General features: G+C 40.7%; 2 protein-coding genes across 6 annotated transcripts; both read right to left on the reverse strand.

The window, feature by feature from the left end:
- Window positions 1–49257: 49257 nt before the first annotated feature.
- Window positions 49258–51234, reverse strand: wfikkn2b (WAP, follistatin/kazal, immunoglobulin, kunitz and netrin domain containing 2b). The gene is made up of 2 exons (XM_040135652.1): window positions 51049–51234; window positions 49258–50799 (listed from the first exon to the last, which is right to left on the reverse strand). The coding sequence occupies exons 1-2, from the start codon at window positions 51232–51234 to the stop codon at window positions 49258–49260; spliced, it is 1728 nt and encodes a 575-aa protein (XP_039991586.1).
- A 7860-nt stretch (window positions 51235–59094) lies between these two features.
- abcc3 (ATP-binding cassette, sub-family C (CFTR/MRP), member 3) lies at window positions 59095–121596 on the reverse strand. Of its 5 annotated transcripts, none has more exons than XM_040135401.1 (32): window positions 121565–121596; window positions 120891–120945; window positions 100776–100952; window positions 98852–98977; window positions 93062–93199; window positions 89153–89278; window positions 88771–88832; window positions 86927–87058; window positions 83393–83647; window positions 80472–80649; window positions 80101–80262; window positions 79043–79135; window positions 78277–78480; window positions 76245–76391; window positions 76047–76134; window positions 75679–75745; window positions 75440–75566; window positions 73715–73891; window positions 73274–73441; window positions 72723–72906; window positions 72501–72609; window positions 71853–72009; window positions 71466–71673; window positions 68403–68716; window positions 65554–65753; window positions 64455–64581; window positions 63152–63253; window positions 62442–62588; window positions 62193–62351; window positions 60817–60983; window positions 60490–60684; window positions 59095–59979 (listed from the first exon to the last, which is right to left on the reverse strand). In XM_040135401.1, exons 1-32 carry the CDS (start codon window positions 121594–121596, stop codon window positions 59868–59870), a joined length of 4695 nt encoding a protein of 1564 aa, XP_039991335.1. In that variant the 3' UTR covers window positions 59095–59867. The 5 variants fall into 5 exon arrangements, with proteins under 5 accessions (XP_039991335.1, XP_039991336.1, XP_039991337.1 ...); XM_040135402.1 differs by lacking the exon at window positions 68403–68716 and adding an exon at window positions 70577–70887; XM_040135403.1 differs by lacking the exons at window positions 120891–120945; window positions 121565–121596 and adding an exon at window positions 117575–117909.
- Between the last annotated feature and the right edge of the window lie 300 nt (window positions 121597–121896).

A 121896-nucleotide genomic window follows, 5' to 3' on the forward strand; every position in this document is an offset into this window, starting at 1 on the left:
CCATCCTTTTTTATATCTCTGCTGATAAATAAATCACACTCATGATGAGCCTTAGGCCAGAAAGTATCATCACGATTGAATTATGGAAGGTTTTCTCCCAATTGACCATTCAATAAATCCTTACCCTGAACAGCCATTGTCTGCTTGTCAAGGTTTGGATTAAACCACATGCCAAAGTCGCCTTTCTAAAGTACAAAAAACACAAGCAAAATTCTAAGGAATGGATTAAACAGTGTGTTTTTCTGCTGTAACATAAGCTGCAAATGGTAGCTTACTGACTACATAACCAGCTTAGTCCCTACAGTAAGTGTTACTTCCAAAGCCTAAACAGCATCTCAGTAGCTACTTATACTATTTTGTTGGATTATAGGTTACTTTAGGAGAAGACCCATTCAGAATAGGCTCATTCACTGTGTGAGAGCCAAGATGTTGTCATATTAGAGTTTTAACTAATGTTAATGGCATGTTCTGCTCCCTACAGGATCTGGGGGCGTCTACACTACAGCAACCCCAGCCAATGTTCCCAGAGATACTGTTACATTTGCACTTGCACTTATCAGTTAGTCCTCATCCTCAAAGCTTTTCCTCTTACACAACTGAAACATTGCTTGAAAGTACAAACAATAAATCAACAAGACCAGGTCACAACCTAGTATATGGCTGGACTGCCCTTTATCTGTTTGCTTCTCTCCTGCTGTCTGTGCTGACATATACAGTAATTTAATGCAGCCAAATTCCAAATAAAGCTGTTGTCTTTTTCATGTTTTTCTGTTTCTTTTGTCAGATAACTGAACAAGTATGAAATAGTGACTGATGTTAACCAACAGTCACTTCCAAGCCATTTCCAAGCTGCTGCTCTGCACTATTAAAATCCGGATTTTATAACCGAGACGTCGTCTGACAAAATCCCCATACATATAAGGTAAAGACAACAGCTGTGCTGTGATTTCAGCTTTATTTACTTGTAAAATGATGAATCCAAGAGAAAGTTAGAAGCTCATTCACATCTGTGTCAGCTGCTGTGCGGTCATTTGAATGAGATGCATAAAGAAATGTGCCTTGTGCTTGCGGGCCAAAACTGGCAACTCTCTTCTTTGGATAGTAGCCAAGGCTTGTCAAAAAAGTCTCTGGATTTGTCGCTAGGTGCTTTTGTGAAGAAAACTCGCTAAAGGGTTGGGAAGATTCAGTAAATCTAGCGACAAAGGCGCTAAGTTGGCAACACTGCCTGTAAATGGCCCCCTGATGATGCCATAGAAACTGTGCCAATTCGTTTTGAAAGAGTAACGGCCAATGGGCAAACTCCAACAGTCGGCCGACCAACCAATGGTGTAAAGTCGGCGCTGAGTCACGCATAATTCCAATTGGGTAACTTTATCACGCAGTCACTCAGTCAGTCAGTCAGTCAGTCAGTCAATCACATATATTCGCATTTATAGGGCTGGCCCCGCTGTTGCGGTCCAGCCAAAAATGTTGCCTCCGTGTTGCTTGTTCAAGTATGATTTTCTAGAGTTAGCATCCAACCATTTTTCAACCATTTTTATTTCTAATAATGGATTGGAATACTAAGGCTAACTACTGTAGCTCTACACTGCAATACACAACAATGTTGTTCATTTGTCATTTGTCATCATTTGTTGTTCATTATGTCTTCTACACCTAGATGGATCATTAACTGGTGACTATGCTGATTTTTTAAGGACATGAAGCCTCAGTCTTTTAGCATTATATCATGTAAGTAGCCATCAATTTAAGACTCTTTTACAAGGTTCTCATTTTAAAATGAGTCAGCTGGAAAAATTTAAATGTCAGCTGGAGACTTTTTTTCAGCCAACTCATGGAGTTAGCATAAAATCACTCACTACCTACAGTTGATAAAATCTGCTAGCTACACTCATTGTTTTAGAAGACAAAGCAAGAGTGACTAAGGGGAGCAGGGATTAGCTAATGGTCAGGCTTTCAGAACACCTCTTGTATGTGTCAAATGAAATGGGTAGGTGAGCTTCTGTATTGTTTGCTAGTTGCAATTTGCTTTTTTATGTGACATGAGTATATACATACAGAGAGGAAACCAACCCAAGATGACTCATAGCTGGAAAAGATAGCGGCCAGTTAAAGTATGGTCACTTGCTCTGGGGAGTGTTATGAAAAGCATCCATCACCATTCGTCTGACTTTGCTTATCCTGTTCCTCCTTATTATTTAAAAGAGTGATGGAATGAGAACTGATTAAGAGGAGAGATGTACTGAGAACTGATGTGAAAGCTGCTTCCTTCTGGACATAATCAGTGTTTGCTCTTAAGAAAGAGCAGTTGAGAGGCAGTAAATCATAAATGCGAAGACTTTTCCAAAATACTCTTTGTTTGTCCATGTTGTGGCTCCACCACCTCACTGCCATGTTTCATTCATGGCCCACATCAAAATAGATGTGGCGCAGTCTGCTCCTGCCTCTGTCATATTTCTCTCGGAGAGGGGCAAGGAATCCGCGCTGCACTTTAAGCAGCCTTCTCCCACGGTTTAAATATTTCACTAGCTGAGAGAGTAAATGGCATTCTGATGAGCTTCACGATATTCAGCGAAAGGTCAAGGTGGAATGGAAAGATTCACATCTGTGCTGTTTTTAGGGCACCTCAAGAGCAAGTGCTCCTGGGAAATCTGTCGGCTGGAGTAAAATCAGCCTCAGATCATTGCTCTGCGGGTCGATACGGCTTTCATTCCCCTACTCCAACTCCAAGCCTTTCTGCAATATTGACCCATCTGATGTCTTCTTAGACTTGTAGCCCGGAGAATGTACAAAACAATCTGGCTATTTAGCTTTTAATCTTGTAATTTGATTCCACATATTTAACATTGTTGTCACATTCAATTTCTTCATCGCTAATGCTGGCAGTTGACTGTGCATGAGCTTTTAAAGCCCTGCAAAGGAGATTCATTGTATCATACTTAAGTATCTATCTTATTTGAGAAGCAGAGCCATACAGAAACTGAGATTGAAAGAACCACCTTTTCCTTTGTTGGCTTGACAATGGCCTGACCTCCTTGACTCTAAGTGCATGGGTTACAGATACTGACTTCCTATTTTGTCCTGCATTCCTCTGACTCCCGAAAGGTGATTGTTTGACATACACTTAAAGGATGACACACACATTCAAGGCCAACACTCACTTCTCCTACTAGGTGGATCGGATCAGAACCATTCAGCAACAACATAATGTTTAACTGCAGCTGGAAACCCCAAGGGACATTATTATACAGGTGTAAGATAGGATGACAAAAGTGCTACTCTGTAGAAATGCTTACGTGAAGTGCAACAAGTGTATTTGCGTGCTAATTTGATTCAGCTTAATTCATAATAACGCAAAGTGACATTGCCATAGGTGCAGAGGTGCTGTCCGACACATCTGAAACTCTGAAATAGCCGTCACATAAGCATAGAGTGTATTTAGAACAAAAAAGATTGAGAGCTTTTTCACTGAAAAAGCAGTGAAGATGGCTTACTAGATGTCTGCTACTGAAAAGGAAAAGATAACTGTGACTTTTTTTTCAACTTGCTTCATGCTCTCTTCACAATCAGCAATCTCCACTGCTACTAGAAACTTGTAGAAGAAACCACAAGCAGCCCAAACTGACCAGTCACAGTTCCTGTGATCCCCAGATGGTATCTCTATAGCCCCAAGTTTTTAGGTTTTTAGGAGGTTGTCCGATTGTCCGATTATCCGACTGTCCCCAGTGTCTGACTGTGTTGGATTTCTCTTTAGTCATGTCACCGCATTTATATCATGACCTAGAAAAGATGGAGTCCTTCTTCTTGGAAATGTACACTCAGAAAACAGATACCAAAACCACAGTCCCCTGTTCATCGTTCACCCTCTGCCTCTATATGTGCAGATGTGCTTGAGGCAAAATTAATAGAATCTGTGATGCGAGTGGACTTCGTCATGCCTAATGAGTGTGGAGTCACTGTTTACGAGTTTACAAGGCCTGCTAACACCCATGTCAGTTGTTTACCTCTGTAAAAAGGCTAGTTCTGTGCTATGAACATATGCATGCAATCCATCCGCAAAAAGCGAGAGTGATACTTTGAAATTGCATAACCACTTTAACTCAACTTTCATGCGGCAACAGAATTTCAAAATAGCTCGCATTAGACATGCAGCCGAGTTGTGAGCAGACTAGCTCCGTAAAATTCACTTTTTCAAAGACTGTGAGTGTGTGCTTGTGTGTGTGTGCATGTATGTGTGTTAGAGCCGAATAGTTTCTCAGCATTAAGATTCTCATTACAGGATCAGCTCTTTCATCCTTGGGTTCAAAGCGCCGCCCTAGCCGACGGCAGTGGGTGAGCAGATACATACTACCATTTGATGAAGGAAGAGGAGAGGGGAGGAGAGCAGGAGATCAGAGGGGAATGGAGGGACATGGCAGAGCGGAAGGGGAGATGAGGGAGGAATAAGAGGTGAGGAGAGAGAGGGAAACCCTGTGGAGGGTACAGAGAAAGGTGGAACATTGGGTGAGGACTAGTTTTTGCATTATGTAACCACCGTGGCAAGGATGAGCACCTGAGTCTGCATCATGCATATGCTCCCTTGCAAATTACTGTCATCGGCCAGTGAAGAACAGAGCCATGTACCAGACACCAACTGAGAGGCATGGAAATACAACACAGTATGACTCTATTATTCACTCAGTGGTGGAAGAGTGTGTGCGCCTGCTCTGTGCACTCAGGCAGCCCTCCCTCTCCCTCACTAGTGGGCTTTTCATCAGCAGCTTGGTGAGATCACGTTGCATATCAAGTGTTTACATCAAATTGGTGTTATTTCCTCTCCTCCCATGTGCTGGCCTTTTCACAGGGCCAGAGATATTTTCTCTTTTTAATAGCCTACAGTTCCAGCTACAGCAAATCAATAGAGTTACATTCTGCTGGCGTGGCTATCAGTGGGAAAATGAGCAGCTCTGCGCACAGCTGCTGACATCTGCCCTGACGATGTAATGCAGTGGATGGGATTTCAGCTCCACATCAATCTGAGACATGAGAGCATGAAATAAGACATGGGTACTGATTGGGACTCCTGCTGGGATATGTGTGTGTGTGTGTGTTTGTGTGTATGTGAACCTCACCCTCATCATCCTCCTCAATGTCCGCCTCCTTTATGAACAGGGGACACAGAGTGGTGACCAGACGGAGGGGTCTATGTCAGCAGGTGTCACCTTCCATCTTTCCATACACTGACCTTCTGAGCTGAGTCGCTCAGCTTGGCTTCGCCCTGCGTGTGTGTATTTGTGTGTGTGTGTGTGTGTGTGTTGTTCTCACAAAGTGAGAACAATAAATCATTTGCAGTTACGGCTGCTTAGATGCCTTTGAGGTACAGAGATCAGCGAGAGAAGGTCAATTCTCTCACGATTCTGTCAGCTGTAGGTTTTCAATCAAGACCCAAGGCCCATGTACAGTATGTAGCAGCTCCTACAGAAAATTTTAAAACCAAAGGTGTGGATGACATAAGTAAGATTTTCCTCAGTCAATATTCAAAGTCAGCTTTGTATAATGGTACTGCCAAGGTGTTTCTTTTTCTATTTTTGTAATAGGGGTTTCTCAACTATACTAGAGCTCACTTGTTAGCTAAAAACTATGTCCATATTCATTTTCCTTCAAATTTTTTGTTACAGAATATTATAGGAACAGTTCCACACATTAAGTCTGCTTGTTTGCTTTTCTTCCAAGAATTAGAATAGAACATTGATATCAATCTCATGTCCGTGTGTTTAATGCAGCGCTGGACGTGGTCAGCTTAGCCTAGCAAAAACACAGGGGGAAACAGCTAGCCTCCCTCTGACAACAGTCAAAATGTTATAGCTAGTGTCTATTTTATCAAGAGACAGCTAAAACCACAAATTGTTTTTTTGTTTTTTTTACATTTTGTCTCCTTTCTATCCAAGAGTGAGATGAGAACATTATACCAAGATATCAAGCTCATATCTGTACTTCTACTACAAATGTGGAGCCAGGATATACAGGATATTAGCATAGATTAGCATAAAGACTGGAGGCAGGGGGAAACAGCTAGCCTGTGTCTGACAACAGTAAAACGCTGTAGTTAATGTGCATTTTGTTGAGAGCTAGCTCAAACACGTAACTCCTTTTCAAAACGCAAATTGTTCTTTTTACATTTCTGTTAATGAACAAGATGTGTTGTGTAAATCCGTGAGCTTTAGTGGTATTGGTAGGCGTGTTAGCTCAATTTGAACTAATACACTGAATGATTTGACGAGTACGGAAGTACATGATCACATGTTATGGCCTTTTCTAGTCACCCGATCTCAGCCCAGCTGAACACCTATGGGAGACTTTGGAACAACATGATACACAGCGCTCTCCACTACCATCATCAAACCAGCAAATTGGGGAATATCTTGAAATATTTTGAAATTATGGTGTTCAGTCCTCCAGTAGAGTTCAGAGACTTGGAGAATATATGACAAGCCGTTATGGAGGCTCGATACTTAATGTTGGCTTTTCCTTTAATTTGTCACCCATATGCATTTTTGAATAACGAAAAAGTGATTAAAAATAGGCCAATATACAGTACGCCACATAATTTTCTGTTTGCCAGAAGACAGTCAAGTGTCCGAGAACTTTCATTAACTAGATGCAGATAAACACTACTGTGTTATATAATTTTGTGATACAGTGTTGATTTTTTGTGTGTGACAGAGTCAGAGATTGAAAATTCCATGATAACTGCAAGAAAAGAAGCATCTTCACTACAGTGACAATGACTTTTGATTGTTTTTTGAAAACTGTCTTTTCATTTCCTCATAGCAGATGCATTTTTCTTTTTCTTTGACAGGTTGTCCCTGTCAGGACCTGATCAACCTGCTGAGTTTCTAAACAGGGAGTGTTTGAATATTACTGTAGGTTTGCTGCACTTGTTCTGAGTCACCTCAGCTGCATCACTGCAAAGAGGAAAGGGTTCAAAGCTTGCCCCATTTACTTCCTTTTTTGTCATTAAGGTTCAACTCTAACCATACTGCAGGCGTAACTACTGTGTGTACTTACAAATGTGAGAATTTATAACGCACAGCACACACCATTTATGATGATTAACTATTGTATTTGCCTCAGTGTGTGTGTGTGTGTGTGTGTGTGTGTTTTTATCTGCTGGTCTCAGCAAAGTGATTGTGTTAGATATTGATGCAATGCTCTTCACGCCTTTATGGAGTGTAAAATTAATGAGCTGTCGGCCATGCGGATGAGATTAAATGTTGTGTGTGCGCGCGTGTGTATGTGTAAGAGTGTGCATGGTTCATTGGTAGAGCGGCTGCTCTGCATGCTAAACTTACGCCACAGGCCATGAGGGTCAGCATGCACCGAGCTCAGGAAAAGGAAACCACCGTTGGGAGGAGAAGCTGGATTACCGTCCCCCTGGCCGACAGTAAAACCCCAAGCCAGGCACTTATCTCCAAATCGGTAACACTTTAACACCCCAGCCCCAACCCCTAGCATTTATAAACAGTGTCTAAACACTAAATAAATAGCTTATAACACAATGTTATGCAGTTGTACACAGATATAAGGACATTTTTAAGTGTTTTATTATTATTTTATAATTAAGAAAAAATACACACATTATTGAAAGTGATAAATATGTCATACTTTGTATTTATATAACATATGCCATTTTATATGGTGACAGCTGTGTTTTATTATATTGTCAATCATTCATTATCTGTTTAAATACACCAGTTACAGGTGGTTCACACAATTGCCTTTGGTGACGATTACATTAAAATCAAACCCCATTTTTTTGACTCTGTTTATCGTCAGAGGTATTTCAGCAATAGTCATTCAAATGTATTTACATTCTGTCGTTACCCCTCTATATAATAGTTTTCATTGTTAGTGACGGAGCCTGCCATTCCCGCCCTGGATTGAAATTACCTTAACAAGCATAAGGGATTCACAGGAAGCAGGGCAGCAAATAATCCAGCATTACTGTGTATGGTTTTATCTCATTGATATTAGCCTGACTTCCCTACTGCTACATTAAAAGTGATAAGCTGGCGAAACACAGAGTGGCTTTTTTTGTAAAGCAGTCCCAAGAAACCAGACAGAAATCTTAAGGATTATAACTTTATTACACACTTAAAATACTCCTATATCTGCTTACAACCACATTACAGTGTGATATAGGGTGTTATAAACCTTTTATTGTTCCTCTTACTGTTTATGAATGCTAAACAGGTGGGGTGGAAATAAAGTATATTAATCTCTTTACTCAAAGCTGTCACTGCACTGAATTATAGTCTATATAAAAGTAATATTTCTGAGGAGCATAAACACTTATCAGAATGTTGCAGTCACTGTGTAGCTCTATTTGCTACTTGCACTAAAATTATTAAAATCACACCAATGGTAGCAAATATGAAAATTGCTACCCCTCTAATTTGATGACTTAAAGGAAAACAGCTTTGGAAAAAAAAAGGTTCCAGGCTCTGAAGCCAAAGCTGGCTGCTGCTGTTGTTTAATGCAGGAGGTATTTTGGGGTGTGGGATGAATAAAACATCAGAGCACCTTGTTTATTTCCATCCTTCAACCGTAACTCGTTCTTTACATAATTGAATTCTAGTCCGTTCGAGGCAGTGCATCTAATTGAACCGCTACCCGTTAGCCAGGGAATGATTTGTTTCCACGCTGACTCCGAACTCTGATCCTCAGAGGGCTTCTTCACACCAAAGAATGCTCCTCTGGATCACATACAGAGTTGGGGTCAGTGTTTCAGTCCCGTTTGTGGTAAGAAAGCTGACTGTTTGCATCCGCCTCCCTTCATGCTTAAGGATTTTTAACTATTCTGCTTATGTCTGTCTCTGTCCTCGTGGCTTTCAGTGTGTGAGAAGCTCCCTCCCTACCTGGCAGCCATTCAACCTGGATGATTTACACACCCAACTGCACCCCCCCCCCAACCCCTCCTTCCTGTTCCACACAATGTGATTTTGTTGATGTGTGATTTGTTGCCAAATCTGTCATCTTGCACATTACAGTGGAGACTGCCCCCCCCCCCCCCAACAGGCTTTGATTGTGAGAATTGTTTGGCCCATTGTGCACTGACGTTCTTTATGCACAGCCATGCCCTCTCCATATGAACGCCATAGTGGCTCGCAATTAATTATCACATTCAACTCCAACTTCCCCTTTCTCACACTGAACAGCAGCACATTAGCATTCTGCCCTAACATGTAGCCAGCCAGTGGAGCAAAGGGTTTACAGGTGGTGAACAAGGTGGAAATCAAGGGGAAGGAATTAATCCTAAATACAAGAGATGCGAACTAACCATTATTGTGTTAGGGTGTATGTGTAAATAGGTGCAGTTATATAGCTCTTTGTTTGTGTGGTTATTCTTTGCTCCATTAACAGATGTGGTATTTTAGAGGGAGCTAACAAGGTCTTCTAAGGTCCTTTTAAGCCAGTTAGACAGCCTGACCTTGAATGGATATATGACTCACTTAATTGACAAAATGCCCCTGGTAAAAACACAGAATGGTTTTATTTTATCTCAATGCCATGCTGATAATCCTCTCTACTCTACATATGGATATATTATTTTGTCGTGCGTTTAATGATTGGTTGCGGAAAGCTATGCAATACAGACAAATCTCATAAACAACTAGAAAAGGCTGTATTTTCAGAGTGGAAATTTACCGGTGCTCGCTGCGGAAATGTATCCATTAAAACCTCCAAAATAGTTGAAATGCAGCTGAAGGTGTAGTTGGAGTGGCAGTCGTAATACAAATAATGAAATAACCTGAAAGAGCAGCTAAAAAACAAGTGCTGATCTATTTTAAAGTAAACTAAAATAATTTGGTGTAAATTGTGTATAGCAGTGGAAGTTGTGGGAGTTAGAGGAACTAAAGATTTTTTTTGTTGTTAACCTGAGACCTGATAGGGTTTAAATAGTCAAAGTGCAGGCATTTAAAGAAGAAATATTATTTCAAGTGAACTTTAGTGAGACAGATAAATCCCCTGTAAATCTGGCGAGCTGACGCTGGAAACTTGAACTGCGATTACAGAAAAACAATGAAAGGTATGAAAAAGCAGAACTAATATGATGAAGTACAAAGAGTGGTGACTGGTTTAAAGTTGGAATGAAGTTTTGAAGTGAAAGTATGAATAGCTTATGAAGAGGTTGAAGAGCAGGTGAAAATGTTCAAAGATGGGTGGAATGTTACAAGTCTAAAAATAAAAAATAAATAAAAAAGATAAAATGCTGAATATTTTAAAAAGTATGAAAGATATCCAAAATATGAATGTGTGCTTAGAAATCTGAAGTGAGCTGGACATTTTAAGGTTTGATTGGTGCGTCTGTGTGAAAGCATGCAGAAGTAGCTGAAGGACCAAAAAGCAAAGGTGAGCACATTGCCCAGAACATCAGTAAGCCCTGCTGCCGTGAGTGTGAGATGTCGGGTCTGGTTGTGTTGCGGACCTGTGCCGCTCTGGTCAGCTGTCTGCTGGGCCCTCAGACACTGACCAGGCCCTGTCGCTCCCAATTAGCCCCACTCAGGCTCTCACTGCTCCGAGTTCAATCCCTCTGCTGAGCTCAGCCTGGGGTTAACTCGTCACTCACCTCCCTAATCACTGCCAGCCCACTATCACGGGGTGTGTACAAACTGCAAACGTTTCATCGTTGCTTATCAAAGATGCTGCATACAGCCACCGTAATATAGGCTACCACTGTCAAATGAAAAGCGATACATCTTTGTGCTCATAAACAATAAATAAGCTTGCAGCTAATTGTTATCATATCATTTCTTGAAATGCCAAAAACAATTCTCATAAACCCCTTTGTTTTCTTGCTCCTCTTCCAGGTGGGGTTGTTTCTCTTTCCCTTTGAGGAGCATTGTGTAAGACTGGAATGTGGATGACACTAAGCGAACCACAAAGTTAAAAACTATATATATTTTTAAAAAATTGATGGTGGAAGTTTGAAATTTGATTCAGCATCATTCAAACTTTCAAGCATATTTGACCGTATCGTATTGGATTCTCACCATCCATATTCCAGTCTTATATAAGGCATCTTATGTAATGTAGAAATCAGTGAACAGGGTTGTTTTCCTTTTTTTTGCACTAAAGCAATCTCTTTTGTGTTTTCTGTGTTTTTTATGGCTACACCAAACCATGACATGGAAATATTCTAAATCTCTTGTGTGTCATTTTATACAATTTTCCATATTCAGCCTGCTCCATTAGGATTCAAAATAAAGTTCCGTGGATTCGAACAACGCTTGGCTCGCACACTAGAACCCTGCCTTCACTCAAGCGCTGCATCTTGTCAGACTGTCACGCCGAACCTCTTTCTGCTCGCTCGTTCCAAGTCGTTCGGGATAAGAAGATCCATTCACAACAGTGAGAGAAATGGATTGCGTGCTGTGCTTGTTGTCAGGGTGAATACCCTGTGGCGAAAGGTCAGAGGTCCAGCACTTGCAGTAATAGCCAGTGTGTCCATCAACAGGAATGTATCCTGTAAGAGAAAAGTATTGGCTCATTATCTGCTCACTCATTATAAGCTGCTCTCAGGAAAATTGCCAGCTTAACGCCGGGGATGTAAATGTTGTAGAGTTTATTTATTTTTACCTCTTCCAAGAGCTCATATTGCGGGTACTACTCACACTGCTTTATCCAGCCCACGGTGGTGGACCAAAGCTGCGATGAGGAATAACAGGGGCCAGAAAAACAAAAAGTAAGCTGATCTCTTGTTTTGGAGGAAGGAGGATGTGATGGAGATAGAGGTTACAGCCAGAGCGGAATGAATGAGAGCAGCCTCCTCACCAGCGGCACATATGGGGATCGTGCATGTGTGTGTTCTCGTTGTGCGGTGACTGACAGCTGGTTTCAGGTGAACAGGAGGGAAACCAGAGACGAGGAGGTCAACAGACACTGGGATCACTGGCTCAGGTTGACTGGGTCAGTATTTCCACTCACATCTCACCATCCTGCGACAGACTGTGCTGCATCTGAACAAGTAATTTAATCTACAGGGTGGTAGAGTTTTCCTTCCAAGAAATGAACAAATGTGCTACTCAGCTTGTTCCACCAATTTTTTCAGCTTACCTCTTCATTTTATGTCAGTATTATAGTATCATAGAGGGAATGTGCACCTAAATAACAGAATAGAGACATTTTGTTCAGTGCAGGGACAGTCTATAGGCTTCATAGAGGGTTTGTTTACCTCTTTGTGCCCTTATCCCATGATGCCCGGCTTATTGAAAGAATTTGTATAGAAACCGATCCTACATGGCTGCGATGATTACCAGGGATCTTTCCATGCTTTCACAAGGATTATGCAAATGTGTGCTCACTCAGCAGCTGAGGATGAGGACACAGGATCCTTAGGAGGAAGTTACTTTAGCTGGGACAAAAAGCCCAGGGCAGCAACAGTAAACAAACTGAGACGTGACAGTTAGACACCCTGAGAGACACCCACAGGTCATATCTGTCACTGCCTACTGCTCGGTTTTTCACTCGTCTCTTCTCTTCCCTTCTCTTTACGTTTTACCCTTACCTTTTCTCACGCCTGACCTTGATACCTCATGACTTACACAAATCTGAGGAGAAACACTTATCAACATAATTTTGAATTGGTGACACGTTACAGAAGTCAGTTTCTGAAAAGGATACATTAGTTTTGTCGTCTTGTAAAATGTGGTTAATTGCAATGTATTCTCTCGTCACTGTCCAAAGAAAACTCTCCAAATTTTGCCAGAGAGATGTAGTGTTACTGTGGGGTCGGGAAAATTCTCCTACTTCTCAAGCTAAATAAACTATTTAAAACCCCATAGGAAATGGCTTAAAATTGCTTTGTCACAAAGCTGAAAACAAGGCTTTCTTAGCTATTTTACGTTTTGGAGATGCATGGTTTTCTCAGGACAGTCATACACCGATCACAACATTAAAACCATTTACCAGTTTTAATGTTGTATGTGTGTGTGTGTATATATATACACACACATACATACATATATATATATATATATACATATATATATATATATATATATATATATATATATATATACACACACACACACACACACACACACACACACACACACACACACACACACACTCGTGATGCCAACATTTCACACTGTGGGAAATGCATGAGAGAGTGTTAAGACCTCATTTAAACTCAGTGATTCTGAAAGTTCAGAGCCACAGGCAAACAGGCAGATTGCAACCAAGGGCATAAGCACGACATGCATGCCTTTATGTGAGTGTGGTTTAAGGTGCACACACTCATCCATAGAAACAAATTATCTCATTATATCTCAGCTGTGCCCTGCAGCAGGGTGAGTATTTAGACAGTTGTCCTGAGGAGTTTGCAGGGAGTTACTGTGTTAGATTGTGAGCAAATTAGTTTGGACCCTGAGGGCTAAGTCGATACCAGCCTCAGGGGCTCTGCGAGTGTGTTATTTTGTGTGTGTGTGTGTGTGTGCGTGTGTCATTTAGTGCAGAGCATGTCTGAGATTACTGGAGGTGGAGGACATCACACGTCCCTCTGCGTCTCTGCCAGTGTCCAAAAATAAATGGGCACTTGTGTTGACCCCTTGTTGATGAATACATCTTTGGGTAAAGGTCACCACTGTGTCAGCAGTCTGTATCACGTTTGTCTGCTTGTGTTTCTCCTCCTCTGCTCTGCCTCTTCAGTCTTACATTAACTTTAACACACTTGCGTCCCTCTTCACATTTGCTCTCTCATTTTCCCTCTCTACCTCTCGCTCTGTATTTGCTGCGGCAGCTGTGGTTGCTCTTTTTAATTTTAGTAGGCCTGTTGGCTGCCCGGTGATTAATTGGACAGTGGGGCTCAGGTTGTAAATAGATGTTCTATTCTCATGGTTGTTTTCCCCGGCTAGGAGACCACGCAGCTGATTAGAATACTCACTGAAAAGGAAACAAAGCAGGTGCTAGAAAGCCCAGGGTTAACACGAATAACAAACAAATATAGCTGTCTGTGTTTCCTCTTGTGTGTGTTTGTCTCTGACAGCTGAGAGGCATGTGACTATAAGCTGCATAAAGAGATGGGAGCAATGCACATGAATGTATTATTGTCTGTGCATTACTGTTACCACATATGTAGTAACCAGAAGGCCCAAGATGTTGCTCCTGAGTCCCAGCGCTAAATTGTGAAATGTAGTGTCATCACAACCAACCCCACAGCAGATGCAGTCCTGCTGGTCATCCCCGGGCAGCCATGTGTCCCCAGAAAAACATGCCTTATGAGGAACCATTACAACCACCACCGTGAGAGTCATGTGACTGACAGTAGCGACCCAATGCATCAGTTGCCTATTATGGGGTAGAACCGCTAGCAAAGCAACTTATATTTGTAATCAGTGGAAAACACAACTGCCTTTCAAATAAAACAACATTCAAGAGCAAAGGATTATGAACCTGAGTTTATTTAAGCTGCTGAAGGTATTATCAAGTTTCCACAAAACATAATATTTAGCTTCAACTAACTGTTAGTGCCATAAGCAGCAGAATTTTAAGCTAAGTAATTAGATGTTTCTAACCAAAATGCACCTCGGGAAACAAACATACAAAACAATACAAATGTGATTCAAATCCTCAATGATTAAAATTTTCACATGTGAAAAAAATGAATATAAAAGAGGCAAACTGGGGCTTTCTCCCTCTAATCATGCCAGCGTAACATTCATGTATTTTTCAAGGCCACATCTATCTTCAGTACATCATGTTCTTCACCAGCTACTGTCCCTAGCCTGATTCTGTAGCCACTATAGGGGAAAAAGGAGCAATTGAATATCAATTTGCAGGGGATAACTTGAAACATTAAAAATGGCTACCTCAACTGCAGTGTACTGAGTTAAAAGGTCACTTTTTTTTTTTTTTTTTTACTAATTTCCCTCTACAGATAATTTTGGTTTTATTTGTCCAGACTTTAGAAACACTGAGCTCTGAGATTTCTGCCCCTAGCTTAATAAAATAGTAATGGATGGAATTTGGCTTGTTATGTTCACAGTTTTCATTTTTCCCTGAATCTGTGTTCCTTTTACTCTTAATTATCCACAGAACATGCTGTGAATTATTCCTGAACACAGACTTAGAAATACAATGTTTTTAAAAAAAATGTTAGTATTTATAAGGTCATGTACTATCAGCTATGTCAACTGCTATGGCTTTGTATATGGGGTATTTTATGTGTTAGCATAAACAGTATTCAGGGCCTTTATATAAAAGTTGTAAACAATATGCTTCCCAGAATATTGGTTTTGACCTTGCTTCTTTGGCTAAACTGTGGTCTGGTGGTGTCATTTGATTGGTATAACCCAAAAATACTGTTTTTTTATGACTTTCTTTTGACAATCTACAATATATTTCTTAGTAGAATGGTCTGGTGCGTCAGATGCATCTCGTGGACAGGTGGCCACTCTCTGGGTTACTTGGTGGGTATTTAAAGTCCTGCTTTCGCAGACACAACACACATTGGCTTCCCTCTGGAGGACTCTCACATTGGAGTCCATGTGAACCCTGAATAGAGTCTGGATTGGGGAAGTGGTGAGTGTCTGCTCTGTCCAGTGTGTGCAAGAACACAAGCGGGAAGGAAGACAGAAGAGCGCATCCTGGTTACTAATGGAATTTACATGAAATTATCTTTCTGAGTGGACTGGAAATGTGTGAGTGCCACATCACACATGAACGGGCCATTTAAGAGAAAGGTACCAGATTAGACTCTGCTGTTTACTGGATCTTCTGATGAAAATTACCTCTTTGTTTGTTAAAGGTTTCCTGCAACTCCTCTTTCTCCTCTGAGGCAGTGAAAAACTGGCACTGGCATGAATCTAATTATGATTATGATCATTTCCAATTCATCCCCTCACCTTATGTTTTAGCATTTATGAAATTTCCCACATGTAAAAAGACATTTCCATCCTCTCTTTCAGCTGTTCTCCGTCCTTGCTTACCTCTGCTTAGCTTTTAAAAGACCAGTGTTCTCACTGTGGGTGCACTCACAAATGGGCAAACTCTTTCCTACACACACACGCAGCCACACATACATTCAGTTTTACCTCTCACCTATTAATAGATCCGGCAGGTCTGATGCCTGGCTAACGTCACTCCACTTGTCAGTAACTCTGCGCCTTGGAAACAGTACCCATGACACCAACAACCTATCACATGATGAAGGGAAACAGCCAGGGAATTCAGATGCCCCTATCACCTGACTCACTGGAAAATATAACCAGGACTCACGTAAGCCAAAGACGCCACCAGCCTGAGACGGAGAAGTGTTAGCAAAGGCTGGGGTTAAAACTAGGGAGGCAATGGCTGGAGATCAGGGGCTGAAGGTACAAAGAAATATAAATTAGAGAAATGGATAAAAATTTCCTGATGATGTTCAGTGATTTGAGGTAATTACTGACATCATCTGAGAGGCTGCTAAATTTACATTATAGAATTTTTGAGAAGGCGGGTCTACTGATAAAATTAGTTCAATTAGAATGACAGTCTGGAAAATGTATGCTGACAATTGCAGTTTGCAGTTCCTCTCCTCTTTCCTGGATTTTTATTTTCAGCCTGTCAGAAAACCAATCAAAACCGTCAGTTTTGGTTATTGCTGATCGTGAAGTTCCAAACTGTAAAATTTTAAACGTTACTTTTTTTTTTCTGGGGAGGCAATACATATCCTTATCCTTTGCAAATGTATTTCATAAAACATATATGCTGTGAAGATGACCGGCCATTAAGCTGTGAGGCATCTGTGCAACGAGGGGTTTAGAAACACAAGCAGTTACTTTTAAATGCTTTTTTCACAGCAGACATTTTGACCTGAAAAATTACTAAGGATGGCTCTGTTCTATTCGGGCGTCCCAGTAGTGTGACAATGAGCCAGCCTGAACAACATTAGGACCCGAGAACCTGAAACAGCTAAATTGAATTCAGCCATCATTCATTTTATAATTTCCACGTGTACTTTTCCTAGTGGGACATATCTTTGTGGAAGAAAACCTATAATCAATATTTAATTGTCAAACTGAAGTGCCAGTCCACCCTGAACCTACAATCCGAGGCAAACACAACAGAGCATACACTGAGACAATGAAAACATTACAAAGACAGACAATGGTCCTAAGACAAAACAACAGCAAAATGTAGGCTGATAGGTTAATGAGTTATGATGTGGTGAATGTTTTGGTATGAGGGTGTGGCATGAAAGTTGATGGGGACTACAGATAAACTTTATATATATGTGTGTGTGTGTGTGCGTGTGCATGTGTGTGTGTGTGTGTGTGGTTGTGTGTGTGTGTGTGTGCTTGTGTGTGCGAGTGTGTGCGCGTGCTTGATTGCAGAGATTTATTGACTGCTTTTGGGATGGATTTGGAAGAGGTGGCAACCAGATCCCCAGTCTAGCCCCTAGGCCTGTTAACACCAGAAAAGTGGCACAGCACAATTCATCGGCGCGCCTGACCGAAATATTTGGCTCTAGAAGCTTGGTGACGTAGTGAGAGGTAGTTGGTCAGCCAGGCTAGTGCTAGTCAGTCACACAAGCTCCCGGAAAAAGAAGAATGGAGGAAACTCCAGTCTTTCTCTACTATTTACTTTCCCTTGGCATTTTGTTCATCATTGTACACCATTTTTTAAATAAGAATACGTTATTGAAGAGATCAAATAAAACTCCCTGAGCTGACAAGTTTGCTAATGGTAAGTTTGCAAACTCATCAGCATACTAGCTTAGTCGGGTCGCTAATGGGACAATAGGATCAAACAGTGTATTCAAAAGATGTATTTGAGTAAACTGTGTTACAATTACAATTGACTAATAGGGACACGTTTTCATGATTGAAAAAAAAGGTCCAAATCATCCAAATAAACATCTATACAGACTTCTTAAACTACTCCTGTCACTTATTGGCTGTCCATCTGTATGGCCAAAACACTAATTTTCCCACCAAAATATGGTTATTTGACAATATGGCTCTCTGTCAGTCCTCACACATGACCTTGTTGATTAGAAAGCAGCTGTCCATTGGTTTGACACACAAACGAGTTCCACATCCAGGAAGTTAACCTAACCTAATCTCCTGGCTGTGACTTCATATTTAACAGACAGATGTGACGGTGGTATCGATCTTCTCATCTAACCAAGAAAACAAACAAGTGTGTTTCCCAAAATGTTGAACTATTTCTTTAAAGCAGAGAAAACACCCTAGTGAGCTGTCTATGCTCTAAATGTATGCAGCTACAAGATGTCAGTCAAAGCGGTAACAACTTTATTTGTTTGAAAAAATTAAATTAATATCTCAAAATATATGCTGTAAGATTTTTAAACGTGCATGTAAAGAAGCTCACCCGCTGAGCTACAGGCCACGTATCCATGCCCACGCTGCATGTGTGTGGCATGCAGAAGTATGACGCTACTGATGCATGTCAGAGGGTCAAAGCTAATTTTGTCTTCCTCAAGTGGGTGTTGATTACCCCGGTCACTATGGACATCAACAGGACACAGACATGTGAAAACTTATCTAAATGTATGTGTCCTCTCAACTCTTTTTTAACCATATACAGTACAGCACTCATACTCTGGCACCTACGCCCAGAGAGTCTTTCTGCAGGTGTTGTATGAGCAAATTTATGACTCTTCAGCAGTTGTGCAGAGAGGTTCCTAATGCTCAAATGTCCCATAAAAACACAAATTCAGTCCCATTTTAATTAAATTTTGTTTTTATGGAAAATATTTTACACTCAATATACTGTAATGAAAAATTGAAAACAGAATTTTAGAATTTTTTGCAAAGGTAAAACTAAAAAATCGCATTGACATAAGTATTCAGACTCTTTACTATGACACTTGAAATTTAGCTGAGGTTCCTCCCATTTCTCTTGCTCTTCTTTGAGATGTTTCTAAACCTTGATTGGATACCACGTGTTTTTAATTCAATTGATTGGACAATATTTGGAAGGGCACACACCCGTCTATATAAGATCTCACAGCAGACAATGTATATCAGGGCAAAAATCAGGCCATGAGGTCTAAGAAACTGCCTGCGGAGCTCAGAGACAGGATTGTATTGAGGCACAGATCTGGGGAAGGCTACGTTAAAAATTTCACTGAAGGTTCCCAAGATCACAGTGGCCTCCATAATTCTTCAATGGAAGAAGTGTGGAACAACCAGGATTCTTGCTAAAGCCAAGCTGAGCAATCGGGGGAGAAAAACCTTGTTAAGAGAGGGGACCAAGAACCTGATGGTCACTCTGGCTGAGCTCCAGTGATCCTGTGTGGAGATGGAGAAACTTCCAGCAGGACAACCATCCCTGCAACACTCCACCGTTCTGGGCTCTATGGCAGAGTGGCCAGACGGAATTCTTTCCTCAGTGAAAGACAAATGAAAGCTGCTTAGAGTTTGCAAAAAAAAGCATCTAAAAGACTCTCAAGACTGTCAGAAACAAGATTCTCTGGTCTGATGAAACCAAGATTGAACTGATTGGCCTCAATTCTAAGTGTCATGTCAGCAGGAAACCAGGCACCGCTCGTCACCTGCCCAATACCATCCCAAAGGTGAAACATGGTGTTGGCAGAATCAAGCTGTGGGTTTTTTTTTCAGCAGCAGGGACAAGGACACTGATCAAGGTTGAGAGAAAGCTGAATAGAGTAAAGTACAGAGATATCCTGAATGAAAACCTTGTCCAGAGTGCTCAGGATGTCAGACTGGGCTGAAAGTTCACCTCCCACCAGGACTATGACTCTAAGCAAACAGCCAAGACAATGCAAGGGTCCTCACGACAACTCTGTGAGTGTCTTTGAGTAGTCCTGTCAGAGCCCTGAGTTGAACCCAATCAAACATCTCTGGAGAACCTGTAAATGGCTGTCCACTGACAGTCCCCATCCAACCTGACAGAGCTTGAGAGGATCTGCAGAGAAGAATGGCAGAAAATCCCCAAATCCAGGTGTGCGATGCTGGTTGTGTCATACCCAAGAAATCTCGAGGCTATAATCGTCAAAACCAAAGGTGATTCAACAAAGTGCTGAGTAAAGGGTCTGAATACTTATGTCAATGTGATATTTTAATTCTGTTTTCACTTCATCATTATGGGGTATTGAGTGTAGATTGATGAGGGAAAATGAATTTTAAATGATTTTAGCATAAGTCTATAACATAACAAAATGTGAAAACAGTGAAGGGGTCTGAATACCTTCTGAATGCGCTTTATGTGACACAAAGCCTCATAAATAAACACGCACATGCCTGAGACTGTGACGTAATTGGGATTCAAATCTACCACTGTGCCTGAGAAATAATTATTCTCAAAGGTTTGCGCTACACATGAACAAATATCAGCAGGACTTTGTGTTTTAATTTCCACTTAATTTTAATTTTTGAGCCCCGTGTGGTGGTTAAACCCTCATGAGTCCAAGAGACACGAAGTAGAAGTCACCAGGAAAGGGGAAGAAAATGGAGAAAAGTATCTTATGCGTTGTGGTTTAATAAAAAAGACTGTGAGCTAACACGATTCCAAGCACAGACTAGATAAGGCCACAATGAGCCTCGAGCAAAATGAAAACAGTGACATCTGTAAAATACCCTTAAACCTGTACTTACCATCACCCCCTATTAATCTCCAATAATGTTGTACACCATTCTGTCACTTGTGCGCATGTACGTCAGCACACAAGTGACATATTTGTTGTGTTTTCTCTCTTAATTCGCATTGAGACAGACAATAAAGCATGGAACTGGGGGTCAACTTAAAGGTTAATTTCCATTAATTGGTTTGTGGAGTGGATTGACACCAACCTTTCTCTGGGCAGAAAAGGCTGTGGGTTTAGCTTGTGGGGCTTAGTTTACGGGCAATTCAGTCTGAGTATCAGGCTAGGCAGGTAGTTCTTTTTAGTATGCTGATATAAATATGGCATTATTCACCTGACACTTTAAAATTGGCCCATTTACTATATTTAGTTTTTTAGTGTGTTATTCAACTAATTCAATTTCCACCTGCATAAGACATAATAATAAAGCGAAATTTGTATTATTTAGTACTGCACTGAGTACAGGATTGCATGAAAAATGTAATTTACTCACCATAAGTGACCTGAAGCCTTAACAGCCGACTCCTCATTGTTTGCTCAGAATCCATCCAGGATTAAGGTCTTAGTGTCTTTACAGGGACCTTAACAAATAGTATTTTTTAAAATTATGTTATTGAATTTCAAACACCAGTTTACAAAAGCATCCCTTCTTTTCTCTTTATCATATGATACAGTGACATACTTTCTGTTGTATTTGCTTAACATTGCATTTATGTTCATTTTCTCATATGTTATCAGTATCATTTTACAAGGACTGTTAAGCTGCGTTGCATACCGTATCTTGCTGGTTTTAATTGCAGTTTGTTTTGTCAACTCAGTATTTGTATCTTGTACAGAGTTTCACCAAATAATGGAGAAGAGTTTTGTTTGCCATTGGGGTGTCACTGGTGGGGAAGCATGACTCAAAGCTCAACAGCGTAATGTTCATAACATAACATAATATCAAGAACACCAGACCTAATATGGCATATGGTGCTAATGGGTATTCACTGCTTGAATAAAAACATTATGCTGGGGCATTATTGTCTTATTATTCCAGGCGAGTTTTGTGAGTGATTACTTGTAAGTGATTGCTAATATGCAATTGTAGCTATGTAGCTTTATCCTAAAAGTAAGACAAGGGAAACTTCAAAGGATAGGCTCACTATTTTTCTAGGTCTGTCTTAAAACAAAAGTCAGGTGCCGATATGAACACTGAAACAGTTTTTGCTTGCTGTAATCATTCTTCCTGTTTATACCGGGCATTAAGAGATTCCTTCCTTAATGTGCTTCCAATGTTGGGGGGAAAAGTCCGCAGTCCTCATTCTATGTAAAAATGCACTCCAAAGTTTATCTGGGGTCATATGAGGCTTTAGCCATCCAAATTAGTCAAATCAATTGGCTATTTTGAAAAGTAACAGTATTTTATTATTTTTAGTCCCGATCAGTGTTTACATATTGAGCTGCAGTGGAAGGATAGTAACAAAAAGAGGGAATTTTAACCTAAAAAGACTGTAACTTTGGAAGATATCCAAAGATATCCAAAGTTACAGTCTAATTTGAATGGCTGAAGTCTCATACTAGCTTCAGACAAACTTAGTTGTTAATAAGTCATTTACTATTGCTTTATAGTTAAGTTGTAAGCCATTAAATAAGAACAACTTTTGTGCTACCAGCTTGTGAAAAATCTCTTTGACTGGTTTTTATCCTTTCTGTTTAGTAATAATGCAGTTCTAAATGTTAGTATTCCATAGATGCTAAGGAGTTTCTCACTTTCTAATCAAATTTTGTTGATGTTGGTACTGTTAATAATAGTGAGGTATTAATGGATTTTGATCCAGTGGTCCAACCTTTCAAACAACTTTTCACATCCCAAAAGTTGTTCTTGTTAATGGCTTTTAACGGATTTGTAAAGGCTTATTAAATTATTACTAAATTACTAAATGACTATTACAAAACTGTTAATAAAGCCATTAGTTACAATTTATAAACCCTTTATAATGGTATTATTTGAAAGAGGTACCGAAATTATCTTCGTCTGGAGACACGTGGATGTCTATGGCAGCAATCCCCTTGTCACTTATTTTAAGATGAGCAACAGGCCAAATTCCACATAAGCTGGTGTAGTCCTTCAACAAGTCCCCAGTATATGTTAGAAGCCCTGACCAGGCACTTGTTAATTGCTTTCCTCTAATCTTCAGCCACACAGCTCTTATAATGACTACTTTATTTATCCCCTAAAAACACAGAAAATGCTTGAAACTATCTCTGCCAAACAGTGAGGAGATTCTGTGTGCTTGCCAACCAATAAATGAATTTTAATTTGATCGCTGGCTCATTAAGCGGAATGGGATTCTTGCTTAGCTGGGAGACAATTAGAGCCAATCAGCTATGAACACAGCCTTTCCATGAATCTTATTTTCAGGCTGTGCTCTGCAGAGTCCTACAGCTCATTCCAGTCTTACCTCAAACAACAGGATCCCCAATCCCTTTCCCTAAAAGGAATTGAGAGTATTGATTTTGCTGTGTGATAATTATAGCTTTCATTAACAGAGGCTGCAAAACAGAGCAATCTTCTCCAGTCATTTCATCCCAAGGACGTGTGTATATGTTGTCTCCCCTACATATGAGAAAGTGAATCTATTTGATGTCCGTTGAATTGATTTTGAGCAGCTGAGCAGAAGTTATCAATAACAAGGTCAACTTTTGCTGAATCGACGTGGTGTATCCGTCGTATCTGTTTTCCAAGGTGTGGAAAAACCAACAATCCCTGATCCGAAGACCTCAGAGACCTACTGTTGATGTCATGCTGCAGTAGCTCTCCAATAGCGTATAGCGTACAATGCAGTGCTTCAAAAGTGATCACAAGAATTTTGATTGGGAATTCATGTGTAAAGACATCAAGATCAGTGTCAAATGAAATCTTTTACAGGACCCAGTCAAAAGATTTGCAGCAGCATTCTGGACTGCTTGTAAGATTTTGTTGTGGAGGGAGGCACATCCGGTCTAGACCAGGGGCTTCCGATATGGAAGTCAGGATCCCAAAAGGGTTTCAGTGGAGGAATCTGAGGGGCTCATATGACGTCACAAGACAATTAACCGCTTAACAACATTCTTATATTGTATTCCATAGGGTAACCATATACAGCACAAGGCACATCACAAGACAGAGTTTCAGCAACTGAAAATTTAGGATACACAATATAAGGGAAGAGACTGAGAGTCTATGGCCTTTCTAGCAGCTCTGTGAGGACGTACGTAAGTGCAGCAGTGCTTTGAGCTAAATGTCAGCCTGCTGACATGTAGTGACAATGCTAACATGTTTATGTTTAACATGTTTAATAATTACCACGTTCACCATCTTAGTTTAGCCAGTTAGCGTGGTGACATTTGCTAATTAGACATTCCCAACAGCTGAGGCTGTTTCGTAAACTTCTGACCCGATGATGGCGCTAGAAGAAAGGTCATTGAGTCACCTAAGTTACTACCATTCAACCTCAGGGAGACATGAAAGTCTGTTCCTTATGTCATAACAGTCCACCTTATAATTTCACTCAAAACCATAAATGTCAGCTTCATGGCAGTAGAGTCAGAGGATCCACAAAGTCATTAGGATTCATCATGTGGGAGCCATAAATATTATCCAATACTAGTTGAGATGTTTAGTTTGGACCAAAGTGGTGGACCAACCAATTGACCAACTGGCCAACATTGTTAATGCTAGAGGCAAGTAGCTAAAATGTAAAAAGAAAATGTATATGTTGGAGGGAAAACCTTGAAAGAGTAACTGGGCAAACAGACCAAATGAGAGATAAATAGAAAGAAAAAAGAAGCTGGCTCGGGAGGGATATTGGGATTCAGCTATAGTCCTCTTCCTCTGTTTTCTATTCTGTCTGTGTGAAGCAGTGAGAGCAGGAGAGATAGACTGTTCTCTGTATCAGCACTCCAGGGGCTGCATGGCGGGCAGACCCGAGTTTCAAACAGTTCCCCAGCGCAGAAAAAGCTTCTCCTCTGTATATGCACAGTCAAAGCAGCCCGATATTTGAGAATTTATATTAGCTTTGCTATGCTTTAAGTGTATGAGCCTGCTGGTGCAATAATGCAAAGTGTGACAGCATCTGAGAGCCTGTAGCAGTATAGCAGAGGGAGAGGAGAACCCCTTTATGAGAAACATATGTTCCAATGCGCCACAGCTAACCTTGGCTAGTCAGAGGAGCTGTTTGTTTTGGGTTATCTTCCCGCCGCGTGTGTGTGTGTCGTAGGAGGATGTACATCATCTCTTCACTTGAGCAGCAAGCTGCCCTTGGGTTACTGCAGTATCTCTCTCTCACTCTCTGTAGCCCTTTATTACCCTCTCTTTCTCACGATCCTCTGAGTAAAAGTATCAGACATTAACATGTAGACGTGCTTACTTGCATATGCAAGCGCCACTGCAGTCACACACACACACACACACACACACACACACACACACACACACACACACACACACACACACACACGCACACATATCGTCCCAGGGCAGATGTAGGCTTGAATGACCTGTTGTTTCTGAGTGGTTGCTAAAAAAAGAGGCTCTCCCTGCTCTGAGTTGATGGAATTGCATAATGAGTGTGATGTCAGCATTGTTCTTCCCACGGTAACAAGTGACGCTGACGGGCAACAGAGGCGAGGAGCGGGTGGTGACTGAGGCAGAGGAGAGAAAAAGCCGAGAGTGGCAAGAACATGAAGGAGAGAAAGTCAAAGCTGCAGTGAGAGAGATTTTTCTGTGACAACACGCTCATCAGTTTAAATCACAAAGTGACACTGCGACAGAGAGGAGCATTCAATTAACAGTAGCTGGAATGCTGTACATTCAGTTTACCCAAATTACACCCTGCTGTTGGGTACGGACACTTCTGCCTCAACATGAAAGGATGACTCACAATTAAGAACAAAGTATATCTTATCAGGGCAGTGACTTTGTGAGAGCGGAACTCATCACGAAATTATCTGGTATACAGTGTCACCGGCCAACACGTAAACATGAGCATTCTGTGTGCGCCTCACTGCAGTGGTGGAAGAAGTATTCAGATCCTGTACCTAAGTAGAAATAGAAATACTACAATGAGGAAATACTCAGCAACAATTAAAAGTCCTGCAATCAAAATGTTATAATCATATATGTTATATGTCTGAATTATGTTACTGATGCATTACTGTGCAACAAGCATTTTAATGTGATTTGGTCAAGGTCAAACCGATTTTAACTACTTTAAATACTATAGGACAGGATTACCACCCAGGCAACGTGGGCAACTGCACCCAAACCCTGAGGGGCAATTACTTTTTGGTAGTTTTATGAATTGCATATTTGTTTGGTAATATGCACCACTAATGCACAATCTAAACTAAGATGATAAGGGTAAAGGGTCCTTCAGCAAAGTAGTATTGCACGTCCATAAAGTTGGTGGACTCACAAGAAACGGACTACAAAAGGAATGGTGAAAAGTGAAGCAGCAGAGGCCAAGATATCCCAACTTTTAGTCCCTTTGTGTGGGTCAAGCTCCTAAAGCACATAATCCTACATTTCCCATAATGCAAACAACAGCATAATTTAGTTTGACCCTCCTTGCCTTGCAGGCTCATTGGTCTATAAATCCAAGTCTCAATGTTATGCTCACAGTGTGCATATTCTTAAATAATTTTTCTTTTGATCAAACTATAACCAAACTAAAAAGGGAGAAAAGGGAGGGTTGGGGGTCTCATTAGGGGCCCACAGCTCAATTTTGTCCCGGGGTGCCCTGTCAGGTTAATCTGGCCATGGCTGCTGGGTAGTTTGATCTAAAACGGTGCATCCTATTTTATAAACTCATCAGATGTTTTTATGTAAAATCTGAATCAGCAAAGTTGATAGGGATTTTGGCCGCCAGATAAATGTGGAGAAGAAAGGGACAGTATTTCCCCTTTAAATGCAGTGGTGTACAAGTACTAAGCAGCATACAGAAAAATTACTCGGGCACTGAAGTAAAGTGCTGATGTCACCTTGCAGAGTTTCTGGATTTTGAAGCTGCCTACACAGGAAGTCATCCGGTGCAGCTTCAAATGGGGACCAGCGTGAAAAGGTGGAGATGGTTATAATAGCAGCGGTTGTGGCTTCTGTGTTTGTGAACATGGCAGGCTGTGTCACTTTCACAGCTGAATGATAGTGTTGATTTTCTGCTTTGCTGGATTCATTTGTGCTTATGGTGCTTTAGTATCCGCTGTTAGCTGAGCTCATCTTCACTCATTAATCTCAAATGGTTGCTCACTTGCTTGGCTCTTCGCCATCGCAGCACAGTTGTTCAGAAAAACCCCTGGTCTGTTTCTCATCCCCCCACCCCTGCGGTTACCAGGGAACACTAGTCAGTGTCTGCATACTTGTGCATGTGAGCAAATGTCCTAAAAATAAACAAAGTGTGCTTGTCTGATGGTGACCTTTGGGGTTGCTTTCTTGTGTTTCAACTTAAATTCCAGTCTTCCTCTCCTCTACTTCCTACGTATATGAATATACAGTATAGTGCGGTGTCACGCATGCACTCCGGATCCTCCTGAGGATCTGCCCCACTCGACGAGGTCATGAATAAGAGTCTTGTGCCTTTGATGAAGGTCAAAAGACACGTATGGATTTCTTGGCCAAAGGGACCTTATTATTAGGATAGTATTTCTTTCCACTAACCAAATTATGTGGACATGCCTGAATCTACATCCATCTTTTTTAACCTATGCTCTTTCATGCTTGGGGCAATTGAACAAGGTGAAAACACAACATCTGTTTTGGCTACCGCGTTAGCAAACAGTTTCCTATTTTACGGACACCAAGCAGTGTCTTTCCAAGTCTTGTTCCACCTGACAAATGTCCAATATTCAGTCTCCTTTTGGCTTGGTTTTTGTCACCAATAACAGTACAAATACAAATACATAGCTTTGATCCATTTTTCATGCAAAAATATTGATTAATGTTGCTCCAAATCCAAGCTAAATTCAAACTTAAACAAGGAAATTGTAGTTAAACTAATTTCCTCTCTGGCTTCAGTTGACAGCTTGTCATCAGCCAAGACGTTCCACAGTTATTTGATCCTAGGTTGAAATAAAACATATTGATTGGTGCAGCTTTAATTACAATATTTCAATTTCAGAAAACATCAACAGAATACTCTCAAAAACCCTTTGATAATCATTGGATGCAGATGATGTTTGTGCAGACAAATGTGCAATGAACAGAATAATAATAGAATCTGGATTGTCATTGTGTTTTAATGAACAAATAATGACATTTGCGTGATCAGTTTAACAAAAAGGTTCTCAGGCAGTTGCATACAAAACAGAGGAATGACAGACCAGTTTACATAAGAGAAAAACATTTACAGTGAAAATAGACAAAATGTATATTTAAAGCACATAGAGTACATAGTATACAGTATACATACAGATGAAAAACGACACTTGGGTTTTTTGGCAGTGTTTGTACAATGAGTCCAACTTTCACTAATGTCATACCTGCTGTTTAAACCATACTGTATATAAAATGCCTATCATGACTGCACAGTCCATAGTTGCGGCTTGAAAACATTACTGTGTTCCCCTGACGCACACTATGAAATACTGTATGGCCAACATTATCTTCACAGAGAACAACAATAACATCTGGTCTGTTGCTATTCAATTCCTAAAGGATTCTTTCCATTTTTCTAATGGCTGCGCCTTCAGGAAGCCTGTTGTTTCCTTTAATGTTGCTTTTTTATTTTTTTCCAGCATTTCAACTAAAGTCACTTGACAGTTACAGAGAAACATAGCAGGTGTATGAGTCTCTGCATGATAAGATTTTTTTTTACTGTTCTTTGACTGGTACAAACATGATGCTAAACCATATGGTAGCTGTATCTTGAGAGTAGCAGTAGGAGGAAGTTTGTGTCCCAGCTATGACTGTTTGATTGGAGCTGCCGGAGTTTCCCATAGATATGCAGCGTCTCAGTTGTCCACAAGTCATTAAGTCATTTGAGGAGAAAAACAGATTTCAGCCTGATTCCTGGAAACTGAAAATGATTCTTACACAAACTGGCACATGTCCAAATACATGCTGAGCTCTATGTAGGACAACAGTTAGTAGTATTACAAATTTAATTATGTTCTTGACCTGAGAACATTAAGACCCCTCTCCAATTAAAATATTATGAGTCCACATACCCACCTATAGTACAGTAAGAGCTGTGTTGTAAATGTATCTCTCTGCGTTGGCATTTTACTTGACAGAGTCAAAGTGCAGCAGTAATGCAATCACAGCGCAGTAAAATATCACAAGGCAGTGCAGATCACGATGTGTTGATACAGTAACTGCTTCTCTCAGGGCAGCTTCAGTTTCCCAGTCAACAGGTTTTTAAGATGAGAAGCAAAGTGATAAACAAGTCTTTAAGCGAAAAACACACACAAACACACGATGGATTCCCTCCCGTGGTTCTTCTAAATCCTTGTGCTGTGAGAGAGATATCCAGGGTTGCAACATTAGCGTATTTTGGTCACAGTAAAAAGGAGTGAGCATGCTGACTTGGAGGAACAGCCATCTAATTAGCACGTAGGACTGGAGAAATAATGAGTGTAAGCTCTGGAACACAGCAGGAGGGGGAAGTGGATGGCGAGACCTCTATTGTTCAGGGTTGTGGAGAGTCTGATTTAACCAACATTCTAATAAGCTGGCGAAAGTGTATTTTCTCCCCCTGTGCCTCCATCCCTGACCTCAGATCCCTTTTTTTAAATTTCATATTCTGACAGCCAGCAGTTGAAAAGAACAGGCTGATTTATTCTGATGTGATGATGATTTGACGCCGCAGTCGGAGTCCAAACTGAAAGCGTCACGATGAACTCTGAAAATACTCAGTTACTGAAAAGATTGGAAACAGCGCGGGAGGGTCTCCCCAGCTCTGACGCGTGTGCATTGACGTCACACAGTTTAAACGGTGTGCGCAGCAGGAATTGTTCCCAGTTGTGAATGTAATCATGGCTCGGCTGCCCCCATAAACACACACACACACACACACACACACACACACACACACACACACACACACACACACACACACACACACACACACACACACGAGATGTTTTCCTCCTCCTCCTCTGGTTGGCTCTTTTCACTTTTTAATGTTTATCTTAAACCTAGAGATAAGTCCAAATATAGCAGAGGAGGAAGAGGGGGATGAGTGACTCATCAGGATCAACTGAACGGATATATGTGTGTGTGTGCATGTGTGTGTGTGTTTCCATGTTCAGTTAAAACACAGGTGTAATGAGAAACATTGGCATGTTCAACGTCTGAATCAACCAGCACTGCCATTCAAATTTACACATGTAATAAAATTGTAGTAAAGGTCAGATGTATCTTTTTAAATAGTTTTTTATATTTAACATATTGCATGATACAAAATTTGTCTTTTTTATATCACTGAGAGAGTTTTGAAATATGTTATTCTTTGACTGTTAATACTAAAGCATCAAAGCTTAAACAGCATTTTGCTGTTGTAACTGGTTGAGGTGGAGCTAGTTTTAACAACCTTATAGGTTGTATAGACGGTTTGAACACTGTCTGGGACTCTTAGACATCGCTTTTTGTAAAGGGTCTTAGTCAAAAAGGAACTGGTTTATTCTTAATCTTAATAATGCATTATATTTTATAAGCCTATTAAATGTTTTTTGATGTTAAAAGCAACCAGTAACTAAAGCTGTCAAATAAATGTAGTGGAGTAAAAAGTACCATATTTCCCTCTGAAATGTAGTGGAGTAGAAGTATAAAGTAGCATAAAATGGAAATACTCAAGTTAAGGACAAGTACCTCAAGTACCTCTGTTTAAAGGTTTACTCTGCCGTCAGATGTGGATTCCTTGTCGGGAGCAGGTGGTGGTGATGTTGCTTGCCAAGAGATTCAGCCAGCATTGCGTTAACAATACAAGAGGATATAATACGCCCTCTGAGCAGAGCTTCTTCCTCTGGGTAGCCTGGAAGTGTTTCTTCTAGACTGGTAAGTAAACAGCTGTTCATTGCATCGGCTATGTAGGGATACCAAAACTTACAGAAAGCCCCTTTAAACACAGCACTTGAGTAAATGTACTTTACTTTCCACCACTGCTTCTAGCAGTATTTATCTATATTACATTTATTTTAAACCTGTTTTCTAGTGGTGCCATTTGGGGTCTTGATCTGATCATTTCTCTATCTATGTGAAACACTCTCTCTCTCTCAGTCTCTCTTTTTTCATTCTTTACACGATGAATTCTGTCACTTTTCACGTGCACAGCCAAGTGCGACCACACGAATGCTCTGGAGGAGAGACTGCCTGAGATTCTTGGAATTCTTGGAATGAGCGTGGCAAGGTGCAGCTAGGATGCGGCGATGACAGCAGGCTTTGTGCCAACTCTCTGTGACACAAAGCCATCAAACAGATAACATTTTAACCATGAATACCACCCAGATCTACCGTCCCCAAACCAGAGAACTACCTTTTACAGTGCCTAACAGTCTTCTTTGAGGCGTGCTAAATTTGAAGCAACTTTAAACACGGCGCGGCAACATCAGCCATACTAGGCCGAGGGCACTGTACAGCAAAACCCGCCACCAGAGACTAGTGTCTCCACCCAGGGTTACTTCAAAACAAAAGGCAAAAGAAAAAACATATCATAAAATAAAGTAGTAAATTCATTGAAGAACTGAGAAGTAAGTTCAGCTGCTTCAATCAGTGTCTTACATACTGTACCATAGTTTCCTTCTAAACTTGCCCAACAGGAAGGGGAAACCAAACAAGCAGAAAACTACCAAAACATAGGGGAATAATGGACAGTTATGGACATGATGAACCTACAGAGCTGGCAGCAACAACAGCCAAATTATCACCGAGACCAGATTTAATTTAACCAATGCTGGATCCTGATCCCGCTCCTGACGAGCCCCCATATGTTACGACCACAGCCCAGGGGGAAGAAACATCTTTCTGTGTATGGCCAGGACAGAGAGGAGCGGCACTCTGATGATATTCTCTGCTGCTTCCTGTAATTTGAGTGGACTGACACGTTAAGGACAGAGCAGATCACATGTAATAGTGATCAGGAAATACATTTTTTAGCTGCGAACCTACACAGACTCAGACAAGAACACAATGTACCAAAGCCTGTCTGATTACTGAGCCATTAGCATCAGCTGTATTGCAGCTGGAATGAATGTATGGGAGAATTGCAGAGAGTCACAAGACTTGTGAACAAGAGCTTAGCTAGATTAGCTTGATAGAAAAAAAAGGGGAAAAAAGAAGAGATTCATATTGGCAGCTCTCCTGGAGAAAAATCTTAAATCTCAAGAAAGTAATGTGAGAAGCATGAAAAGGCAAGTGAGTCATCATATCTTGTTTTAACAGTCTCCGTCCGTGTTCATGCGGAGCAGCCATCCTGGATCCACAAAGCCACCCCTAGGTGAGCTCAGACAGAGCTGTCGGTGCCTAGGCTTTCCCAGGCAAGTGGATGTGCTGCGTCACCGCAAGTCTCTAATAGAGCGGAGTGTTTTTTAAGACAGACTCATTAAAGTTTCATCAGGCTGCTCCTGAGGGGCCACGGGAGGGAGTCAACTCCAGACAGCGGGGAGAAGAGCTGCCATGGCATCTGCAAACGGCCGACGACCAAATCTAACAGAGTGGAGCCTCATCTCATCTCATCTCCTGTCCCTCCGTGCTTCTCTTCCTCACTTTAGAATCAGTGGTGTATTTCCCTTACTACTGCAGATAAGAAGTCAACAATCGCACTGCAGGGCCAGGGCCAGCAAAAGTGAGCTGCCCCCCCCCAAGATTGGTTACGATTCAATTAAATGCATTTTAATTAAGAATACGTACAATGGCAGTATAACAGACACCGTGATATTGAGGTAGTAAAACTAACCCCCTTCCCTCTCAAGAAAGTGCAACAGCATTAGGTGACAGTGCAGAGGACTTGCTTGAGGCCATTATTATTTCAGTTTACGTATATTGTGCTGCAGTTGCCATACAAAGTAAAATCCTGGAACATGACGTTCCTGATATCTGAAAGAGTTGAAGTGAGTTCTCTTCAGAGATTAGTACACAACAGTTTCTGTGTGTCACTGAACATGATTACATGCAGAGAAAGGGTGTGATTTTGCATGGCAGGTCCTGTAGCAACTCCACAGTGTCTATGTTTTGCTCTCAGTCTTGCTCTATGCTCTTAGTGCTCCAAGCAAATGCAATTTCAGTTTCATATATGCAGCACTCTGATTTAACTGGTCTTGGCATTAGATGCATATATCTTTATTGCAAAGTGCGACTAAATTATATTAAGGGATATCCTAAGATATACTGTGCATTCTTTATTTTACCAAGTCAATTCTGTATTTCCTAAATGTATTTCCTAACACAAATCCACCAGAGCTGTAAGAATATTCCAACCAGTTGCCGATAGAAATCAACTTCTTTCAAATGTTTAGTTTGTTTGACCTGCTAGGGAGGGAAAAATGAAACCTTTATCATTTGTACAGGTACAGAGATTTTGGTGACCACATTTAATGCCCAACATAGCCCAAACCAACTTCAACCTGTGCAGCTAGAATACGTGAAAATACATGTTGGCGGTTTGCAGGGCCGCTCATAACCAATTACGAATAACTTAAATTAGATGTCATACACACTAACTCTGTGCACTGACTATATAGCTTCATTTGCAATGCTTTTTAAAATATTCGTTTCCAGTGAAGATGAATGCAATTTAGAAAATGAGGAGTGAAAAATTGCGTTTACATTCCCTGCTTTCCTCCCATCATCCCTTCCCCCCACCCCTGATCAATCATACACAGTTTTCAACAACAACAACAGTTTTCAACAACATCTCCTCCAACCTAAAGGGCCATATAAGTCATTTGTCCCTACCGTCTGATACGACCAACAGAAGCACTTCCTTAATTAGTGCCAGCACAGAGGAAGGAGATAAACTGTTAAAAATCCCAGTTGAACAATGGAGAACTAAGTAACCTTTAGGATTTGACAGTGCTATGGTATAGATCTGGTTAGGTTTAGGTACAAAAACAACTTGGTTAGGTTTAGGGAAGGGTTAGGGGTAGAAATCTATCTGGATGGCTCCCAGCGTGTGTGGAGAGTGGAGAGCCAAAGGCAAGGCACGGGCCTAAGCATGTCGCACAGGGTCAGGATTAGGGGTTAGGGAGTTAGGGTTAGAGGGCTTTGTCCATTGAATGTAAACATGTTGTTTTTGTGCATTTGCTGAAAAGACTAATGCTGTCTCACACGACCACTAGAGGTCACTGAACAATAAAACACAACTACTGTATGGGTTGTGATGGGCTGCCTACTCAAATGACCTGTGGGGTCGTTTTTTTTTATGGGAAGACGTTCTCTTTTCAAATTATTCCAAGAATGTAGACTCATTCAACATGTGTGACAAGTTGAGCAGGGCTAATGCAAGGAAAGCAAGTGGACACACAAATGTCAGTACAAAAAGAAAAACACAACACCTGATCTACAGGTCCCTTTTACGCCATATAATTGTAACTTTCAATTCAGTTCAGTTTTATTTATAGAGCGCCAAATCATAACAGAGGTTATCTCAGGGCATTTTTCATGTAGAGCAGGTGTAGACCGGGATCTCTATATGTTAATATAACACATCTCGTACCACTAGATCTCATCAGATGAGAGCCCTCTGAAAAAGGACGCCATAACTTGTCTTTGAGTTTAGAACTCAGTTGAGAATCATCTTAAATGAAATTTAAATGCTCAAGTTTTGGAAATGACAAGAGATCACACAGCCAGGAATGACACAACAGTGGGATCTGTTTGTTACCGAATCAGGATTCTTCTGCAAGCAAGTAAAGACTCCCATGTGGCATGTGGAAGATTGCATTTACAATGCTTGTCCCTATATGTGGACAATAATAATAATTTTGTTTGCATTCTAATCACAGAGGGTTCCTTTAACAAGCAGGATTCAATGAATATTTCCCACTGTGCTAAAACTACAAGCTGTTGCAGTGCCTTCACATTAAGTCTTGTGATGTTGCTGACTAATTAGAAGATTAGCTGCAGATATACTTGCTCAGTATGGAATTATTCTTTGGCTATTGATTATAGTTTACACGAGGTAAACTGTTACTGTGTCAGCTGTGCGTGCGTCTTTGTGTGAGTGTGTGTGTGTGTGTGTGTGTGTGTGTTTTTGTGTCTGTAAGTATGCGTGGCTCAACAGATTGTTTTCTGTGTTTAGGTTGTTATTTGTGTCAATATGTCTCAGCAATGCCGAACAAATTTGAGCGTGGGATTGTTCATGTTCAGGCCAGTGTGTGCTGTGTGTGTGTGTGTGTGTGTGTGTGTGTGTGTGTGTGTGTGTGTGTGTGTGTGTGTGTGTGTGTGTGTGTGTGTGTGTGTGTATTTGTGTGTGTGCTGACTGTGTGTGTGTGTTTGTGTGTGTGTGTGTGAGAGAGAGAGAGTGAGCGAGAGAGAGAGAAATGGGAGAGTGAACACGATGTACCCAGGCACAGTTTTCCTGGGCTGCATCCAACTGTAGGAGTCTGCTTGCAGCTATGTACTTTGGGGACACCTCCTATCACGTCCCCCCTATTCTCTGGTCTCGCCCTAACCTGATCCGCCCGTGTCCTCACTTTACCCCCACCACCCCAACACTACTGCCACTGATACCCCTCCAATGCCCTTGACTTCCTATCTTGCACCACTATCTGCTCACTTCTTGCCTCTAAACTTCTTTACTCTAAACCCGACCTGAGTCCTTTCATGGTTTTCAGCAGCCTCTTAATGGTTTTTATACAACACTCCCCAACCTCCCCACCACCCGCCGGTTCCCTTCGCTCTCTCCTTGTATTTCGCCCCTCTCTACCTTTCATTTGTCCTCTGGAAGCTTAGTGGAGTAGAGGGTTTGGTCATGTGAGGTGAATGCTGTCTCCTGTGCCAAGCCTACTGGCTGGCGCCAGTAGCATAAAGACTAGACAGAACCCCCAAAATACACACTGACACACACTCACACACACATACACACTCTTAAGCGCTACACTACCACGTGCACTGAGAATTTAAAGTGGTAATCCTTGAGATCCTCTTGTTTTTATTTTGGCAACACGTCTGGTGTTAAGCGGTCATTATGGTGCTGTTCTGGCTCTGTGTTCAGGATCTTTCTGTTGACCAAGTTTCTAACTACAGTTTTTCTTCTAATCGTTCCCAAAAAAGCACCCCTCTGTACCACGGTATTTTTTCCCAGGAAAGACCAGGGGAGCTGGGTATAGTGTGGCAGTACTTACTGCCAGTTTTTCCCACAAGTCAAAAATGGTACTACAATAAAAAAAATCCCTTTCCCCCCATGGACTAATAATTATAGACCAGCATTAAAGACATCTGAAAAACTGCTGACTGACTGGTACCTTCAAATGCTACACAAGGTCAATTATTGGTCTTAGTAATTTCTGAATCATTAAACTTCAATGTTCTAAAATGTAATGTCTATAGGAAATATTTAAATTACACAGATACAGTACATCAAGATATTTCCTGGTTAAATGATGGTAACTGTGTCTCATTGTTCCATCTCAGGGCATGCAATGCAGTCAAAATGGGTGTAGCCTACATCTCAGAAAAAAGACATCAGTTGGTTTGTTTAAACTGCTTTGTACAAAAGAATTTGTGGACAGCACATGATCCCCGTGAGGAGCAGCACATCAGGCGTTGCCCACATGGCCACAGATGATATGGCATGTAGTCAGTACAGAGACTGTACTGAACCTGGGTATAAGAGCCGTTGCAGCGTCTGAGGTGGACGTGCCCCTTTATTTGTCCCCGGCCCTTAGACCGCCTGTGTACAGTTTTGTTACTATTTCATTATATGAAAGCAGCAAAACGTCACCCAAAACACATTAAGAACTGATTCCGCAATGATAGCCCAAGACACAAGTGTCAGTATTTCGGAACGAGCAAAGAATATGAAGGTGAATAAAGGCAGATCACATTCTGTAAGTATCAAGAAAATTAAAGTTGACTAAAGAAAATTTAAGCATTAAGAAAGAGGATTTGCATTGGAGACAAGTTAAATTGTTTCAAGTAAAACTGTCAGGAGATTTGAAGTGTCAATACAAGATTTAATGACTTGTTAAGATGGAATTTTTTTTTCTTTTTGGCAGCAGAGGCTCCAACGGGAGAGGCTCTCCAAGAAGATCAGGGAGGAGGGAAGCCGGTCCGACAAGATAGAGAAACACTGATACAGAAAGAGGAATGGGTGGAAAGAGTGAGCAAGGGAGATGAACGAGGGAATGATGGAAACGATGGGATAAGCAAGGGAAATCTGGCTTTAAGAGCTTTGCTGCGCTTTAACACGAGCAAATTATTTGGAGCCTGCAAACAATGAAGCCAAGAGAGGAAGAGGACTCAGCTGAGATCAACACTATGTAGGACTTAATGAAGTTCTCTGCCAAAACAGAGCAGAAAGCTTTTACAGTCTGGAGACACTATCCTAATTGTGTTTTGATAAAACATAAATGTCTCATACTTCATTTTCCAATTATAACTGCTGCACTGATTTTTGTCTGTTCTAGCGATTTGTCATGCAATTAACTAAAGTTGAACAAAAACATTTGTTTGCAGACCCACATTTACATCAATTTGTACTTAATGCCTATGTTTTTTTATTTTAATTTGAGACAACTGTGCCAAAAACTGGTGGAACCAAAAGCAGTGGAACAAGTACTAGGATCCTATACTTAGTACTTGCAAACGTAGAAATACCACAATGTAAAATTGCTCTATTACAAGTAAAAGTCCTGAATTAAAAAACTTAAAGCTGCATTAATAAGTATTTTTTATATTAACAATGGATGACTGTGTAATGTGAAAGGAGCAGTTTGTGGTGACAAAGCAACAGAAAGTCATCACCAAAGTCTGCAGTTCCCATCAGCTCTACTAAGGTAATTTTGTGTCTTTTAGCTCATTGTTTTGGGTTTAAAAAAACCCATATACTGCTCTTACCAACTTTGTTTCCAGAAGCAGCAGACAGTTGTTCTAAGCAAAAAAAGCTCTGACAAACCAATTGTACACCACCTGCTCGGCACCAAAACACAGAAAGATAAAGTTAGGGACTAGCCTGTGAGCATAGTGGAGCATTTAGCTGCCAAAGAGACAGATATTTTTCTCAGCAGTCAGTGCAGACCACAACAGAGCTAAAAGGAGAGTGAATAGTGGACTTCCTTTCATAAGGTGGACAGAAATGTGACTTCAAATGAATGTCAATGTTGCTATGTATCTACTGGTTATGTAAATAAGCACCTGTTTGCTAACACTTTCACCAAACTATACTATGTAAACCATTCAGCACAACATTAAAGCAAGTTGACACACAACATTAAAACCAGTTACGGGTTTTAATGTTGTGGCTGATCAATGTATAAGGTGACAGAATGTCAATATTGGTATTTACAGTTTTGTTCAGTAGGAAAAAAAACCAAACAAAACAAACAAACAAACAAAAACAATGTATACGGCTTTAAGTGGAAGTAATATTAGTTAAATGTACACTGTTGTATGTTGTGCCATGGTTTTATTATTACTAATTATATACTGTTGTGTAGTTTCATCTATAACAATGGCTCGTTATAAGCTGATCACGTGAGCACATATTTTACGTACAAAACATATGATCACATTTTACCTGATCAAGTTTTGTTTGTAGATAAATGTACTATAGTACAAGTACAAATATAATATTTGAAAAATGGAAATCTGAAAAAGAGCATTATTTTTTTTAAAGCCACATAAAATGGAAATATTTTACTAAATCGAGTACAGGTGCTTCCAAATTCAATTTCAGTACAGTAGTTGAGTAAATGTACTTTCCACCACTAACAACCAGTAAAAACAATATTTTTTGCTTCAAATGAGCATTAATTGGGATGTCCTGAAACAACCTTTTCTTTATGCAATTGGCAACACCAACTTACATCAGAACTTATGTCACACCGATTTAGAAAAAGGTGGATCAACTCTGTTGAAACAAAAATAGATGCTTTGTTTTAGTTTGGTTGAGTTTACCCTCCGTAATCCGAGGCTAAATCCAGTGTCCTTACGACCGTGATGTTTACAGTGCTGTGTGTCTGCTGTTAACGTTGAGTGTGTAACTTGCCTCGGGGTGTAACACCAGTGTCAAATCAGGTATTGATCGCTATCTCTCTCTTTCTCTCTCTCTCTCTTTCACACACACACACACACACACACACACACACACACACACACACACACACACACACACACACACACACACACACACACACACACACACACACTCACTCTTTGTGCACCCTGATTAAACTCCTAAAGCAGATTGCATAATACATGCAACAGAAGCGGGGCAGTGGAGATTTAGAACAGCCGCGTGTGTCTCTCTCTCTCTCTCTCTCTCTCTCTCTCTCTCTCTCTCTGATGAGGGGATTGCATAAGAAAAGAGAAGGGACGGATTCAGGTCATGGTGGCTCTGAGAGCCAGTGTGAGTGATTAGACCAGACACACTCAGGCAACTCAAGCTCGCTCCCTGTCTGGAGAAGAGGGATGGAGGGAAGTGAAGGCGAGACAGAGAGAGACTGGCCTTCCAGGCTGTCAACCCATTCCACTTGACTGCTGTTCTATTCCTGACCAGCCTGTGTGCTGTTCCAAAAATAAAACACTATGAAGGAGTGAGTGAGCACTTGCATATGCAGCAACACTCCCCCTCCTCCCCTAAGAACACACATACACACTCCTCACACACGGAGCTAGCAACAAAGTCTTTTCTGAATCCTCACTCAGGAGTAAAGATTGAAAACTCACCAGTAAAAGAAAACAAATATCTAAGTAGCACATTAGACAAAAAAAATTGTAAATAATTTAAAAATGATTAACAATAATGCTAAAAGAGGAAAATTAGCTTTTTTAAAATGTTTTCCCATGAATTGGGTATTTTTAGATGTCTTTGGATTTATTGAAGGTTATTGGATATTTTTAAACATAGAAATTAACGCAATTTTTTTCAGTCTGGTTAAGGGACCTAACCACACAAAAATACCTGCATATTCTCCTACGTACCATATAGCAGCATTATGGTACAGCATGAATATCTATATTCATATTGCAATTTTTTTTTAAACCTCTTCCACCTCACTGACTCTCCAGTGGGCCGGTAGCTATGACCTCTTCCTGTGCAACCAAACAACCCACCGAATGTTATTCTAAATTCTAGTGGGGTCGGGTTTTGAGGAAAGACATGGTTCAGCCATCGGGAAAAATGCAATAAACAAACAAAACGACACAGTCTTGGGTATATTTCCCCCAGGATAGAATACATTATTGTCACAGAATGGTATTGAATTATTATTATTATTAATCTTATATTATTTTTTTTTTTTTACAATCTTAAGTGATAATAAAACATTCTGGAAAATACACTTATTCACTTTATTTACAAGATTGAGTTCGTTACATCGATGCAACTCTCATGTCAGTGCATTCTGTATAGCGCCAGGAGGCTAGCTTAGCTTAGGGTAAAGACTGGAAGCAGTGCGAAACGGCTAGCTTGATTCTGTTCAAAGTTCAACACTACGCCGATCACAACCTCTAAAGCTGACTCACTGACACAAAGTCACTGGTCTGTTAAATATGTCGCCTACACAAACAGAAAGTAGCTCAGGACGGAATTGCCTCTGCAAAAAATCCCATTGTTACATACCGTTTTTGCTGCGTAGAGATGAAAAAACATGTTAAAGTAGTGAGCTTTAGGCGTTAAATCTCGTTTCGGTCCAATATTTACAACCTGGAGGCAGGGGGGATACCGCTAGCATGGCTAACTGAGGAGCTATCTTGTCACTTTAAATATCAAAACAACATTGGGTATGTTTAAGGACAAGTTCCATGTTGGAACGATTTGTTGCTGTTTTCATTTGTGAGCTTTAGAGGGGCTTGTGGATAGTTTTTTTCCCCCTCCACTTTTGACAGAGTTGATTTAGCTGTTTAGCTGTAAGAGAGGCGAAACCAAGGCCTGACTCGGGCTCCTTACTTAATGCACAAACAAGAGACTGATATGAATCTCTTCACCTCACTCTGAAAAAAAAGGTAAATAAGTAGCCTACAATTCCTCACATCCCTTCAAAGATACATAAGCGGGAAAGAAGAGGGAAACATTTGCATTTCATTGAAAGCATTAAACATTCTGTCCTGTTCCAGTTTGGCAGTGACGAGGCACGTGCCTACTGTTCCATATTCCGCCTTCACGTCACATGGTTTAAACTGTAATTCGGATCAGCCGATCGGGTGTGAAACCATTCCCGCCCGCCACCGATATGTGATGTCCCAGTCAGAGGTACTGGGGATCTCTGTGAGGCCGACGACATGATCCGGATACGGATCCGTCAACTCGCTGTTCCCAGAATCGCTGCTCGCAGTTACATCCAAATGAAAGCCAATCGTAACTCTCGCACGTTGGATCCTGCTCATTTTATAGGAGCGACTGTCTTATTTTTTCACTTGGCAATGAGCCGCTACAAAGCGGTAGCTCAAGGGAAAGTAGCTAATCCGGGCCTTTTTATCTGGAGCGACTACAGGATCAGCACCAGGCCTGAGTTTCTGGTTCTTCCCACTCTGCTGGAACTGTGTGAATGTGGCATCGTACCCTTGACCACACACACACACACACACACACACACACACACACACACACGTTCTATCTGTGCATAATCTGTGTATCACACACACACACACACACACACACACACACACACACACCTTCGGGAATCGGGCACGGGACAGTTCGCTCCGATTTAAATGTCGAATACGAAATGTACTCTCCTCTTATGTAATCTTTTGCTGGTGTTTACAGTGCCGAGGATATCAACGCACCGCGCGTATTAAAGGTCTCGTTATGCATGAAAAAGAAAAACACAAAACAAAAGCGAAGGACACCAATGAACAGTCCCGGGCCGTCGATCAAAGCCGGTTAACCGCTTCTCAACGTGTCAGTCGACTCTCCTGTCACCACATGACACGAAACGACACGAAGGGAGGACGCAGTTTCTCCCCTCTCACTCTCCACCAGCCACTCGCTGTCTTGCTCTGAGCCCGGGAAGTTGCTGAGTTTGCAGTGTGTGTGTGTGTGTGTGTGTGTGTGCGCGCGATTATATGTTGCCCTGGCTGTTTCATTACATAAGGACAGCGGCGGCAGCACCGAAACGGAAGAAACCAGGGGCCCGGTAACTGGTTTACAGTGTGAGGTTGTAACGCAGCAGCCGGGTGGGGACAGGAGCCTGCAGTCCAACGTGAATCGCTCCCTTCAGCGCCTGCATTGCACGGTCAATTATCTGGGCCTTAGATAACAGCACGTTTCCACCAGAGGACAATAAGACCCAGGCAGCGCCGGAGCTACTTTCCCCTCAACGTGTCCCTGCATCGCAGGTGATAAGGCTCTGAGGATGGACCGCTGGGCTCTGAAGTCCTCCGAAGGAGACTACATTAGCGGACAGGACGTGAAACCGCGGCCCCGGCGCGGTCCCGTGCCGCTCCGCCTCAGCGTGGATGTGGGAGGCAACGGCTTACGTGGACTGGTGCTGCCCTCTAGTGTAGCTGGAGGATTACTGCGCCTGTTGATCATAGGATCAAATGGAAGCTGAGACACATAGAGATCTCATTCATCCATTTATTTATTTTTACTTGCCTGCTAGGTCTTATCATGGCTCACAAGAGGCGGGAGCATATCCCAGCAAGCACTGGGAAGCAACCCTGAAATTCCCAGTCTGTTACATGGCTAACACAGGCATGCAGTGTCTCCTGTGTTTAGCGCCCAAATGGCTCCCAATGTAGTGTCTATGGAAAATCATCATAACCTGTCAAAACCCTTACCTTATGGCACAATAACCCTCAAAACAAATTAAATCTAACTTTTTCCAGCTGTATTTACGTGATATAACCTTCAACATCCAAAGTGAAAATAACCTCTAAAAAAACCGAAACAATCATTTAAATTTGATGAGTGAAATAACTGGTTTGGATAAGTGATCAGCCCCATAGTGTGACCATTATATTATATATATATATCATATCATTTGCTAATTGGCCCCCACCTGACATCATCTGTAAAGGTTTTGATTACTTCAGAATAAAACCAGCTGTTCCTTGAGGATTCGACTACTAATAGTCCATGGCAATGCAAAAAATTTGGCATGGTTGGAAAGGTGCTTTCACAAGGGCCCCGGGAAGAGGTTCTGGACAGGCACAAGTTAGTAGAAGGATAAAAAAAGCTTTCAAAGGCTTTAACTATCCCTCTGAGTACTTTTGATAGCATTAGAAGGCGAAGTGGAAATCGTATGGCACAACCAACAACCTTGCCTAAATCGGGCCGTCCCTCCAAACTGGATGGCCCAGCCAGGAGTATATTGATGAGGGAGGCTGTTAAGAAGCCGATCGCAATTTTGAAGGACCTAGAAGTCCTTATGCCGGAGATTGGTTGGTTGGTCTGTGCCTGTGACAACCCTCCCTCTGGCTTTACACAAAAGCTGGCCTGTTTGGCAGGGTGGAAAGAAAGAAGCCTCTTCTGAAAAAGTGTCACACTGAGTCTCATTTATGCTTTGAAAAAAAAACAAAAAAACACGATGCCATGTGCGAAAAGGTTTTATGGTGCAGCGACACCTTTTAGACTGAACTCCAAGTGCTATGCTTGGCGAAAAGCAGACACAGCACTCCACCCAAAACTCACCAAACCTTCTGTGAAACATGATGGAGGCAGCATTATATCGTGAGGGGGGGGGGGGTTCTCTTCAGCAGGGACGGGGCAATTATTGAGGATTGACAGGAAAATGGATGCTGCCGAGCACACCGAAATTCTTGGAGAAAACCTGTGGCCCTCTGCTAGACCGCTGAAGATAGGCAAGTGGGTCACCTCCCAGCATGACAAGGACCCTTAACACACTGCCAAAAAAACGCAATCGAATATCCTTGAATGACCAATTCAGAGCCCTGACCTAAATCCGTTGTTTGTGGTGATGTCTGTTCAGGGACTTGACGATCACAGTTCTGCAAGGAAGAATGGGCAAATATTCACCAATCTAGGTGTGCAAAGCCAGTAGAGACATATCCGAGCAGACTAGTCTCCGTAATTAACGCTGTCTCTACGAAGCATTGAATCAAGGGACTGATCACATTTCCAACCCTGTTATTCTAGTTTTTCATTTTTTAAATTATTTTCCCAAAGTTTTGCCTTTTATTGTTACTTCAATGTTGTATGGCAAATTGTGTAAATAAAACATCAACACACACACAAAAAAAAAGACTATTTCAATGGTGTAAATAACTCTGACCCAAAACCTGGTAAAAAGGTTGGTCTTTAGCCAGACTTAAAAGAGGCTGTAGATGGGGCAGATCTGACATTGAGGGGTAAACTCTTCCACAATCTGAGAGCAGCAATGGAAAAAGCTCAGTTACCTTTGGATGTTGACTGGGGAACATGGATTGGTGAGGAACATCTGATCTGAGAATCCAGGTCTGGATGTGGACTGTGGACTGAGGACACTAGAAATTTAAGCTGATGCCAGTCAATGTAGTACGTTAAAATGAAAATAAAAGAATCTGAAAATCAGTTCTATATATCAGCCAGTAAAGGGAGGCCAGTACTGCGGGGGGGGGGCATGGTGTCTCTTCATAGTTTCAGTGATGAATCTTGCTGGTGCAATTTGAACTATAGTTGAAGACATGATCGGGAGGACTTACTGCCTCCCTCGTAAACAAAGTCACAGTCGAAAGGATGTAAGATGGGTAATGTGGTATAACAGATATTTCCGACATTACGAGTTACAATAGAGATATTTCCTACACAATCTGAAAGCAGCATCAATCTTAATCAGATTCTCGCAGGTAATCTACCATATAGTTCCTAACACTACCTATTACCTACTTACATTTTCGCTCACAGCTATAGCTGGCTATGTAATTCTAACCTTACTGTTTCCTCTCAGTAAATCTGTTCAGTTTGGGTTGTTCTAAATACTCACAGCAGACCAAACGGTCGTATGTGGACAAGCTTCAGTCAACACCAGAGGATGCTGTGGTTCACACAACCTCTCCAAATACAGAACCACATGACCTGCACTGCAGGAAAAGAGGCAAATACACTGCTCTGAACTAGTGAGATCAGCTTCACTGCGGTAAATACGAGCTTTATATTCCACAAGATTTTATATCTGTTTTAAGTAAGTACCCAAAAAAGGCCTAATTAATATCTTTCCACTTTTGCAAGGCTGTGAGAACCAAGCAAAAGGAATCAGGTTTGATTGGTGCTAACCTGGAATCAGCCAAATATGTATAAATGTACAAGTGACCAAACACGCCAGTATGCAGTCCACGAAATTTAATTTTGTATTCAATCTTAGAGAAATCTACCAGAGGAGCCAGAATATCATTTGTGACAATGAGTGACACAAATGCAAAGTAAAAGTTAAAGTATGTCAGAATACTGGAGATTTATATCATTTGTTTGAGGAATAATAAGATCCTAAGACTCAAAACTTGAATAATGACTTGATGAAGGCTTTCACATGAATTCATTTTCAATTTCCTGGCTTTCAGTCAATCATCCGCTGATGGTCTTTTCAGAGAAACGGCATCAGAGAGTCTGTCACTGTTGACAAAGGAGGGTTTGTGAGTGAAGTGCCTTGCTCAAGGCCAACACTATGATTTACTGTGATTCAAGAAAGTGACAGCATTTTTCAATCATGTCTCCCCCAGAGCAGAAGATTTGACCCGTCAACCTCCCAGGCTACCACCAACCAGCTTAAAAACTTTTTAACTGCTGCTGCCCCCGGATGATATACTGCCAAGGCATCCTGTTAATCTCCAGTCAATGCGTGTGAGTGGCTACTGTATCTTTTCGATAGATGTTCCAAATGATATGGCCATACCAGATGCAGGTCATGAATCAAAGGTCTTAAACCACCCGGCTGGCTGATCTGTTTCACAGGTGCTATGGTCCCATCTCCTCTGGATACACAGCATGGAGGCACCGCATAGAAATACACACAGTCTAGCTCTGGTGTTCCCAACTCAGCTGTCTGCCGTGTCCTCTCTACCTGACGCAGGTCTACATCTGAGCCTCACTTGGACCTCACCGACTGCTCCTGCCTTGAGTGAACTGAGCTTGTGAACGCAATGACCCCATCCAATCAACAAACCCTCAGAGGAAGGGGAGAAAAAAATGTGTGAGCAAAAATTCTGCACAGCATATCAAAGCATAACTCTTGTACCCATTTGGTTGGCCCAAATCAAATTAGAAAAAAACATAAAAGTACTTGAAAAATAAGGATCACACATGTTTCGAATATGCTGAATTTTAATTGATAATAAATTGTGCTTTTGTAGACCCCAGACGACGCATTGAAGTGGTAAAAGGTGTTTTTTTTTTTTAATGGACATTGGCTGGAAAATCGGCGGAAAAGAAAAATAATTGATGGCCTTTGAGGTTGTTTTGAGACGTTTTAGTTTGATAGTTGAACTAGTTCCCTCAGCTGAACTGTTGATTTCACCTGTGAATGCTATAAAGTTCACCAGTCAGACTCAATTGAAGCTACATTAAATTAATGTGCACATATGTACCACCGATAACCATTAAGAAACTGAAACCTATCTCCATAAGTACCAGTCTTTCCTTTAAAAAGGCCTTAATCCTTAATACCAATAATAAACAAAATATACACAGACATGCACATTCTATGGAAGCCCATTTCTGCTAAAAAAGAGACAAAATACACATAATGTTAAGCATGATCAAATAAATAAAAATTGTAAGTGAAATTTATACAAAATGAAATACTAATTTCTGACATAGTTCAAATTTTGTCTCACTATCTCATAACTTTGAATTATTAAATCAAAAATCTGGAGTCACTTTTACTATCTCTGAATTTTGGCTTTGATTCACATAATTTTGACTTATTATCTAATCATTCTTACTTTCTATGTCCAAACTTTGACAAACCATCTCATAGTTTTTAACTTACCAAAAGTATCATGCAAAATTTTTCGTACATTTTTTTCTTTTGCTGGGGGAAATGAGCTTCCACAGTATCTAAACACACACAAGCCTAAATACACAGTGGATGCATACGAGCATGCACCAGTATACCCTGGTAATCTGTACATCTACCATACATATATGAACAACTATAGAGTTACAGATGTATCAGCCAAAAGTACTTTAACCTTACTGTGCATTTGCACGCACATCTGCATAAATATGTATGTCTGCGCAAACAGTAACCGCACACTGAGTGCAAACCAATACACTACATACATACTATTCTCTGAGTTCTGTGTAAGTAAGTATTTACATGTGTACATGTATACACGGAGACCTTGGAATAAGGAAGGAATAAATCATTTTTCTTGCTGGGAGCCGGTGGTGGCGCTTACCAAGAGCTTCAGACATCATTGCGTTTACAAGACAAGGGGTTATAAAGTGCCCTCAGAGCAGTGCTACTTCTTCAGCGCAGTCTGGGTGCTAGCTGGTTAGCACGCTAACTTCAGTGGAAGAAAAGGGGGGATAGAAAAAGAAGCAAAACAAGAGTTAACGTTGGCGTTGCTTTCCAGCGCTTGAGATGGCTGTTGGCGAGCGGAGGAATGAAGTTTGATGCTGAACATTTCTTCCAGACTGGTGAGTAAACAACTTTAATGCTAACATTGGCTATGTAGCAACAGCAAAACTTAATAACAAATAGCTCCTTTAAAGCATATTTTTCCTTTCAGCTATTTAACAAAAGTAATGAAATACTGTTTTATTTCATCAAATTTGTTTTGGATGTACTCACACAGGATCATACTAGTTTATTCTTAGTGTTCAAGATTTAAATTCAGTTGAAGCTGCAACAATTTATTCACTAAACTCAGCAGTGGATAATCACAAATAAACCCGTTAACATTATTAGACTCTCAATTCCCTGTGTGACTAAACCAGCCAGACCCATGGACCTGAGAATGTGCACCGGAACTGTCTAAGGATAAATTCTAGATACAAGTGTTATTAGGAACAAATAAGCATTTGCCTTCGAAATATATAAACTTTTCTCTTTCTGTTAATCTAAAAGAGATAAATTGGCTGGCAAACAAAAAAACTGTTGGTAGGTTTGCGTTGTTGATATGAACTTTGTTTATATTGTTTTCTGGTGTGATCCAAGGTGCTGCAGATCTAATATTTCTCTTCTCCAGAGCCTCAACAGCTGCTGAAGTGCAGGTCTGAGCTCCCTGGTGGTTTTGCCAGTAAAGGAACACCGTACATGGGCTGATCTCCCGCCTCCCTCGCTGCTCTGGATGGGAGAAACAGAATCTCATCTGGGAAGTAAGAACACCCTCGTCGAAGCCCACCAAGGCCTCTTCCCATTAACCCAGAGATGCCTGCTGGCACGGCATGAAACACATAACTCTTGTCTGGGAGTGGATCTGAGGTTTACAGCTTGGGCTCCTTACCCAATTAGACTGGATGATGGAGGCAAAGCAAAATAGGGTGAAGTTTTTACAATGCCACAGGGGTCTTTAGAATGGATGGGTTCTGTTTGGGGGTTTTTAGGGATGAGGTGGGGGGCAGGGTGGGCTGAGGATATGCTATTCCCAAGTCTCTTTTATCACGGCCTGTCAGAGGAACCACACAGGTACATGTAGCAGCCACTCTCTGTCCTCCAACAGGTACAGAGGCAGCTAAAAAATTAACTCAGCATAGCCACACAAAGTCGTGGTGTAGCTTGCCCTATTAGCTTCAAAAAATGAAACCATATGGTCAGCCTTATAATTAAAATATGATTGAATATTAAATAGATATAGACAAATATAAAAAAAAGGAGACTGAAGAAAAATCCCGAATCTTTATTTTCTTCACACATATTAAAATATTACAAAATACCACTTAATTACAGAGAGGAGGTGAAGTATAAAAACCTGACAAAAGAAAAGCTTACACGATAATAAATAGCTAAAAGGTGATAAAAAATAAATGATAGATTGTGAGAGAATGGGGTGGTTAATAAAATATATTACAACTCATTTATTTGGATAAACCAAACTCTAACTAGTCATTCTGTATTTGCAATACCCTGAAATACAGTATGGACAAAATGTATGAAGTTAAAGTACGTTTAGGTATTGAAAGTGCCATGTGGAAAAAATAAGGTTGGCAAATAAAAGAATCAGAAGAACAGTGACAGTTAAATTATGTACATAAAAATCAAACTCGATTGTGTCTGTTTTGTGCTTCACCGCAAGTCTGCAACCTCCATTTCTCCTGGAGGCAGGAGAGGGCACGAGGGACGGCCGAGTCTGGGGGGATTAAGGTAACTAGAGGATCATGATGGATGTCTCTTGTGTTCACATACATGGTATTTCAATCAACAACACCAATGACCGCACCATAACAGAAAAGCTCTGCCGCGAGCAGACCGCACGAAGACATACTTCTGTTCGTACAAAATGTCAAATGACAGGGCTCCTGATCAGGAGCTCCTGAAAACTTTCAAAAACAGAGAGAAATCCATTAAATGTAGCAGGAATGGTCTCTAAGAATCAAAACATTATTGTTGCCTGTTGCTGTTGATTCAGGTTTTCTAAACTTTATGTACAGATTATAGCCCAGACCCTACTGGGGGCTGTTAGTGATTGCTTTGAGAATGTCACACGTGTTCTTAGAGATGACCTCTCTCAACTTCCGTACACGGCGAGGGCTGGAGGCCCCCACATAGCTCTCCGGCTGAAGGACCGCCATACCGTCGTTGACATTGCCCATGATGATGACCTGTCCCTCAGCGGCGGCGACGGTGATGTTCGGGCACGGGCAGTTCCAGTCCATGTTGAGGAAGGTGACTTCCAGAGGTTCCTTGCCAAAGAAGCGGAGCCCCATCTTGTCATCCTTCAGGATCTCTTCCACAGTCACAAGGGCGTGGCCCGAGTCTTTCTCCTCTGTAATCTCCGTCATGCGACCCAGGATGACGAAGTCGCTCCGGCAGAAGCTCGTCACCATTTTGCCTCTCGGCTTGCAGGACTTGCAGTGGTGGCTTTTCGGGTAGGGGCACATTTCCTCGCAGGCTTCTTTGGATTCAAAGTTGTTGTCGTTGCCCTCACATCCTCCGTAGATGAAGGACTGGCACTGCCGCAGGGTGCTGCTGTAGACCCAGCGTGGCTCGTAGGCTTTACAGGGGCCCTGCAGACTGGGGAGACCACAGGGGCCTGTGAGCTCTGGACCGCAGCACTGCATGCACTCCTCGTACGTCTCGAAGACTTTCCTTGTGTGCTGGCTGTTGCTGTCGCTGTGGCAATGGGTGAAGGAGAAGCAGTTGTTGGACTGGGGCTCGTAGTACCAGCTGACTTTCTCCAGCTCACTCCCACAATCCTCTGGGTTATCAAGGGGCTTCAGGCACTCATCGGGCAGGCAGCGGGTCACGTTCTTTGGCTCGGGGGTTTTGGGCGGCTCTGTGGGCAGCACAGTGAGGGGGTGGCTGGCCTGCACTGAGCCAGATGGGTTCTGGGCTATACAGGTGTACACACCTGAATCATGCGGCTGGGCATTGTAGATGACCAGCTGACCGATGTTAGTGACCACCATGTTCCCTCGCACATGATTGGGCCTCATGAGCACCCTCCCTACCCCCTCTGGCAGCTGCTTCTCCCAGGTTATCTCAGGCTGGGGGTGACCCGTCACATCACACGGGAAGCTGGCCGTGTCGCCCAAATTCACAGTCTGGTGAGCGGGGCTGCTGATCACAACGGGGGGCTGAGGAGGCGGAATAGTGGCCTGAAGAGGAGCAGTGGTGGGGCGGAGAGTGGTCTCCTGGGGCAAGGAGGGGCTGGTGTTGGGCCAGGTGAGATGGAAGCGGCAGGTGACAACCGACAGGGTGATGCCTTTGGAGCATGCCTCCGCATCCATGTAGCACTTGTTGTAGTAGGTCATGCCGTCGGAGGCGCAGGTGAAGTGCGGCTCCCTCTCGCAGCGGTCCCGGCATTTGCACACCGGCTGGCCATCCCAGATGTCACACTCGGACCCCTGCTGGGTGCACATGAAAGTCGCACAGCTGGCTTCCCTGGGCATTCCCACGGGGCCCTTCTTCCCGTCCACGTATCGGGCTGCCACACAACTCCGATTCCCACACACGTTTTGGCAACACTTCTCAAAGGACTCGCACTCCTGTAAAAGGAGAAGACAGAAATTACAGATGCTGGATGTTGTGTGCCTGTGGAGGATTTTACAAACAGTCAACAATGAAAGAATATAACCCAGATATAACAAGAAAAAAAAGAAAGAGATTTAAGTGGTTAAAAATACATCAAATATAACTGATATAATATAAAAACTGCATGTAAAACAGCTTCACGAGTTCAACCTGTAAAGAGGATGATAAATCTTGGTCCTAAAAGGTGACTTCAATGACATTACCTGATCGGTTTCACACTCTCGTGTGCAGGTGCTCATGGCATCCACCCACAGGTTGGGGTTCATGTCATTGGGGCAGATCCCCGCGTGCGAGTAGGTGATTTGGGTCAAAACTCCGACCTGGAGCTCCATCCACCCTGACACACACGCCAGGAACCAGATCCAGCGTGGAAACAGCATCCACCACATCTCCAGAGCGGAACACAACTCAACAAGTGGGGAAGATTTCAAAAGAGAAAAAAAAAAAAAAAAAAAAGTTGGAGTTTTTTGTGATCCCGCTGGTTAACGAATTCGACTTCTGAGAATTTCAAAGTGGGTGAAACACAGAAACAGATCAAAAGCGCCTCGCACGTGCGTGGGTCTGCGAGTCTGGGCGGTGTGTGTTAGCTGATAAACCCGGCTTGTTCGCTCTGCTGCGACGATGCTCTATTTATACCATCGATCTGCAGCCATCACCCTCCGACATGACTCGCCAAGTTACTCGCAACATGACAGTTTGGAGTCGCTCCTGGGATGCTGGAAGACGCTTCTGAAGAAAGTCAGTGGGTAAGCTTTTGGGCTGGGACTGGCGGGGCACCTGCCTGTTAAAAGGGTTGCTGGTAACCCCGTTTAACCCTTTGGGGGCTCCTCGCGCGCCGTGCGCCTTCGCGCACGTGTGCGCACGGAGCGCGTCTCTCTAGTTTCTTTTAAATCAAAAACACATGATTGCTCATTTACGATTACACGAATTTAAACCACGCGTTCACTTTATAAGACATTCAGCATTCGACCGTGTTTGTGCTGCAATGTTTTATTCTATAGTTGCATGAGGCAACACTATTTCTACTGTTTAAACTTATTTAGTTTAAACATTAGAAAAGTATTTCGATATGTAAATATGTGAAGGAATATATTTTTCTTTACTGTTGAAAGAATAGAACCTTCACAAAAACGTCGGTTTCACGAACATTTTTTTTTATTCATAAAAATAATGAGAGATGTGATTTGCTTAATATTTTTGATTGCCACAATTTCAACACATTTGTTTTTGATGCAATAAAATACATTTTAATAAACCCTTCGGATGTTATAGGATGATCTTCCATGGCAAAGTCTGTAGTTTTTTTTTCCTCTTTTCTTTCACAGAACACGCTCTTGGAAAATACATGAATATTTTTTGATGCATGGATGATTTATCCCACAGGAAATATATTATGATGTGTTTCGATAATTATTATTATCTCCTATTATTATACTTGTGATTTTCCCCCGCATATTATTATAATGTTTAATTAAACTCTTTCATATTCTACTTTATGAAAAATCTGATTCATCATGAAGAAAGGAAGTGAGAGAATCATTCTCTTAGTATTTTGAATTGTGAAAAACAAACAAAAAACGCAGATTACATTTATTTCAGGACATGAAATATAAACTGAAAGTTGTTAAAATAAAAAAAGACAAATACATTGATTCTCCTAAATTTAGCGCATTAAAACGTTTGGTGGTAAAAACAAATACGATCAACATCAATCTAACTGCACGCAGCCGATTTTTCAAGACCAAACTCAAACCCTGACGGAGATGATTGTTTCTCTTGTGAACAGTCTCATTGTAACATAGAAGCGGAAGATTTGCCTTGGCCCTTAGTTTTTTTTTTTTACACTTAATTCCACTATTGCACTCTGTACAAAGTTTGAGTTTCTGTTAATTACAAGTGTGAAACCAAGTTTGCGTAAAATCCACCCCCCCCCCCCCCCAAAAAGTTAAACAGCGCAAATTCAAAGACGCACAAAGTCATGTTTATAATCTGTCACTCCACAGTCAATGTCCCGCGGATTAAGAGTTTTCCCTGCCCTGCATGTGACTAGTGTTTACGTGACTGCCGCTGCACAACAATCTCCGTTCCTTCGCCGACATTCGGCCCGGGACTTAAACTTCACCCTATACATGCTCTACATTCCCGAGAGCGTGTCTTTGCACACAGGATTCCTTTGATCAATACGAGCATTTTTTTTTAATTTTTTTTATTTGTGGATTGATGGAAATTTACAGACTCATTCCCGAGATGCACAAATTCCGGAAAAAAAAAAAAAAAAAAAAAAACCCTGACTCAGAGTGTTGCAGATATAAGCAGCATGACATTACACTGACAAGAAAACCTTAATTGCAACATCCTAACAGGTTATCACCCAACACTCAAGTTCTTGTACGAGCTGGGCTTCATATCAAGGACTTAAAATAGCAAACGCAACTCCGGCTTTGAATACACCCCCTCTCAGATCTGACTTGTGGGCCAGCAGAGGTGAGATGAGGACAATGCGATTTAAAAAAAAAAAAAAAATACTTTGAAGATCAGGTGATGTGCCCGACGGTGGGCGTGTGCGCTGGCAGAGCGTTTAATGAATGAAGGTGTTATAATTTGCACCACTCATTCTTTTCCTGTGTAAACTACTTCGATTGGCTTCCTCCGCAGTTCAGCCGAGGATAGGGGAGCCATTAGACTGCCTCCCAGCGCAACAACAGCGGACTCACGCTGTGTCCAAGTGTTTGTGTGGGAGATTGTTTGTTCTCGGTGCAGACATGGCGATTTTTGTATCTGTGTGTGTGCGCGCGCGCACGAGAGGCAAATAAATAAAGGCTGTTTATCTCGAGCTCTCCGAGCTTCCAGGGCTGCAGGTCTCAGTCCTGTCAGAGGGATTATATTTGTTCCATTCGGCTGCCAATGACGAACAACTGCAGATAGTCTGAATATATGATGAACTACATCAGCTTATTTTAACAGCTATTTCCCGTGTGTCTGGGTCTCTCCTGTGAACCCAGCATCCTTCCAGCTCTTATATCTGGTCACGTTCTTTTACAGTCTATCGGCAAAAAAATCCTCGTTGACATGTACAGACGTTTTCTTAGATCCAGAACTTTGGGAGCTCCTGAAGGGCTGAAGTAAGTGATTTTGTGTATGTGTGTGTGTGTGTGTGTGTGTGTGTGTGTGTCAGACTAAATAAAATACCCCATGACATCCCCCTGACAGGAAGAATTCAGCTCACCTCATGCGACCCTCGCACGGCCTGAACCTGCCATTTACAAATGAGACGTTTCGTACGGAGGCGGAATTAAGAAACTCCAGTCAAACGCGGTGAGGATGGATACATCTTGAGGCTACGAATACATAGAAAATGATAGGCTTACTCCGTGTAATCAAATTAACAGGAACCCTGAAAAGCGCAAAACCGTCCAATGGCGTGCCGTCAGGCGAGAGGTTATCTGAGGATTCCGGCTTCAATAAAAGTAGCAGTTAGCCGAGACTTTGCTCAACCAGGTTGTCGAATTCAGCCCAAAACCAGTGAGTTTTGACAAGATATAAAATCACTGTATGTACAGCAGGTTTCTGCACTTTGGTCACAGGCTTCCCCCGGTGTCAAATCAAATAGCTCCCGAAAGCTCAGCTGGCTGACAACCAGACTTTGAAGCGCCCGGTAAAGAGTTGACTGTACCACGTACCGTGCATTTGGAGTACGGTCGTTGGTTTGGTTTTGTTCTGACATAAAAAAAAAAAAAAAAAAAACCTACACACAACATTTCAAAAATTCAGTCCAACAAGAGACTGGGACATGCAGGAACAAAAATATCAAATGAAATAGACTATGTTCAAAAAATAAATCATAATATATTACAAAATATATAACTATAAACAGCATAGCACAATCACAGGTTAAAGGAATAGTTTGACATCTTTGGAAATACGTTTGTTCACTACTTTGCTGAGAATTAGATGAGAAGATCGATGCACCTCTCACGTCTGTACATTAAATCCGAAGCTGTCGCCAGTTTAGCGTAAAGACGCTAAACAGGAAAACTGGAAAAGAAAAAAAAAATGAGTGGTGCAACACAGAAAACTGGCTCAGTCCAAATTTAACAAAATCAACTCACCAGTAGCTCTGAAGCTCAGGTTATGTCTCTGGAGTCCCCACCGGTTGCCTCGCAGCCTCACAGTGGAGGGCACTCACTGCTCCCCGCCAAGAAATAGTCCAATGTGCGACCTCTCGTAGAACTGACAACTTGTCCGTTTCACACTTCTGGATAAAACTAACAAGATCTAACCTGTTGATTACTGATTTTTAGAGGGGCCGGACACAGCCTGGCTATCTGTTTCCCCCCTGTGCCGAGCTAACCAGCTGCTAGCTGTAGCCTTATAGCTTCCCTAACAGCTATGACAGTGGTATCAAACATCTCAACTAAACTCGCCAAGAAAGTACACGTGTATTTCCCAAAATGTCAAACTATTCCTTTAATAGAACTTATTCCCATAGTGGTCACGGCCTGCCCCAGATCATCATGACAACAGAAACTGTGCTACATTATAGACCTACAGTACATGAAAGGTGTGGCATGGACCTTTAATTCAGTAGATACAGTACTGCTTGTTATACAAACTGCATTTTTACTGCAGTACTTAGCACAGTCGCCCGTCTCTCCTTTCTCCATTTCCCCCCAAGTCTCTCACATCGTCTGGTCCACTGGACCAAATACTTGCCCACCCACATTAAATAGGTTTTAGATTGCTGCGAGCGCCCCTTTCATGCCTGTCCTCTAAATATGAATCTATCACCAGTTTCCATCATCAGTTGGTTAGCCCGGGACAGAGGGACTGGAAACAGGAGGAAACAGCTAGCCTTGTTCTCGCCAAAGGTAACAAAACCGCAGAAAAGCCCCTTTAAAGTTCACTGTTTAACACGTTATATCCCAGCCAAGAAATAGTCCCACATAAGACCCCCCCCATAAAACCACAACATTTTTTTCTACACTTTGTTTAATTTGTACAAAAAACCAAACGAAATATAACGCGTTTGACGGTGGGCTCTTGGGGGTGCTAGTAGGAGGACTTTTTTCAGGGCCCTGCAAGCTGATTCCAACAGTTTCCAGTCGTTATAGTAAGCTAAGCTAACTGGCTGCTAGCTGTGGCTAAACCAAAAGACTGATATCCGACTGGTACACTAAATGAGACGCTACAGCCAGCAGCTGGTTAGCTTATCCAGAAGAGTGGAAACGAGGGGAGACCGGTAGCTGGCTGCACGTTATTCAGCTAGCTTTACAGGTGCTGGTAGGCAGATTTTGTTGGTTTTGGACAAAGCTAGGCTAGCTGTCTCCCCATTCACAGTCTTTATGCGGAGCTAAGCTAGCCAGCTACTGATTGTAGCGTACGGATATGAGAGCGATATTGCCCTTCACGTTGTACCCTCAGCAAGAAAGCAAATAAGCGGATTTCTCAAAATGCTGAATTACTCCTTCAACTGTTTAGACAACTGTGGGTGGCCCACGGCAAAAGAACAGCAAAAGAACAAGCAGGACCTATCAGGTTGGTATTCACAGACATAACATTTTGCAACACAATGTTGAGCAAAACAAGGAGCTTCTTGCTTTGTCACCACTTGGCTGAAGTTGTTTTCAATCTTCCTTTCGCTTCAGGTTCCTGCGCCTGCAGCACAAACTGATGGGGCAAGTCAGCAGAAAGCCAGAGCCAAACCTCCCTGCCACTTCATGCAGCTTTGCCCATAGGCAGGGACATTACCAAACAAGCTGGCAGCCGAGCAGTCGTCCTGGGCCATCAGCATCTTTCAGTTGTGGCATGTCGGAGACACAGAGAGACAGTGTGTGTATGGCATCAGTAATTGGAGGAAAACACTGCAGAGAAATGCTAACCGCAGCGGGGCATGGAGTATGTCTGTGTGTGGGGCAAGAGACATCTTGCTCTGAGGGATCTGTGGTGAACACGTCTCCTCAGCAATAAGCAGTTGATGAGACACATCATGCCAAAAGATCAACCAAATAGTCACTCTATTAAACAGTGCAAAAAGTAAATAAACAATGAAATCCTGAAACCTTGTCAAGAGATGTTGATTGGGCCAATCACTGTCACACACTTAATTGTTTGACATTTGAAATAAACGTTTGTCCTCATTTGCTCTTAAGAGAAAGTGCAATGTCATGCCGTATACTGTATATGGTTGTGGTAATGCCCAACACGGTCACTACTGACCGTGCAGAAATGTTTTATTAATGCCGGTGTTTAGGCGCAACTTTACTTCAGCGTAGATGTGACCTGGTGTCAGTCCAAGTGAGAGATTAGGGGAAAAACCCCCCCGCTGATAGCTTCATTACTGAGGCACACAAGTTGAGATGTTAGAGCTGCTTCGGCAAGTTTGTAGTGAAAAGCTTGGAGACAGCAGCAATAGAACAGCACTTCTGTCATTTTAATATCGAGTGGATCCCTGATTGGCTCTGAGCGCACTCTAGTGGCTGACTGGAATAACTACGTTCTTATGTAAAGCTCATTTTTTCTTCTTATATTTTATGATGTCGACTGAGCTCACCAAGACAGATTATTTCTGTAGGTTCTGTTGTTAAATATATATGTATAGATTTTAAATGTCGGCTGCAAGTTCATTAGGTACACCAGCAATGGCTTAAAGGACAGGTTCACATTTTTTTCACAGTCTTGTCTTAAAACAATAGCTGTTTCCCATGTAAGTGAAGGGGGACAAAATCCTTAGTCCCGTTCTGTGCAAGAATACATTCCAAGGTTTAGCTGAAGACAATATGTGGCTTCAGAAGTCTGAGTTAGACAAATCAGGTGGATAGCTTGAGAAGCAGCAGTCTTTTATGTTTAAAATTCCCTCTTTGTGTTTCACCAGATGATGTTTCAGTGCTGAGCTGCATTGGAGGGATAATAAAACACAGAGGGATTTTTGTTATTAGAAGACGGTAACTTTGGAGAACTAGGGCAGGGAAGTTTTGTCCTCCATCTCTGTCACTGAGAGCACATTCAAGAGGGATTCAAGAGTCAAGTATGAAAAGGCGGAACGATTACAGCCAGGAAAGCCTGCTTCAATCTTCGTGCGGGACAGGACACAGTGAAATCAGATTATCGAGGCATTGTGGAGTGAAACAGCTCGGGCTCAGTCACAAATCATGAATCCTCCAACAGGATAATCACCCAAAACATACATCTAAAGGCAGCAAAGGGTGGATGAGAGGAAAACATTGAACCGTTCTGAAGTGGCCTGCTATGAGTCCTGATCTTAATCCAACTGAACATCTATGGAAAGAGTTGAAATGCTGCTGGGAGAAGGCAGCCATCCAACCTGTGGGACCTGGGGCCGTTTGCTCCAGAAGAGTCTCATTGAGAGCTACAGAAAGATGATGACTGATTGCAGTGATTGCCTCAAAAGGATGTACTCCAAAATATTAGTTTAAGGTCCCAATATTTTTGTCCATGCCATTTTCAACCGTATCATTATTTAAAACGTTACATGGAAAGTCAAAAGCTATGTGCCCGTTGGATTAAATATGGAATCGAGAATAATTTTTCTCAGTTTCAACTTATTTCATAGAGAATTTGGGTTTTTCTTTTTCTCAGTGGTAGGGTACCAGTCACTTAGGCCATGTCTGTTTATGGTTTAAGCCAACAATGCTTAAACCATCGTTGGCTCAAACCAGTCAAATAAAACAGCCCTGCATTTGTAAAATGTGCTTAATACACTATTATATTTTGATAAAAGTCTAAATTTTCTTCTATTATGCCACATTGTTAATTGCATCCAGACAATTATCAGAGAGATGTTGTTCTACATGGAAGTCACCACCTGGTTTCTGGTCCTGTGCATTCTACACCTTCAACTGTGATCAACAATGCATATTTGATTACCAAAAGTTTAAATATCACTATGGGGCTATGATATTGTCCCTACTTAAAGGGGTAGTTGAGCAATTTAGCATTTGACCTCCATAAAGTTGGGGGGCTCGTGATGTACAGAGGTACAGAAAATTGAAGCAGCAGAGGTCAAGATATCCGGACTTTTATTCAAACTCCAATGTGCTGGATCCTACAGTTCCCACAATGCAACTTCATAGCGTCCCTTTGGTAGGCATTCCTTGCCCCGATGGATTATTTTCTCAGACTTGACAAAGCACCTCCAGAGTAGCACCTCATCCAAGTAGTAGTAGTCCCCATGACTTTAATGAACACATCCATTACTTCTAAAGATGAATTTCAAGACAGCACACAAACAGTGTTCTTCCTTTTTTTTAATAAAGGCATTATCATATTTCATATTTTGGTGGTACAGAATTCAAGTTTTTATAGATTTGGTTCACAGAAGAATCACATATTTAACTGAGCAAACTTCCCTAGATGAGAAACTTCTTTAAAAAGTGGCTTAAATAATGGTACAGTACAAAAATAAGTGGGTTTTGTCACAAAAAGGTATGTTTTTTTGTATGAGGAAAGTACAGTGGCACATTATTTTTCTTGTAGAAAAAATAAAATAAAAAAGTTCCTCCTTTTTTTGTGTGTTTTTTTTGTTGTTGTTTGTTTTGCAGCAGACAGCCAATTAAAGAAAAGATACATTCATTGGCTTTCTTTGTCCCACTGGCAGAAGGCACTAAAGAGCAGACTTGGATCAACTAGTACTTGCGTATATGGCTTGTTTGTTTCCTATTTAGATTCCAAAATGACGGCGTTTGCCCCACAGGACAATACAGTCAATGCCAGTAACTTCATCGGCACAATTACATATGCCTCTGTGACTGTCTGAGTCACAGAGGCTTATGTAATTGTGCCGATGTGGCTTAAGAAATACACTACAACTATATGTAGCTGCTAACTGATCCAAGTTTGCAAAGTTCAGGCTTAATTCAAAACCAGCAGTAAGTGCCCTGAAAGTATACCTAATGCACATTAAAGGTACTCTTCAGCTCCACTGCCAGGTTTGATGCCCACCGTCAGACTCAAGCGAGCTGAGCTGATCCTCAGCCCCGGTTTGTAACTTTGGGACAAGGCGGTTCTACTGTGCCAGTCCTGCGTCTTTAGCCATGCTGTAGAAGATTCCTCTCTGTGATATGAGGTTTGTAGGAGTGTCAAACTCTGCAACCTGTCCCTTGTCCAACACCAGCACTCTGCAAGAAGAGAGACGAGAAAATGACTCAGTTACTCAGAAAGTCTGTGCAATTTTCGCTGACAAACGCTGACATGGCAAAATGCATCTACATATACACAAAAAGAAGGTGAAATTTTTGTGCATGAGTAGATGCATTTTTCCACGCTACATTGCACAGCATTACAGTAATATTCAATTTGTTCAAGGCTGCGCGGGGTTGTCAAGGTATAATCGCTTTATCTACAGGTGGCGCTAACGCACCAAGAAACGCACCAACAAAGATTAGGATGATAAATTATGTGGACAATTAACTCTAGTTTATATAATTTATACATCAACATTCCTAGGATTCAGTTTTTAGTGATGATGTGTTATAAGTAAATGGACCTATTTTGTCTTAATCTGCCTTTTCTTACAAAATAATACGTACCAGCATACAGCATAATAGTCTGAACAGTTAGCTCAAGAGTTTTAAAGAGTTTTATTGTGGATTTTTCCTTTATAGCAAATATATACACAGATATCTAACCTTGTGTAATCCATGATTGTGTTGAGTCTGTGTGCGATGGTAAAGACGGTGCAGTCTTCAAACTGAGTCCTTATGGTGGACTGGATGAGATCATCCGTCTCCAGGTCGATAGCAGCTGTAGCTTCATCCAGGACGAGGATCCTCGTCTTCCTCAGGAGGGCTCGAGCCAAACACACCAGCTGCCTCTGGCCCACGCTGAGGATAGAGCAGCACACAACACATCAGTTGCAGCACTACAGACGACTTTTACTGAGCAGAGGTTTGTCTAGTAGCGAAAACCATTCTTTCAACCATGTTTTACTGAATGTCTTTTCCCCCTAAACCTACCTGAGATTCTCCCCTCCCTCCGAGCACTCCATCTCGAGTTTTGCCGGATGGTTGCTGACAAACCTCTGGAGGTGAGAATGCTCTAGAGCTTTCCACACCTCTTCATCACTACACTGCTCAAAGGGGTCCAGGTTCATCCTCAGTGTCCCAGAGAATAGCACAGGCTCCTGTGACCGAGAAAAAGCTGTGAGGTTAGACAGAAAAACAGATACACCGCTGACCAGATCCATTCGCCTCTTTCGGATCAGAGGTGAAACGTCTTCAAGAACCTCAAGTCCAGTTTCCTTCGTATAGCACTTAGAAATACAATGACCTGGTTCACTGAGAATCTTCACATACATCTGTTGATTTTTTGTTCGATGCAGTTATCATTCGTTTAGTCAATCAAATCTCAGAAAATAGTCAAAAATGTCCATCAAAATTTCCAAATTTTCCATGGCCCAAGCGAATGTCTACAAATTACTCGTTTTTTCAGCCCAACAATTATTCTAAACAGGAAGAAATTTGAGAAGCTAGAACCACAAACTGTTTGGCAGTTTTGCTACCCATTTTTAATGGAATATTTTTACACTTATTTGCTCTCTTGGTAAGAGTTACACGAGAAAACTTTATACCATTCTGATGTCTGTGCCCTATATATGAAACAGCCAGCAGTTGGTTACATTAGCTCATTAGCTTAGCATAAAGACAAAAAGTTAGTTAGAATGTTTCAGAATGTAACTCTCAGTAAAACCACAACTTGTAGTTTTGACATTTTGTGCAGATTGAACAAACAAGACATAAGATATTAATGAAACAGCTTTAGAGGTAATTGTACCGGGCTAGCTGTTTCCCCTTCTTCCTAGTCTTTATGCTAAGCTAAGCTAACGTCTGCTGCTTGTTGCTTCATATTTACTGCTGTTCTCTGCTAACTCTCAGCAAGAAAGTGAATAAGAATATAATATATTGCAAAATATCAAACTATTCCTTTTCAGGCAGACATGATATATTTTGAGGATTAAAGCTACTGAGAGAAAATATTTGCTTTATAGCTTTAACTGAAATTTAGTCACTGATCATTGCAGCACTAAAATTTCCATTCATTTTTCCTTTGCTTGAATCTCAGAGACGCAGCTCACAACCACTGCCCCGAAACACAATTTCAGCAAATGCTTTTCCCATCCCGTCAAGAATCGTTTTACGGGGAAAACAGTGAAAAAGACTATCAGCTGTACTGCTATCAGAAGCTCCAAGTCAAAAAAGTTACTGGGCTTTAAAATTTTATGTTTATCAAACCAAAGTTATTACTCTCCCGCGTGTTGTGAGGAATGTGTGTGTGTGTGTGTGTGTGTGTGTGTGTGTGTGTGTGTGTGTGTGTGTGTGTCTGTGCTGTGTACCTGTGGAATGATGGTGAGTTTCGACCTCAGGTCATGCAGACCTATCTCAGCTATCTTCACCTCGTCGATGGTGATCTCTCCTGCCGCAGCTTCCAGCAATCTGAAGAGGCAGAGCGTCATGGAGGACTTGCCGGCTCCCGTACGACCCACAATACCAATCTGCAGAGAAACATACACAGAACCTTGATAAGTGAAGGCATTTTGTTGACCCACGATCCCTTATTGATCGCCTCGCCACACCCTCCCCACCTTCTCTCCTCCCTTGATGCTCAGTGTCAGATTCTTCAGGACAAGGTCCAGTCCCTCTCGGTACCGCACGCTGTAGTCGTGGAATTGCACGTTCCCTTCCATGGGCCATTCAAGAGGGGGCTTCTTGTCCTCCACCTCCCAGGGGGCCTGTGAACACAAACACAGCATTTCTGACTAGGAAAACTTTCTGAACAACTCATTAGTCTGCTCGGCTTTTCGCAGAACTGATTTGTTTATCACCCTAAAAACTCGAGCTGGACCTCTGTGTGTGCACAGTCACTCATAACTGCCAAACAGTTATTTCACCTCTGGGACAAACTGGATGCTCCAAACAAAGGCTTTCACTAACAACTATACCAGCTATAGAAAGGCGCGTACTGTGATTGCAGCTGAAAAAGTACACTGTGTACAGTACAAATGCCCTGTTTGTCTCATGTAACAGAGGGGCCCTCGTTGGCATCAGGTAATCTAACATTTCTGGATCTAGTTATAGTTTATGGGTCCCTTGTTGTTTAAGAACATGACTTGGCAGCAGTACAGTTTTTTAGAATGTGAGTAAATTCCTACTTTTTAACAGCAGCACAAAGCCAACACCATTTTACCTTTGAAAGCAAACACATGCAGAGTTCAGCTTAAGCTTCTGTGGAGTATTAGAAAGAGACAGAAAAGACACATTCTTTATCTACACACTCACATGCTGCATAACATACCTCTGTCTTGGTCTCGGAGTACTCCTTCACTCTCTCCACCGCTACTATGTTGCTTTCCAGATCTGAAGTCATTCGCACCATCCAGTTCAGAGACATGGTCACCTGCAAAAACAACGCAGGCTTTTAGAGCGATGCTTAAAAGGCGCATTTGTCACCCGGGGGGTACTAATGCTGTTGCCACGGGGCAGGTAGGAAAGTTGTGAAGGAGCTCAAATGAAATTACAATTTGATTAAAAAAATATATCTACGTATTGAATGAGCTGTAACCCATGTGCACTATGTGTTGCAACTGAGAGTAGCTAAAAGTAATGGATAGTGGATGGTTGAAATAGCTAAAATAATAGATGAAAAGTTGAAATAGTTAGCTTAAAGTATGATGAAATCCACTTGTAATTAATGTCGTTAAATAACATCCAGTTTAACGTCTGCTCAGAAACACACATCATCATGGGTGGTGTCGATGAAGGGGGACTTTGTGTTCATCTGACAAGTCTGTTGGGGTACATCAGACAAATCTGGCTGGGAACCACAGAGGTATTTTAAAGCCATGTCACCCTAAGCTATTATTGTACGGGTTCAGTGAATCATGGCTGCAACTGACCATGGTTTTCACTTGTGATTAATATGCTGATTATTTCCTTGACTAGTCATTAGGTCTATAAAATGTCACACAATACTGGAAAAAAAACAAACAAAAAAAACAAAAAAACAAAAACCACCCATCCTATTCCCCACAGCCCAATTTGACCAATTTAAATGTTCAACCAACAGTCCAGAATCCAAACATATATTCAATTTATTACAGCGCAAATCAAAGAAAAGAGCTGCTAATAAAAGTTATTTAAGGCTGATTAAACCTACATACATTCAACGCCCCAGTATGTTGACCAGACTTTGTCTTTCTCTCATTTGGTGCTGGGCAAGTAGCGTGCAGTTTATCAGAGTTTATCAGAGCGTTTTTACTCACAACGGATGCCTGCTGCGGCTGGAAATGGGGATGATGAGCGTTGAGTTTGTCTCTAGAAAAACCAAAATAATGAGCTAAAAGAGGCTATGTCGGTTCCTCACTATGAGGGACACCTTCCACGTTACAAATAGTCATCTTTCACATTACGCGTAGTCATTGTGGAATGACATATGTATGTTGATAACATACATAACTAAAAAAGACAACATATTGACCTAACTTAACCATCTATTTTACTACTAATACAGTAAATGAAACTAACTCCAGCTGCTGAGTCAAGGAAAACAGTTAAATGCTACATGCAGATCATGTTACAGCAGGTAGTTTGGAGCGTACCTGTAGAGCGTAGGACACTGACAGACCCACAAGGCCAGGGTTCAGATTCTCCTTTCCAGTCACAGCGAACAGAGCAGCAAACAACACGATGCAGTTCCCAATGAACTCAATGCGCACTCCGAGCCACCTGTATGACAGAGTGTTAGAGCAGGGTTTCAGTGAATAAAAAAAATCTGACCTATAGGAGAACTCAGGAAATCAACATCTGGTATGAATATGGAAGTGCAAAATATTAAACTATAAAATAAATTAGCATTGAGTCACATCTTTTCAGGCACTGTGTACTTCTAATCCCAATCCAAGCAGTAATGTTGCTGCTGCGGCTTTGACTGCTGATTGAAAACGCCTGTGGTAGCATCACTGATTACCCATTAGGTGTAATATAATTTTTACATGTCATGAGAGGAAAAACACAATAACATTACTAATCTTACCAATAACATTAATGATGGCTGCATTGCATTCAGATGTTCCAGTTCCAAGGCCCCGATATTGTGTGTGTGCTTACTCACTGGTATGGCTTATGGAGACCCATGGAACAGAGCCATTGTTAATGGTTTTACTAACGCCTGTGTTTTTCCTGCTATGACCAGTAAAAATATCTGCTTTGAAAAGACCTATTATGTAAAGAGTAGGTGGAGGTGTGCTGAGAAGAGTTTTCTAAGTTCTGTATGCTAAGTATACTTCACATTAAGTAACCCTGTAGCAAGTGAAATCATATTTAGGTGCTGTATGTGAGTTTATACACGCTTTCTTGTATAGCTGCGTGAACTCGTCCCTCTTCAGTAAGGCTTTGAAATTCTGGTGTATGTTTATTGAGTGAAACGTGTCAGCAGCTGTGTTCCAGTGTTGAAGTGTTTTTTATTTTATTTTCCTTTGCCTCTTTCACCTTCTCTACTCAGCCACTGGTCCAAAAGGACAGGCGGTTTCCTTTAGTGAAGTGTATATCTGAATTTCCCAAAAGTTGACTTTTTCCTCTCTAAAGCCCTTACCCATCTCACCAGGGGCTGTGTACAGAGGGATTAAGGAAAGAGACAAAATCTTTTCAACAAAACCGGAACATAGCAGCTGTTCTGCTGAGTGGAAACAGGACACGTACCTGTTGGACACTATACCAGGGTAGTAACTCTTTTGGTTCTCATCCACTTTCATATCACTCATCAGAACAAAGGCAGAGTGTCTGCCATAGGCTCGGATTACGCTAGAGCCAGTGATGGTCTCAGAGAAATGGGAGTATATGGGAGAGCGGCTGACAGACTCCAGGCGCTTTAGCTGCCGAGACGTGGCAACGTAAAATCTCTACAGGCATTGAGGGGGGAAAGAAACAAACCCAACATTATGACTGAGCAAAAACATCACAGATGTTCAGATATTCAAAAAACAATTATGATGCACACAGACGAGCCCACACGCGTACACACTTGCAAGCACTCAGACTAATAAAGAAAGCCTGTGTGAACAAACCACCTGCAGTGTTCATTTGATATTCCAATTTTCAGATTGTTGATAAGCTGCCAGCTAATGTTACATAAGTTCCTCAGAGGTGGTGAGTTCCAAGTTTACATGCCAATCAGCTCACCTGCATTAACCTCAGGAATGACTCTACGCTGCATGTAAACAGACTAATCAAGTTATCAGTATAATCACAAAAAGAGATAATTATTGCATAATAACCTCATCCATGTTTTTCACAAGCCCTAAAGCATTGGTGATTTTTAACTGCAGGTGTTTTGTTTTTCATTACATATGTTGTTGCATCAAAATAAAATTTATAGTCTAATAAATTCAGTTATTTTGAAAATGTTAAAAGCTGGAAGCACAGTTGAACAGTTCTGTTTCCCTTAGTACCTACGTACAATCATATTGTTACAGTGAATGGTTTGAATTGCATTTGGAGTATCATTCAAACAGAGGCCCCTCCAACAGAACAACTAAAGACAAGTGATGCAGAAAAAGACACAGGCCATGCAGGATGGATGTCATGACAAAGCCAAAGGAGTAATATGAGCTTGTGTTAGCGTGGTTGATTTTAGTTATTTGGAAGTCCAGTTAGTATAAGAGAAGTGAGCACAGAGACCCCTAAATGCCCCATCAATCTCTGCTCTATAATCACCCTAAAGACTTGCCTGTATTCCTAAGTATGTATAAGAAAAACTTTAAAGAAAGATTGACGTAATCTTTTTTACGAGTATCACTGATCCTTAAGGCTACAAGAAAAACCTATAGCGACTTTGGCGAATGTGCTACTGTTCGAAAGGCTGACGAACTATGTGGTTGTTTAACTTAACGTTTGTAGGCTTGACCGCAAGCTAATTTGGTTTGCCAGAGTGCCAACACTGTGTGATCTCCACCCAATGGGGTTAAAAGGGTACTCCAGTGATTTAGTATATCACTTCCACAAAGCTGGGGGACTCACAAGACACAGGTTGAAGAAAAGAATAGTCAAAACTAAAGCAGCAGAGGCAGATCCTGACTATTACTTCCTAGCATGGTTCAAGCTCCAGAACACTGGATCCTTTCAAACCCCACACCTTCAGTTTGTAACTCTTTTTGTTAAAAAATAACTGAGATGACCCTGATGACATCATCTGGGGTTTTTTTTGTTTTTTTTTTCAAAATTTGGAAAACTCCCTCCAGAGCCCCACAAAAGACACCTTACAACTGCAGCACTCCTTGTGACAACAAAGCCGAACGTCATGTGAAATCAACACTGCGGTGATGACAGTGTTTCCCACAGGTTGAGAATTTACTTGTGGTGGTGGGTGACACGCCGTGACACCGATGTGCATGCAGATACTCATGCAGTTCAGAGGGGGGAAGTGTAACCCAGGTTATTTTCTGTAGCTACAATTTACAGATGCCCCCTTGACACATCACATGCAGACTACTGGTAGACACTACAATTTACCGATGTCCCCTAAAAACCTCATATGCATCGGTAAATACTAGCTAGGCAGCAGCGCACAGAGAAGCCACTGGTCCCCACTCAGTCGCTGCAGCGCACGCAACTCAGACAGGTGTGTGGCCAAAAATGAGTTAGTTTGAAAAGAGGCATTCTAATGTAAGATTTACCTAAGCTGAAACCGAGTGGTATTATCTACCTGGTGGGGTCTTAACCTACCAGGGCAGGCCATCCAAGTGGAGCCTATGTATGGGAAACACAGAGTGAACACTACACACGCCACCATTAACCACTGCTGCTCTCCAGCTACCAGATTTCACCTAGCCCTGACACCACAGTCCCCTGAAAGTTTAGACAGAGCTGCTCCTGTGGCAGGAATAACCTACAACTGTGGCTAGAGAGACACTGGAAGGACAACAAAAAGGGCTCCTCTAAAAGAGATTACCCTACTGAGGATAATTCATAACTCTGTTACTTTACAGGTGGACTGTTTTTTTTTGTTTGGATGGGTTTTTTTTTGGTTAGCTGCAAGCAAATCTTGAGCCCAGAAATGATGAAAGCTCTTGGAAGAGTAGTGAAACTTCTTCACTGCCAAAACACTTCAGGTTACTTTTGATTGGGTGTGAATGATATGAATCTACACGGACACTGTGTAATCAGTTTATTTCTGCCTCCAGAACAGCCCTGCCTCTGAGAATTAATTGTGTATTATTACCACCTCTAGTTGCCAAAAATAACAAAATCACCATTTAACTGTTATTTTTTTGTGTCAAATTGAATCCTTAAAAGATTATTGGTGTAACCAACCGAACCAAGCGGAGCTGCTGACTAGAGCTCCAACTGTGTCAAGCTACAGACTGAACAGCTATGACCACAGCCGGCTACGACTACTGGACTAGCAGAGACCAAACAACACTGCAGCTACAGCACTAGGACAGCAATGACTCGCTTCAACCACATGCAACAGTCTCACAGCACACACACTCCACAACACTCTCAGACATGCATGTTGTATTAATGAGTTAGCAGACTCGTTTCCTATTTACCTGAACCCACCAATAGAACACCATTAACGGGGCTATGACTATGAGGAACATTGGGGTGAGGGCAGAGCATATGAGCAGCACATTCAGTGTGTACCAGAAAGTGCGCATCCATATGTCAATATTTTCTGGGATGTGGGAGTCTATAGCATCCACGTCTTTGCTGAAGCGGTTTAGTAACCGCCCAGTGGGGGTGCTCTCGAAGAAGGCCTGCGGAGCTCGCAGGACCCCCTGGAGCAAGTTGCGGTGCGTGAACTTGGCTGCCCGCAGCATACTGTAGGCCCGGCACAACAGGCAGTTAACCAACAACAGCACACCTGCGAGAAGCGGGAGGAGGGAGGGGTGGGGAGGGGATGGGGGGAGGGGTCAAGTGTGACAAAACGACAACACCTGCGTTAAATGGATTAAGACCCATTCCTAATGTCTAATGAAACAGCTGTCACTTCAGGCTCCACAAAGTCACGTTTAGCACGGGATTTTAACCTTATGAGACTGAAGACAAGACAAAGTTGTGTTTTTTATAATTCCGTTTTCCTTTTTAGGTGGTGCTCCTTATTCCTTTCCCCTTATTCTGCCGTGGTGGTTATCACTCCCCACGCTCACTGCCAGGTCTAATATTTGCCAAGTGTGCGCTCCAAACTGACAGAAAGCTGCTTCATTTCTTGTGTGCCAGCACAGGCCACTGGATTAGAGGAAAATGTCAGTACAAATAAAGTGGTACAACACAACTTGATATCAGAAAACCATCACCGATCACCATATGTCTAATCACTTGTTGTTTCACCTGGCCACCCATAGCGACTTTAATTTTTGTACCTCGTACTTAAGGAAATCAGTCATAAAACAAGTTGTTTCTTGTACGTTACAAAGCTGTAAATGTATCAGTGCAATGTTTTTAAAGTTGATGAGAGTAGTGCTGGCTGGGAATGTCTCATGCAGCCTAGTGCTGTACCTCCATATATCTCTTTGTCTTAATAAGGGATACACCCATCCTGCTTTTTATCTCCTGATAGTGATACCATTGCCTCAACTCAATAGTATCTGCCTATACAGTGTACTAACCCAATACCAGCGCTTTCTTTTTCCCAGATTTAAAATCTGTAAACCTCACTGCAGGGAACAGATTGGAGTCATGTTTATATATGTTAACAGGAGGCCAGCCATACTGTTGCAATACAAACTGAGTCTCATAACTAAAGGAATGTTGCTTCTGCCAGAAACACTGATTTTCATGGCCTTGAAGACTAAAATCCAACCTTATACAACTGCACCTCAGTAATGCTGAGTATCTTCCTTTATAGTTGGGATTAAATCAAAACATAACCCCCGACTGTTTAAATATTATCTAAAACACATCGATACCTTTGCAGGATATAAACTAGGACAAAATGTGGGTAATTCAGAGATTTTTACAGATACTCTGTAATTTACACAAACTACATTTTATCTAACCAGACATCCTCTTTTATTATTCCAACTAAGACCTCAGTTCAGATCTGTTCCACGTTTCATGGACGACAAAAATCACTAAGCTCACATGCATAGGCTAGACATTACATACTAATGACATAACCAGCTCCATAGACATCACTTGCGTAATCCCAAAAAACAAAACTAGACGCCCAGGAGCTTGTCAAACTGGCCAACGACAGAGCCCCAGTAAATGAAGGAGACTCAGTTGTATTAACACTGGTCCGCCACTAGAGGGGGGTTATGGATCACTAAATACTGAGTAACATTAGTTATGTCTCCTAAAATATATGGTACTCTCAGAGCAGGTTTTACATTAAAGTCAACTACAGTATATATGTGTATATATTGGGGCAGGGTTGTATCGCTCAACATGACAATGTGCATGTCTTTATGAGTGTGTGCTTGTGTGTGCGTGTGAGGAAGGGTGTGGAAACAGGCTGCAGGCAGGACAGGAAGTGTTTCAGCTGCGGAGAGAGCAAAGTGAATTTTTGACTGAAAATGAAGATATCACAGCGGCAGATGCTCATCACGGACAACATCGAAGGCTACAGAGAAACAAAGGCCAAAACTGGAGGGTTAAAAAAGCTGCTGCGCCAATGTGCATGCGGCATGCCATTCCAGGAACAGGAAGAGTCACAAACTCGCAAAGAAAAGAGGAACACAGAGGATCATCCTGCACATGAGCAACATTTTTTCCTGAGTACCTGGACAAAGACATAAATGAAAGCCAGGGGCGCTATGACAACCGCAAAGATGGGGGTGCTGGAAACAATAACTATCATGGTGGAGAGAGAAACGAAGAGGGTGCCCAGGAACATGAGCACAGTGGCTGGAAGAGACTCGTCTATCACGTAGATGTCCTTGGAGAAGCGGTTGATGATACGTCCTATGGGTGTGGTATCAAAGAAAGACTGGGGCGTGTGAAGTTTGTTGGTGAGCAGGTTATAGTGCAGCTTCCTGGCTGCACCAATGTTCCCCATGGCTAGAGTGAAGGAAGAGATCATGACCAGGATACCTGGGATGGAAGTGAACCAGAGGAGGAGGAGTAGAGGAAAAAAAAGATATCAGACAAAAAGGTTTATTGTGGGATGAGAAAGCAATGCAATTACTTGTAGACACAGGCAGCACCTGTCCTGAATGTAAAGACATCATGGCAAGAGTTCACTGAAAAAGGAACAGCAGAAAACATTATGCGTCACATCTGCAGCCCCCTAGCTTTCAACCAACACGTACCACCAAACAATAACAAGGCATACTAATCGTCAGATGTATAGCTGGTCCTTTTGGTCTGTGCTTTAAAGCTATTCTTGGTCAACCTCCTCTGGCCAACAGCATCTCTCCGGTGAACTTATTGTATAAAAAGCAACAAGAAAACTGTATGGGTGGAAGCAGCATTTGGCACTATGTAGTTAGGGTAGCTGTTCAGGTTCAAAATTAATTTTAGCACCATGATGTGGAAAAAACTGTGCAAAAAGCAGTTTCTACAAAACAGTTTATATAAACAACAATAAATACACACAAATGAAGGGGCTTTAACTTAAAAATGAGCAGGTGCTTCATTCAGTGATTATTGTGACAATCAGTGTTTCTTACCTTGTGCAATGCCCAGTGCTGCGTAAACCCCCACCCTCATATGCACGTTCTGCTTAGTCTGATTTCTCGAGGCATCATTGGTCCACTGGCTGAGCCAGATGTTTGCGCCGATGGCCGCGGCGCTCTGGCAGCCATACAGGAAACAGATGAGCACTGACAGGAGTGGTCCCACTGCCTTGGCATACTCTAGGTACACTTTTGTTTTCACCTGGCGAGGAGTGAGAGTTCAATCAGTCAGCCTGGACAGCATCAATTACAAAGGTGTAAAAATTACAACTACATTTTATTATGTAGCTGTATTTTGTCTATCTGTATATCTGAAAATAGAAATGGATAATTAAAGCTATTTGAATGAGAAAAGACTGAAAAGAGACTTGATGGACTGACCCTGCCTGTTTCTGCGGTCTCTGTCTGGATGAGTTTCTCCATCTCATGTGGTTTCCTCTTCTCTTGTGGCTCTGAGTGTTTCTTCTGGCTGCAGCCGTGTCTCCTCACTGAGCGGCACCTCTGGTTGTCTCCATCCGTTGAAATGATGCTGATCTGCCTGTAAGAGGGAGAGGGGGTATAAACTCATGTCACTGTGCAGTATGGCACTTTTCTTTTGATTTTGATTATGCAAGTGAAAGCCCAGTTTTGAAAAAAATAAGTAATTTAGCAGCTGTAATTGTATAGTGCTGATAGAATCCAAATGGGAAAGCAGGTTTCATAATTTATTTTAATTTATTTGACCCTTTTTTATGCACAGTTACTAATTAACAATGGTCATTATATGTTTTTACCATTTTTTTTTTGTCTTAAATCAGACATGTATGTCCTTAAGTTTCTCATCAACTCACCAATGCAAAAATTCCTATTAAGGAAATGGCAGCAAAGTATTGAATCTTCACAGAACTTCCATCTGAAGAGTATGTAAGAATATGTGTTCTCTAATCCGAATGTGTTTAATGAACAATCACTGCTCAGCTATATCAAAGTCTGGGTAACATGAGCAGGTTTTGAGTTTTTGATTGTCTCTCATTTAAATATTTCCAATACCTTATGAAATTTCTCTTAGCTTCATTGATCACTGGCTCGTTGTCCACCATGTCTGTGTGGTTGCTAAGGGCGTCCTCGGGGAACAATTCCTCATCTTCAATTAACTCCTCTGTAAAAGCATTGAGAAAAACAGTATGATATACTGTAAGCAAACAAGCTCAACCATCTATCTGCTCTTTACTGATGTGTGCTGATGTAGAAGAGCAGGAAGCAGTGCTCCACCAATGGCCTCGTCCTCCTCTACAATGTCCTCCAGGGCGTAGTTCCTGAGAAACTCTGCGAAGGCTCCGTTCTGTTTGAGCAGCTCTTGGTAGGAGCCCATCTCTGACACCCGGCCGTCCACCATTACCATTATGTTATCCACCTGAGGCAGGAAGCTGATGCCGTGTGTCACCAGAATCCGTGTCTGAAGTAAAATAAAACAAGAAACCTTTGTTATTACAGACATATAAATGAAAAAGCAAACCCACAGACACACATTCACACGCTTTTCTATTACCAACACAGAAACTCAGCCTGCTCTTATCAGAGATTGGTTTCGTAAACTGATAAAAGATAAGAAAAAAACTTCCTCTCTGGTACAAATATTAGACCAAGCTTCCAACCATGTTAGCGGCTTTACTTAGGCATGCATGTGGTTTGAGCTGAATACTAACATCAGCATGCTAACATGATCATTATGACAATGCTGACAGGCTCATGCTTAGCAGGTAAAATCATCCACCTTAATTTAGCGTGTAAGCACAGAATTCGCTGATTCAGACTCCTCTCACCTTGCCGTTCAGCACACCCTCTGGACCAATGAGGTTGTCAAAGATGTGTTTGGACACGTGGGCGTCCACAGCGGACAGCGGGTCGTCCAGCAGGTAGACATCAGTGTCGCTGTACAGAGCTCGGGCCAGGCTCACCCTCTGTCTCTGGCCGCCGGAGAGGTTGATGCCCTGCAGGATTGAGACAGAATGACTTTAATCATTGTGGGCTCTCGGCCAATCAATGTGATTTTTTTCAGTTATATATCAGTAATTACAAAAGGTGCTCCTCGAGACAAAAATGGACTCAAACTCAGTAGGAAACTCAGAATTGAGAAGACGTCTGAGGACTTTGTTTGGTGACAGACATCAAGATTTGCTGAAAGGAAACTGACACTTGGAGACAGAAACAAAAAGTGGTCACTGAATAAATGAAAGGAAAATGAAAGTACTTGTCTTTCGTACCTTCTCTCCTATCTCAGTCATGTCTCCTCCAGGCAGCACTTCTAGGTCAGGGGTTAGGGCACAGGCTTCCAGGACGCAGCGATACTTCTGCTCATTGTAGGGTTTCCCAAACAGGATGTTGTCCCGCAGGGTGGCATTCTGTATCCAGGCCTGCTGAGGTACGTATGCCACTGATCCCTGAGGACGGAGGCCGACAAATGTTTCTTTACTCTACGAAAGATTCCTTTGCTGTTAGGGCCATTAGCAGCCTTTCTCTACTTGTGCATCCTTTGGAACAGTCTTTTCTAAGAGTATCCTTATGTTACAGTTTCTTTTACTGTCAGATTTTCCCGGCTGGTCAATTCTTTCTCATGTCATTGATAATCTTAGTGCTGACGCTTCTCATTTTCCAAAAGTGACTTCTGCTGCAGTAAGGTTGACTTGCTCTGGGAAAACAGTGCCTTCTTATGTTTTGTGCCACAGAGATATTCAGCAATTACATCCAGAGAGATAAAGTATACAGTCAAGTAAAGTATATTGTAAAGCATGATAATGTAAATCAAAGGCTGTGGTCTCCTACTGTTATTGCTAACCTTTTGAATTACTGTCATAATGTGTGAATGTTATAATGTTATAGAGCGTTGTAGAAAGGAGACACATTGTACTGACACTTATTTCAGTTAATCCCTTTACTTAACAACCATGCAGTCAGGGTGAGTGGTAATAAGGCTTAGTTGAAGGAATAGTTCCTCATTAAACATGCTTAAGCCAGCAGGTGATTAGCTCAGTTTAGCATTAACACTGGAAACTGTCCAATGTTCTAGTTAATACACTGTATCTTGTTTGTTTAAAATGGCTAAAATGTAAATAACATTTTCAGTAAAATCCTTGCACAGGCTACAAATCTGCAATAATGCTATTGTGTGAACCAGGAAAACTACTTTTATTTTTATTATCTTTTCTATTTTTATCTTCTGTGTGTACTAGTCATACTTTTCTTCACATTGACCTTTTTCTGATGCTTGTGAGTGCTTTTACACGTGGCGCCAACATAAGAAGAGCTGGAGGTCTCATAAGACTAACCGTTATAAATTAACGTTAATAAAAAGAGACTTTAAGATATGGATGTGGCCAATACATCTGCATTTACCCCTAAATTCAATGTGCTTGTCATCTGTCTTATAATAACACAGGGGGTACAGTATGTTAATACTTTCAGCCAGAGGATCTGAGGCTTCTGACTGCAGGCTAACAGCAACATTAATGCTGCATTCATTTTTTTATTTGGTCACTAAGGGGCAGTAAAACGAGCTAACTTTCAAGGCACCAGGGGCTTATGCTGCTAAATGTAATGTCCCAGCAGTATGGCGCACGGCAAGCGGCATACAGTACTGTGTATTTTTTTTTTTTTTTTTTTACAGTTTTCTCACTGAAAATGAGGGTGATGAGAGCAATGAGGCTGAACCAAAAGAGTCAAGTTGAAGGCTACATAACCAAACCAAAACAAGGAGCTGAAAGACACTGCTATGCTCCATAGAGCTGAGCTGGACTGCAGACTCGTGTGATATTTCTCTATGGCATCATCTCTACCAGGGACCCCTCTCACGTTATCTAAGGTCAACCTATCCATTGTTCACATACAAGTATTGATTTGTGAAGCCTGAAAGGTTGCAAAGGGAATAGAAAGCTAAAATATCCAACTACTTTTTTTTAATGTGTAAAACAGAGCATGAAGTGAAGTCCCACCCGAATAGAAACCTCTCCCTCCACTTTCTCCATTTCACCCAGCAGTGCAGAGATCAGGGAGGACTTCCCACAGCCAACATGGCCCACCACTGCCAGCAGGGAGCCCTGGGGCACCATCACGTTAATACTACAAACACACAGTCAGCATTCACAAGTTTTACGTATAGTCCCAGGAATGGCAACACAAACATGTGACATATGCAAAATTATACAGTCGTATGTGGCTTTTCATGACATACCTGTGCAGAACAGGATGATCCTCTTTAGCCCAGGTGAATTTGCCGTTGACAACTGTCACTGAAAACTCTGTTGAGCAACAAAACGTAACGTGAATTTCTTTTCAGATGCTCATAGGATAAAAGACTGAAAAGCATTTCTTAACTATTAGTCCAAATGCTCGTCAGGCTTTGAGTCACTGGGTGAAAGGTACAAGTAGAAGGCAGTGACTTGCACTAAAGCCTTGTAGTTTAAGAGCCTTTCGAGTCTACACTAGGGAATGATGAAATATCATGACAATACAAATTTTATCAAGGTATTGCAATCATTAAAGTCTGTTTAAAGCCGTTGTTCTAACCTTAATCAAAGGAGGAGCAATGCTTAATTGTACCTGTGGCTGTGTTCTTTCTGTCTACTGAATTTGGGTCTAGCTCATCGTGACTCAGGAAACCTTGGATTCGCTTCAGTGAGACACTGGCCTGGGAAGCAGAATAAACACACAGGCACTCAATAAAGCCTTCTACACAAACACAAGCAGGAGAGGAGGATGAGAAAGAGAAGAAAAAAGAAAAGAAGACAGAGTTCTCACCTGCACAATGCTGCTGATGACTTGGGGAAGCATGTTGAGAGGAAACCTGAGGATGTTAAAGAGCGAGAGTGACACAAAGGCTTTCTCCGCATCCAGGATGTTGTTCTCATCCACAGTCACATAAACAGCAAACGTTGTCAAGGCAACCTGGAAGCACATCAGCAAAAGGCCGCTCAGACATCAAGGTCCAACCATTACAGAGTTTATCATCACTGATGGACACTGGCATTTGGCTGATCAAGTGTGCATTTATCCGACAAATAAAACACTGTGTATGACCACTAAATCAATCAATCTAATAATTTCATTAAATGCTGTCATCTGACCTACAGTAACCTGTTGCAGACAACTGATGTAAACACCAGCTGAAATAAAGAAGAGCAGCTGTTCACTCGTGCTGATCCCACATTATTTCCTTGGCATATGCAGAGACATTTCTCTGCTTTGCTAAACTGACAGACCTCCTGGATCAGGTCATGCTTTTCTCTGAGGTTATGATTGAGGTCAGCAGATTGGCAGCAGGTTGATGAACAGTGGTGTGTAGTGTAGCTATGGAATTTGCACTTGAGCTTTGCTCTGCAGTAAATTATTCCAAACTCATCTCTGGTGTTGTCAGGTTGATAGAGGGGTAAGGTAAAAGGGGAATAACATTTATCCCGAGGCGATCTTTACATCAACCCGAACCTGCCCAAACATTCCAACTACAACAAATTCACAGTTACCCTCCTCTCTGCAAGCATGATATAGAAAACACGAGTGATAACCAAGATCAAAAAGTGGCTGAGGGTACACGAATTCTAGTTGTATGCTGCTGCTGCTGCTGCGGCTGCATCATAAGCCCGTAGAATGGCTTATGGTGTTTCATGTTCCATTTGCGAACATCACCTCCCACTGCCGTATACTGATTCTTACTGACATGCATGTAATGCCACTGATGGTTATGACATGTCACTGCTTTGAGCTTAACTTATAAAAGGCACATCACTTCCCCTGCATAAATCACTTTTAACCACATATACTGTAATGGTGTTGTGCCACTCTGGTTTTAATCTAACAGGTCACCTCTAACCGGTATGCCACTTTGACATGTGGTAAGGCCACTCCATTTTCAGTGGAAAAGAAAATATCTGCCCCACTGCAAATATTTTAACTGCCAAGTACCGTGTGACGAATAAACGTATGCACGCTGTGTCACACAAATAGCGACCCTAACCGACCCGGGTCGGGTCAGGTAGGGTTGATTACATATTGTGATTGGCGAGCCCAGTCCCGGCGCTCACGTGCAGCAGGCTCTCATGTGCACTCCGAATGACAGGCACACAGAGAGGTCCGGTAAAAACTTCACTGGTGCTCCCAATGGCCAGTCCGACTATGACAGCTGTCACACCCGTCTGTCATAGTCAGAAATAAGATACTAGCCTTTTGAAAAAGTAAAAAAAAAAAAATAGAAAATTTATATGTGGCACTCAACATTGATATTGTGGCGAACTGCCACAAATAAATCAATATATGGGAAACACTGAAGTGTAAAAATATTTTCGGTTCATTATGAAACTGTGGCAGGACAAATTAGGTAGGTTATTTATGGGAAATACTGATGTGTATTTACACAAAACTGACCCAAATATTCTCTTCCTCCTATGGTTTCTACACAAAGGAGCCCTTTATCACCGGGTTTCTAAAAATGGTTTCAAATAAAGCTCCTTTGTAATTTTCTGACCACAAACTAGGCTATAAGAACACTAGCCAAATTGTATTTACAGCTGTCAAACATGACTTATAGGATTATGAAGGCTGCCTGAAGGCAACCAGACTTCCTCTAAGTCCTAATTGGCAACAACAGCGCTGATATTCATACTGTCATCTTCAAAAATTCCAAATATAAAGACATTTTTGCAGACATTCTGTTGGATCTGTTGCCCTTTCAACTGTCACTTCATACAACAAAATGGAATGAAAGTGGCCACAGCTGATGATGACATTCAATGAACTCTTAATTCCGCCAGCTTCTAGACATGTGGACTGAGCCTACCAGGAAAGGGGCACTGGTCCAGGCCATGGTGGACAGCGCTCCCAGATAGGCTGTCTTGCGTAGCACATTGAGTTCCTTCTGCCGAATGGCTAGGACCTTTTCTTTGAAGGAGTTCTCCCAGGCGTACAGCTTTAGGACTTTGATGCCATTCAGGATCTCGTTCATCAGCTTGATGCGTGAGTCCTTGTACTGCATCTGCTCCACCTGGGAGAGAGGAAGAGGAAGAGGAAAGATGAGGACAAGAAGACAAACTGTCGTTTATTTGCAAAGTAACACACTTGAAAACTAACCAAACACCACAAACAGGGAAAAGTAGACAAAGGTAACTTCTTTGAAGTGCAAATCAAATTACATATTTGACCCTTAAATTACAGTAGACTTTGCAATGGTGTTACAAGACTCAAATTGACACTAAACAAAATGATACAACCTGATTAGCTAATATCATGATATTAATACAAATATATATCTGACATTGATTGATTATTTGGAAAAAGTATACAAATTGACATATAAATTGTTCACACAGACGATTAATTCAATGAACTGTATTCTATTTTCATTCATTCTTCAGAAATAACTTTTAATGTGTGAAAGACAAAAACATCAGCAACCAAATTGGCTTGAAATAATTAAAAAAAATTGTTAAAAATACAAAATTTTGTAAAATGATAACACAATATGCTTATATCATATTGATATTGTTCCACTGGAAGTCAACAGACAATAACAAATCACTGTCAAATCTCAGTTTGACCGTTCATACCTGGTAGGTTCGGGTCTTCATGGCGATGACAGCATTAAAAGGGATCAGCATGATCATGACAGCCACCCCAGCCAGCACAGATGGACCGAGGTTCTGTCAAATACGGCGCAGTAAGTAAAATACTCCAAAATAAACAGAGATAAAGCAAAATTCTCCTATGTTCAATAATTACATGCACTTTTAAACAAAATATAGCAAATAAAAACTTACTGCAAGCTGGAAGTTACCACCGAAAAAGTTATCAAATTGTTTGTTAGCAATGAATAATGTCAATCTCTGAGATGCTAATAGTTATAGGCAGAAGATCTGTAACTAAATGTGTGTAGTGGCTATGTCTAATGTTGCCAGTTATCTGATTTATTTAAAATAAATTTTAGTTGACCATCAACTGTTTTGTTGAGAATGCATAAAATTTTAACTATAGCAAGCCAGTAGCTGAATTACTGCTACTGAGCTCCAGCTGTGGAGTGAAACTGTTGGCGTCACTGACGAACTGAGAATTACAGCAGGAAACATACCAGAAGTACCTTCAAAATAAAAACCACCCGTGTGCCGTGCATAGCGTCTTTACATTGCAAGACTAATGTATGCGGGCGACACTTTCTTCTACTAATCTTTTGACTGACGAAAACCAAATTATTGTTGAAAGAAGGAAACAAATGACTAACATACATACTGTAAGGTGGGGTTGGCCAACAATGAGTGAGTGACCCAGAGTGTCTTACCCTAACTGAAGGGATAAACTCAGTAAGACAATTATCATTTTAAGATAGTGTTAATCATTTTAACATCATTAATAAGATTAGGTTGAGGATCAACTGCCTATTACCATTAGCATTTCAGACACTGATGTTTTTCACTGCTGGGAGACAATTTATACATTTTTTGGGTGTGTCATGTAGGCCCAACCAGATTTCAATCTTGTAGTATGGGGCTTGTCAAATATGGATGGAAATGCCATGTCATAACCATCTACAATTTATTCATGACTTTGTTCCACAAAAACGATTCAGAGATAGTGAAAGTTCCTGTAATTCATGTATAATTTGTGCACAGACCTGCCACAAGAAATAAAGTGCCAGCATAATCTGAAGAGGAGCAGACCACAACATGTTGAGGAAGGTGGTGAGGTCCATGAACCTCTGTGCATCCACGGACATCAGATTAACTACCTCTCCCACTGTGGATGAACGCTTGGCAGCGTTAGTTATCACCAGCGCCTACAGAACCATGGTGGGGGAAAAAAACCAACTGTACTCAACACTGTAATAAATGTCTTTTCTGGGAATCATGTTGTATCTCCTCTACAATGACATGTGCTATTTGAATAGAATTTTGCTCACTTGAGGTTTCTTTTAGGGTTAGTGCATTTGGGCATTTGCAGAGTAACTGTAGTCAGAACACTAAGATGTGAGAATTTCTTGCATACCTTCCTGTAGATGGCTCCTATGATAGCTGTGCGTACATTCATTCCGGTGACAAAACAGTAGTGAAAGTGATGGTGGAGGATGAGAGTCTGCAGCAAAGCTGTGAAGAACATGAGGAAGGCCAGCGCGTAACCCCACCAATCAGGAACACCTTTCTGTTTTGTGAATGAGATCAGCATCCTATAAAAGTATAGAAAGAGACAAATTCTTGGTCTGTAGATAACACGCCTTCTTTACATGCAAAACCTTTGCATGAGTTAGCATACAGAAATTATTTATAGGTTGGAGTTTGGTTATGGAAATTTTGGCATTATAATGATTTAGCACCATCAAATGATGTAGAAAGCCATAAATTCTGAAATACATTCAGTAGAGAGCTACTTTGGAATCAAACTTGTTACTCTACTTCATACATACAGTACATACATAAAAGCAACAAACACTAAGCCTTTCATATGGATAAATTCCTCTATGCTTCTACTAAATTAGGCCTCAGCTTCTAACACCTTGTCCATTTGCCTCAGACAGTCTACAAGCCTGCCATTAACCTGCACAACACTCGAATGAGACTTTTCACAAAACAGAAAGTAGTCTGTTCTCTTCTGTGGCTGGTATGAAACATTTTTTCAAAGTCCAACATGCAATTGAGCAACATGTTGTTGACACTTTTCTGACAATGCAGAAATTATCATCAGGAAACTTATGATGTCTTCTGAAAAAATGTCCTCTGTGGCTACTCAAGATAGTCTGTTAATATAACATGGGTATAATATCAAAATAAGTTCTGTGAAAGAAAAATATCCTATAGATAGTAGTAATATATGAAAATGACACTTTGAAAGTTTTTCCAGTGGTACCAGTGACACAGCAAATATTGTTATTAATTAACCTCATTCAACAACGTGGCTGTTACGTCAACCACCTCTGACAGCTTATCTCACTTATGCTTATGAAGAGATAAGGCTTTCACACAACAGCTGCTATCACTAAGTTTCCAACCCTGAGCTCTGAGAGGCTTAAAAAGGAAACATATTTACATGATGACTTTGCATCCTGAACAAGGACGTGCGCATTTTAAATAAAGACAGCTACTGACTTCCAGTTGGCATGCTGTAAAGAATGGCAAGCTGACTCCCACTCACTCAGCTTATTTCCCCAGATTCAACTGCTTTAACACGATTGGTCTGCTGTCGAACAATGGAAAGGAACACACTCAGAAAAGCCAAAGGTAAATTGACTTCAGGATCAGAAGAAAATGAGAAATTTGCTATGAAGCAGGACGACGATCCTAATGCTACCTCGCCTACCCTGGATGGACTTAAACACGCTGAAGCTAGCTTACTGGCTAGTATACACACCAAGATTAAAGCAATACATTCTGAGGTAAAGAGTGAGCTGATGTCAATTTGGTTATACACTGAGAGAGGATGTGAAGAAGGAGTTGAATTCAGAGATAAGATTAATCAGGCCATGGGTGATATCAGGAAAGACTTAAAAACCACAAACAACAAGAATCGAGGGAGAGGAGCAGCGGGTTGCTGAAATAGAGGAATGCAATTTCGAACTTAAGAAGCGCTCCAACAAATGAAACAAGCACAGGAATCCATGCAAACAAAAGTGACAGGATCTGGGCGAAATAACATTGACATTTATGGAATAATAACACAATGGAATTTGTGACCAGTTCTCTGAAGTCAGAGCTGACCCCACTGGACAAGACCAAACTGAAAAAACACTTCCACAGAGCTTTGGGACCCCGACTACCCCTGGGGATCTGCTCCATGAAGATCCATAGTGATAACAGAGCACTTGCTACTTGCTGCAGTTTCAGGACCAATCCTACTACTTGCTCCAAAGAGGGGCCCTTACCGTCAACCAGCTTTTCCCCTCAGATTAAAGGAGCACACTTGTTCCCCAGTCGTGGAAGTCAGTTTGTTTTACATTAATTGTGTTCTGTTTTGCTGATAATTTTGTAGCTCTTTATATCCAAGTTCAAGGGTAATACAGTATGTTTCAAGTTACAATGGGCCATCACAGACAGAAGGAATCAAAGTAAATGCAATCAGGAATATAGGGTAATAACATTCAACGTGATGGGTTGCATGATCCAGTGAAAAGAATTTATGATAATTATAATGTATAGTAGATTATAAAATTCCAAAAATTATTCTACTGTCCAGGAAAAAAGTGAAACAGGAGAGGGAATCAGGCATGGAGATATCTGAGGATTGAATGGAATGATATTTGGGAAGGTCAGGCTAGGACTACCAACTCTAGATCCTGGCAAGATACTTTGTGACTCTAAAATTGAAGCTTATACAGTGGGGTTCTGAGGGACAGCATGAATGTTGGAGGCAGTGTATTAAATCAATGGCAGACCATTTTCATATGTTTTGGGGCTCTATTCCATTCATATTTGCAAGAGCTTGCCAAAGAAATAAGGAACATTTTTTGGAATAGAAGTTGATTGCTCTTTTGTCATATTATACCTTGACAAAATCCCAGCCAAACTCATGGCCCTTGAGTGTCTTTATAAAGTCCTTTTGGTTGCAAGCAAGAAAGCCATCACACGGAGGTGGCTGCAGGCAAACCTGCCATCAAAGGACGACTGGATCACAATTGTGAATGAAATACACTGTATGGAGAAACTGACCTATTCCTTAGGACTAAGACCTGAACAATATATAAAATACTGGAATATTGGACTTCTTACTCTATGGGATGTAATCTACTGTCTGTGTAATTAAAAAAAAAAAAAAAAAAAACACACTTCAGCTACAATACTTTGGATAAAGCAAACCAGCATGCAAAAACACAAACACAAATGCAAAGAGGTGTCCTGAGAATAGGATTTTATAACACTTGCAAATAAAATAAAAGCAAGGAAAGCACACAGTAGTTAAATAAGACCTTTTTATTTTACCTGAGCAGCTGAGGGTTGACAAAGGTGATGACATCCTGCAGGAGCTTGTATGCAGAGCCAATCAGAAAGTAGGGTCCAAAGGCTTTGACGAGTGCACGCAGGAAGGACGGCTGGCGGGGAGCAGCTTTCTGATTGGAAAGCAGCACTTCTACTTCCTCCGGGCTGCTTTCACCTTCTCCACGTCCTCCTGTGATGTGGTTTGTGGTTGACGGCAGAGGCTTGGAGTACACAGCCTGACTGGACAGATTCTGTTCACTGTGGACAGAGGATTTTGGAGGTTGTTTGGGTACGAAAGAGAGAGTAACAGATACATAAGGATAGGGAACTCTGATCATAAGTAAGGCAGATAAATACACTAATAACATCTTTCTAGAGTAATGGTCAAAAGGGGCTTCACATGTCAGTAGAAACAGTTTAACTCCTTCAATTGATCCTATTAATAACACCAACAATAATATTAACAAATAACAAAACATTATAACAGCATACAGCAATGAAAGGCCTCATGGAAGGCCTGGTAGGTAATTAGAAGAATACTGAAAAAAATCCTGTATTTTACTGGCAGCCATTGTAGTGAATGGGGGGGACTGGGGAGACCGGTTTTATGACTGGATTTTTCATTAGAGGCTTGCTCTGGTAATTTCTCAACTGATGATTGGTAAACGAGTTGCAGGATTTAAAATCGGGATGAGACAAATCCAGGAATAATGGACTCCACAACAGGGCGAGAGACAGGGCAATTTAATATGTTGATTTAAAAAAAGGACTCAAAAGGTCTTAGGAAACTCTTTAGTATAGGCTCTTTGTCGGACGCTAAGCTTTACCACTTTTAGCATCAATAATCTCAATTTTATCACAATTTAAGGCTGCTGTAATCAGTATTTTCATAGTAATAATTGATTAAATCTTTACTTTAATGAGAAAGGGGTTGCTCACAGTGACAAACCCACTGATGAATGTCACCAACTCAGCAGTTCTTCTTGGGCCTACAGAGCTTTATAGTCCCGTACTTTTACAGCCCCGAAATTATTGTTTTGGTTCACTCTCATCACTTTCATAGTGTCGTTTTTGGCCGCTGCAGGCAACCTTTTTTCAGTAAAAAAAACCTCTAAACCTCTAAGCCTCTGTTTGCTACCTGCTTAGCACCAAACAGTAGACTGACAAAGTAGGCAACTAGCTAATAAGCACAGTGGGGCATTTAGCAGCTACAGAGCCAGATACTTCCCTCAGTAGTTGGTGAACACCAAAACCGAGCTAATGTGAAAGTGAATATTAGACTCGCATTCACCAGGTGATAGGAAAGAGAACTGCAAATTAATGCTGATGTTGCTGTGTATCTGCTTGATTCGTATATAAGCAACACTTCCCTAACCTGTGAGTGATATGTTGTGTTACATGTTTCTGCTGGCCTCAAGTGCACATATGCGGTCAGATAGGATAGCTAACCTATTTAACTGATTTGATTTAAAGAAGAAGAACAGCTGACAGTCTGTAGTAATTCCCTGTTAGGAATTAGCTTAAGTAATAAACTGGGTTACGTTGTGGATGAATTACACTAGGACTGCAACTAACAACTGTTTTCCGTATTGGTTAACAGACTAATTCTTTTAGATCTAAATTATACCACATAATCAATAAAGTATCGTGTGTTTTATGATAAATCCCTTTGGCACAAGTGGATCATTGCAGAAAGCGGGTAATAAAACAAACAATACAAAATAATTTTGAGGATAATGAATGTTGTGGTGTGTCCCTCATCCTGTTAGCTTGTAGTTGCATTTATTTAATTTTTTCATAAGCATGTTAATTGTTCAGAAGGATCTCAAGGCAGTGAGACATAATCTTCAAGTTGTTAGTGAAAGGAATGTTTTGCAAACGACACAAAGTCTATTCTAATACCAGCTTAAAGCACAGGAGTCGGATTCCAGCAGTTAACTAATCGGCGACTACAGTTCAAAAGGACGACTGCGATGGAATTCAGCTTAACACCAAACAGGTTTGGTGTTAAGCTGACACCAAACTGAAAAGACGGTAATCGAGCTCTCCCGTATCATTTTACAAGTTGTTCTCAGTGAGAAATCTCAATGAAACTGACAGGACATCTGCAGCACAGAGAGGAAGGAGCCTGTTGGAGGAGAGAGTTTGTGCACGAAATTGTCTTTTTGCTGAGATAGACAAAGTTAGCAACTAGCAGACGTAGTACAGTAGCTTAAGTGCTGTCGTCAGTGGCCAGGCAACTAAAGCCAACGTTAAACGTTAAAAACCAAATATACTCCGGAAACATACAGAACACATCAGTGCAACAATGCTACAACAGAAAGCAAAGCAAAAAGTTTAATTTTTTCTCTTAATGTCAACAGTTGCTGGATATTCTTTATGTTCTATCTATAACTTGAAACCTGTGCGTGTGTGTGTGTGTCTGTGTTGTAAAGTAAATATATAGCAGCAGTGGTACCTGTTTCTTAAATTAAATGTAGCTATTTTGCTGTCAGGGTTAGGAAAAAACTTGCTCCTGGTTTCATTTGTGCAAAAACAAACACCTGCACGCACGCACGCACGCACGCAGTATATAACTACACACAAGCCCTGCCCTCTAAGACAACATCCTCTCCTCTCTCTGTTCTGACAAAGAAGTAAAAGGCAGGGAAGCTGACAATGGCAGGATTTAAACTTGGATTTTTATAAAAACAAAAGAAAAAAGAGCGCATTGTAGATGTATTATATCTGGATCTGAGTGAATATTTCTCTTTGGAAATTATATTTACCTTCCAATTACTTGTTTAAAACCACATTTCTGAAGTCTTGTTTAGTAGGTTTACGTGCATTCAAATAACCTGGTTAGTGTCAGCTTTCTGCATTAATCTCATATCTAAGAATCATTTAAATGAGAAAAGTGGATAACACAGCTTGAATTCTGTCAAACAAACCAGATTTCTTGTACATCTATCACTTAAAGGATAAGTGTAGTGATATTCTATATTTTTCTTATATTGAAAAACCAACAATCAATTGATCCTAGCAAGTATTTTGTGTGTATCTAAAGCCCAATATACCTTGTTCTTCTGTGCCAAAGAGCTCCATTGGTACCCAAAAACTACTGAAAACACATCAAGGAACCACACTGTTGTATTAGGCTGTGTGCTCCTTCATTACCATGAGCACACACACTGTCGCACTACTACCGTCAGTGCAGATGCTCCAACCAGGAAAACAAGAAAAACAAATAAAAAGCTTTTGAAGCTGCAGCATCATATGTCAGTAATACACTTACAACAAGCCAGCCTTGGTTCAGAAATATTGTAGTGGATAAATCTGATTATAGACCAGCTGTGCATTCTAAAGTATCTAGTTTACAGCAGTTCTCCGGTTTCCAGCTTTTACCGAATTTCTCCCAATAACCTGCTGTCTTTGTAAGTATACATAGTGACTGTTTTTATTTCACAAACTGTTACACCAAGTAAAGCTTTTATGCGAGTGAAACAGGCATGCTGGAGACCATTTATCTTGTACTTTTCAGATATTTTACAAACATACCTCTTGGCTTTGGTCTGCTCCTTCTCCCATTCTTTGAGGAGTTTTGGCACCATCACCTTGGAGCTGTCGCGCTCTTTCAGAGACCACAGGTCTTTGGCCTCCAGGGGCATTTTGTAGCCTTTAATGGCCATACTAAGAGAGAGAAACGGCAGTTTAATTCAATCTGGTACATTAAGCAATTCAACACTAACAAGTTTAAATACTGTAAACAAATGAAACCTTGCCTAAAGGGTTTTCAGCCTCCATCTGCCTCACTGCATTTCAAATCATTTCAGTATTTTTTTCTGTCCCCTGTGTGTGTCTTCATTCACTGGCTTAAATCTGATTCTAAAACTACAAGCCTTTTATCTCAGAAACAACTTAATAAGAATTCATTTCCACAAAGACACTTAATGGAGTTTCCTGGATTTGCTAATCATCATTATGTACTAGTGGATCAGATTCCACCAGAAATTGGCTTGATCTATTTTCCAGCACAAGGGGGGATTGGCTTACAGAAAAAAATAGAAGCAAGATGCTATACTTCCATCAGAAAAAGAGCAATGTCCTCTTTGTTGCAGGAGTCAAAAATAACAGCACTGTTGGTGTGAGGCAGAGGCTACCAGTCATCTCAGACATGGTCTGTACTTACCAAGACATACAGTAATTCCACACTTTTCTGTATGTTGCTTTTGAAAACTGTTACATAACCACCATAATACAGACTAACTTCAAATTCTATTTATCTTAAGATCTACTGGTTTATTACTAAGAATCCAAATGAAGAATTAATAGCAGCAGCTACCTGTTAAAGAGATACTGCACACATAAACATATTTTTTGAGCTGTAAATTAAATGATATGACTGAACTGTGATGAAACACATCAGTGCTGGTGTTGATGCTGACATCTCTTCGCAAAGTTATAAAAATCGGCTTTTCATGGGTCTAAAAATGTCTCAACACGTCATCTACTGTTTTAAATCATCCTGAACCTCGCAAGGTCAATGCTGGCATAGATACAACAGTTTAGGGCTTCTTTCATTATCATCAAATGTATAGGTCCCACAGCACTCGTCCTTGAGTGGTAGTCTGGGAAACCGCTCTCAACCGACCCCCTCTCCGCTCCTTGCCCGTTCCAAAATTATGGAGTCGTAGAGTCAGTGCCCACTGAGTTAGGCTCAGAGCTGGGGTGAAGGTACACTTTAATTCAGAGTTACCGCGACAGCGTTTTCATTCTTCAGAGGGACACAAGAAAACAACTCTGCAAAGGGGAAAGATAGAATCTTTCTCTGTGGTCGCTTAATCCTACGGGAGCTGGCTAACACTGCTAACACGGATCTTCACTTTGAAGAATAATCCAAGCTTACGACCTAGCCTGGCTAGTTAGCCACTGGGTAGGCAGCATTGCAACCTTGTTGACCTAAATAAAAAGTCAAGTTAGTAAGGAAGGAGATGTTAGTTTCTGTGTCCGTGTACTGTGTTTATTACAACAGCAGCCTCTAGCTGGTTAATACAGAATTACTTTGGCATTGTTGTTGCTCTAGCTAACAGGAGCTAATTGGTTATATTTGGAAAATATAATACTCTCATAAAAAGTGACATTGACTTTATGACTTTATGAAAAGTGACATTGGAAGAAGTCATTTTGAAAAAAAAAGCTGAAATATTAATATGATTATTCATTCTATAATGTCTTTTTTATCTAATATTGAACACTCTGACGCTCCATACGCAAAACAAAGAACTTTATGTTCTTTAACTACCTTGTATTGTAATTACTACAGCAAATTACCATATACTGCATACAACAAAATGTCCGTCTGTCAGTGTTTGGTGCAGTGGCAGAGAGCATTGCAAACCCACCTTGTGAACCACCAAAATGTCATGGTGGAGAGAAAACCCGCTGTGGTTTCAGGGCAGGGATTCTGAGAGGAAATTGAGAAATGTGCAGGAAAATAGGCCAGAGAGGTTAAACAAGGATAAGGAGGACATACTGTACTTCTGTGAGCACAAGTAACAACCGTGTTCTCTGTGTACGAATGAGTGTGTGACCTGCTTTAACAAGCATGGAGCGGCCCAAGAGCACACTCAGACTCTCAATTGCTCAGAGCCCTGAGCATTCAATGTCAGCAGGAATATATTATAATATAAATGCTATATATTCTCACATATAGCACACACACACACACACACACACACACACACACACTTTATGTGATTGTGCTTGTGAGTGGACACTGCTCACAGGGTCTGTGACAACATTGGAGAAGAGAGGAGGCTTCTCATTGAAGCAGCAGAAGATCAGCTCACAGGCCACCAGGCTGAAGTAGAAGTAGAACGTGGTGAACCGAAGCTTGTCTGTCACTTCACTCTGAAATACGAGACAATGATACACACACACACACACACACACACACACACACACAAAGAGATCAATTGAGATGTACAGTTGCATGCATCCACTGTCAAGCGGTGTGTTTACATGCAGGCAAATTAGGCATGGGTATTACGTTTGAGACTTTTTTCCTATACAAGCACCAAATGATACTTGTGTCTGAATGGACATCTTTTTGAAATAAAAAAAGACAAAAAAAAAAAAAATTATATATATATATATATATATATATATATATATATATATATATAGATATATATAGATATATATATATATATATATATATATATATATATATATATATATATATATATATATATATATATATATGTGTGTGTGTGTGTGTGTGTGTGTGTGTGTGTGTGTGTGTGTGTGTGTGTGTGTGTGTGTGTGTGTTAAGACCTAAAAAAAAAAACATGGCAGCACGGATAGTAGTATTTAACAAGACTAAGTCTACAGCCATGTTGGCGGCTCTGAGAGGCAGTTCTTATTGCTTTGAGCAAAATGCTGAAGTCAGGATGCCTACATGGTCAAAATGAAAATACTAACATGCTGATATTTGGCAGATAATGTAACTGTGGTCATCAACTTAGTTTAGCATAACGGCATGTCAAAATAGCCACAAACTTTGTGTTTATAAAAAGAAAGTACAGCTGAGGCTGACGGAAGAGTAATTAGTTTTGCAGGTATTTTGTAAGAAACCGAAGTACTGGACGGAAAAAAATTTGATGTGATGATGGCGCTAAATGAAAAGTCAGAGGGCCTGCTTTGGTAGTTGTTCTTTGGCGAAGATTAATTTCTGCACAAAATTTAACTGTTCCAAATGTTATGGTTGAAGCAACATTTCAAACAACTAAGTATATATCTAATTTTTGGGAGGAGAGCAACGCAAATTGCATGTAACAAGGAACAGAGCTTGAGTTACATTGCTCTGACAGTTTAGGCCTATTGGGGAAATGAGGTTAATATGTAAACACCTTAATCGATCAGAGTTTTCCCAAATATAACTTAATATGTTTTCAGGCATGCAATGTATTTAAGGTCAACACACACACACACACACACACACACACACACACACACACACACACACACACACACACACACACACACACACACACACACACACACACACACACACACACACACACACACACACACACACACGAAAGTCACTCACTTTTCTTCCTTCCTCAACACACACAAACATCTAAATCAGCTTAACACAATTATGAATAGATGCGTCACCTTGGACAGCGCCAAATCACTTTACTCTTTCTCAGTCATAATTGTGTGTGGACTATTTTCTGGATCAGCCTGATTATAGCAAACCAGTAGCCTGGGCTGACCCCAGTGCTTGGCTGCTTGGTTGACTGCCTGCTTCCCTCACACACAGACTGACTGTCTGACTGCCTAACATACGACTGTTTGTGACTGGTTTTACTTTTAACACCAAAGCAGCCACAAAAAAATTTGAACTAAGACTTTTAAATAGCAATTCTCCATTATCTTGAAGGTATTGTTGGGTTTAAGGGCATTTTCAGCAAGTAAATACCTTCAAGAAAGCTTTAAGCTTTGAGGATTAATGCAAAAGAGACTGTAACAACTGTCAGACACACCCTTTGCACTCTGACATACACCTGCAGGCCAAATATGTATAGTTTGCTATCAGGTAATATAAAAGAAGTTCCACCCATACACAGAGAGCTTTGGGTTTGGTGAACAAAGATCTTACACATTCATATGTTAATGTAGCCTTGCTGAGTGGTATCTGTACGGTTAAAAAAATCAGAAACATCAGAAAGAACCTCTGAAGTCACAATGTAGGACAGCTTTAGCCTTAAATTAGACTATCCTCCACAGAAACATGAATATGAACCAATGTAAACATTTCAAGAGTAAGCCTTTCTCTAATTATTGACCATAATACAGTAATTATGTGCATGTTAACACAGCCACTAGCATTTTCACAATAAAGATGAGAAAGTGGGCCAATTAGAGCTGAGATGCAACAGAAATATTTAGCAAAAATTTAACAAACCATAATGCAAAAATTAACAACATATGCAACAAGATATTACCGCCTTATAAAGCTGTTATGGCTGATGTGTTAGCAAACAGTTGCCTAGTCTCACACACAGAAGAGCAACATTAGTCAGGAGTCACGTTTCTGTTCACCTGACGAATGTAAGTCAAATATTCAATCCCTTTTCAGCTCTGCTTTGTTCTCGACCAACTCCTAACAAAAATACCTGGCTCTTTAGCTACTAAATGCTCCACTATGTTCACCAGCCAGTTGCTAACTTTGTCAGTCTTCTCTTTGGAGAAAGCAGCTGTCTGCTGTGTTTGGAAACGACTGATGAGAACGGTGAGACTGAATCAAAACAGTAAAATTGCAGGGGGCTTAAAAAAATGGGTTAGAAGACTCTATAAATTGCTCTGTAAAACTGTGGGAAAATTCTGAGTCTGATAATTATCTTTTGGTTTGTTACAAGAAGTAACATACACAAAGTAATTTGATCCATTGTAAATTATAAAAAATATTGATTAGTGCAGTTTTAAATAACACTTTAAACAATCTCCAAATATCAATTGGATATACAATTTCCAAAATGCAATTTTCAGATTTCTAACAAAATCTAAACAGTCTGTTTTCTCTATATTCTCACAAAAACTACTAGAAATTCATTTATGAATTTTAGATTACCGTTTTTGTTTCAAAATAACAATTTTCAGCCTTTGTAGTAAAAATGTGTAATAGGTCACTAAATCACTTTGCTCCCAGAAGAAAAGGGGATTTATTTGGGAGTCTTGTAATTCCAGTAGATTATGGCAACGTCTCGCCACTCAACAGCCATCTTGGTAATGCCCCCGGACAGTTATTTCTGGCTAAAAACACCATGCTCCTATCTAAATGAAGGGGGAGGGAGCCATAACTTCGCTTTCAAAGGTCATTGGGACATAAAAACTGCATGTATAGCATCACCAGTCAAATCTGACACAAACCGCTAAAGTTTGGTGACTTTGCCACAAAATAAGGTTTAAAACCCTTTTTTTCCCCACAGTTTATACTTATACTACGTATGCATAAGGTTTCACTTGCATCAGTACAACAACATGAGTGGCTTAATATGTTTCCCGCTCAGTTTTTAGAAAGCAGACGATCTGGTTTTGGGGGGAAGGGGTTGGATGTGTATCATACAACCACCATCTTTATATGTTATATGTTATCATGTTCTTCTGTGTTTTTCTGTGTCTTTCTCTGCCTGCTTCTGTATCTTTTCTCCAGCCTGACACCACAGAGTGTCCATGTGTCTTGTCTTGCTGCCTGCAGGGTTTGTTTGGCATGGTCTGCAGCTCTGTTGGTGAGCTATGCAGTGCTAGAGGTGAGATAAGTATGCTAGGAACAACAGGCCTACTATTCCATCTTTGCTCCCTGCTTAGTGGTGCCCTGGGCTGACCCCTCCAAAACATCCAGTCACTGTAGGCTCCAAAGCAACTCCTGAGACAGCAAGATGGGGGAAGGGTGGAGGCAGAGTTGACTGATCAAGTGGTCTTAAACCTCAAGAACACTTTGGAGCATAAGAGGCAGATAAGTGCAGAAAATGGGGAAGAACAACAGGGGAAAAGATGGCATGTAGTAAAAAGAGATAAGGAGAATCGAAAATTGGGGATAGGAATCTTGTAGAGATGGTGAGGAGAGGAGATGAAAGGTCAGCAAGTTCAAGACAGACATGTCTTGAACTTGCGTGTGCTCACCTGGTTGGAGGCTTGTAGGATCTTGGAGCGGAAAGGCACGATGGCACAAAGCACAGACAGGAACCAGAAGATGAAGAGGACCCCTGAGGACTGAACCCCACGTAACCTCTCAAACTGGATCAGAAACGTGGCCAACAGCTGAGAGAGGGAGGGGGATATTACATGGAGGGGAGGAGGGGGAGCAGAGGGAGAGACTGAATTAGATTAGCCAAGACAGAATCACAAGGGGCATGTAAGGTAAACCATAGTCTGACTAGGCCAGACTTTCAAGCTGACTGTTCCTCCTTCAAACGCTCCTGGCTGCTCCACGGGCTTTCTGGCTTTTCTGTAACCTGACATAGCCTTCTCTAGAGCTATGGATAAGCTCTCTTCAAGTACAGTGCTCTATTTGAATGCCTTCAGCCTTGCTATTGCTATGCTGCTAGTACATAGGGGCACCAAACACTGGCATGTCTCTGACAGGGAATAATGACTGTCTGTAATGGGAAACAAGACACACTGTGAGTCTCAAATCCATACTGCATACTGCTTTAAATCTAAACAGGTTTTGTTTTGTTTGTAGTGTGGCCACACTGGAACAGTGACAAAATGAAGCACACTTAAACCAGACAGAATGCATACTGAATAAAGACAGTTTCTGAGTGTACCGTCGATGGACACTATTCTCCCACAAATTCAATGCAAAAAAAGAAATGGAGCAGCTCCTTACAGCTTTGGAAAATAAATAAATAAATAAATAAATAAATAGTGGTGAAACAGCCCAAGAAAGTTCTTGGAAAACAACAAAAAGTGGCAGTGACATTCCAAAATCAAAGTTCGACTGACATCTGACATCACATATTTTGTTTTGTCTCCTGTTTTTGTGTAGGGTGGAAGTGCAGGGACAGCCCCATTAAACATGAATGTTCGTGACTGACCGACTGACCGACTGTGATAAAGTTACCATTGGTCAACTGAAGATTGCATGAGTGAGTGCTTAAGTTGCACCATTGGTCAACCAGCCAAGGGGAGTTTCCCTATTTCCTGTTGCTCTTTCAAAATGAACTGGAACAAACAGTTCCCACCGCATCATCACGGTTGGCGTTTGCAGGCAGTGTTGCCAACTTAGCGCCTTTGTCAGTAGATTTTTCGACCTTTCAGACTCTTAGCGACTTATCCTCACCTAGCGACAAATCTAGCGCCTTTCTGTACTAGAGAGTCTCCAGTGTTGCCCTGCGAGCAACAGGTCAGGCTTTCCGCAGACACAGCTCTCTATGCATCTCATTCAACTGACCGCACGGCAGCTGACACAGACGTGAATGAGCTTCTGACTTTCTCTCTGAGTGATCACTTTACAAGTAAATATAGCCGAACCACAACACAGCCGTTGTCTTTAACTTACGTGTATGGGGATTATTTCAGACAACGTCGTGGTTATAAAATTGGGATTTTAGTCATGACTGCTGGTTAAGATGTAGTCTTAATGGGCAGCATTTCAGTCACTATTGCATACTTGTTCCATTGTCTGACAACAGAAACAGAAAAACATGTAATTGAGAAAAGCTTAATGGGAATTTGGCTGTATTAAATTACTGTATAGTGAGCAGAAAGAGTAGGAGAGAAGCAAACAGATAAAGGGCAGTCCAGCCATACACTAGGTTTTGACCTAGTCTTGTTGGTTGAAATATGCTCTAAACTATACTGTATGTTTATGTGGGGAAGTGATGTCAAAGACCTCTGTGACTAAGAGTCACTGAACAGCCTGGCAGCAGTGCAGAGATATTCCCTTTTACAGATTTTGAGCAGGGCCTCTCCCTTCTCATCAATGAGAGAAGGCCAAAGTCAGGGGTGGTGTAGATGAAGGTCAGGGCAGAGCGTAAGGGAGCGTGAGCTTGATCTTCAGAACTTGCATATGGGCGCTTTAATTGCTAAACCAGACAGTATACTTTGACAAATACTATGTAATATCTATTCTATAGAATTAGTATGCAATGTAGATTTAGGACACACGATATGAGTCTGTTGCTGGCAGCATCACTTAGGCAAAGAGATTCTTTGAGATAAATGCTAACAATCACAAAGTTTACATGCTGATGTTTAGCACATATAATGTTAACCATGTTCTCCATATTAGTTTAGCATATTACCATGCTAAAATTTACAAATTAGCACTAAACACAACGTACAGCTGAGGCTAATGGGAATGTCATTAGTTAATTTGGTTTATGACCAAATAATGTTATGAACTAATTTATTGAGAGATATTGTAATATCTTACTAGATAAGTGAAAACCTTGCGCATATCAAGGCGCTAGATTAAATTTTAGGGGGTCAGCAAAGTCGCTATGATACATCCTCAAAATACAAACTTTAATGGCAATCCATTGTTTGTTTGTCAAGCTTATTTAGGCTATTCATAGCCCTGTCTACATTCATATTCTTTCCAAGGAAGTGCAGAATGTGTTCTGACAGCAAAAGAAACCAAATGTTCTTGACTAGAACTGATCACAAACCACCTCATTTGACTGGCTTTGGATAAAAAAAGAAAAACCTTACGAACTGTAATCACTTACACTTTCCACTTCTACCATTAATTTCTTCTTAAAACATTTCTCCGTACAGTCAATATTTGCCATAAATAACAACTACATAACTGATAATATATTCCATTGCTATGGAGGAGAAAAAAATATCACTTTCCTGTCTAACAGGAACATTGCAAAATATCTCTACGGACACAGCCTCTGATTAGGCCTGCAGCATCAGCTTTTTAAAAGAACACCAGCACATAACGGGATGTTATCCTCACCACTGTTGCCAAGTGCTTTTTCATGGGGGAATTTTGGGTCTCTGTAAATAATATTATAAAGAGTACTGTCTAGACCTGCTTTATATGAAAAGTGCCCTGAGATAACTTCTGTTATGAGTTTGCGCTATTTAAATGAAACTGACTTGACTTGATGTAACACAATCTGCTTCTTATCTGCCACAGAACAACTCGTGGAAGAGTTAAGAATGCTTTTTGCTTTGGAATTAAATAAAAAGTTAACTACTGTGGCCATCAGATAAGATTTGCTCTAACTAGATTTGAAATAGCTGGCAACAGCAGTTGGATTAATGGGAGACACTGCATGTCATATTGGTTTGCCTAGTGTGGCTAATGTTAGAAGTGCTAGCGCCAGCGACGTTCTTTCCTTGCAGGTTAAGTCCGCATGACTGTCCTGAATGTGGTTACGTACAGCTCAGGTTGAGTAGTTATATGCCAGTTTATTCTGACACAGCCTACATGAAACCTTATTTTCATTTTCTAGATCAAAATACTGCCAAACCATGCTGGTTTTAGGAGATATCTTCTATCCCACTTTCCACCTTTCTGGTTTATAACATCCGGGCACTAGCAGGGGGGGAGACTGCCGTTACCGGGGCTGAAGCTCCAACTATTGGAGCTTCAGCCCCAGTGGGTGAAGCTATTGGTGGGTGGCCGCGTAGCATTTTAGAAGCAACAGTTAACCGGCATTACGCATTTATAAAATATTAATTATTTTAACTGACGAGTATTACTGGTGCCGACTAGCGAGGGTAGCAACGTTGAATCGTTTAGGTCGACTATTAAAGTACATCCCTATACACTTCAAAATAAAAGTTTGACAACCATCCAGTTGAAATATACAGTAACTTTGACCAATGTTGGGTGATGACTAACAGTATAACAAACTGTGTGTACAACTTCTATACACTTTCTTTTCTGCAGAAAAGTTTCTTACATTGCTTTCACATCTTTGGTGTTAAGGGTTAGGGTTCATTTGGTCCAGACCAAGGGAAAAAACAACACATTGTTGCCTTTTAGCTCTGGCCTGGTTCATGTTCACACTGTTTGTAAAAAAAAACAACAAAAAAACCCCAAAACAAATCAGAATGTGTAACATGAAGTTATACAAACTTATAGATCACTCATTCATTGGACATCCTCCTGCATCATCAGTGCTACATGCACCCACAAGGGGAAATGAAATTCTGGTGACATACAGCAAGTCAGTGCTTCTTATGCATATATTTATGCTCTCTGGTGTCACAAGGAGCTCAGAAAGAAATAAATGATTATGAGCATTTTTAACATTATTAGACTCTACTTCAAATAGCTGACTCTTTTCAGGTTTTTTATTAATTTGGTCCATCTATATTACTCAAATTAATTTAATTGCTGTATTTTTGGTGTGGCAACAGCAGTCCATAGAGCACACAACTTCCAATTTCAAGTCATACAATAAGTTCTTAAAAAAATAAAAGTAGGCTTGTGTCCTAAAGTGCAAAATGCCTCAACACAACTAATACTTCACTGTTTTTACAGAGCTCTAAAAATAAAAAAAATCAAAATCAAAAATCAAATCCTTGCAGTTTTCAAACAGGACAAATGGAAAACTTGTTGCACACTGCCACTGCCCATGACTGCTCACTGATGACCTTCATGTTAGAGAAGCCAGCTTGTGACCAGCTGGGCAATGAAAGAGCCCCTCCCTCATCATCACCACTGAGGTGCCCTTCAGCGAGGCCCAAGACCCCCCAACTGCTTCAATGGAGCTGCTTCAGTGGCTCACAGATTGCAGACTTTGGTTGTACAGGTGTGACTTTGTGTAACTGTGTGAGTGTTCATAGGGCCTTCCTGAAAAAGGAAGTGTTGCTCTCAGCAAAGCTTCCCTATCTAAACAGAGGGTCTTATTGTAACTTCACGTCCGTTGGTTATCGTGCTTCACTGTGTAGAAGGATGTACTGTACATCCATAGTTTGATGCCAGAGGGCTTTTTTCAGTTTCATTTGCTGAAGGGAGAAAGTTTCGCTTTGCTCACCTTAAATCTCAGTTTAACACGAGGACGTGCAGTCTGAGATGATTTTGTGACATCACAACTAGTTTGGAGCTAGTCATGGTCCAGTATAAAACTTGCACATGTTTGATGTGGAAACTTGAAGCCTCCAGCTAACATATGCTGAGAGTGGACTTTTCAGTGAAGTAGGAGACACCTTGTGTCCAGCAGCTAAACTTGAAATATTTGCACAGTTTATGGATTTTCCAATGAAGAAGAAGGATAATACGTCATTTCAAGATTTTTTAAAGAGGTAACTGAATATTTTCATGAAAGAAAAAAACAAAACATAACAGACACAATTTGTTATTCAAAGCAGATTATTTTTATATGTCTTACAAAATGTCTGTAAAAAAACATCAATGCGCAAATGAATATCTTTTGGTTTCGGACTGTTGATAGACTAAAACAAGCCAATTAAAGATGTCACCTTAGGCTTTAAGTCACAAATCCCTCAAATCACTCTAAGCTCCCTTCCCCTGTCCAGCTCTTGGCTTGTTGCTCAAATGCAGGCATTGCACTAATAGCAATTCATTTAAAATTAGATATTCCAGATAAATTTATATGTAATGAGTCTTCATATAAAATAATTTTGGCTTCTACATTACTTTCACTTTATTCAGAGTTGACTGACTTGAATGACTAAAAGTCTTTGAATAGTTTTTACAGTGCAGGGTTGGTGGTTTTATCAGGCTGTGTCCTCTGATACATCTCTTCACTGTGTGCTCTGAATCAGCCTGTATTTGCATATGTAAAAAAATGTTTGTATAATTCCATAGTAAAATCTGCATAGTGTACCGATGTTGCTTTCAAGCCGTGACATATTCAAAAATGATATTTACAGGTAGGTATGAAATGTTGACCATGTTAACCATTAACAAGGTCTTAGAACAAAAGACAACTGACAATATCTCTTGTATGCTGTGTTTGGATGGACATACTATGACCTCACCATGGTCATGCCGAGAACCAGCGGGGTGACAAAGTAGATAGGCGGCTGGCTGTGTCCCTGCCGTAGCTGGTGGAATGTGTAGAAGAGGTCTGTCCAACACACTATCCATAACAACAAGCCAAACACCTGAAAGGAGACAGAGAGAGTGAAGGGAGAAAAAGTGAAAAATTAACAGACATGAAATACTATCATCAAAACAGAGGGAAGTATAAGAGACGATCAACTAACTGCTAACCAATTAAAAATTAGACGGTGGGGGAGTGTTTGTGGCCAGTCCTGTGTTCAGTGATGGCCAAGTAGATGAGGAGACCAGGCTGACACCTAAAACATCATTCACTCCTTTTCACAGCCAGTGAAGTACTGATCAAACCAACTGTCTCATAACAGAAGTTCAGGGTGCTGACTGACTGATAAGGGACAGATGTATCAGTCTAACCTTACTTTGCAGTACACGTTCATAGATCATGACATATTATTCTTATCTAGATAACATAACGATATGGATAGTTTGCTGGTAATAAATCTGTACGTATGAAATTTAAATGCAGGGTCCTGCAATATTGAGTACTGGGCCTAAACTTTTCATTTTCTATATTAACATATATATGTTAATATTTTGAAGTATAGCGTTTGTTTGTTTGCAGATGATACATTTTTTTTTATCCTCGAGATAATGTGAATAAACATTTGGATGATACAGACAAAGAAAAGGTTAACCATGAATGGTTGTGTGATGTAAATAAATTATTAAATTTGAGAAGAAACATATTTATGGTTTTTGGAAAATGAAAAAAAGGAGGATAAAGTCATAATATTAATAGATGGAGTTAATATTCAAGGAGTGTCTGACATCAAAATTTTAGGCGTAATTACACACCATAAGCTTTCTTAGAATCCTGACAAACTTACAATACAACAATGTATTGAAATTCTGAATGAAGAAAAGCACATGTTGGTTTGTAAGGAACTTCAACTGTTACACTTCTCATTTATTTCAACATAATTTTGTGATTCTGTGGAAGTGTGGGGAAACACATACACAACTAATGTAAATCCACTATATATACACACTACACAAAACAGCATTAAGAATCATAAATATAATGAGGTGGATTCATGTGAGTATACCCCCTAGAGGTGCAAAAATCAGTCTATTAATTGTTTAGTCTATTGAAAGAAAATCAATCAGCATTTTATGATCGATTAATCGCTTCAGTAATTTTTCAAGCAAAAATTCAACACATTTGCTGGTTCAAGCTTTGGATTCAAAGCTTTAACGTAAACACATAATTATTTTATCAAGAAAATAATCAGTAAATTAATCGATAATGAAAATAACCATTAGTTGCAGCCCTAATACATATATATATAAGCTTCCTTAATTGCATATCAAAAGAAAATTACATTATTGCCAGAAGATTTGCAGAGGCTGTTAATGTTGATGTTGTTGGTGTTGATGATTATAGAAGGAAATTTCATTTAAAAGTCAGTAAACATTGTGCAAACTAGATTTAAGAAGACATGTAGTACAGTATGTGGAATGATACATGTTGTTCAACTATTTAGTTTAAGAAAATGGTATAGCTACCAAATATTTGGAAGATGTGAACTTAATGATTAACGTGTATGTGTGGTAGTCTGTCATTATTTGTGTATGTGTGCAAAAATGTCTTAAAAGCTTGTTGAAAGGACGGGCAGATCATATGTGGCAGACCATTTATGTTATTTCTTTATTGTGAGTGGGGGCCAGGTATTATACGATTTTTCTTGCCCCTGCTCCTTTTCAAACATGGAAACGTGTATAATTTGCTCACAGATTACATCTTATATTTTGAGTTAAATGTTCAGTTGGAAGTTACACTGACGAGACTGAAAAAAAATGAATGAATGAATGAATGAATGAAGGAAGGAAGTCCCCTCTCACCGTTTTGAACCTATTCATTATGGACACCATGATGTAGCCTCTGTTGTTCCTCTTGAGATAGAAGAGGTAGATAGGGCTCACAGCCCATAGGTAGATGCACGGCAGCCATGACAGGACAGACAGCTGAAAACACTCTGTGAGGTCGGGCCGATCTGTATGGAGCGTCTGATTGGCTACCTGCAGGGACACACAAGATGGGGAACAGTGCTTTAGGTTTACAGACAAACATTTCTTATCAGACAACACTAAACAGTGCTATCTGAACCTCCCACTGACCAGATAAAATCATCCAACAAACAGTCTAAACGGTGCACAAATGAGTCAGCCAGCCTCCACCCCCCACATAAATGCACATCATGACTTCATCATACCAGATGTTTTCCTTGAACTGAAATCTGTAAACACTTTGAGACTATTTTCCCGTCTCTAAGTCAGGGTGTGAAAATCATGATGTGAACATTCTTCACATTTTAGAAACTTGGCTGACAAAATCAGTACATAATAACTTTAAATTCTAGGACCAGTTTTACTAGCAACCACTAAGAAGCAAGTAAAAGGTCAGCGTACAGCGGCCTGACTATATTCCTCTTACCGTAGAATATTTATTCACCAGGAATGTTAGTTTGGTTATATAAACTGAAATCAGGCTCAAAAGCTGCAGCAACAGTAGCCCTGCTGTTTGGATGAAGTACCATACATGCACACACAAAGGTAAAATTCCATTTCAGAAATGGGTAAATGTGACACACTGAAGTGCATACAGAGCTTCAAAGCCATGACACTGTGTTCTTCCAAAATTAATGAAATGAATGACAGGTAGGTATTACAGCTATTAATTAGCAAGGTGAAATTAAATGAAGGTGGCATAACTACACACACTACACACAAAATTTAAGCATCTTGTGTGACACACATTTTACATAATCACATATTTACAAGTTGCACTTGATGTATTTACTTCCAAATATATCCATTCAGTTTAAAGTGAGACACAATCCTTGACACACACAAGACTTATTCATTATCCATTGTTATTGCTGGTTTTTGCTGCCACTGCATTGTACATGTGTTTGAATTAATGGCCTCTGCAGTTTGCAAGTTTGCTCAACTTACATGCCCTTCATTCCAACATTTCCCCCTCTACAGGCCAACCTGAGCAGCAGGAGAGTAGCCAACAGCACATTATTTATCCAAGAAGAGTTGGATCAAGGGCAAATGGACTTGGCTGTAGATACTTAAAGGCTCTTGGATTGGAGGTCTTCAAGTATCTACTACTAAATCCAGTTGAAGTCGATTCAACTTTTTCTTGGATAACCATGACCTGGATGACTGAGAATCTTCACAGACACAATATTTGTGTGTGCATCTCCACTGGACACTGAGGGAAAGGAAGTGAGTAAATACCATGTTTCATGACTGACCGCACAAAGACTTTATCTTTGCTCACATACATCACATTAATTCTCATCTTGGTGACAAAGGCAACGGTTCAATTAGTTTCTGATACGGTGGCTCACCTTTCACATTCAAGTGAACATAAGACAACGGGGAAAGTTTTGATACATTTGTCCCCAGATATTAACACTTTTGTGGTTTACTGAAAGTGATAACCTACGGAAAAGAAAATTAAAAATTCATAAATTAATAAATTAATGATTATTAACAACAACAACAACAACAACAATAATAACGGATGAATGACAAAAATAAAGCCTATGATTTATAAGCTCTTTGGTTCCTATGAAAGAATTTTTTATTTTAAATATCTCATCTGATACAAAGAGTGTGTGCGTTGGTTGGTGATCAAGGTTTTGGCCAAAAAATGTTGCAAGGCTCTGCAAGTAAATGCAGAATGTCTAGCATTTATTCCATTTCACAGATACAGATTTTCAAGGCAGTTATCACTACACTTTAGACCTGAAACCTGAAACTTCCACAAAAGCTGAGACGAAAAGGGTGAGGTGCTTTGCGATAAAAGCCAGCCAGCAGAGATGGGAAGACTGCTTCAATTAACTGGGAGAAAACCTTACAGTGAAAGAACGGGGTCTCTGAAACATTTCAATTTACAAGCAACCAAAAACGGCTTGCATCAAGTAGTGTCCTTCACCAAGTACCGGTGTGTCTGATTTATCAAGGGGTAGTGAGAGCCGCAGTTTTCATTCAAAAGAGTGAATTTCAGGACTAGGAGTTTGCTTGCTAGATACAAGACTACCATCAGATCAAAGCGGCTACTGCCCCAGCACCCTAAATGCTTAGCGGCCACAAAAAGCCTGAGGTTCACTATGTGAAAATTAGTTTTCAGAGACAACTGTAACTGATCTTGAGCCCCTGTCTGGGAGAGCAACCCTGTGTCAAAATCTAGCTTTAAGCTTTTCAATATTTCTAGTAATACTGTGCTTAAATGGCTCATATTCCTACATTAGTTTGTGTTTGATCATATTACACTACAGCAAACCAAGGATCATGTATTATTCTAGCAGAATAATACTGTATATAATGTACACAAAGAGAGGGATTGATGGTGGTTAATAAGGGACCTACAGCTCATTGTTGTCCCTATGCCCCATAGTAGGTTAATCTGAACATGGCTAGTTAAGACTAGTGGTAAGTGAAAAACTGTTTTTATTGTGATTTGGGCGAGCATGCGCTTTAACCTGTCAGTGCTCTGGTCACTTAGTGCCCTAACTTATGTTCTTGAAATACTTTAGGCCACTTCTGTTGCTTCCAGGCTGAACAAAAGCATGTAGGAAACTGCAAACTCAGACATAAGCCAGTACAGTTTAAGAAATTTCTGACAAGACAAGCTCCATGTTTGATAATATGTTCACACTGAAGCTTACCACAACACTGTATGAAAACAGTGTGATTCATTTATTTTGCTGCTGAAGAACAATAACTGACCACTGCCAAGGACATCCTGATGAGAAAGGTAAAGTAAACATGAATTATAGTGAGATGAGGCCCTGACACTGGTTATCATGCTCCCCTAGACAAACACATTTGAAGGCCCACCCACAGATAGAACCAAGATAAACACAGCTGCCAGCCTCCAGTTACTCTCCATACATCACCACACCCATCTGCAGAAGTATGCATGTCCGGCTATCTGTGACGGTGTTGTGGTGGTAAGGAGGTGAGGGGAAAGTGTGTGTGTGTGTGTGTGTGTGTGTGTGTGTGTGTGTGTGTGTGTGTGTGTGTGTGTGTGTGTGTGGTGGCGTGTAGGGCAGCTGTGAAATGTGTCTCTACTTCTGAAGTTCTCAGCATTTTGGCTCATGATCCCTAAACAAACCTACAGGATGTTGAGCTGATGGTTTCATTACTCCTCTTGACAGTACAGATTCAACAGACCTCGAGCAGAAAGCTTCTGACTTTGTTATTTTTTAAACTGAATTTGTCATCTTTAAATTACATTTACTTTTCTTTCTCTTTTTTTTAAATCTTGTAGCTATTTTTCCAATATCTTTCATGCACCCAGCGTATTTTTGCAATCTGGAACACAAAAACGGATGCATTCAAGCTCTAATAATGACTCAGCAGAAAATAGAATAAACACTTGTGTCCAGCACATACCATCATTCGACTGGCTTTTTGCGTTTTAGCAAGCCTGGAGCCTCTATTCTTCCAAATGAACCCTTGCTATTTAAAGTAATGCAGAGTTCTAAATGGAAAAAGGCTCTGATTGTGGCAATATTGACTATCAGCTGATGCAACTTCTAACCAAAGTGATGAAGAAGAGAGACTGCTATTGTGCAAATGATACATCTAAAGGAATTCACAGGGAGTGAATGAGGAAGTTTATAAAAGAGTAGTGTGAGTTTGACATTTTGTGAAATATGCTTATTCACGTTTTTGCTGAGAGTTAGAGGAGCAGATTGAAGCCACTCTCAGGTCTGTGAGCTAAAGATGAAGCTACTGCCTGCAGCTTGTTAGTTTAGCTTAACATAAATACTGGAAACATGGGGAAACAGATAGCCTGACTCTGTTCAAAGGGAACAACCTACACCTATCAGTTCCCCCAAAGCTCACCAATGAACACATCATATCTCGTCCGTTCAAGCCGTAAAAAAACAAACTGGACAAAACCACAGTGGTGTTACAGGCAGGAGTCTCCACTGATTGCCTGGCAACAAGCAGTTGCACCAGCTGTTTGTAAGTTTAAGTTCAAATGTAGCCCAGTTATATTATATGTGTTTAATTAGTGGAGATTTACCTATCACTAAACATTTTGAACCACTCAAACTAGTTCGTATGTAGAGATTAGCTGGTACTAAATATTTACACCCACTAACCTTGTGATTGAATGTGATGCTACGTAGTTGATTGGGTTTGATTGGGCAGCACTTAAGATGTTTCCTAGGAACTGAATATTTTAAAATTCTTCTAAAGCTTTTACCAGGTAAGACATTCCTTAAGTTTTATTGCTAGCTTGAAACTAGCAAGCTGTTCCTAAAAAATAAGGAAGACCTTAACACACAAACTTAGAGATAGATTTAGGAATAGCTGGTGCAACACAATCCTGGAAGTCACTGCATGCATCCGGCCAAAAAATAATCCTTTACACAACCCCATGTAAAGCAGCAACTGTCTTTTTTACACTTCTTTTTTATGGATTAAACCGGCTAGATATAATGAGTTGATAAGTGAGCTTTAGAGGGGCTGTCTGCTAGCTGTAGCTTCATCAGCCAGACATGAAATTGGTGCCAATCTTCCCATCTAACTCTCAGGGATAAAGCAAATAAGTGTATTTCCCAAAATGTCAAAATATTCCTTTAAATTTACACACGATACCCCAGGCAAAAATAAGCAATGAATAAAAGCAATAATACAATGAAAAATGTATTTACTTCCAAATATATCCATTCCGTTTAAAGTGAGACACAAGCCTGGATTCACACAAGACTTATTCATACTCTGCAGTTTGCATTGCAAATTTGTGCATAGTACAACAACTTTTTCTTGGATAACCATGACCTGAATCTTCACAGACACGTTATTTGCGTTCATAATGTATGTAACACACATCACCATCTCACTCAGCATGGAACAGAGCACTGAAAGGTAAAGGTCTAATTTAAAGCATTCAGGTATCTCCACTGCACACTGAAGGAAAGGCAGTGAGTAAATACCATGTTTCATGACTGACCGCACAAAGACTTTTTCTTTGCTCACATACATCACATTAATTCTCATCTTGGTGATAAAGGCAACGGTTTAATTAGTTTCTGATACGGTGGCTCACCTTTCACATTCAAGTGAACATAAGACAACGGGGAAAGTTCTGATACATTTGTCCACAGATATTACCACTTTTGTGATTTACTGAAAGTGTTAACCTACTGAAAAGAAAATTTAAAATTCATGAATTAATAAATTAATCATTATTAACAATAATAATAATCATAACGGATGAATAACAAAAATAATTCACTTAACTGGGAGAAAACCTTTCAGGGAAATAACGGGGTGACTGAAACAAATCCACTATGACATGGAGCAGACAGTGCTAGCTTACCGTTCTGACATATTCCTCCCTTGTGAGTCTCATCACTCATCACTATGGGACTGTTGCATAGCACCTTGTTATCATCACAGGATGGTTTTACAGCCATAGGGATCTAATGGTAATACCTGATTTCACAACAACAAAGTTACATAACTCAGTGAAAATAATCATTGCTTGATGAGAAAATAAAATCTATGTTAACAAAATATGGACCATATCTTATCAGGTAACATGCAATTAGAAACTGTTTTCAACAAATAAATCTATAATATAATAATATCAAAGCCCCTAAAAAATTCCCCACAGAATTTCTGTGTTCACAATTGTTTCCATCGCTTGTTGGAAGAAGCTGGGAATAATGTTTTCGAAGCTTTTAAAGCTTTAGAAAAAGTGTTTAGTGTAGAACTGCAGCTTACAAAGCAACGTTTGAATTAACTTAATCACCCATCAGCAGTGCTACTGCATGATGAGTCAAGTGACATAATTTCCATGTCTTAAGTTTCTCTTCTTCCCGAAAGAGACTCCATGTAGGAAATTTAAATATTTACGCAAGCAATACTGACTAACACATACAGTATTATCCTGTTCCCAGTCTACATTCCAGGGTTCGAAATCAGCAAGCATTTTTTTTGGCATGTCTCCTCCTTCTTCCATCCATCCTTCCTGTCTGTTTGCTCTCTGTCGCTCTACTGAAGCACAAATGGAATTTTAAGAATCTTCATATTATGACCATTTTAATTCTGATTATAAACATTATTCATTTAAAATTTCACCTCTCTTTGACTTTAAGCGAGCCACCTTTCCTTAAGTACAAAACTAAAATAGTATGCTGTCTAATGTGTCATTTCAAATGATGGTTTCTCAATGACGCAAACAGTGAAATTACACAGACAAACAACTCCCACCCTCGGAAAAATGATAAATAAGCCCAGGCATACAGGTCAGTACACATTCATCCTATCTAGAGTTGAAAAAAATCAAGCGATTATTAATCTAGTTAATCTGCAGAAAACTACTCTGCAGCTACTGAGTTAACTGATAAATTGTACCAATCATTTTTCGGGCAAAAATGCCAAAATTCTCTGTTTTTATGTCCTGAAATATGAGGATTTTATGCTTTTCTTAGTCATTTATGACATTAAATTGAATATCTTCGGATTTTGTAATGTTGGTCTGACTAAACAAGCAATCACAGTAAGTCATGTTAATGTAACTAATGTAACCCATTATTGTGTCCTGTAGAAGCTACATTTTGTCTGCATGCTAAGAAAAAAAAAGAAAAAAAAGTAACCCTGCTGCAACAGAAGGATGGCATACTGTGAGCCAGCCACTTGATTACTGTAAAGGTAAATTAAATTGTTGAATTTCTCTTCAAAAGATGACAATAAACAATAAACAGCTCCTCCCAAAGGACAAAGGCCAGAGATGCAAAAGCCTATCACTTGCTTCCAAACCATCCATCAAATTAGTTTTATTCAAACTAACATCAGTGTTTGAAAAAATAGCTCTGACACACTGGCCAAATTGTTTATAAATGGTGTAACATGTAGATTTAGTCTCAACTGCAGCAACCTGAGCTTTTAAATAACTTTGAGCACGAAAGAATTCATTGATTCCATTCTCTGCTCCTGTCTGCCTGTGTCTTTCCTTTTTAGTGACTTGATGTTGTGCATGGCCGAGGTCATAGAAGACATAGATATGAATACACGTTCTCCACCTTCTGAGATTTCAGAATTTCACATTGTACCTATATTTGTCTTGTATTATTCGAGGTGTAACACAAATGAGCTCCACTGCATAAACTTGTCACGTTGCCAACGGCTCCACTCAATCCACTAGAATTTCATTCAGAGGAATGTTGTAGCTGAACTCCTTCATTGTGCTGCATTCAAGTAGTTTGTCATCTCAAGTAATCAAAGCCAAATTCATTAGCTAAATCAATGAAACACACCTTTGGTCAGGACTAAAACAAACAAACATGTAAAATACCCTTTGACATAATGTCTAATCAGAAGGTGACTACTCACCTATCTGTAAACGGTGTAATCTGTGTGACTGATGTGATATGTGGTAGAACACCAAGAAATGCCAAAACCTTTCAGCCTCAGTTTAAGGCTAAAACACTATTTCTTACTATACTTAGCAGTTTCATGTGTACACACGTCAGTGGATAAAATCCAAAACATGTGTAGTGAACCATTTCAATGGATGTCCTGTCACAGAATGTTATACACCAATCAGCTACAACATTAAAACTTGTAAATGGTTTTAATGTTGTAGCTGATCAGAGTAGATCTACACTATAAGTGTGCATTACAGAGAATAATTGACTGAGACAGCAATTGTGGTAAAGCCATTGGCAGCAAGCTGGCAACAGGTCAAAAACAATTTGGTCAATCACACAGACAAAATTGAATTTGAACATTTGTACATAACTCAGTGATTCATACATTGTTGATTTGTACAGTACAAGAGGAAACATCAACTGATTCTTTACTGAGACAGCCAGAAAATATAAAAAAAGAAAACTTAGACGATATGAATAACATTTGAAGCTGCATTAGAAGTGGACTCCAACAATTTAGCATTGCACTCCTGGAACAATGTCAGACCCATGACAGATAGCTTATAATAAAAAAGGATTATAATTGATGCAGCTGGAGATATCGTCTTTTTTAAATGCAAAAACCTGTCGCCTACATTACCCACAATGCAACTCGGCAGTCAGACTTTCAGGTGTCTGGTAAGCTCAGTTCTTCCTAACTCCACAACCGCAGACTTTTTACTTTTTCAAACTTCTAGTCTTCAGACACACCCCACGCTCACCCAGGTGACATCGCATGAGGACATTGATCAGATTTCACACAGCTTCCTCTTGAGACACAAAAGGCTTTATACAAGTTTATTCACCTAGCCAGTAGTACCCCCAAACACCTATAAAAACACTTTGTTGTGTAAAATGGCGGATTTCACCTTTAATCATCAATACTTATTATATTAGGACTGACTCAAAAAACTGTGTAATGTGAAAGAGGACACTTGTAATGACAATCCTGAAAAAGAATTATCACTGCACTCCCAGCTCTACTGAGTATTTTAGCCTGTTTTAGCTAACTGTTTTGGATTTACAGCACATTTACTTCATTCATTCTCAGCACTCCGAACGACATTTCCAGTAGCAGCAGCAGTTTTCAGCAGTGAAACTGAAACTGGTGAAAAACGTTAGATATATCAGAGCCAGCCTCTTTGATCTGATCTCAGTAACAAAATACAGCTCTGTAGCTACTTCAGTATTCCTGAGGTTCACTGATGGAAAGGTTTTAATGTGAAGCAGGAGAAGGACAAAGTGCTGAATTTGCATTTCCAGTACCCCGTAACACCAACGATGTCAATAGGGGTATAGGGAAGCAGATCAAATAACAGTGAGCCTGAAATCTGTTAGGAGAGGAACAAACCTACTACAGACATTTTTGTGTTACACACAGCTAAACTTAGCTATACATTTAAAAATGCTGCCTTCTCTCAAGTTAGTTGCCTGACTGAAGCAATTCAGGCAAATGCAGGGACAAAGATTTACGGTTAGTTCACATTATACATCCGCTATTTGCTTAATTATGCTTAATTTTGCATAAAATAGAAATGGAGAAGTTATTGTTTCTAGTTTGTTTTATCACTATATTCAGTACATTATCATACTACTAGTCTCCAAACGCCGCTCTCATACATTTTACATCCAGTGATTGCTCTGATCAATGTTTCTTTAATACCAGCAACAGAAATGCGACATCATGTTCTTTTTCAGGGCAGACTGCGGTAATTTCACTGAACGGAAACGTAAATGTTACCGTGCCTTAAGATCCATCACAGTTGGCCCCTGAAAAAAGACAGGACCTTAAAAGAAGAGTTTGAAATTTTAGGAAATACACTTATTTGCTTTCTTGCCAGAAGTTAGATGACAAAGATAGATACTACTCTCGTAACTGAACTGTCAAGCTGTCGCCAGCAGCTGGTTAGCTTAGCTTAGCATAAAGACTGGAAACAGGCAACCAGCTAGCCTGGTTCTCATTCTTACACTTCAGTTTCAGTACAGATTAAAGAAACAACCATGTTAACTAGTGAGAATCAGAGGTGCCGGTTGGTGGATTTCGTTACCTCTGGACACAGCAGAGCTAGCCATTTGCCTGTTTCCAGTTTCTATGCTAAACTAAGCTCACCAGCAGTTTGCAGCAGCTTAATTTTTAGCATATAGACATCAGAGAAGTATCGTCCTTTGTATCAAACATTGAGTGTGGAAGTTCATAAGTGTATTCCCTATAACACTGAACTACTGTAATAGCAGTATGGTTATCCTCTGCTACAGGGCTGCAGTGAAAACATATATGATCGCAATTTGGTGGTGTAAAAGAGGTATTACACCTCTCATTATTGTAGTTGAGAAGTCCATCCTCACTGTTCAAACTAATACAAATTTCTTGGCTAATTTAACTTGTTTTACCAAAGTTTCATTTTATGTAAATTACTTTTAGTATCATTATGTGGATCTGGCGTAATCATATGTAGTTTACTAGTGTTAATTAGAACATTAATAGCCATATCATGGATCAATGAAGATCCTTTCAAAAAACAAAGTACTAGGAAACTGCAACAGTGTTTGCATTCGAATTATATTGATCCTTACCAGCCTCTGCAGGGTAATCAGAATGCTCAACATGCTACCGATGAATAAGTTACCGTCACTCAACACACTCCCAAAAGTAGTACAGTTGGTTTGGGTGGTGGCATACTTCACTTATGCTTTCTAGTGTATTTAGCAGTTTGAGAAAATAAATTGCAGCAGGCTGACCATCTGTTCTCCGTTACTGAAAAGCTGTTGTGAGGTATGAATGGAAGGCCAACAACAGTAAAGACTGCAGGAGGACAGGAATTACTGCTAGCCATGTTTGCTTACACTCTGGCATGGAAAACAGTAATGTTATTCATGGATCTGTGTTCTTCATAGATCACCGGACACTACTGGATTCCTTAAATGCAGATTATAAGGCAAATTCCTATTCGTCGACTAAAAATAGGAATGATGATGTAGGGGGAATTCACTGTTTTACTTTGAAATGAAAACCAATTAAAAAAAGGTTACAGAACACACAGGAAGTGACCAAGACTGTGCAGACTGTAGATAATAAATGACAGACAAGCCTGCTATAAGACATGGATAACATGAAGGTTCAAACAGGTTTGAAAGGAATTTGACTCATTCTACATATCTAGTTCACATTTTTGAACAGTAAGTTGGCCTACTGCCACTTTGACATTTATAGCACTTTTTTAGCAACATTTTATCACAAAGCTGAGGTCCTGAAATTCTGAGGTGAAAATGAGACCATTTCACAACTCTCAATTCCTGATTTTTTGCTGGGTTCAGCAGTCTTTCAGTTCAGGAAATAGACACTATATATGGGGATTTTCTGTGAAAATATAAAAGGAAGGAAGCGTACTAATGGAGTGTTTGGAGAGATGTGGTCAAATGGGTCCATTAGTAGTATTCTAGCTACCATGCTCTTGCCAAGGGGGTAACAAACAATAATATGAAAACCGTACACAAAATATTATTAAAATAATACAAGATATGATAACAGATATATTATTATAGACAAATAACTCATTTGGTTTCAATTGCACTAATGTAATGAGAATTTTAAAGAAATAATAAGATCACGTGGATGAATAATAGAATAAGAAAGTACTTTCCTTTCATCAAGACTCAACTGGGCCACTGATGACTATTTTTAATCAGTAATTACCCTGAAGTCAACTTCAGCGTTATCTAGAAAACTAGACCACTTTAGAGTAGTTCCCTTTAATCACAATATTACATTACTGGGATTAAAGTTATTAAATTAATAATGTGATGAACTAAGTAACTAAGAACTAGGTATAACTATGGGATTCGGACTAATATTTACTATTTAGCAGTGTTAGTTGTTGGTCAGTATTCAACGGCTATCTAGCTGGCACATGACGTGCACAGGTAGCTAATGCTATTGATCGATGGACTAATTGCTCAAAATAAACAATTAAGTAAATACAGCTTATAAAACCCAAACATGAGAAGCCCACTAACAGCTTTGATTCTGCCCTTGATTTTAAGGAAGAAAATGAGGTCAGGGTGGTTATAGTGACAGGACATTTCAGGTTTTAAAGGAGTCATTGTCGCAATGGCACACTTTGGCTGAAATCCTGCTGGTGTTTTATGCAATTATCTATAAAAAATGAATAAACTTCTGAAAGTGGGTTTTAATGTGACTCAATGATATTTTGAAATAAAATGAATAATAAAAGAATGGATAAACAGGTGCAAGGCAATATTTCATGGATGCTGTGATTGTGAGATATTCCTTAGACACACAATTTGGTAGCAGAGAAATGAGAAATGAGTCATCAAGCCAAAAGTAGACAAAAAATGTCTTACTACACTACATTATACAGTCACTACCACTGCTACTATTGTTTGCCTATAGTCAAATTTCTCATTCAAGGTGGGGAAAGACTTAGATAATTGTAGAGGTTAAAGACACACCTTAAAACACACATAACTATTGCAAAGCACTGAACTTTCCCAACAAACGGCCCTTGTCAATATGAGTATGACTTCTTCAATTACCTCAACTTCCTCTTTTTCAGTTTCTATGCAGCTTCAGCTCCACCCTACAGCATACTGAATCAATTAAATTTCAAAGCTCTATAAATACTCTGACTCCTCAAACCTTGTCCCAACAATCATAAGCCACGGGCTCCTCTAAGCAGCTGCCTCGTACTCTGAACATTAAAATCACTGATGCCCTCAAAGCAGGAGAAGGCTATAAGAGGATAGCAAAGTGTTTTTCAGTAACTGTTTCCTTAGTTTATAATGTGATGAAGAAATGGCAGTTAACAGGAACGTTGAAGGTCAAGTTGAGATCTGGAAGACCAAGAAAACGTTCTGAGAGAACTGCTTGCAGGTAAATGAAAATATTAGGGAAATCAAACCCCGTGTTTGATTGCAAAAGACCTTCAGGAAGACTTAGCCGACTCTTGAGTGGTGGCGAACTGTTCTACTGTGCAGCGACTAGGGTTGGGCTGGTGTAAAAATGGAACAGCGGACCACTCTACCGAATTTTACCACTACGCGTCACACTTGACTCAGCAGATGCTCCCGAGTGGAACATAATGAGACTGAGAGAGCCCATGAAAGAGAGTGTAGTGACTCCAGTCCACTTGGTGGTGGTAATGCACATCTAAGCAGGTTTGCCAACCACCAATAAACACTAAACAAGAAGAAGAAGTAGAGTGAAGCGGCATCAAAATTAGCAGGACAACTGAGTGACACAGTGTTTTTATTTCTCACAACCATTCAGCTTAACTTTTTTTCTTCTAAATATCAAATTAATAAATAAAATAAGACTTCAGCCTAGAGCAACTTGAGAAAGGGTATGCATCGATAAATGTATAACCACCTTTGGCAATGACTTGTTTCCTGCAGTGTTTACATGTTGTCTCATCTACGTTTTTCAGCTCACCTCTTTTGTCAGCTTCAAACCCAAAATGCGGCCATATTAAGCAGTTTTAGTTTTCTTTGAGACCAAGTCTGCCATGCCTCCTCTTGTCTTGTCTTGTCTTAGCTGCAACAAAAAGTGTTTACAAGCTATGATTCTTACCAAATGGGGTGATACTAAATACTGACCATGCAAGGTACTCAAACTTTTGTTTTGGGCCCTTTTCCTTTTTTGCTATTTTGAAACTGTAAAGGATGGAAATGAAAAAGTAATCTTGCTTAAAACATTAAAGAAATGTATCATATTTAGCTTTGTACCTCTTGGAATTCAGGTCATGTGTTACCCACTTACCTTTTCACAGAAACAGAAATTTTGAACAAGGGTACCCAAACATTTTTATGCCACTGTATACAGGACCTGTGCCCAAGAAGATGGGAAACACAACAAACCTTTCCCACTATCCCATCGAGTATACAGAAAGATAATGTCTGCGCTAGCACCCGAGCGCAGACATTGGCTCACAAAGAAGCTTCTTCTGTAAATGTTAGTTCAAACCCCAGCAGCTGTCGCTTGTGTTCTTTCATTACACCATATGAAAGAGTGCCACCTCAGCTTTATGCAGAATGCAGGGGAAACGTGGAAGGGCAGCTTAGAGATGTAGGTACTTTGCCACTATTACTGTAGTGTAGCCGCACAGCCGAGCCTTACATGAGCCTAATAAGCACAAACGTTACACCATGATGGTTGCAGAGTATCAAATAATGACTGAAAAACATGATTGTTTAGAGCTGTAACAAACCTTGTGATTTACTGTATGTAGGATTCAATCCTAAATTGAATATACCACTTCAAAATTTAAATTTAAAACGTACCCTGTGAAGCTTTCTTGTAAACATACAATGTGTACAGACAGTCTTACTCACCATAACACAGTGTGCATCCTTGAGGGCTAACAAACATGTTGAATGTGTTCCCTTCCTCATTAATGGTATTAAGTTTACAATGTTATAATTATCGATATCAATCAATATGATTGCTCATTAAATTTTGGACTTTAATGAGCAGACAAGGAACGTTTTATCATAATTACAGTCTGGATTTTCATAGCACATTGCAAAAAGCTGAAAACTGAATAAGAGTCATAATAGCAAATTGGCATGAAGAAAAAGCATCACAGGATGGGTTTTACTATGAACCAGCTGCAATCGCATTACAAACATATTGCATATATAATAACATACTGCATATTATGCAGCAGAATATTGTTGCTACATTTGTAACTTTTCAGAGCTGGAGGTAAATTATGTAAGAAACAATGAGTAAATCCATCAATCACTGTAAATTATGATGTACAAGTAATTAATTAATCTATTTAAAAGCTCAAATTGGAATAGGTTTTGATTTCATTACAGTTATTACATTAGACCAAACAACCACCATCACAGTATTTACACACTGCATGTTTTCTTACATCAGCCCGCTCTACAGTGTGGAGAACATAGGTCTTAAAAAGCAAGGAAAATTTCTTAGCCTGAAATGTGTTTGGAGGTTAGGAGAAACTGATGCAAAAACAACAAACAACAAATTGAAGATATTAGAGATACTTGGGTTTTATAAGATGCTAAAAATATAGCCTCTCGAGCTCTAGGCTGCACGCCACATGGATGACAGCTGTGGCGCACATTGCAACTCGTTTCAGAACAAGACAATAACACCAGATCTAAACATTTCTAAATGTGAATCGTCACGTTACCTTGAAAGGTCAAGGTGGCAGGAAAATGCATTATCTACTCACCCTTTCCTCAGTCGGAAACTGTAGTCTGGAAATTGTATCCAAGTCCAAACACAGCTTCCAAAGCCATAAAGAATATGCAATACACCTATCTTTCAAACTTTACAATGCTCGTTCCTCCGTTGGTTTCTAAACAGTGTATGCAGCATAATAGGCCTATTGTTTTCACACTTCACTGAGCCACAGTGTAAACAAAGGTTTTCATTAATAAAGTAAGTCTACTTTATAGGGTTCCTTATGGCTGGATACATACATATATAGCCATACTCTTGCTTCGTGACAGTTAAAAAAAAATACACAAGAATATTAACAAAATAAGAGGACTTTCATAAGTTTGTGCAAAGGCTATCTCTCAAGGGGCTAATTCATAAATCCACCGACAAAGCTATGACCAATACGAGTGCTGATTTTACTAAAGTAAACCCTGTTTGAGCTATCAGCTGGAAAAAGGTGCAGGTTACATATAACAGATTTTTACAAACAATGAGATTGCAAATAACGTCCCTGGCCGAGCCACAGTATTTATCTTGACTTGCATTGAACACACACTGTTGAGTGCTGAGGGATTACAACTGCCTGTAGTTTGTTTGAAGGGGATGTAAACAGCAGCAACTAATTTAGGTAGCCCCCGGGCCAGAGGAAAAGAGTTTTGCTTTCGTTACCGAGAAAACAGTCAGTTATGTTTGTTCATGTTCACGTTCATATCTTTTGTTGTATTCTGTTATATTTGTAGGACAAACAACTAGATACATGCTGAAACTTTACAATAAAATCTTTGGATTGCTCACATTTCTCATTCTCATTACATACTTTCTCTTTATCAAACCCGGCCCAAGTGTGAGGAACACTGATTTATCACAGAGGGAGTTTAATAAAGAGACTTCCCCATATTCACATTGACACAAATGTCCGATTCAAAGAGTTATTTATGACCTCAAAGCAGCTTTTAGGCTCTAAAATGGGTATGTTCAGGATAAAATCAAACACAGAACTGTATCTGACAACATTATGGTGTATGAGCACTTTTGGTGCTCCTGTTATGTTTTATGGCCGTGGGAATACACACCCGCAAAGGACCAGCGCAACAACAGTGTGCAAATGTTTGTACCATTGCACGATTAAACCCACATTTCGAAGGCGAAAAAAGGACACTGAGTAAAACCCCTTCTAATAGAGTGTCATCATCCAGGTGGTCTACAGGGTGAAGTGAACCCTACTGTTGATCTCTGAGGGAAAATAGAAAGATCCATAATATTCCCACTGGGGATTAATGTGTGGCAATGGTACTACTATGCTGTACTGTGGTACGGCCTAGGGTATTTCCCATCTCCTATAATATTCATGATACTAATACTTATTAGAAGGGCGTCTATGGTGTAAAATAGTGTTTGTCAGTTGTCTCCTGTGATATTTGTACAAGGTGACTTTTTTATCAGCTTACAGAGGTACTCCCAGCGGGACTATAGCGTGTACTTAATGGGCTATACATTAGCTACTTCTTCCTCTGTGGTATTGTTATCACTACTGTGCGATCACTTTGATATTCGTGGAGGGTCCTGGCGACTGTGACTGAGATACGTTTACGCACCTTATCGTGTCGGAGGTCTGTTACAAATACTACAAAACTTGACTATTTAGCTAAACTTGACAGTTCATGTTCCTCCTCGACGGGAGGACAACAGAGTGTGCGGCTCCTCTGGTACGTAATTCAATATGACATTAATTGGGAGCTTGTTAACACAGTAAATGCTATTAAATGGGTTATTTATAGTTAGCTATGCTCGTTACAGCACTTCTGAACGGCTTCTCGGAGAGAAAACAGAAGCAGCCAGTGATATAACTTTGTACATTCTTGTCGAATGGTACGCGAAGTACACACAAGGCCAACGGAGTTACAGTATCTTGTGACACACAACGGCGGTCGTGACAAAACACCGGAGGTGAGACCGGCGACGGGTGACGAAAACGTACTCACCCAGAAGGGGTGGTCTGGTCCGCACAGCCGCTCCATCTCTGTCGCGGCGGGATACCGGCAGCCCCCGGAGCGCACTTTATCCCCTCTTGAGGTCGAGCCCTTTCTTGCCGACCAGCTTTCCTACTCCTTCGCGTTAGAAGACGCTCGCTGTCACATGCCACACTGGCAGGTAGGCCCTGTGTGCTGCGGAGGCGCCGCCTCGGATCCTGCTCACCCCCCCCCCCAGACAGTGTGGACCGACCTACGTCAGGAAACGCTCCGCTGCTGGTCTACCGAGGGACGGAAAGGAAAACTCATCCGGGCCACGCGAAGACTTATTTCTATCGGAGGTTGATGTGAAGGGAAGGCAGGGCGTCTGCTTACTAGGCCCCGCCCCCCCTTCTCTACCTCTCCCTGTCCCTCTCTCTCTTTCTCTCCCACCACACACACACACACACACACACACAACATGACTCAACAACATGTCCTAGGCTTCTCTCTTGACAAATTGAAGGAGTAAAAAAATAATAATAATAAAAAAATAAAAATGAAGGGTCAGCTCCTGGCAAAAGAAGAGGGTTGGCGTTAAGTGGGGTAAATATAAATGTATATAACCTGTGGTTTGGAGTTATTTCAAAATAACAAACATATGTGTATGAGAGGTGGCAGCTGGGTGTTTGTATCGGGCAGCTCCCAGTAGTACAGTCAGCCAATAAAATCACAATATGGATTTGTTCTACACAGTATCTATGACTTGTCTATCAGGCCTGCGTGCATATGTAGGAGTGAGCAGAGCAGTGTAAAATCACTACATTTAAACCCCAGGAAGTTGCCAGGTGTGTACTTGTCACCTTGCCCGGAACCCAGTGCGATACGGGCTGTGTCGATCAGGTCGGTGGCACTGGTGTGTAACTGTCCCACCGTTTCAGCAGGCTCTTGTAATTAATCCCTAACCAAGTCAAAGATAATAGAGAAAAGAGGAAGATACCTTATCCATTACAACGCACATGCTAGCCAAATACATCACATCTTAATTTTCCCCTCAAAAGCACAAATGTATTGAATAATCATTTTGGGCTGCCATGCCCTGCAATAATACAAGTCTACAAATATAGACATACAGTATCTATCTTACCATGACCTTAGACATGATTTTGTCTGAAAAATGAAATAGGCACCTCAGTATAAAAGAAATCACATTCTGTTATAAGATCATTCACAGCCAAGACAGAGCAAGAATCCTCAATGAAAAATAGAACTATGGCTTCAGAGAGCCTCATTTTACATTAGCATTTATTTTTAAATAAAGACTTCCCCGGGCCCAGTATCACTATGGGAAATGAGAGCCCATACTTCTTCTTCAAAGTGCTCACCGCATGTGACTTGTTTCCTCTTCAAATTAAAACAGATGCATGTCTCTGTTCGAAGGCACTGGCCTCAGTTTGCTGCTCCGTTGCTACAAACTCCTTCTAAGTAGTTAGGATTGGTCAACGGAAGAGGGCAGATGTCGCGCTCAATAACCAAAACTTGTTTGAACCTTGATTCACAAGTTATCTCAACCCTTCCTTTTCAGGGACCATCAAGAAAGGTCAGGGATAACCTTGCTCTGGAGTGGGATTTCGTAAGTCCTGACGTCAGGGTGGGATATCCCATATTTGACGATGCGAGAGAGAAACAGCTGGTAGCCCACTGCTGACTGTAAGCTCTGGGCGAAAGGTGTCAGTATGCTCCTGCCGAAGTTCTTGACCGACGGCCCCCTGCTGGCGTGAATGCTACTTACAAGTTAGAAATTTGTGATTACCATAACTCCGATAATACATTAACGCGATATTGGCCAGGTGTGCAAAGATGTGGAAGTGGGAACGGTTTTTACTGTCTCTCACAAGCCGCCTTCTTCCATTCGTTGAACCAATGTTTCTGTCCTTTTTCCTGTGTGCAACCGAGTGCAACAAGAATGCCTTCCAGGTGAGGTTGTCTGAGTGTGAGCACTGTTACCCCCTTGTTTTAACAATTAGTGTGCCTCGCCCCTTCCTGTGGTGAAAGACTTTTCACTCTGGCATGGTCAAATGACAGGTACAAATTACACTACTTTGATTTGAGCACACTGACATCTTAACAGGGGTCGTGACAAAAGCCCTCTTCTTGCTTTACAGGTACACTGCCTGGTAAAATTACTGAGTGATGCATCCTTAGCTTGCAAGTGAAACACCAAAATTGTGTTTTGTCTCAGTGGTTTGATATTACGTACACACATTATGCATTACTGAGAGCCGCCAAGTCCTTCTTCTGTTCCTTCCTATTGTTGAGGCTGTATTTTCAGTGCCCTTAGAATTGTAAAGTTAATATCAGTAATCTTTAGTCAGTAATCTCTTAGACAGATAAAACTTCAAATACCAAGGTCACGCACTGTGGTGCAAGCAAGTCAATTCAGGTCAAGTTATAGATGAAAGACAGAGTTGAGAAATGCACAATGCTTTATATTGTTTTGGGTTCATTATAAACATAGCAGATGTGTTCTGTCTACTGTTGGCGGAAAGACAACAGCGGAGAGAGGGAACTTCTGCAAACCTTAGCAGCACTGACTTAACACTACATTGTGCTGGCATTCCTGCTGTATGGGCTGTAAAGGCACCCAGCAGTAAGGCTTTGTTAAGTCTCCTGCTGCAGGGGATCTAACAACAGGCGATCTGATTACCAGACGTTAAGCCCTTATGTTCTCTACCTACGTTCTAAGAATTGCTGACCTTGGCCCACAGGCAGATGCTTCTGTGACCATGATTAGCTGGATATCCTTTCTGATGCAGTGCAGGTAAATGAAGCCACCCAGCAGACATGTGGGGGGAAGACCTGTGTTGTATTTACACCACAGGAGCTGTCACAAGTCCTCACAAATCAGCAGTGTCACACTGTGCAAGCAGGGCCTACACAGAGCGGCTCTGCCCCAGGACCCTAAGCCCATTTTATCTCTCCATAACGGGCCAGAGGGGATTCCGCTCTGGCTCACTGGCTGGTGTTTGATATACACAGGAGACCCAAAGCTACATTCAAATAAGTTGTGTTACAAAAAATAAAGAAATTGATTTGAAAAAGTTCAAAGTTATAAATCAGTAAAAATCTGTGAATGCTCGAGAATGATTTCATAGAAAAACCTGCCTTTGTAAATAAGACAAAATGGACCAAAAGCTGCATTTACACTATATTGTTGCTACACTATTAATACTGTGATGCATAATGATTGTTATCGTAATTGTTTAATTGTTGTTATTGTATTTTATTGTTCTTCTTAACAAGAACAACATGCAAGTAGATCTGTAAGAAGCTGTTTGGTTTGTCGCACCTGATTCGGGTATTTCCAGGGCAAAGCACACCATCTAGTGATGAACTGGGAGTACCTATGACAGACAGACAAATATAATTAGGATCAGGATTATGTTTATTATGTTTATTACTCAAGTAAATTTTATTAGTAGGAGTAGCAGCCTTGGACATTACCCCATCTGGTTTAGTATTTACATTGCCAATATTGTCTATGGTAGTATTAGCAGCCTAATATTAGCATTAGTATTACTATAAGTAGATTCTGTATCAGTTTTAGCATTGGTAAGCCTGATAGCAGCAGATACATCATAATACAGTCAGGATTAGGATCAGTAAGATTGGGCATTAACTTACTTTGCTTAGCTGTAATTAGTACATTTACCACCGCTCAAAAGTTTTAGAACCCCCCCACATCTTTCCAGTTGTTACTGAAAATTACATAGCGTAATGTCTCAGTGTTTCTGAAATTAACGCACAGAACAAAAAAAATAATAAAGATTTTTAAGAAAAAAAAGGAATCTTGGAATCTTAAATCCTAAATTTAATCTAAATTGTTGACTCATTCAGCAGCCGAACACACTTGTCGCATTCTCTCTACAATTGAAATGAAACATTGTTTTTTTGAAGTTCATCCCAACACTATTGAGGAAGTTCCCATGAATGTGTTGCACTCGTAGGTTGCTTATCTTTCACCTTCTGTCCAGTTCATCCCAAACCAGCTCCATGGGGTTTAAGTCTGGAGACTGTGCTGCTTTTCCATCATGTGAAGCCACCATCTGGTTCTGTTCTTCTAATGTTTTGGGTCATTATCTTGCTTTAGGATGAACCACTGACCAACCAGTCTGTCTTCCTTTGTTACTTCCCTTTTTCTCACCATTCTGATAACAATATACGGCACTACTTCCTGCAGTACAGCATTGTTCTAATAATTGCATCAGAGGGTGTGGGAACAGAGTTTGTTCTGACATTGTTTTTGTACAGACAGAGGTTTTGTAAGTAATCAACAAAAGTTGGGGCACCTTTTT

This window comes from Xiphias gladius, chromosome 9 (genome assembly GCF_016859285.1).
Source record: "Xiphias gladius isolate SHS-SW01 ecotype Sanya breed wild chromosome 9, ASM1685928v1, whole genome shotgun sequence".
NCBI lineage: Eukaryota > Metazoa > Chordata > Actinopteri > Istiophoriformes > Xiphiidae > Xiphias > Xiphias gladius.

Excerpts from the sequence above, each read along its gene's own strand:
- wfikkn2b (XM_040135652.1), bottom strand. The coding sequence starts at position 51,234 with ATGTGGTGGATGCTGTTTCCACGCTGGATCTGGTTCCTGGCGTGTGTG. Across the intron at positions 50,800-51,048 it reads GAGAGTGTGAAACCGATCAG|GAGTGCGAGTCCTTTGAGAA; the intron begins GTAATGTCATTG and ends CTCCTTTTACAG.
- abcc3 (XM_040135401.1), bottom strand. The coding sequence starts at position 121,596 with ATGGAGCTGGTTTGGGATGAACTGGACAGAAG. Across the intron at positions 75,746-76,046 it reads CAGAAAGAACACAGCCACAG|AGTTTTCAGTGACAGTTGTC; the intron begins GTACAATTAAGC and ends GTTGCTCAACAG. Across the intron at positions 73,892-75,439 it reads AGGGAGAGGTTTCTATTCGG|GGATCAGTGGCATACGTACC; the intron begins GTGGGACTTCAC and ends CTCCGTCCTCAG.